This window comes from Eleutherodactylus coqui, chromosome 13 (assembly GCF_035609145.1).
Source record: "Eleutherodactylus coqui strain aEleCoq1 chromosome 13, aEleCoq1.hap1, whole genome shotgun sequence".
NCBI classification, from domain to species: Eukaryota; Metazoa; Chordata; class Amphibia; order Anura; family Eleutherodactylidae; genus Eleutherodactylus; species Eleutherodactylus coqui.
In genome coordinates, this window is record NC_089849.1 from 10,031,055 (window position 1) to 10,164,619 (window position 133,565).

General features: G+C 45.1%; 3 protein-coding genes across 3 annotated transcripts in view; 2 read left to right on the forward strand and 1 right to left on the reverse strand.

The window, feature by feature from the left end:
* PCK1 (phosphoenolpyruvate carboxykinase 1) overlaps positions 1-4,942 on the forward strand; it is a 5,931-nt gene extending 989 nt beyond the window's left edge. The window contains exons 3-10 of the mRNA XM_066588227.1: positions 48-229; positions 314-517; positions 643-830; positions 2,721-2,883; positions 3,259-3,483; positions 3,591-3,722; positions 3,832-3,927; positions 4,036-4,942. Of these exons, the coding sequence (XP_066444324.1) occupies positions 48-229; positions 314-517; positions 643-830; positions 2,721-2,883; positions 3,259-3,483; positions 3,591-3,722; positions 3,832-3,927; positions 4,036-4,490 (1,645 nt within the window). The 3' untranslated portion in view covers positions 4,491-4,942. The remainder of the gene's footprint in view (positions 1-47; positions 230-313; positions 518-642; positions 831-2,720; positions 2,884-3,258; positions 3,484-3,590; positions 3,723-3,831; positions 3,928-4,035) is intronic.
* Positions 4,943-63,010: 58,068 nt separating this feature from the next.
* On the forward strand, positions 63,011-81,563 carry LOC136587643 (protein spire homolog 1-like). Its single transcript, XM_066586351.1, has 17 exons — positions 63,011-63,045; positions 63,884-64,063; positions 66,257-66,382; positions 66,466-66,528; positions 66,632-66,796; positions 69,868-69,933; positions 70,349-70,510; positions 70,838-70,900; positions 71,032-71,155; positions 72,943-73,064; positions 73,165-73,246; positions 73,782-73,924; positions 74,099-74,221; positions 74,290-74,357; positions 76,120-76,147; positions 77,889-78,031; positions 80,997-81,563. Exons 2-17 carry the CDS (start codon positions 63,989-63,991, stop codon positions 81,205-81,207), a joined length of 1,764 nt encoding a protein of 587 aa, XP_066442448.1. The 5' UTR covers positions 63,011-63,045; positions 63,884-63,988; the 3' UTR covers positions 81,208-81,563.
* A 3,423-nt stretch (positions 81,564-84,986) lies between these two features.
* Positions 84,987-102,065, reverse strand: ZBP1 (Z-DNA binding protein 1). Its single transcript, XM_066586846.1, has 10 exons — positions 101,929-102,065; positions 101,548-101,628; positions 100,558-100,740; positions 100,294-100,353; positions 98,517-98,600; positions 95,665-95,835; positions 95,284-95,586; positions 94,889-95,014; positions 93,123-93,254; positions 84,987-87,699 (listed from the first exon to the last, which is right to left on the reverse strand). The coding sequence occupies exons 2-10, from the start codon at positions 101,621-101,623 to the stop codon at positions 87,536-87,538; spliced, it is 1,299 nt and encodes a 432-aa protein (XP_066442943.1). The 5' UTR covers positions 101,624-101,628; positions 101,929-102,065; the 3' UTR covers positions 84,987-87,535.
* Positions 102,066-133,565: the final 31,500 nt, after the last annotated feature.

Below are 133,565 nucleotides of genomic sequence, written 5' to 3' on the forward strand. Positions count from 1 at the left end.
AAAGTTGGATACTTTTTCAAATACTAGTGTTTTCTCTCTTTTGTTAGTTGGCTGGCTCGTACAGATCCTCGGGATGTAGCAAGGATTGAAAGTAAAACTGTGATTGTCACCCAAGAGCAAAGAGACACGGTGCCGCTTGCCAAGAGTGGTGTCGGCCAACTGGGCCGCTGGATGTCAGAGGATGATTTTGGAAAAGCCTTTAAATCCAGATTTCCTGGATGTATGACAGGTAAAATGAGAGAGAAATCTTAATTTATTTATACACATTTTGGAGTCAGAGTTTGCCTTGCTAACATGGTGTCTTAAATTACAGGCCGTACCATGTATGTGATTCCATTCAGCATGGGACCTATAGATTCACCCCTCTCCAAGATTGGCATCCAGCTGACTGATTCTCCATATGTGGTAGCGAGCATGAGAATCATGACCCGTATGGGCACTGCTGTCTTACAGGCTCTCGGGGAAGGAGACTTTGTGAAATGCCTTCACTCTGTAGGGTGCCCATTACCTCTAAAGAGTAAGTTTCTACATATCACAAAATTCTACTTTTGGGTTTGAATTTCCAATGATGTGTGCAAAACTGGGTCGATATCTAGTTTGTACATAAAAGCAATGTTCTAAAACCGGAGTTATTCTTTCTAGAGGCTCTTGTGAATAACTGGCCATGCAACCCAGAATTGACCCTCATTACACATATTCCCGACCGTAGAGAAATTATCTCCTTCGGAAGTGGATATGGGGGTAACTCCCTCCTGGGCAAGAAATGCTTTGCTCTTAGGATTGCTAGCCGGATTGCCAAGGAAGAAGGATGGCTGGCAGAGCACATGTTGGTAAGAAATCCAAAAATGTTATTAGATTATATTAGAATTATTTTTAATAAGTATTTTAGTAAACTCTTTGTCAAAAACAATCCGACCCCTAGAAGTTGTCATTTTGCTGCAGAACTCTGCATGAAGTTATAGCTCAGGCAGATCTGTAAATGATTAGAGCTGTGACGTTATTAGATGGACAGTCTTGTCACCGGAGGCCCTAAAACTGGTTCCCCCTTGACCTATAAGAGGCTCTCGGAGGCTCCTTGTGTGTAGTGACCTCTTCTTCCGCTTGTAGAACTTGTTGACGACTAGACGCCTCTATGATGCAGAGAAGAGATGTCACCCCGTTACCAGAGGGGGCGCATTATTGGGATGTGAGAAGCTGGATGGTCATATCGACGAATTGTCCCCCATTTGGGTAGTTTTGACCAGACTGTTGGAAGGTGTTGAGACCAGTGGATGCATGAGGATGCACATGAGGATGAATGAGGGTGTCTGTCGAACCATTTCCAGACACGTGCCTCCATGTCCGCCTGTATTACATCTTGTATCCAAGCTAGAGGAGGCCCAATATGGTACTAGAGCCTCCATGCCCACCCATATCACATCTTGTACCCAAGCTCACCCATATCACATCTGGTATTCAAGCTAGAGGCGGCCCAGCAGGGTACTAGAGACTACATGCTCATGCATATTGCAGCTTACATTCAAACTAGAGGTGGCCCGAAAGGGTACTAAAGCCTCCATTCAAGCTAGATGCGGTACAACAGGATACTAGAGCCTCCATGCCCATTCGTATCATATTTTGTATCCAAGCTAGAGGCGGTACAACAGGGTACTAGAGCCTCCATGCTCACCTGTATCACATCTTGTATCCAAGCTAGAGGCGGTACAACAGGGTACTAGAGCCTCCATGCCAGTCCATATCACAAGTTGTATTCAAGCTAGAGGTGGTACAACAGGGTACTAGAGCCTCCATGCTCACCTGTATCACATCTTGTATCCAAGCTAGAGGCGGTACAACAAGGGTACTAGAGCCTCCATGCCAGTCCATATCACATCTTGTATCCAAGCTAGAGGCGGTACAGCAGGGTACTAGAGCCTCCATGCCAGTCCATATCACAAGTTGTATTCAAGCTAGAGGTGGTACAACAGGGTACTAGAGCCTCCATTCTCACCTGTATCACCTCTTGTATCCAGGCTAGAGGCGGTACAACATTGTACTAGAGCTTCCATGACCACCCATATCACATCTTGTATCCAAGCTAGAGGCACAACAGGGTACTAGAGCCTCCCTACAAAGGGTCGGTTCTCCATAATAAATACTTCTATCAACGTTACAATCACACAGAAAAAGTTTCAACCATTCTGAAAATTTCTAGGGTTGGGATGTTACTGACAATGAGTGTGTATGTAATGAACCAAAAAATGCATTTTGCCTCCGTTTTTTAGCTTACATTTTCCACATGTGGAGTTTTTTATTTATTTATTTTATTTTTTTAAGCAAAGTTTAGAAAGTGTACAAAAATGTTTGGACTTTACCAGCAGCGCCCTCCTTTTGTGAACCTTTTGCATGCCACAATCATCGCTGATCGTGACATGTATGGGCGTTAACAGTGGGGATCAGTGTTCTCACTCATCCCTGCTGTTTTAGTGGGAGGACTGGTTGTCAGTCACAGTTTCTGAGCCTGATCCATCCATGGGAAGGGAACTGTTTCCCATCCAAAGACATTTACGTCCTGGGTAGACTAGGGGTAAGGGTTTTAAGAGCTTGAAATCTAACCAGAATTAATGGAGGGGAGTAGGAGAAGATCCAAGGGTTTTTGTGGGAAAATTGAAGTAAGCTATTCCTCAGAACAATAAGAACTATTGTTTTTGCTCATGAAAATCATTATTCTTTTTTCCCAGATTTTGGGAATTACCAATCCTGAAGGAAAGAAGAAATACTTTGCAGCTGCGTTTCCAAGCGCTTGTGGTAAAACCAACCTGGCGATGATGAGACCGTCACTCCCTGGATGGAAGATTGAGTGTGTAGGCGATGATATTGCCTGGATGAAGTTCGATGAGCAAGGTAGTTAAAGATTATGAGGACCTCTGTATGATGAACAACCCATAGACATCATGAGATCCATATACATTTTTGGTGTAGTATTTAAAGAGGACCAGTCATGTCCATGGGTTACTGGGGCCAGCAGACTCAAGGACATGGGACTTTCTCTCACAATGACCTCTTATTTTCGGCTGATTCTGTCAAGTCAGGTGTTTCTGCCACTCCCCATCAATCACATCTTACTTCTATTGACGATCAGCGGTGGAAACCACCCACTTGACAAAAGCACAGGCTATGTAACAAGCCCGATTAACCCGAGGACATGACATGTCCTCTTAAAAGAGGTACCATAAGTCCAGGTATATACAATACTAAGAAATATTGTGTATTTTCTAGGCAACCTGAGGGCAATCAACCCTGAAAATGGATTTTTTGGCGTGGCCCCAGGAACATCTGTGAAGACCAACCCTAATGCTATGGAAACCATTTCAAAGAACACAATATTCACTAATGTGGCAGAGACCAGCGATGGTGGTGTCTACTGGGAGGGCATGGACGAATCTCTGGCATCAGGAATTACACTGACTTCATGGAAGAACAAAGAATGGAGTCAAGAAGATGGTAAGCCATGATACAAAAGTAATAAATTTGACACATCTTTGTGAAACCATATACTATTGAACCTCTGTGCTAACGTGGCCTAACCAATAATCTCTTCATTTTTCCAGGCGAACCAGCAGCCCACCCCAATTCCCGTTTCTGTACTCCAGCCAGCCAATGTCCTATCATCGATCCTGAGTGGGAGTCTTCAGAAGGGGTACCTATTGAAGGCATCATTTTTGGTGGACGCAGACCTGCTGGTAAGTATCTATAATGTTTTTATGTTACTTCTTAAGAAAGATCATACAAGAATTTTATGGCTACCCAGTTTATTGTCTTCTATAAACAGTGGATGGTTTTTATTTGAAGGTGTGCCACTGGTTTATGAAGCCCTGAGTTGGCAACATGGAGTCTTTGTTGGGTCAGCAATGAGATCTGAAGCAACAGCTGCAGCTGAGCATAAAGGTAAGTCATTATGAAACCCAGGTCCTAAATTATCTCTGTAAGATTTCATCTTCAACTCTTTATTGTAAACTATTTAAATGGTTTATGAGCTGCTTTGCTTCTTTACAGGGAAGGTCATAATGCATGACCCCTTCGCCATGAGACCCTTCTTTGGCTATAATTTTGGCCGGTATCTCGCGCATTGGCTCAGCATGGAACACCTCCCGTCTGCCAAGCTGCCCAAGATTTTCCACGTCAACTGGTTTCGAAAAAACAAGCAAGGGAAATTTCTGTGGCCAGGCTATGGAGAAAACATCCGTGTCCTTGAATGGATGTTCAACCGAATCAATGGGGAAGATTGTGCCACAAAGACCGCCATTGGCTATATTCCGTCTGAGGGATCCTTGAACCTGAAGGGTCTTGGAGAAGTCAACATGGAAGAGCTGTTTGATATATCCAAAGAATTTTGGGAAGATGAAGTGAAGGACATTGAGAAATACTTTGATGACCAAGTCAATGCTGACTTGCCATACGAAATAGACTGGGAACTGAACTCTTTGAAGGAGAGGTTGAAGCAGTTGTGAGCCATTTAGGGGGTCAATGATTGAGCACTTAAGATTTTAGAGAAGCAAATTCTCAGCACCTTGAATCTGGGTCTCCCTCAGTTGAATCAACGTGTGGTCTAGAGTTAATACCACTGCTCCCTGGGATTTTTAGGTGTCATTGGGGTGACCAGTAGTAGCATGTACTGTATACTGTCTTCCATTCTTTCTATATACCTTCTCTAGCTTATATAGAGTAAATAAGAGAGGGCGGAGCTGAAAGGAAGGAAGAATACATGACTTGATGGACTGTAACGAGAGCGTGGAGTGATGTATCTCCTGTGAGTACGGCAGACGCAAAGACAATGAGGAGGAGAGAAGAGTTTTCGTTCTGATTGTTCTTTGCAGATAATTTATATGTTTTATATCTATTTTATTATAACGATTTTATGTCTTTATTTTCTGGCTTTGTGAGGAATAATAAGATTTTTATAAGAGGACACAAGTCTTGTGTGTTTTTTATAATCATGTCATATAACTTGAGGTTTGTGGGGGTGGAGGGTTAATCATGATGACATTATTCTGAGGGGAGTTTTAACCCTTCACCCCCCCAGGGCGTACATTTACATCCTGGGTCTGTGGGGCTTGTATGGAGTAGGATGGGAAGCCGATCTCGCTCTACACATGGCGGCTGTAATGCTCTATGTCCACCATCAGGGCTATGAGCATTTTGTTATTTTTATCTTGAGCTGGGCAAAAGAGGGTATGGGGGGTCTTATAGCAATGGCTTAACTCAAATAGTAGCTCTAAAACGCTTTACCTCTAGAGTGGGTGCTGGCACTCTTGCGATCAGCATATCTATGCTATATGCAATTGGGCTCCTGATGACTACACCCCCTATGAGTCTCTCTGTGGGTTATTGCTCCAACTGTTTGTGGGACATTAAGGCGTCACTTTCCCGCATTGTTTGCGAGCATATCTAGGGGCCACTGCCCTGTCAAAAAGATCTACGACGAGTGACATGGCTCCAATTTGTTGTGTCGCTTAAGAACCCCAGAGACATATACATTTTTTCTGATTTGAGCCGGGGATACAAAACCCTGGTGAATCCCCCCAATAGCCCTCCATAATACTATGCACAGCCTGACACTTCTGCACCCATGTGCTTGTGTTATACAATACTGGGCTGACATAGTATACTCCCTGTTTGGTATATATTAACCCTCTACCCTATATGCTCCCCTATTGTATGGTCAGTATATCCTCGCTGACCTGCATGCTTATATCACTGACCACACCATCAGCCTCTGGACGGTAGCATTTTATGCTTCTTTTGGTGCATTCCTGAAATACTCCCTTCCTGATGATCTGTGGCATTCACAGGGAAACGCAGCGAAGAATTCATTCTATAAAAGGGAATGAAACCCTAATTCATATCTAAAGTAAATAGGAGAATCAATCCTATAAGGGGAACCAAACCCGAACTTACATTTAGTGTAATAACAAATAGGACCCTTGTACATCCTTATCTACTAGGTCTTACACGCTCCCGCTAATTCCAGTACCACACTATTACCAGGTGTCTATACAGGGTGCAGACAAAAGGCCGGATCCAGTGCTATATCTTAGTACTGGATGTGATGAAATGATACTGGTAGATTGACACACGAAGATGAGGGACAATCTGTCACCTTTCTGGTCAAGGAAGAGTTGAGTGGATCTAGGCAGAAGTGTATTTACTGTCAAGCAGAGCTCATCCATATTCACTCAGCTGCATTTCACACCTGAACCAGAGGGGCCATTTTATCAAATTTGCTCATTTTGGGACCAGCAAGGAAGCCCTTTGTTGTAGTGATAATGAAATTAGCCATTTGCAGGAGATCTCATTGTCTCTGATACACATGGGATCTTTCGCTTTATTAAAACCTTACCAAACTCTTATAAATAACCGACACAGACACCAATATTGGATAAAGAAGGCCGCTGTGTTTATTAACGGGGTTACAAACATTTGGGGAGAAATGTAACCAATAATAACCATAACACTTGCTGTAAACTCTGTTTTACAGGCCGAAGTTTATTAACCAATCAATAACCATAACAGTTCATGTAAACTCTGTCTTTACCACCACCAAACTCTCCCCAAGTTTACCTGCCCACCCGCCTAATGCGGGCGACAATCCCCCATTAACTACACCGCGACAAATCTACGGGAGGGCGGGCGGGATGCTGCTTCCTGTCCAGATGATGATGGCCCACATCTCTGCACCTCCATATCTCACTGCTGCTCCTCCCAGCTTGTTCCTCTGGACCAATCACCAGCCACTGTCAGGCCACCAGATTCTGCCTGACAACCACAGGCATTTCCCGCCATTTTTCTTCAGCCAATCATCTGCTGCTGCCAACCAGTCCATCACTGGGCAGAACTCACTCTCTGCCATCTCATCTGACCCAGTAATGACCTTTGTAATATATCTTGGTTAACCAGAAAACCTTCTCCATAGAAGGTGACATATCATCCATCCATCATGTACATAAAGCTCCCAGATCCCATGAGGCTCCATAGAGAGTGACATATCATCCATCCATCATGTACATGAGGCTCCCAGATCCCATGAGGCTCCATAGAAGGTGACATATCATCCATCCATCATGTACATAAAGCTCCCAGATCCCATGAGGCTCCATAGAGAGTGACATATCATCCATCCATCATGTAGATAAAGCTCCCAGATCCCATGAGGCTCCATAGAGAGTGACATATCATCCATCCATCATGTACATAAAGCTCCCAGATCCCATGAGGCTCCATAGAGAGTGACATATCATCCATCCATCATGTACATAAAGCTCCCAGATCCCATGAGGCTCCATAGAGGGTGACATATCATCCATCCATCATGTACATAAAGCTCCCAGATCCCATGAGGCTCCATAGAGAGTGACATATCATCCATCCATCATGTACATAAAGCTCCCAGATCCCATGAGGCTCCATAGAGAGTGACATATCATCCATCCATCATGTACATAAAGCTCCCAGATCCCATGAGGCTCCATAGAGAGTGACATATCATCCATCCATCATGTACATAAAGCTCCCAGATCCCATGAGGCTCCATAAAGAGTGACATATCATCCATCCATCATGTACATAAAGCTCCCAGATCCCATGAGGCTCCATAGTGACATATCATCCATCCATCATGTACATAAAGCTCCCAGATCCCATGAGGCTCCATAGAGGGTGACATATCATCCATCCATCATGTACATAAAGCTCCCAGATCCCATGAGGCTCCATAGAAGGTGACATATCATCCATCCATCATGTACATGAGGCTCCCAGATCCCATGAGGCTTTCCCTCCTAACTGTCCCTCAAGCCTTACATTCTACAGACTTGCTGACTGCAATTTCCCTCCACTGAGATGTGACAAAGTAAAAAAAAATCAATAAAAGGAATTGTGGGTCATTCAAAGCTCCCGGCTCAACAGTAATTATATTTTCGGAACCATGAGTGTACCACGAGTAACATGCATTCACTCCTGTCACTATGTGACCCCTGGAACCCACAGAATCACACATCTGCGAAGCTAATCATCTGTGGCATATCCTGTTTGGTATGAAACATGGTGGCCATAGCTCCCTTATTGGAGGGGCTTCTAGGTAAATATGTCCGAAAAATTATAAATTGGGTTTCCATCTGGATGATCTGCGCATCTAGTTAGCCAGCCTTCAGTGATGTCTAGCTGGCAGCATATATATTCGCAGTTGGTGGGGGAAGCGGAAGGCGTTTCTACATTCATCATATCTGAATGTGATGCTGGGGTAAAGAACACATTTTTGGGGTACAACATAATTGTAGTTAGGGGGTATTTTTACATGCAGCACACCTGAGACTGAGATGAAGAAGACATTTTTGGGATCTAGAATATATTTGGAGTCGGGGGAATTTCTGCATGCAGCCCACCTTAGGGTGGAGAACACATTTCTGTCGGGGTGCAGCATATATCAGTGTGTGTGGGGGAGTAATTATTTTTACATGCAGGGTAGTTGAATGGACTGAGGGTGTGAAGGTGACAGCTCACCTGTCTGGTACGCAGGTGTGCTGCTGCAGGTGGAAACGCTTCATTGCCCACTGTTGTCCCAGTCCCAAAGCTGCTTCAATCACATACAAGGTGCTGACGCTGGCCAGAGTTCTATATGATACACACACAACATACTGAAGCTGCTTAGTGTTGGGACCTTTTGTGTTGAGCCCCAAAGGGCATGATGTGGTAGGGAGCCTATGGCCATGTACAACTCCTATAGCTAAGCCACTGTCCTCACAGGTTTTCACACCAATTACAATGAGGGATTCATTTAACCTTGGTTGGAGCCCTTCTCCCCCAAGGGCCCCATTACATGGTCTGCCTCTAGAGTACGTACATCATTGGGCCTTTGAAACTTTATACAAGTCTGAACTGTGAGGGCTACTGGCCCTTTAAAATCAAAGTTGCTGATTCAGGGTTTCTTAAAGGGGCGGCTTTGCAAGTTGAAGAGCATAGGTTAGAGGAAGGGCTCATAACATCTTCTTAAGGACCTTCTACATCCTTATCAATCTCTTTAGCCCATCCAATTTGGATCTTTGGTGATTGCTGGGCTTCACTTGGTCTTGTCAGTCAAAACAATTACAGGACGAGGTGGAATCAACAGAGATCTGCTAACGTTTGGCTGAAAACCTCTGCTGCACCATTATAAGCGGAGTACTTTTAGGTTACTGGCCCTTTACATTTGGCGTTCTATCCCTACTGCATCAGTATGTCCAGTCATCGTACAAAATGCGATTTCCCATGAACACATTTTATTACGCCCGTGCCTTAGATTAATGGATCTTGGCGCTCCTGCTATTGACTTTCATAGGAAGCTCTGAGCTCGAACATGATTTACAATCTGTAACCTGATTAGATATAATTCATTAGGCTGCGAAGCCAATTCTGATGTCACGTAAAAGCAGCAAGTAATCAAATCCCCGACCACAGCGACCATAAAAATGACAAATTAAGCATTTTAAATCACCGACATCTCAGAAATTTAAAGGAGTTGTTCAGGACTTAAAAATATGGCCTCTTTCTTACAGAAACAGCGCCACACCTGTCCATGGGTTGTGTGTGGTATTGCAGCTGACCCCTATTCACCTCCCATGGACATGGTCTGTGGCAGGGGTGGTGCTGTTTCTACAAGGAAGCAGAAATGTTTTTGCATTCTGGACAATCCCTTTAAGGTGCTATCACAGACGAAGTACATGAGACCTCGCGTAATTACCTTTAGCAGGAAATGCTCTGATGACCATTTTCGGCTCCTTCTGGCACGGTCTAATATAGGGCTATCTAAATGCTGCATGGGGCTATATGAGGCTGTTGGAAGGAGCTGAAAATGGCTAACGGAGCAAGAGCACTCCAAAGTAAGAGGACAGGTACTCTTTAAATAACTTTTACTCCTCCCACCTGCCCAATGCTTAATATAGATTATTCAATACTTCTCTAAACTAAACTTTATTCTAGCCACCACCCTCAAGACAAGACATCAATACAATATACAACACATTCAAATACACAATTATAGAACTTCTCAGCTCTTTTAAGCTTGCAGCAAAGTGCAGAGAGGTGACGCCCCAGTGACCCCACAGCTATAGTGAAAGGGGATGTTGGGAGATACAGGAAGCTCTGCCCTAAAGCTGGAAGTAAAATGTAAGTAGTGGAGAATGAAATGCTGCTGAGAAGATGCTGCTGTGTGACTAGGAACACCTAGTGCTTGAAACTGCCCAGATCCATCTGACGCCTAATGATTGTGGCTACGCCATGGAACAGGAGACCTCCGAGGTTAGCTCCAAGTGGTCACCAGTGCACAGCTCTTCGCAATTGCTACATGCCAACTGTTTAGCAAGAGAAGGCTGGACGAGCAAATAAATGTTTCACTATTTCATGGATCCAAATCAGCATTGTGCGGTCACGACCTGTGCGTCCCTTCACCACACCGCTTCATGTTCCCTATGTCAAAGGGACGTGGGAATGGATGGTTTTGCAAGAACAGGTGGACCTGCACCCCTACCCTTCAGGCCTCTGTCTGCACTATCCCCTCCATCTGGCCAGCCTTTACCTCTCTTACATTCACATTCTCGTGAGACTTCAGTCAGCACCTTGCTCCACTACCATGGTCCACCCAGTCCTGGAGGCAAGACAACCTGAAAGAAACAGTTATAGCCTGTTCAGCCTACTACATAATAAACATTGTTGTTGCCACATTTGTCTGGGGGCTCTCATATCCCTGTTACACCAACACTGGGGGAGAAGTGGCATAGGGCCCTGGATGGTACAAAATAAGGCGTCTGTCAGATGTCCTCAGGGTCCATGATTATTGCTCTGGAACAAGGACGTTGCTGCAGAAGACGCATGCCGTTCCTTCTCCATGTGACTGATCACCGGCTTCAGTAGTCACATGCCATTCACGCATTTTCAAAAGTTCGTAACTCTTATTTTTCACGTCGGCGTCGCGGTCTGGGGGCTTGTTGTTGTTGTTCTATGCGGGATGACTTGTAGTTTTTAATGTTACTATTTTATATACCACATAATGTAATGAAAAAAACTCTAAGTGGAGTGAAATGGAAAAAAAGCAATTCTCCCGTCTTTAGGGGGTATTTTGCATTTACAACGTACATAATGCGGCAAAAAAACGCGGTAACCTTATTCCGTGGCTCGGTACGATCACCACAAGGCCAAATTTATATATTTTTTATTGCTGTACTACTTTTAAAAAGTAAAACATCTTAGAAAAAATATAGTTGACCGAGGGCTCATTTTTGGCGGGATGTCTTGTAGTTTCTTTTGGCACCATTTTTAGTTCGTTTGATTTTTATTCACTTATTATTAGAGATGAGCGAGCACCAAAATGCTCGGGTGCTCGTTACTCGGGACGAGATTATCGCGATGCTCGAGGGTTCGTTTCGAGTAACGAACCCCATTGAAGTCAATGGGCGACCCGAGCATTTTTGTATATCGCCGATGCTCGCTAAGGTTTTCATTTGTGAAAATCTGGGCAATTCAAGAAAGTGATGGGAACGACACAGAAACGGATAGGGCAGGCGAGGGGCTACATGTTGGGCTGCATCTCAAGTTCCCAGGTCCCACTATTAAGCCACAATAGCGGCAAGAGTGGCCCCCCCCTCCCAACAACTTTTACTTCTGAAAAGCCCTCATTAGCAATGCATACCTTAGCTAAGCACCACACTACCTCCAACAAAGCACAATCACTGCCTGCATGACACTCCGTTGCCACTTCTCCTGGGTTACATGCTGCCCAACCCCCCCCCCCCCCCACGACCCAGTGTCCACAGCGCACACCAAACTGTCCCTGCCCAGCCTTCAGCTGCCCTCATGCCACGCCACCCTCATGTCTATTTATAAGTGCGTCTGCCATGAGGAGGAACCGCAGGCACACACTGCAGAGGGTTGGCACGGCTAGGCAGCGACCCTCTTTAAAAGGGGCGGGGCAATAGCCCACAATGCTGTACAGAAGCAATGAGAAATCCAATCCTGTGCCACCTCCATCTGGAGCTGCACACGTGGGCATAGCAATGGGGAACCTATGTGCCACACACTATTCATTCTGTCAAGGTGTCTGCATGCCCCAGTCAGACCGCGGTTTTTTATAAATAGTCACAGGCAGGTACAACTCCGCAATGGGAATTCCGTGTGCACCCACAGCATGGGTGGCTCCCTGGAACCCACGGGCTGTACATTAATGTATCCCATTGCAGTGCCCATCACAGCTGAGGTAATGTGTGATTAAATGCAGGTGGGCTTCGGCCCACACTGCATGCCCCAGTCAGACTGGGGTTCTTTAGAAGTGGACACATGCAGTTACAACTCCCTGTGGACCGACAGCATGGGTGGGTGCCAGGAAGCCACCGGCGGTACATAAATATATCCCATTGCAGTGCCCAGCACAGCTGATGTAACGTCAGCTGTAATGCAGGTGGGCAAAAAATTAATTGGATTACACTGTAGGCGAGGGCCCCAAAAAATTGGTGTACCAACAGTACTAATGTACCTCAGAAAAATTGCCCATGCCCAACCAAGAGGGCAGGTGAAACCCACTAATCGCTTTGGTTAATGTGGCTTAAGTGGTAACTAGGCCTGGAGGCAGCCCAGTTAAATAAAAATTGGTTGAGGTGAAAGTTTCAACGCTTTAATGAGCATTGAAACATATAAAAATTGTTTACAAAAATTATATGACTGAGCCTTGTGGGCCTAAGAAAAATTGCCCGTCCGGCGTGATTATGTGAGGTTTCAGGAGGAGGAGCAGGAGGAGGAGGAGGAATATTATACACAGATTGATGAAGCAAAAAGGTCCCCGTTTTTGATGGGGATCGAGAACAACGCTTCCATCCGCGGGTGCAGCCTACGTATTGCTTAGGTATCGCTGCTGTCCGCTGGTGGAGAAGAGAAGTCTGGGGAAATCCAGGCTTTGTTCATCTTGATGAGTGTAAGCCTGTCGGCACTGTCGGTTGACAGGCGGGTACGCTTATCCATGATGATTCCCCCAGCCACACTAAACACCCTCTCTGACAAGACGCTAGCCGCAGGACAAGCAAGCACCTCCAGGGCATACAGCGCGAGTTCAGGCCACGTGTCCAGCTTCGACACCCAGTAGTTGTAGGGGGCAGAGGCGTCACGGAGGACGGTCGTGCGATCGGCTACGTACTCCCTCACCATCCTTTTACAGTGCTCCCGCCGACTCAGCCTTGACTGGGGAGCGGTGACACAGTCTTGCTGGGGAGCCATAAAGCTGTCCAGGGCCTTAGAGAGTGTTCCCCTGCCTGTGCTGTACATGCTGCCTGATCTCCGCGCCTCCCCTGCTACCTGGCCCTCGGAACTGCGCCTTCGGCCACTAGCGCTGTCGGATGGGAATTTTACCATCAGTTTGTCCGCCAGGGTCCTGTGGTATAGCATCACTCTCGAACCCCTTTCCTCTTCGGGTATGAGAGTGGAAAGGTTCTCCTTATACCGTGGGTCGAGCAGTGTGTACACCCAGTAATCCGTAGTGGCCAGAATGCGTGTAACGCGAGGGTCACGAGAAAGGCATCCTAACATGAAGTCAGCCATGTGTGCCAGGGTACCTGTACGCAACACATGGCTGTCCTCACTAGGAAGATCACTTTCAGGATCCTCCTCCTCCTCCTCCTCAGGCCATACACGCTGAAAGGATGACAGGCAAGCAGCATGTGTACCCTCAGCAGTGGGCCAAGCTGTCTCTTCCCCCTCCTCCTCATGCTCCTCCTCCTCCTCCTCACCGCGCTGAGATATAGACAGGAGGGTGCTCTGACTATCCAGCGACATACTGTCTTCCCCCAGCTCTGTTTCCGAGCGCAAAGCGTCTGCCTTTATGCTTTGCAGGGAACTTCTCAAGAGGCATAGCAGAGGAATGGCGATGATTGCAGCATCGCCGCTCACCACCTGGGTAGACTCCTCAAACTTTCCAAGGACCTGGCAGATGTCTGCCAACCAGGCCCACTCTTCTGAAAATAATTGAGGAGGCTGACTCCCACTGCGCCGCCCATGTTGGAGTTGGTATTCCACTATAGCTCTACGCTGCTCATAGAGCCTGGCCAACATGTGGAGCGTAGAGTTCCACCGTGTGGGCACGTCGCACAGCAGTCGGTGCACTGGCAGATTAAACCGATGTTGCAGGGTGGCAGCGTCCGTGTGGGACTTGCGGAAATGTGCGCAGAGCCGGCGCACCTTTCCGAGCAGGTCTGTCAAGCGTGGGTAGCTTTTCAGAAAGCGCTGAACCACCAAATTAAAGACGTGGGCCAGGCATGGCACGTGCGTGAGGCTGCCGAGCTGCAGAGCCGCCACCAGGTTACGGCCGTTGTCACACACGACCATGCCCGGTTGGAGGCTCAGCGGCGCAAGCCAGCGGTCGGTCTGCTCTGTCAGAGCCTGCAGCAGTTCGTGGGCCGTGTGCCTCTTATCTCCTCAGCTGAGTAGTTTCAGCACGGCCTGCTGACGCTTGCCCACCGCTGTGATGCCACGCCGCGCGACACCGACTGCTGGCGACGTGCTGCTGCTGACACATCTTGATTGCGAGACAGAGGTTGCGTTGGAGGAGGAGGAGGGTGCTTTAGTGGAGGAAGCATACACCGCCGAACATACCACCACCGAGCTGGGGCCCGCAATTCTGGGGGTGGGTAGGACGTAAGCGGTCCCAGGCTCTGACTCTGTCCCAGCCTCCACTAAATTCACCCAATGTGCCGTCAGGGAGATATAGTGGCCCTGCCCGCCTGTGCTTGTCTACGTGTCCGTTGTTAAGTGGACCTTGGCAGTAACCGCGTTGGTGAGGGCGCGTACAATGTTGCGGGAGACGTGGTCGTGCAGGGCTGGGACGGCACATCGGGAAAAGTAGTGGCGACTGGGAACTGAGTAGCGCGGGGCCGCCACCGACATCATATTTTTGAAAGACTCCGTTTCCACAACCCTATACGGCAGCATCTCCAGGCTGATAAATTTGGCTATGTGCACGTTTAACGCTTGAGCGTGCGGGTGCGTGGCGGCGTACTTGCGCTTGCGCTCAAACACTTGCGCTAGCGACGGCTGGACGGTGCGCTGACAGACATTGGTGGATGGGGCCGAGGACAGCGGAGGTGAGGGTGTGGGTGCAGGCCAGGAGACGGTAGTGCCTGTGTCCTCAGAGGGGGGTTGGATCTCAGTGGCAGGTTGGGGCACAGTGGGAGAGGCAGTGGTGCAAACCGGAGGCGGTGAACGGCCTTCGTCCCACCTTGTGGGGTGCTTGGCCATCATATGTCTGTGCATACTGGTGGTGGTGAGGCTGGTGGTGGTGGCTCCCCGGCTGATCTTGGCGCGACAAAGGTTGCACACCACTGTTCGTCGGTCGTCTGCACTCTCAGTGAAAAACTGCCAGACCTTTGAGCACCTCGGCCTCTGCAGGGTGGCATGGCGCGAGGGGGCGCTTTGGGAAACAGTTGGTGGATTATTCGGTCTGGCCCTGCCTCTACCCCTGGACACCGCACTGCCTCTTGCAACCTGCCCTGCTGCTGCCCTTGCCTCCCCCTCTGAAGACCTGTCCTCAGTAGGCGTAGCAAACCAGGTGGGGTCAGTCACCTCATTGTCCTGCTGCTCTTCCTCCGAATCCTCTGTGCGCTCCTCCCTCGGACTTACTGCCCTTACTACTACCTCACTGATAGACAACTGTGTCTCATTATCATCGTCCTTCTCACCCACTGAAAGGTCTTGAGACAGTTGCCGGAAGTCCCCAGCCTCATTCCCTGGACCCCGGGAACTTTCCAATGGTTGGGCATCAGTCACGATAAACTCCTCTGGTGGGAGAGGAACCACTGCTGCCCAATCTGAGCAGGGGCCCGAGAACAGTTCCTGGGAGTCTGCCCGCTCCTCAGAATGTGTCATTGTAATGGAGTGAGGAGGCTGGGAGGAAGGAGGAGCAGCAGCTAGAGGATTCTGAGTTGCAGCAGTGGACGGCGCAGAACTGTGGGTGGACGATAGATTGCTGGATGCACTTTCTGCCATCCACGACAGGACCTGCTCACACTGCTCATTTTCTAATAAAGGTCTACTGCGTGGACCCATTAATTGTGCGATGAATGTGGGGACGCCAGAAACGTGCCTCTATCCTAATCGCGCAGCAGTCGGCTGCGATACACCTGGATCAGGAGCTCGGCCTGTGCCCACACCCTGACTTGGGCCTCCGCGTCCTCGCCCGCGTCCACGTCCTCTAGGCCTACCCCTACCCCTCAGCATGCTGTATTACCAGTAATGCAGAAACAGAACGCTGTAATTAAATGTGCCGCTTATTGGCCTGTGGTTGGAGGCTGACTTCGCTTACGGAACGCCAGGAAATAATTTTGCGCAAGCCTGCTGTAACACTTAGCTGGCTGCGTATGAATTTGGAGAACTACTACACCCAGCAGAGACCCAGAACACTGAGGACAGTCACAGGCAGCCCAAATAGATTTTTTTCCCCAAATGTTTTTGCAAAGGCCCACTGCCTATATTCAATCAATATGTCTTCTGTCCCTGCCTAAGCGCTTCTGGCCCTGGAGTATTACTGCAGGGCGCAATGCTCTGCACGGCCGATATACCAAAAAAAAAAAAAAGTGCAACACTGCAAACAGCAGCCTCCACAGTACTGCACACGGTTAGATGTGGCCCTAAGAAGGACCGTTGGGGTTCTTGAAGCCTAAAATACTCCTAACGCTCTCCCTACAGCAGCTCCACCAAGATAGCACTTTCCCTAAAGTATGTCAGAACGCATCTGTGGCGAGCCGCGGGAGGGGCCGATTTTTATACTCGGGTGACACCTGATCTCGCCAGCCACTCACTGCAGGGGGGTGGTATAGGGCTTGAACGTCGCAGGGGGAAGTTGTAATGCCTTCCCTGTCTTTCTATTGGCCAGAAAAGCACGCTAACATCTCAGAGATGAAAGTGAAAGTAACCCGAACATCGCGTGGTACTCGTTACGAGTAACGAGCATCTCGAACACGCTAATACTCGAACGAGTATTAAGCTCGGACGAGTACGTTCGCTCATCTCTACTTATCCAATTTTTTTAGACTTGGGATGACAAATGAAGTGCAATTCTGGCGTGGAGTATTTTCTTTTTCCAATGATGTTTGCTGTGTGGGATAAACAATGCGTTATTTTGATAGATCGGACTTTTAGAGATGCAGCGATACCGAATATAGTTTTTGCGCGTTTTTTCATTATAAATACGGGAAAATGGGTTTTTTATTTGAAAAAAAAATGTTTTTTAGTGATCAATACAATTTTTTACATTTTTATTTAGTCCCCATAGGGATCTCGAACTTGTAATTGTTTAATCACTTCTAGAGCATCCCACAATACCATAGTATAGCATTGTATCACATTCTGACAGACAGTCTATGAAGCTTTGCCACAGTCACAGCTTGATAGGCAAGCAGCCATGGCAGCTCTGAGGGCCTTCATAAGGCTTCCAGCTGCCTTTTTAACCAAATGGCACCCCGTGGGGCAGGGGGCATTCTGGACATCTAAACTCCGATCCGGGCATTTAAATGCTGCTGTTAGAATGGACAGCGGCATTCAAAGAATTAACAGCAAACGTCAGCCGGCATCTGCCTTGTATGGAGTAGAATCAGCTATAAATCCCACTCCACACAAACCCTGCACACCCAGGACGTACATGAACATGCGTCACAACAATAGAAGAGGCAGCAGCACTTCCATATACATCACCCCGGGTGCGAGGTAGATATATATATGCAGAGCCCAGAAAAGAAGCAGACCCCTGAGGTTCCAAATCACACGTGCAGAAAATATAGAGGCTGGGCAGCATCAGATAGTAAAAAGATCTCCTTTAATCGTCCATAGCAGAGGCGGGTGTACAAGGCACGTATCGACCTCAGCAAGGGGCTTTGTCAAGCTGGTAAATGCTATGACCCGCCCACCATTAAATAGAGCACAGAGCCAATCACATTAAAGACATCAGTACACATAAATATGATACAGGTGTAAAGAACCCTCACCTACTGATCCGCTGGGGAGATGAGAACAATGGCGGCATTCCAATCCTCCAAATTCAAACCGGGCGTCACATACCCCAATTGCGCATGTGCAAGAACGCGTCATATGTGTCATAACGTCAGCACGGCGTGCCAGTAATGCTGTCGGCCTCTAGGCACTTTACTGCGCATGCGCAAGGCCGTATATTGAACATCATGTATACAGCCAATTGGCATTAAGACCGCTATGCTTCTCAATTATATGAGCGCAGCAGTGACGCTCTAGTGTCACCCGGCTGTGCCATACCTATACCCGTGGGGGCCCCGAATTCCCCAATGATGTGGTTCCAAAGACCCTACGAACATGTGTCATTAAGGGGTTAAAAACAGCGATCACTGGCGCTAAGAGACTTGGTGCAGCAAGCAAGAGGCAAATAAAACAATCATCAGCTCAAAACATATAAACTTCACCTTTCTTGCTTTTGTAGTACGCTGTAGGCCACATCAACGGCCGGCTGAAGGTTGTGGAGATGTTTTTCGTTTGTTTATAGAACCATGGCCGTATCTTTATAGATCAAGAAGGAATGATATAAGAGATGTGTGTGTGGATCAGGATTGGTGTAGTGGAGCTGTGTGTGTGATGTGTGTGGGGGTCAGGATGGATGTAGTGGAGCTGTGTGTGTGATGTGTGTGCAGGTCAAAATGGATGTAGTGGAGCTGTGTGTGATATCTGGGGATGGGGATGGATGTAGCGGAGCTGCGTGTGATGTGTGTGGGGGTCAAGATGGATGTAGTGCAGCTGTGTGTGTGATGTCTGGGGATCAGGATGGATGTAGTGGAGCTGTGTGTGTGATGTCTGGGGATCAGGATGGATGTAGCTAAGCTGTGTGTGTGATGTGTGGGGGTCAGGATGGATGTAGCGGAGCTGTGTGTATGATGTCTTGGGATCAGGATGGATGTAGCGGAGTTGTGTATGCGATGTTTGGGGGTCAGGATGGACGTAGCAGAGTTGTGTGTGCGATGTGTGGGGTTCAGGATGGATGTAGCGGAGTTGTGTGTGTGATGTTTGGGGGTCAGAATGGATGAAGTGGAGCTGTGTGTTTGATGTCTGGGGATCAGGATGGATGTAGCGGAGCTGTTTGTGTGATGTGTGTGGGTCAGGATTGGTGTAGTGGAGCTGTGTGCGTGATGTGTGTGTAGGTCAGGATTGATGTAGTGAAGCTGTGTGTGTGGGTCAGGATTGATGTAGTGGAGCTCTGTGTGTGGGTCAGGATTGATGTAGTGGAGCTGTGTGTGTGGGTCACGATTGGTGTAGTGGAGCTGTGTGCGTGATGTGTGTGAGGGTCAGGATGGATTTAGTGGAGCTGTGTGTGTGATGTGTGTGCAGGTCAAAATAGAGCTAGTGGAGCTGTGTGGGATATCTGGGGATCAGGATGGATGTAGCGGAGCTGTGTGTGATGTGTGTGGAAATCAGGATGGATGTAGCTAAGCTGTGTGTGTGGGTCAGGATGGATGTAGCAGAGCTGTGTGTATGATGTCTTGGGATCAGGATGGATGTAGTGGAGTTGTGTGTGCGATGTGTGGGGGTCAGGATGGATGTAGCGGAGTTGTGTGTGCGATGTTTGGGGGTCAGGATGGATGTAGTGGAGCTGTGTGTGTGATTTCTGGGGATCAGGATGGATGTAGCAGAGTTGTGTGCGCGCGATGTGTGAGGGGCCAGGATCGATGTCTGGCCAGTACTGCAGTGACAGTTTCGGGACCTGAGGAGGAGAGCAGAGGAGCAGTACATTCGGTACGAGGTATGTACCATGTATTTCATGTGATCTTGTATGTTTAGGTGGCATACGTTATACCAGCTGTACATATAATTACATAAAGGACATATCTACCTTACATCAGCATCACTATATACAGGGGAGGTATATCTCCTATATATAGTGATATGGACCATGCTGGGGTAAACTGGGTATCTCATGTATAGTATTATATGTGTGTAGATTGTATGTGATGCGAGTTTCTGCAGTGTGTTCTCACGAGTAGATGACGTGTGAATCACACTAAACGCCATCTACTCGCCATTCACGGCACTTCAAAGTTCCCACCTGATTGATTCTGCTTTACTCGCCAGAACACGCTGGCCTGGATCCCACACATGCGCACAAACGCTGGACGCGATCCAGGAGATAAAGGAGGAAAAAAATGCAGCGACAAGCCACGCCCCAACACGCACCCCTTTTTTTAATACCATGGCCGGTATTTTTAGTGACAAAGGTGGCAACCCTACCTGCAGGTCCAGAACAGAACTCTCTTGCACACACCTTGCAATCTCATATAAGAAGCATGGTCAGGTGACCACCAACGCACGACATAAAACGATACATTTCCATACAGACATCTCACATACCAGATATTTCAAAAGCCATAACTTTTATGTTTTTCTGTTGACACGGCCGTATGAGGGCTTCTTTTGCATGGTGAGCTGTAGTTTTTATTAGCACCATTTTGGGGTACATGTAATATATTGTGGAACTTTTATTATTTTTTAGGGGGTGCAAGGTGAAAAAATACATCAATTTTGCTATCGCCTTTTTTGTAAATAGTGTTCAGTACCCGCTATAAATGACAGGATAACATCTGCGGGTTGGTGCGATTACAATAACACAAAGTTCTATTTTTTGGAGGGGGGTTTTTCACTACAGTGGTGCCTTGGGTTAAGAGTTTAATTCGTTCCGTAACGGAGCTCTTAAACCAAAACACTCATAAGTCAAATCAATTTTCCCCATTGAAATGAATAGAAAAGTTATTAATCCATTCCGGATCGTGAAGCTCTCCCACTGATTTCAATAGGGATGGTGTTGCCCCATTGAAAGCAAAAGGATGCCGGCTCCCCGCAGTGATTTTCAGGGAAGAGCTTTGAATATAAGCCCTTCCCTGAAAATCATCCCTAGCTGTAGTAAGAAAATTTTAAAAATGTATACTCCGTCTGTCGGGGCTCAGGCGCGTCTAGCTGCCGCTTGTTCTCCCTGCATTACTCTGAAGCTTTTTAGCAGGCAGGGATTAAAAAATGCAGGGAGAACAAGCGGCGGCTAGACATGCCTGAGCCCCGGCAGCGGCGGACAGGTGAGTATATATTTTTTACTACAGCTAGGGAAGATTTTCAGGGAAGGGCTTATATTTAAAGCCCTTCCCCAAAAATCACTGCAGGGGTTGCCGGCAGGCCATTGATTTCAATAGGGCCACCGGCAGCAGCAGCGGCTCTATTGAGAGCAAGGCTCTTAACCCAAGTTTGTGCTCTTAAATCAGAGCAAAAATTCGGGAGAGAGCCTGCTCTCAAGTCAAAAAGCTTGTAAGCTGAGGCACTCTCAACCCAAGGTATCACTGTATTTTGCAAAAAATCAATTTTTTTGGAAAAATAATTCTTTTTCACATCGTTGCATTTAAAGACTCAGAGTATTTTTTTATGGATGGAGCTTTGTCAGGGCTTGCTTTTTGCATGATAAGCTGTAGTTTATATTGGTACAATTTTGGGATATATTTGAGTTTTTGGACCACTTTTATTGCATCTTTTGGAAAGTGAAATAAGCAAAAAAAAAAACATTTTGGCTCCGTACACTTTTTTATTTGCATCTGCCATGCAAGATAAAAAGTGCATTCAATTTATTGTATGGGTCGTTATGGATGTGATAATACCAAACGTAACTTGCTATAGCAACCCATTGGCCTTCCACTATTTCACGGCAGAGGCCCAACAACATCATAGAGGGAACTCCCTCCCTTTGTTAACTCCATACTTGCCGAGATCAATACTTCCTGCTGATCCCCACTGTTGCAGAGCCGAGGCCAGCTGTGATCACAGCTGGCTCTAACTGCGGGAGGCGTGGGCTCGGCTCCTGAGCCTGTGCCATTCATATGACATACATACAGTATAGGTAATTTTGTGTAAAGCCCTTCCCACCCAGATTAAATATATACATACTGGGGTAGGAAGGGGTTAAAGAGGACCTGCCATGTCCTCTGGTAAGTGGCACTGGTTACATATTCTTGCAGTCACAGCCTGGCAGACACTAGTGCAGCTTGTCTTTTGTCTCTACACTCCACATTAGATTTAACTTCCAGCTTTTTGAATGTGTCAAGTGGGTGGTCTCCACAATTTCACTGTCAATTAGATCTGATGTGATCAGTTGGCACTCAGCGGTGGAGACCTCCCACTTGACACATTCAAAGTGCCTGGAGCAAAATCTAATAGGACTCAGTACGGGGCAACGTCTACAAGGCTATGCCGCTACCCCGCTAACCTGAGGACATGACATGTCTTTTAAAAGGACACATAGGTGACTTATATCAGCCCCATAAATGCGCACCAAAGAGCCTGTTCCAAATATCCCCATATGGTGGCACAGATACCTCTAGAGGGCGTACCACAGAGATGACCACAAGAGTACCAGCCTTAGGATGCCTGCGCTTACATGCTCTGCGGGCTCTTCCACTAACTATGGGTAACATGATGTCATCATCGCATGACTGGCTGCAGGGGGGCTCACTGTTGTTTGCAGTCCTGCATTTCAGAAGCCCACAGACTTTTTTTTGCCATACCAGGTCTAAATTGAGTGGGCAGAACTGGAGACGTCTCATCTACATGGAGGCATTTCATGACCCATCCAACCACTAAAAATACCTGCTCTTTGCCTCATTTCTTCACTCTGCTATTGAACACTGAAACGCGTAGATTCTCTATTGCTTTTGTCAGCACAAATACATTGCTGCCTGGTTTTAGTGATGAAAGAGTTAAATAAAAGGGCCAAGCCACTGTTCAAAGGTCAGGCTCAGAGAAAAGAGCAACACTTTTTTTAACTTGCTGTCTGCCAGATTTATGTGAAATGCGTTGTGATGCAACAGGGGCCATGAATATTAACATATAAGGTACAAGGTGTCCCCCTGCACCATAACCTCTTATGTATTCGCACTTTATGGTCCATTCACCTGAACTGCTTGATGGGCGCTGGGTATTAGGTGGCTGATGCATTTCACGTCTGGAGTGAAGTAACTTTGTCATGATGTAGAAACAGATCAATGAGGTCCTGCAAATACAGCTGGTCAAACACATTGGGTTGTACCACGATTACAAGTTATCCCCCATCCAGAGGATGTCCACAGGATAGGACATTACTTGCTGATCGGTGGGGGTCCCATGTTCTCCGTCCTCCTCACTGCAGGGTTACTGCATGCCCACAAGCACACTAGTTCTCCGCTGACTTTCACTAGGACTCCGGAGATACCCGAGTGGCGTCTGATTGACTATTTCCATCAGCCCTATTGAAATGAATGGAGCATCGACCTCATATGATCAGCCAGTGTTCCATTCACGGTGATGTTATTGCAGGGGGTCAAGCGACCCCTGAAGCTACAAGCATAGTGGGGCATGGGAGTCCACTTCTAATAATTGAGCTATGAGACCCTGACTAATCAGAAGGTTATCCCCTATCCTGTGGATCAGGGGCGTAACTATAGAGGGTGCAGGGGATGCGGTTGCACCCGGGCCCAGGAGCCTTAGGGGGCCCATAAGGCCTCTCTTCTCCATATAGGGAGCCCAGTACTATGAATAAAGCATTATAGTTGGGGGCCCTGTTACAGGTTTTGCATTGGGGCTCAAAAGCTTCAAGTTATGCCTCTGTGGAGCGTGGTTTAGGTATGGGTACGGGTACAGATACAGATAGAAGGGGGGCCCCTGCTCACCTTTTGCATCAGGGCCCCTGAGCCTTTAGTTACACCCCTGCTGTGGATAGCTTAAAACTTGCAATCTTGCTACAACCCCATTAAAGTCAGCTGACCCTGCCAATTTCACCGGGGCTGTAGGACCATCTAATGCATATGGGGTGTGCCGACTCTCCCCCAACTGATCCTCAATAACTATTCTAAGAATTCCAAGTCTGCTCTGGTCCAAGTCAACTCGGAACATACTTATGAGGTCAAGAACAAACTCGATATGAAGGTAACCAGGAATGAAAAATTCTTTTTGGTGGATTGGAAGGGGTAAGGCCCAGAAAAGATGTCGTGGGAACCTTTAAAGAATATCAATACCCCGCTCCTAGTGCAAAAGTTCCTACAAACATCAGGCATGAAGAAGAAGGGGCGTAAGAGGTGATGTACTGTTAGGCGTCGCCCTGCTCTCCCTGTGTATTGTGGCCTTATACCTGCACTATCCTTCAGCACTGTTGGAGTTAATCCTTCCCAGTGCCCCTAGCCTAGCTGCCAGCTAATGAGACATTACTCTCATGGTTTACTAGGCTAGAGATGCTCCTCCTTGCCTGAGCTTTGGTGTTTGTTTGTTTCTTGCTCCCAGCGAAGGTAGTCTGCTTCTGATTTCCGTGCACCAACCCTTGGAATAGTTACCTGGATTTGTTTGAACTCTGCATGCCCAACCCTCGGACTTGTGACCCGGATCTTATTTGCACGCTTCCAGTCCCGACATTGGACTATAACCTGACTGTGTGCTTTGACCTGTCTCGTGGTGAGTTGCACCAGTGTTGCCGACCCCAATGGGTAAGATGCCAACTACACTGGAATTATCCAAGGAAACAGCGGCCTGTTCGGATAACCACAGCAAAGGCCAGATTCCTCTACAAAGGTTAAAGGGTGAATATCGGGGCACCCCCAGGATAACGCTTTTAGGTTTAGCCCAAAGTCAAGCCGATTAGTTCGCACAGTGGGTCCACACCCACTGCTCATATTAATATCCTTGTACATAGGGGGCAGTATTATAGTAATTATATTCTTGTACATAGGGGGCAGTATTATAGTAGTTATATTCTTGTACATAGGGGCAGTATTATAGTAGTTATATTCTTGTACATAGGGGAAGTATTATAGTAGTTATATTCTTGTACATAGGAGGCAGTATTATAGTAGTTATATTCTTGTACATAGGAGGCAGTATTATAGTAGTTATATTCTTGTTCATAGGGGACAGTGTTAAGGACCATTACACATGACCGGTCACATTAACCTTTCAAGCCTTGGGTTCCAAATTAGTTCGTACTTGGATGCATCAGAGAGGCCAAAAACTATATGATTTATAGTAATTAGCTCTCACAGGTACGTAGAGATGAGCCACGGCAAGTATACAGCCCACTCTGCTTAAGGCGCGTACACTGAAAGTTTATTCACTTTGCTATAGTTCTAATACAGGAAAGGAATACGTCATTAGTCATGGGGTTAATCTTATTGGGTTAGAAAAAACATCAAGAATTGTGCTTTGTTAAAACAATCAGCGCAGTGAGAATATATCTGTAATGTTCTCAAGCGTCTGTTTCTCTTCAGCGTTATCTCGTCCTCCCTTGTATTCACTTTGTTATTTAGGTGGTTGCAGCACAGTCAGTTCCCTTGTCCAAGTCTTTCTGAAGGTGTGGGAGGACTTTTTCTGATAACAGCTGTGTCCAGACGTGGTTCTCATGAAAAAGAACAGAGAGACACATCATTACACATTGCACCGAATCTCCTGCTCTAAAGCTATTTCTGCTTGAATAATTGTGACTGGGGGCATCAGCCTGACTGACGCTCCCTTACCAACTAATAACAAAAACTTACCAACAACTTCTTTAGTGTCAAATGTGGGGTAGGCCACAGCTTTATTCAAGATTTAACCTTTACTACCTATTATTTCTAACTCGCTAACCCTTCCCATGCTCCAACCCGCTTAACTTAACTGAATTCAACTTTAACAGTTCCACTGGACGTTTGTAAGCCCGCTTTTCTTGGGCTTGTAAACCTTCCTTCTAACCAGCATGGAAAGTTCAGGCAAAACCAGCTGTGACGACTTCCAACGACTAAAGTCCTATAAAGTCTCTCCTCGCCCAATCCCCCGGGCGGGTGGGTGGGTGTCTTGCCCGGCTCCGTCTTCTCTCTTCACTTGCTTCTTCACTTCTGCTCCTCTTCCTTTCTTCTTCCCCCCCTTCTGTTCTAAGCTCCTCCCCCCCTCTAGCTCGCTATTACCCTAAAGCTACGCCCCCAGTCCCCTGCAGCTGCGTTACTCACTATGCTGCATAAGAGACTGGGGGCATCAGCCTGACTGACGCTCCCTTACCAACTAATAACAAAAACTTACCAACAACTTCTTTAGTGTCAAATGTGGGGTAGGCCACAGCTTTATTCAAGATTTAACCTTTACTACCTATTATTTCTAACTCGCTAACCCTTCCCATGCTCCAACCCGCTTAACTTAACTGAATTCAACTTTAACAGTTCCACTGGACGTTTGTAAGCCCGCTTTTCTTGGGCTTGTAAACCTTCCTTCTAACCAGCATGGAAAGTTCAGGCCACGCGGCATGTGCCGTATTACCTACGGCGCATACCGCCCCACCCCACGAACCCGAGCTAGCGCAGCCTCGACTCCATCCTGCAGTCCTGACAAGAAAGTGTCCAAACCGACTTCGTTCAGGTGTACCCCGTCATTCCTCAGTGCACCTCTCTCTCTGTCCTCCAACTCCCAATGGCGTATAGCAATCCCTCCCAGGGAATGCACAAACTTTGAAATCCTTTGGTTGATCACCTTCCGGACATTCTCAATCGCTTCGGGGCTTTTTGCCCCCCTCCAACATCTCCTGGCGATAATATCCGACCAGACCAGCACGGACTCTTGAAAGCACTCCCTAAAACGGAGCATGTCCTGTTTTATTAAGACGAGTAAATCGCCCAACTTCACTTTTCCTAGGTCGTTCCCCCCGGCGTGCACGACCAGAATGACTCGCCGGGGAGTCCACCTGCTGATTTCCGTAATGATTTTCAGCAAACTGGGCCACTGTAGGCCTCGCCTTCCATACCAGTTGACCACAGTGTCCGTCATTCCCAGGCTCCTTCCTAGTGGCCGAGTTGCTGCCCTCTTTTCGGCCCAATACACAAATGAGTGACCGACAATCCATATTTTCCACGGTTCCACAGCTGAAAAATAGAAACAAAGAAAACAGAACCCATACCGGCCAACCGAAACGAATTAACCAAAAAACAGAAACCTCGCAACTCCTAATTCTTATACTAGGTCCGGTCTGATGTATGATTTATAGGCCTGCGACTTCCATCTACCCAGACGTTTCACGTCCTCCTCCTTTATACCATGTGCGTCAGCCATGGTTGCCGCCCCTATTCTAAACGAATGCGTACCGAATTCGGATGCATTTAGACCTGCCGCGCGTAGGGCTGAGCGAAAGACCGCCGAAAATTGGAACCGGGTGAGGGGTGTGCCTGACGCATGAACAAAAAATTGGTCACAGATGTTACGCGAGCTCATATACTCACGTACCGTGGCTACCGGGCACCACTTGGAGCCAAGGCTGTTAATCGCTAACCACTCGCCCCTGCCATACATGTCCGTTTTGGACTTTCTAATGCATACCCGCAAAGACTCTCCCGAGGAAATAACGTCGTTGTGGCGAAGGCCGCCCGGCTTGTTTTTACTTGCCGGGACCAACTCGCCGATGCGCAATGCCGCGAAAAACGCCACCGAAAAAGCTGCACTGAATAGCAACGCTTCCGAGCTATTGTCGCAAACACTTTCTAATAGTTCTAATAGCCTTACTAAGAAGGAAAACGTAATCGGCCGTCGCTTGTCAATGCGCGTCTTATCCTTTTTCCAGCAGCGTATTACTTGGCGGAAAATAAACTCCTTCGTGACATCCGCCTTGCCATGTAGTTTTAATAAAAACGCTACCCCGGCTAAGTGTTTTTTAGCTACTCCGACGGACCGTCGTTTTTCCCGCAATGCTGCCAGCATATCCAGCGTCGCCGCCCGCGCCTTTTCGCCGTCGGCGACGAAACCGCCTGACAATGAAAGCCAATGTAACCAAATAGAATTATAACTGTTCCACGTCGCACGCGTAACCGATGCCTCCACCAGCTTCAGCAATTCTGCTCTGCCAGCTTCCATAAGTGAGGGGGGCATCGTGCCCCCTCGGCCTCCGCCTGGGGGTGACGGTCCCTGAACGCCTCCATCTGAAAACGAGAGAGTGCGTCAGCCGCCCCATTGTCACGACCCGGAACATGCCTGGCTCGCAAGTAGATATTGCTTTGTAGACATTTCAAAACCACATATCTCAACAACGCCAACACGGGTGGAGAAGCCGATGTCTGCTTATTGATAACATGGACCACCGCCGCATTATCTGACCAGAAACAGACCTTGCGGTCCTGAAACTCCGAGATCCATAATTCCAAAGCTACCACCACAGGAAAAAACTCCAACAGTGTCACGTTTTTGGTCCACTTTCTGGACAACCAACTCTGAGGCCAGGGTTCCCAGCACCAATGGTTATTGAAAATGACCCCAAAACCTCCTGATCCCGCAGCGTCCGCAAACAGGCATATGTCGCTTCCGGTCACCTCCTCCTTAGGGCATATCACCTGCCCGTTGAAGGATTGCAAAAACACCTTCCAGATATGTAAGTCAGCTCTCATCCCATGAGTCACCCGCACGAAATGGTGGGGCTCCCGAACTCCCGTCATGGCTAAAGTCAGTCTTCTCGAGAAGACCCGCCCCATGGGGATAACTTTACACGCAAAGTTAAGCAGGCCTGCCAGCCTCTGTATCTGGCGCAGGATGACCTTCCTGCAGCTGGCCACTTCATTGACCACTTACTTGGTTCAGCCTTGCTACTTTCTCCACTGGTAGCCTAAAAACCATATCCTCGGAGTCGATCTCGATCCCGAGGAAAGTGATCCGTGTTAATGGACCCACCGTTTTTTCCTCTGATAACGGGACCCCCACCCGACGCATGAGAGACTGGAAAGTTTTTAGCAAAATTACGCAATCGGCCGATTTTTCCGGGCCCACGAACAAAAAATCATCTAAATAATGTATCACCGATGAGATGCCCGTCTCATGCTTGAGTAACCACTCCAGAAAAGAACTAAACAATTCGAAATAATAACACGAAATCGAGCATCCCATCGGTAGACACATGTCTATGAAAAATTGATTCTCGACCCGGCACCCCAGAAGGTGGAAACATTCGGGATGTACCGGTAACAAACGGAAGGCGGACTCAATGTCCGTCTTCGCCAGCTGAGCTCACTTGCCCGCCGCCATAACCAAACGCACCGCGCAATCAAATGACGTATACGTCACCGCCGCCTGCTCTTTCGATATACCGTCGTTAACCGAGTCACCGGCGGGGAAAGAAAGGTGATGAATTAAACGGAATTTTCCGGTTTCCTTTTTAGGTACTAAACCCAAGGGGGAAACACGCAAATTGGTAAAGGGCGGTGTTTCGAAAGGGCCGGCCATGCGGCCCAGCTCCACTTCTTTGATCAACTTTTCTTTAACCAAATTAATGTTATCTAATGCCGATTTTAAATTCGGGGAAAACATAGACGCGGGAGAAAAAACGAACGGAATCACGAAACCCTCCGAAAAACCATCTTTAAGCATTTTTGCCGCCTGCTTCCTGTGGTAAATGTCTAACCACTGATGCAGGACCCGACTTTTCACTGGGGTTCGGTGCTCCACCGGCACCACCCACTGTGGCAGACGCTCTTTGTTTTTTAAAGCAGCGAACTGCTGCGTGCTGCCCCCCGCAAACCGAGCACTCATGTCGGAATTTGCAGGTGGCGTAAAACCTGCAATGGCCCTCGTTATAGAGCCAACATGTGCCGTTAGGTCTCTGTGATGCCGCGGGTGGCTGTTGCCCGCCTCCCACGGCTCCCGTCGGAAAGGACGCTCTGGCGGGCCGTTGTGCTAGGATCAGCTGGATCCACACATCGGTTGCTTTCGTGGCCCAGCTTATGTGACTCATTCCCGATACCCGCCTTCGGAAATCCTCATCATAGCGCCACCAAGCTGACCCACCGTGCAGCTTGTAAGCGCTGCATATTGTATTTAAATAGACCATCAACTCCGGTCCTTTACTCGGCTGATGCTGACACACCACATGAGCCATGACCAAATAAGCTTGAAGCCAATTGCCGAACGTCTTGGCAATCTTCGGCTTCTTTTCTGTTCCACGTTCGGACACCCGTTCCTTGTCTACCATAACGTGGTCCACCGACAATAAGGACCAAATATCCACGTATAAACCCTTCTTGATCCTTTCCGTAACATCCTCAGCCAAACCTACCCCTAGCGGGGCAACACCGCAGAACATCGAATCTGCATATCTTAAACCTTCCGTTGGGTCACCTCCATACACAACGTTGAGCTTCCAGACACATTACTCGCAGGCGGGCCTCTGCCCCCCGGTGAACCACTGGATCCTGCAAGCCCTTCTTGCGGATCCACCTTGCTCAACAATGACTTCAACACCGTGACCAAATCTTGTTTTTCCGCGCCCTTCGCGGGATCCATCACATTACACCAAGCATTATGCAATGATAACTCACCAGCTCGACCGACCTCCGGCAATGCCAAGGGTGCTGTCCCAGCTGAATCCCTCCTCCGGATCCTGTGGTCTGGCGTGGGCTGACGACTGTCCTTTTGCGTAGCCTCCTGCGCCCTCTGCTGATGGGCCAAACCAGGCTGGTGTCCGCACGACCGTCCCTGCAAATGGCCTTTACTTCTGTAGCTCCTGTAGTCTCTTGAACTTTGCTTAGCTTGTGAGTCAAGCGGGTGCCGATGTTCTTCTGAGTCCCGTCTATCTTCTTCTGAGCTGCTCCTATCTATTCTGCTGTCTCCTCTTGCCCTGCCGCTGCTGCTACTTGAAGCGCTGCTCGCCTGCTCAATCTGCCTAGAACGCCTGGCTTCTTGTCTTATTGCCCTGGTTCTGTCCCTGCGCCTACGCCTAGCGCCCTGCCCTTGGCGGCTACTGCTAGCGTAATTGCCAGATGCTTGGGACGAATAACCCAACGTTTCTTGCAGCCTTGGGTCGAGGTATCTCGGGTTAACGAAACACCGATGCTGCATGCCCGTAGCGGGTGGCTGCACCAGTGAAGTGTGTCTGCTTGGCCTCTGGGTGGTGTATACCCTCCCCTGCTGTCCCGGATATAGGGAAGCCTCCGGTCTATTACCGCCATAGTAAGATGGCATGCTGTGGATATGTCCCAATTGGATAGCTGCATGGGGGCCCGGGGTCGGGCTACGTGACCCCGAAAACGGGCTACCCCTCCCTCGTTGTGCCCTTCCTGGGCTTAAAATGGCAAGGCTTGGGCTGCTAGCGGGGCTGCTGGTGGGGGTGCTAAAGGTGGCTGCTGCTCTCGGGATGTTCCCCCTTTTACTTGGCCCCCTGCCTTTCTGTCGCCTACCTTCTGCCGCGCTGCGCTCTGGCTGCGATGCTCTGTGGTGCTGGCGGGGTACGCGCCCTCCCCGCGTGTTCCCTCTCTCCTCTGTCTGGTTCCTGGTCTCACCACTCCTTGTCTGCGCTGTCTTGCGTCCCAGCACGCGCTGCCCTGCTGTTGTGGATGCTGCTGCCGCTGCTGCTGCAGATAGCTGAACTTCTTCTCTTCTGCTCCCGCTCGCCGGCGGTGAGCGCTGCCTCGTGGCGGGCCGTTTTCCCGCCAAACGATTTGAACCCGGCGCCATCTTGTTTCCGGTTTTTGCGGCGGCCGCCGCTCCGTCTTCTTCTCCCTTGCTGTTCCTCCGCCCGCGGTGCTTGTTCGCCGGGCTCGGGCTGAGCCTCGCTGGCGGCTGCTTCCTTCGCTGCGGTCTTCCCCGCAGCTGCTCCTCTCCTTCCGGCGGCGCTTCGCTGGCTCCGCTCTGTTGCGTCCCGGATCCCTCCGGCTCTGCTGCACCCGCGATCGTCCTGCAGCTCAACAGCAATTCCTCCAGCCAGCCGGTGCCATCCTGCATAACCGCCTCCTGGATTTTCGCCCGCAGGTCCTCCATTTCTCTTTCTTCTTGTCTTCTTGCCGAAATCTTCTTCTCCCGACGTCTCCCGTCCTCAGCAGTAAGTTTCTTGTTTTTTTTAAACTACTCCTCAGCGCCGCTTGCTCTGTTTTATAAGAATTTGTAATCCCAAGAAATTTGTAATCCACGTGTCTCTTCTCGGTCTTGCCCGGCTCCGTCTTCTCTCTTCACTTGCTTCTTCACTTCTGCTCCTCTTCCTTTCTTCTCCCCCCCCCCTTCCGTTCTAAGCTCCTCCCCCCCTAGCTCGCTATTACCCTAAAGCTCCGCCCCCAGTCCCCTGCAGCTGCGTTACTCACTATGCTGCATAAGATTCACTACACACAAGCTTATTTACATCTTATAATGCTCCATTTTGTAGCTAGCGGCCATTTTGAGACAGATTCTTCCATTTTATGAGCCTGTACTTTCTCAATTCCCCCTAGATACTGTCTCAAAATAAACGATACTTTTATAACTTCTACAGGGTGGGGTAAGGTTTGCTTTCCCTATCTCTAGCTTATGATCTATGCCCTACCTATCATTGTTGGTCAGCTGTCCAAGGGCTAATCCCTTCCCCGACAACTAATCCTAACTAACTAAACACGAAGACCTAATAGACACAGAAGGGATCTACAACACACATGCTACTCTATTCTAATGGCTGGGAAACTAGAGTGGTCACCCCTGTTTCTGCATTATAGTAGTTATATTCTTGTACATAGGGGGCAGTATTTTAGTAGTTATATTCTTGTACATAGGGAGCAGTATTATAGTAGTTATATTCTTGTACATAGGGAGCAGTATTATAGTAGTTATATTCTTGTACATAGGGAGCAGTATTATAGTAGTTATACTCTTGTACATAGGGGGCAGTATTATAGTAGTTATATTCTTGTACATAGGGAGCAGTATTATAGTAGTTATACTCTTGTACATAGGGGGCAGTATTATAGTAGTTATATTCTTGTACATAGAAGGCAGTGTTATAGTAGTTATATTCTTGTACATAGGAGGCAGTATTATAGTAGTTATATTCTTGTACATGGGGGCAGTATTATAGTAGTTATATTCTTGTACATAGGGGGCAGCATTATAGTAGTTATATTCTTGTACATAGAAGGCAGTATTATAGTAGTTATATTCTTGTACATAGGAGGCAGTATTATAGTAGTTATATTCTTGTACATGGGGGCAGTATTATAGTAGTTATATTCTTGTACATAGGGAGCAGTATTATAGTAGTTATACTCTTGTACATAGGGGGCAGTATTATAGTAGTTATATTCTTGTACATAGGGAGCAGTATTATAGTAGTTATACTCTTGTACATAGGGGGCAGTATTATAGTAGTTATATTCTTGTACATAGAAGGCAGTGTTATAGTAGTTATATTCTTGTACATAGGAGGCAGTATTATAGTAGTTATATTCTTGTACATAGGAGCAGTATTATAGTAGTTATATTCTTGTACATGGGGGCAGTATTATAGTAGTTATATTCTTGTACATAGGGGGCAGCATTATAGTAGTTATATTCTTGTACATAGAAGGCAGTATTATAGTAGTTATATTCTTGTACATAGGAGGCAGTATTATAGTAGTTATATTCTTGTACATGGGGGCAGTATTATAGTAGTTATATTCTTGAACATGGGGGCAGTATTATAGTAGTTATATACTTGTACATAGGGGGCAGTATTATAGTAGTTATATTCTTGTACATAAGGGGCAGTATTATAGTAGTTATATTCTTGTACATAGGAGGCAGTATTATAGTATAGGGGACAGTATTATAGTAGTTATATTCTTGTACATAGGAGCAGTATTATAGTAGTTATACTCTTGTACATAGGAGGCAGTATTATACTAAGAATATTCTTGTACATAGGGGCCCTTTATTATAGTAGTTATATTCTTGTACACAGGGGAGCAGAATTATAGCAGTTATATTCTTGTGGATAGGAGGCAGTATTATAGTAGTTATATTCTTGTATATAGGAGGCAGTATTATAGTAGTTATATTCTTGTACATAGGGGGGCGGTATTATAGTAGTTATATTCTTGTACATAGAAGGCAGTGTTATAGTAGTTATATTCTTGTACATAGGAGGCAGTATTATAGTAGTTATATTCTTGTACATGGGGGCAGTATTATAGTAGTTATATTCTTGTACATGGGGGCAGTATTATAGTAGTTATATACTTGTACATAGGGGGGCAGTATTATAGTAGTTATATTCTTGTACATAAGGGGCAGTATTATAGTAGTTATATTCTTGTACATAGGAGGCAGTATTATAGTATAGGGGACAGTATTATAGTAGTTATATTCTTGTACATAGGGGGCAGTATTATAGTAGTTATATTCTTGTACATAGGAGCAGTATTATAGTAGTTATACTCTTGTACATAGGAGGCAGTATTATACTAAGTATATTCTTGTACATAGGGGCCCTTTATCATAGTAGTTATATTCGTGTACACAGGGGAGCAGTATTATAGCAGTTATATTCTTGTGGATAGGAGGCAGTATTATAGTAGTTATATTCTTGTATATAGGAGGCAGTATTATAGTAGTTATATTCTTGTATATAGGGGGCAGTATTATAGTAGTTATATTCTTGTATATAGGGGAAAGTACTATAGTAGTTATATTCTTGTACAAAGGGGCAGTATTATAGTAGTTATATTCTTGTACGTAGGGGGCAGTATTATAGTAGTTATATTCTTGTACATAGGGGGGCAATATTATAGTAGTTATTTTCTTGTACATAGGGGGCAGTATTATAGTAGTTATATTCTTGTATATAGAGGACAGTACTATAGTAGTTATATTCTTGTACATAGGGGCAGTATTATAGTAGTTATATTCTTGTACATAGGGGGCAGTATTATAGTAGTTATATTCTTGTACATAGGGGGCAGTATTATAGTAGTTATATTCTTGTAGATAGGAGGCAGTATTATAGTAGTTATATTCTTGTACATAGGGGGGCGGTATTATAGTAGTTATATTCTTGTACATAGGGGGCAGTATTATAGTAGTTATATTCTTGTATATAGAGGACAGTACTATAGTAGTTATATTCTTGTACATAGGGGCAGTATTATAGTAGTCATATTCTTGTACATAGGGGGCAGTATTATAGCAGTTATATTCTTGTACATAGGGGGCAGTATTATAGTAGTTATATTCTTGTACATAGGAGGCAGTATTATAGTAGTTATATTCTTGTACATAGGGGGCAGTATTATAGTAGTTATATTCTTGTACATAGGAGCAGTATTATAGTAGTTATATTCTTGTACACAGGGGGCAGTATTATAGTAGTTGTATTCTTGTACATAGGGAGCAGTATTATAGTAGTTATATTCTTGAACATAGGGGGCAGTATTATAGTAGTTATATTCTTGTACAAAGGATGCAGTATTATTGTAGTTAAATCCTTTATATAGGAGGCAGTATTATAGTAGTTATATTGTTGTACATAGGAGGGGCAGTATTAGAGTAGTTATATTGTTGTACATAGGAGGGGCAGTATTAGAGTAGTTATATTTCTGTATATAGGGGGCAGTATTATAGTAGTTGAATTCTTGTAGATAGCGGGCAGTATTATAATAGTTATATTCTTGTACATAGAGGGCAGTATTATACTAGTTATATGCTTGTACATAGGGGGCAGTATTATGGAAGTTATATTCTTGTACATAGGAGCACTATTATAGTAGTTATATTCTTGTACATAGGGGGCAGTATTATAGTAGTTATATTCTTGTACATAGGGGCAGTATTATAGTAGTTAAATTCTTGTACATAGGGAGCAGCATTATAGTAGTAATATTCTTGTACATACGGGCAATATTATAGTAATTAGATTCTTGTACATAGAGGGCAGTATTCTGGTAGTTTTATTCTTCTACATAGGAGGCAGTATTATAGTAGTTATATTCTTGTACATAGGGGGCAGTATTATAGTACTTATATTCTTATACTTATGGGGCAGTATTATAGTAGTCACATTGTTCTACATAGAAGCAGTATTATAGTAGTTATATTCTTGTACAAAGGAGGCAGTATTAAAGTAGTTATATTTTTGTACAACAAAGGCAGTATTTAAGTGTTTATATTCTTCTACATAGGGGGCAGTATTACAGCAGAAATACTCTTGTAGATGGGGGCAGTATTATAGCAGTTATACTCTTGTACATGGAGACAGTATTATAGTAGTTATATTCTTGTACATAGGAGCAGTGTTATAGTAGTTATATTCTTGTACATAGGGGCAGTATTATAGTAGTTATATTCTTGTACATAGGGGGCAGTATTACAGTAGTTTTATTTTGTACATGGGGGGCAATATTAAAGTAGTTATATTCCTGTACATAGGGGGGCAGTATTATAGCAGTCAAACTCTTGTACAGGGGGGCAGTGTTATAGTAGTTATATTCTTGTACAAAGGGACCAGTATTATAGTAGTTATATTCTTGTACATAGGGGGGCAGTGTTATAGCAGTTATAGTCTTGTACATGGGGCAGTGTTATAGTAGTTATATTCTTGTACAAAGGGGCCAGTATTATAGTAGTTATATTCTTGTACATAGGGGCCAGTATTATAGTTGTTATATTCTTGCACATAGCGGCAGTATTATAGTAGTTATATTCTTGTACATAGGGGGGCAGTATTATAGCAGTTATACTCTTGTACATGGGGGCAGTATTATAGTAGTTATATTCTTGCATATAGAGGGCAGGATTATAGTAGTTATATTCTTGTACATAGGGGGCAGTATTATAGTAGTTATATTCTTGTACATAGGGGGCAGTATTATAGTAGTTCTATTCTTGTACATAGGAGGCAGTATTATAGTAGTTATATTCTTGTAGATAGGGGGCAGTATTATAATAGTTATATTCTTGTACATAGAGGGCAGTATTATACTAGTTATATGCTTGTACATAGGGGGCAGTATTATGGAAGCTATATTCTTGTACATAGGAGCACTATTATAGTAGTTATATTCTTGTACATAGGGGGCAGTATTATAGTAGTTATATTCTTGTACATAGGGGCAGTATTATAGTAGTTAAATTCTTGTACATAGGGAGCAGCATTATAGTAGTAATATTCTTGTACATACGGGCAATATTATAGTAATTAGATTCTTGTACATAGAGGGCAGTATTCTGGTAGTTTTATTTTTCTACATAGGAGGCAGTATTATAGTAGTTATATTCTTGTACATAGGGGGCAGTATTATAGTACTTATATTCTTACGCTTATGGGGCAGTATTATAGTAGTTACATTCTTCTACATAGAAGCAGTATTATAGTAGTTATATTCTTGTACAAAGGAGGCAGTATTTAAGTGTTTATATTCTTCTACATAGGGGGCAGTATTACAGCAGAAATACTCTTGTAGATGGGGGCAGTATTATAGCAGTTATACTCTTGTACATGGAGACAGTATTATAGTAGTTATATTCCTGTACATAGGAGCAATGTTATAGTAGTTATATTCTTGTACATATGGGCAGTATTATAGTAGTTGTATTCTTGTACATAGGGGGCAGTATTACAGTAGTTATATTCTTGTACATGGGGGGCAATATTATAGTAGTTATATTCCTGTACATAGGGGGGCAATATTATAGTAGTTATATTCCTGTACATAGGGGGGCAATATTATAGCAGTCAAACTCTTGTACAGGGGGTCAGTGTTATAGTAGTTATATTCTTGTACAAAGGGACCAGTATTATAGTAGTTATATTCTTGTACATAGGGGGGCAGTGTTAAAGCAGTAATACTCTTGTACATGGGGGCAGTGTTATAGTAGTTATATTCTTGTACATAGGAGCAGTATTATAGTTGTTATATTCTTGTACATAGGGGGCAGTATTATAGTAGTTATATTCTTGTACATAGGGGGCAGTATTATAGTAGTTATATTCTTGTACATAGGGGCCAGTATTATAGTTGTTATATTCTTGTACATAGGGGCAGTATTATAGTAGTTATATTCTTGTACATAGGGGGGCAGTATTATAGCAGTTATACTCTTGTACATGGGGGCAGTATTATAGTAGTTATATTCTTGCATATAGAGGGCAGAATTATAGTAGTTATATTCTTGTACATAGGGGGCAGTATTATAGTAGTTATATTCTTGTACATAGGGGGCAGTATTATAGTAGTTCTATTCTTGTACATAGGAGGCAGTATTATAGTAGTTATATTCTTGTACATAGGGGGCAGTATTATAGTAGTTATATTATTGTACATAGGGGGCAGTATTATAGTAGGTATATTCTTGTACATTGGAGGCAGTATTATAGTAGTTATATTCTTGTACATAGGGGGCAGTATTATAGTAGTTATATTCTTGTACATAGGAGCAGTATTATAGTAGGTATATTCTTGTACATTGGAGGCAGTATTATAGTAGTTATATTCTTGTACATAGGAGGCAGTATTATAGTAGTTATATTCTTGTACATAGGAGCAGTATTATAGTAGGTATTTTCTTGTACATTGGAGGCAGTATTATAGTAGTTATATTCTTGTACATAGGAGGCAGTATTATAGTAGTTATATTCTTGTACATAGGAGGCACTATTGTAGTAGTTATATGCTTGTACATAGGGGGCAGTATTATAGTAGGTATATTCTTGTACATTGGAGGCAGTATTATAGTAGTTATATTCTTGTACATAGGAGCAGTATTATAGTAGTTATATTCTTGTACATAGGGGGCAGTATTATAGTAGGTATATTCTTGTACATTGGGGGCAGTATTATAGTAGGTATATTCTTGTACATAGGAGCAGTATTAAAGTAGTTATATTCTTGTACATAGGGGGCAGTATTATAGTAGGTATATTCTTGTACATTGGGGGCAGTATTATAGTAGGTATATTCTTGTACATTGGGGGCAGTATTATAGTAGTTATATTCTTCTATATGGGGGCAGTATTATAGTAGTTCTATTCCTATACATGGGGGGCAGTATTATAGTAGGTATATTCTTGTACATAGGGGGCAGTATTATAGTAGTTATATTCTTGTACATAGGGGCAGTATTATAGTAGTTATATTCTTCTACATAGGGGGCAGTATTATAGTAGTTATATTCTTGTACATAGGGGGCAGTATTATAGTAGTTCTATTCTTGTACATAGGAGGCAGTATTATAGTAGTTATATTCTTGTAGATAGGGGGCAGTATTATAATAGTTATATTCTTGTACATAGAGGGCAGTATTATACTAGTTATATGCTTGTACATAGGGGGCAGTATTATGGAAGCTATATTCTTGTACATAGGAGCACTATTATAGTAGTTATATTCTTGTACATAGGGGGCAGTATTATAGTAGTTATATTCTTGTACATAGGAGCAGTATTATAGTAGGTATATTCTTGTACATTGGAGGCAGTATTATAGTAGTTATATTCTTGTACATAGGAGGCAGTATTATAGTAGTTATATTCTTGTACATAGGAGCAGTATTATAGTAGGTATTTTCTTGTACATTGGAGGCAGTATTATAGTAGTTATATTCTTGTACATAGGAGGCACTATTGTAGTAGTTATATGCTTGTACATAGGGGGCAGTATTATAGTAGGTATATTCTTGTACATTGGAGGCAGTATTATAGTAGTTATATTCTTGTACATAGGGGGCAGTATTATAGTAGTTATATTCTTGTACATAGGGGGCAGTATTATAGTAGGTATATTCTTGTACATTGGGGGCAGTATTATAGTAGGTATATTCTTGTACATAGGAGCAGTATTAAAGTAGTTATATTCTTGTACATAGGGGGCAGTATTATAGTAGGTATATTCTTGTACATTGGGGGCAGTATTATAGTAGGTATATTCTTGTACATTGGGGGCAGTATTATAGTAGTTATATTCTTCTATATGGGGGCAGTATTATAGTAGTTCTATTCCTATACATGGGGGGCAGTATTATAGTAGGTATATTCTTGTACATAGGGGGCAGTATTATAGTAGTTATATTCTTGTACATAGGGGCAGTATTATAGTAGTTATATTCTTGTACATAGGGGGCAGTATTAAAGTAGTTATATTCTTGCACATATGGGGCAGTATTATAGTAGTTATATTCTTGTACATAGGGGGCAGTATTATAGTAGTTCTATTCCTATACATGGGGGCAGTATTATAGTAGTTATATTCTTATAAATAGAGGGCAGTATTATAGTAATTATATTCCTGTACATAGGGGCAGTATTAGTCTTGCACATAGGGGACAACCTCCCACATATTTGGTCGACATGTGGTAAGTGTCTTCACCTTTGTATCTTTCTCTTATGTTCCCAGGGCCATGGCTAGTGAGCTGTGGCATGAAAGGGTTTATGGAGCTGGGTTTGTGAGAGGTGTGATCTGAGGATTGTACCATGCTCAGCTGGTCTCCAGCGTGTTATGTAATGTTGCATCATCAAGCCTTTCATCATGGAGAACCGAGGTGTAATCAAGACATGAAACTGCTGAATGCAGAGTAATAAAGCAGGTATTGATATGTAAGCCAGAGGACAGTGGAACACATGCAATATAGATTCAAGGCTGACATGTGTTACACAGCTTCTGAACTTTGCAACACAGTTGTAATACTTGGCAACACTGGCTTTTCTAATCAGCTGCTTTGTGAAGCTTTGAGGAATCAGGTCTTAGTTTCTTTAGCTACACACAGTTTTTGGCTACTCTGACTTGCGTGGCTCCGTTGTCTTTCTGCATTGGAGCATGGATGTTCTCTACAGTTTCCATTGGTGGGCACTTGTACTGGGCTGGTGGTAATGGCCGGTGTTGGAGTATGTGTGATAATACAGCAATGACAGATGGAGGCGGCACTTTTTTTTTCGCAAAATGAACTTTACAGACCATCACTCAAACATATTTCAGCTCCATAGGGAGGTTCTTGTATTTAATGTTGCATAATAACTTGTGGCATAACACACTTTTAAAGCGAGAGTACTCTGCATATATACTGTGACACTAAAGATAAGTTTTTGCAACCGGTATCTCTATCCGGCATATTCATCTCTTTCCCATCTCCTCTTGGCAGCAGCGAGGTATGTTCACATTGATATCTGATATCTCTTCACTACTTTATAACTTTTACTTGCATCATACTTAGACATAGGACCCAACCTCAAATGTTTCATTGGAACCGCTGCAAGGCCATGCATTATAACCTAAACTATGGCGCCATAACTCTTTGCTTTCTTTATCACAGTCCTGTGGGTCCATCACCCCTGACAGGGATTTCATATTGGTAGTAGTACTCTCACACTTGCTCCCTTCTCTCTTCGTTTGGGCTCTCTCCATCTAGCAGACCTCCTGAAGTGTCCGTGACAATTCTTCAGCATTGTTGCTGCGATGTCAGACCTTGCGGGAAGGGTGTTACCCTCTCCTCGCAGGTGCTGAGGGTCGCTTCACCCCAAAGGTCTGGTGGTCTAAAGCTGAGAAAGGCTGACATATCAGCCGAAACGTAGCTATGCTCTGCCTTTTACCCTGGATGTCCCAATAAAGCTAAGTATTTTTTTTAATTTTTGAAGAGAATGCTGTGAAGAATCTTTATTCTTTTTTTGGTGTGCTGCTTCTCATCTATACATTTATGGTCTATTTCTCTTGCTTTCGTCCTGCTTTCGGGATGTCGGATCACCTTTACAGTGATTATAAGCCAGGGTGCCGCAGCTCCCGGCTGGTAATAACTGCCGCGCCATGGCTAGATGCACATACTGACGGCAGTGTGTGCATCTGGGATCTTCCTTCCCTCCTCCCCTCAGCTCTCCTCTTTGGTGCCGCTAGAGAGGAGAGAGAAGGCGCTGCGGAAGGCGCACACACTTCCGCCGGCAATGCTGATAGGAGCAGTGGCGCTGTGAACACCGGAAGGAGGGTAACTACATGGGTCTTAGGGGAGCGCAATACTATTGGGGCTACTGTGGGGTGTCACTATTATTGTGGAGGCTACTGTGGGCATCACTATCATTGCTGGGGCTATAGTGGACGGTCACTATTATTGCTGCAACTACTACGGAGGGCACTATTATTGCTGGGGCTACTGTGGGGATTACTATCCTTGCTACGGCTACTATGGAGGGTCATGATTATTGCTGGGGCTACTGTGGAGGGTCACTATCATTTCTGGGGCTACTGTACAGGGTCACTACCATTGCTGGGGCTACTGTGGGGGTCACTATCATTGCTAGGGATACAGTGGGGGTCACGGTCATTGCTGTTGCTTCTGCGGGGGGTCACAATCATTGCTGGGGCTACTGTGGAGGATCACTATCATTGCTGGGTCTACTGTGGGAGTCACAATCATTGCTGTGACTACTGTGGGGGTCACAATCATTGCTGGAGCTACTGTGGGGGTCATTATCATGGCTGGGGCTACGGTGGAGGGTCACTATTATTGCTGGGGCTAATGTGGGGGTCATTTTAATTGCTGAGGCTAATGTGGAGAGTCACTATTATTGCTGGGGCTACTGTGGAGGGTCACTATCATTGCTGGGGCTACCGTGGAGGGTCACTATCATTGCTGGGGCTAGCGTGGAGGGTCACTATTATTGCTGGGGCTCCTGTGCGGTCACTATTATTGCTGAGGCTACTGTGGGGCTCACAATCATTGCTGGGGCTTTGGTGGAGGGTCACTATTATTGCTGGGGCTAATGTGGGGATCACTTTCATTGCTGAGGCTAATGTGGAGGGTCACTATTATTGCTGGGGCTACTGTGGGGGTCACTATTATTGCTGAGGCTACTGTGGGGCTCACCATCACTGCTAGGGCTACTGTGGGGGTCACTATCATTGCTGGGGCTACTGGGGAGGGTCACAATCACTGCTGCAGCTATAGTGGGGGTCACAATCATTGCTGGGGCTATTGTGGAGGGTCACTATCATTGCTGTGGCTACTGTGGGAGTCACTATCATTGCTGTGGCTACTGTGAAGAGTCACTATCATTGCTGGGCCTACCATGAGGGGTCACTATCATTGCTGGGGCTTCTGTAGAGGGTCACTATTATTGCTGGGGCTCCTGTGAGGGTCACTATTATTGCTGGGGCTCCTGTGGGGGTCACCATCATTGCTGAGGCTACTGTGGGTCTCACTATCACTGCTGTGGCTACTGTTGAGGGTCACTGTCATTGCTGGGTCTACTGTGGGAGACAAAATCATTGCTGTGGCTACTGTGGGGGTCACAATCATTGCTGGAGCTACTGCAGGGGTCACTATCATTGCTTGGGCTATGGTGGAGGGTCACTATCATTGCTGGGGCTTCTGTGGAGAGTTACTATTATTGCTGGGGCTACAGTGGTGGTCACTTTTATTGCTGAGGCTACTGTGCAGGGTCAATATTATTGCTGGGGCTACCGTGGAGGGTCACTATCATTGCTGAGGCTACTGTGGGGTTCACTATCGCTGCTGAGGCTACTGTGAAGGGTCACTATCATTGCTGGGGCTACTGTGGAGAGTCACCGTCACTGCTGCAGCTATTGCGGGGGTCACAATCACTGCTGAGGCTACTGTGGAGGGTCACAATCATTGCTGGGGCTATTGTGGAGGGTCACTATCATTGCTGGGGATACTGTGTGGGTCACTATCATTGCTGGGACCACTGTGAAGAATCACTATCATTGCTGAGGCTACCGTGGAGGGTCACTATCATTGCTGGGGCTACTAAAAAAGGTTACTATCATTGCTCTTGCTTCTGTGGGGGTCACAATCATTGCTGGGGCTACTGTGGAGGGTCACTATCATAGCTGGGTCTACAGTGGAAGTCACAATCATTGCTGTGGCTAATGTGGGGGTCACCATCATTGCTGGGTCTACTGTGGGAGTCACAATCATTGCTGTGGCTACTGTGGCTGTCATTCTCATTGCTAGGGATACTGTGGGGGTCACTATTATTGCTGTTGCTTCTGTGGGGGTCACAATCATTGCTGTGGCTACTGTGGTGGTCATATTCATTGCTGGAGTTACTGCAGGGGGCACTATTATTGCTGGGGCTACGGTGGAGGGTCACTATCATTGCTTGGATTCTCTGGAGGGTCACTATTATTGCTGGGGCTACTGTGGGGGTCACTTTCATTGCTGAGGCTACTGTGGAGGGCCACTGTTATTGCTGGGGCTCCTGGGGGGGAGTCACTATCATTGCTGAGGCTACTGAGAAGAGGCACTATCATTGCTGGGGCAACTGTGAAAGGTCACTATCATTGCTTGGGCTATGGTGGAGGGTCACTATCATTGCTGGGGGTTCTGTGGAGAGTCACTATTATTGCTGGGGCTACTGTGGTGGTCACTTTTATTGCTGAGGCTGCTGTGCAGGGTCAATATTATTGCTGGGGCTACTGTGGAGGGCCACTATTATTGCTGGGGCTCCTGTGGGGGTCACGATCATTGCTGAGGCTACTGTGGTGGTCACTTTTATTGCTGAGGCTACTGTGCAGGGTCACTATCTTTGCTGGGGCTACCGTGGAGGGTCACTATTATTGCTGGGGCTCCTGTGGGGGTCACTATCATTGCTGAGGCTAATGTGGGACTCACTATCACTGTTGAGGCTACTGTGAAGGGTCACTATCATTGCTGGGGCTACTGTGGAGAGTCACCATCACTGCTGCAGCTATTGCGGGGGTCACAATCACTGCTGTGGCCACAGTGGGGGTCACAATCATTGTTGGAGCTACTGTGTGGGTCACTATTATTGCTGGGCTATGGTGTAGGGTCACTATCATTGCTGAGGCTACTGTGGAGGGTCACTATCACTGCTTTAGCTATTGTGGGGGTCACAATCATTGCTGGGGCTACTGTGAAGAGTCACTATAATTGCTGAGACTACTGTGGAGGGTCACTATCATTGCTGGGGCTACTGTGAAGAGTCACTATCATTGCTGAGGCTACTGTGGAGGGTCACTATCATTGCTGGGCCTCCCATGAGGGGTCACTATCATTGCTGGGGCTGCTGTGGAGGGTCACTATCATTGCTGGGGCTACTGTGAAGAGTCACTATCATTGCTGAGGCTACCGTGGAGGGTCACTATCATTGCTGGGGCTACTAAAAAGGGTTACTATCATTGCTGTTGCTTCTGTGGGGGTCACAATCATTGCTGGGGCTACTGTGGAGGGTCACTATCATTGCTGGGTCTACTGTGGAAGTCACAATCATTGCTGTGGCTAATGTGGGGGTCACCATCATTGCTGGGTCTACTGTGGGAGTCACAATCATTGCTGTGGCTACTGTGGCTGTCATTCTCATTGCTAGGGATACTGTGGGGGTCACTATTATTGCTGTTGTTTCTGTGGGGGTCACAATCATTGCTGTGGCTACTGTGGTGGTCATATTCATTGCTGGAGTTACTGCAGGGGGCACTATCATTGCTTGGATTCTCTGGAGGGTCACTATTATTGCTGGGGCTACTGTGGGGGTCACTTTCATTGCTGAGGCTACTTTGGAGGGCCACTGTTATTGCTGGGGCTCCTGGGGGGGAGTCACTATCATTGCTGAGGCTACTGAGAAGAGGCACTATCATTGCTGGGGCAACTGTGAAAGGTCACTATCATTGCTTGGGCTATGGTGGAGGGTCACTATCATTGCTGGGGGTTCTGTGGAGAGTCACTATTATTGCTGGGGCTACTGTGGTGGTCACTTTTATTGCTGAGGCTGCTGTGCAGGGTCAATATTATTGCTGGGGCTACCGTGGACGGCCACTATTATTGCTGGGGCTCCTGTGGGGGTCACTATCATTGCTGAGGCTAATGTGGGGCTCACTATCACTGCTGAGGCTACTGTGAAGGGTCACTATCATTGCTGGGGCTACTGTGGAGAGTCACCATCACTGCTGCAGCTATTGCGGGGGTCACAATCACTGCTGTGGTCACAGTGGGGGTCACGATCATTGTTGGAGCTACTGTGTGGGTCACTATTATTGCTGGGCTATGGTGGAGGGTCACTATCATTGCTGAGGCTACTGTGGAGGGTCACTATCACTGCTTTAGCTATTGTGGGGGTCACAATCATTGCTGGGGCTACTGTGAAGAGTCACTATCATTGCTGAGACTACTGTGGAGGGTCACTATCATTGCTGTGGCTACTGTGAAGAGTCACTATCATTGCTGGGCCTACCATGAGGGGTCACTATCATTGCTGGGGCTGCTGTGGAGGGTCACTATCACTGCTTTAGCTATTGTGGGGGTCACAATCATTGCTGGGGCTACTGTGAAGAGTCACTATCATTGCTGAGGCTACTGTGAAGAGTCACTATCATTGCTGAGGCTACTGTGGAGGGTCACTATCATTGCTGGGGCTACTGTGAAGAGTCACTATCATTGCTGAGGCTACTGTGGAGGGTCACTATCATTGCTGGGCCTCCCATGAGGGGTCACTATCATTGCTGGGGCTGCTGTGGAGGGTCACTATCATTGCTGGGGCTACTGTGAAGAGTCACTATCATTGCTGAGGCTACTGTGGAGGGTTACTATCATTGCTGGGGCTACTAAAAAGGGTTACTATCATTGCTGTTGCTTCTGTGCGGGTCACAATCATTGCTGGGGCTACCGTGGAGGGTCACTATCATTGCTGGGTCTACTATGGGAGTCACAATCATTGCTGTGGCTACTGTGGCTGTCATTCTTATTGCTAGGGATACTGTGGGGGTCACTATCATTGCTGTTGCTTCTGTGGGGGTCACAATCATTGCTGTGGCTACTGTGGTGGTCATATTTATTGCTGGAGCTACTGCAGGGGGCACTATCATTCCTGGGGCTACGGTGGAGGGTCACTATCATTGCTTGGATTCTCTGGAGGGTCACTATTATTGCTGGGGCTACTGTGGGGGTCACTTTCATTGCTGAGGCTACTGTGGAGGGCCACTGTTATTGCTGGAGCTCCTGGGGGGGGGGTCACTATCATTGCTGAGGCTACTGTGGGGCTGACTATCATTGCTGGGGCTACTGAGAAGAGGCACTATCATTGCTGGGGTTAGTATGGAGGGTCATTTCCATTGCTGGGGTCCCTCTGGGGAGTTACTATCATTGCTGGGGCTACTGTTGGTGTCACTAAAATTGCTGGGTCTACTGTGAGGGTCACTATCATTGCTGGGGCTACTGTGGAGAGTCACTATCATTGCTAGGGCTACTGTAAAGGGATACTATCATTCCTGGGGCTACTGTGAAGGGTCACTATCATTGCTGGGGCTACTGTAAAGGGTTACTATCATTGCTGTTGTTTCTGTGGGGGGTTGCTATCATTGCTGGGTCTACTGTGGGAGTCACAATCATTACTGTGGCTAATGTGGGGGTCACCATCATTGCTAGGTCTACTGTGGGAGTCACAATCATTGCTGAGGCTACTGTTGGGGTCATTCTCATTGCTAGAGATACTGTGGGGGTCACTATCATTGCTGTTGCTTCTGTGGGGGTCACAATCATTGCTGTTGCTTCTGTGGGGGTCACAATCATTGCTGTGGCTACTGTGGAGGGTCACTATCATTGCTGGAGCTACTGTGGGGGTCACTATCATTGCTGGGGCTACGGTGGAGGGTCACTATCATTGCTGGGGTTCTGTGGAGGGTCACTATTATTGCTGGGGCTACTGTGGAGGGTCACTATTATTGCTGGGGCTACTGTGGAGGGTCAATATTATTGCTGGGGCTCCTGTGGGGGTCACTATTATTGCTGGGGCTCCTGTGGGGGTCACTATGATGGTGAGGCTACTGTGGGCCTCACTATTATTGCTGGGGCTCCTGTGGGGGTCACTATCATTGCTGGAGCTACTGTGGGGGTCACTATCATTGCTGGGGCTACGGTGGAGGGTCACTATCATTGCTGGGGTTCTGTGGAGGGTCACTATTATTGCTGGGGCTACTGTGGAGGGTCACTATTATTGCTGGGGCTACTGTGGAGGGTCAATATTATTGCTGGGGCTCCTGTGGGGGTCACTATTATTGCTGGGGCTCCTGTGGGGGTCACTATGATGGTGAGGCTACTGTGGGCCTCACTATCATTGCTGGGGCTACTTTGGGGGTCGTTCTCATTGCTAGGGATACTGTGGGGGTCACTATCATTGCTGGTTCTACTGTGGGAGTTATAATCATTGCTGTGGCTACTGTGGGGGTCACAATTATTGCTGGAGCTACTGTGGGGGCCACTATCATTGCTGGGGCTACGGTGCAGGGTGAGTATCATTGCTGTGGTTCTGTGGAGGGTCACTATTATTGCTGGGGCTCCTGTGGGGGTCACTATTATTGCTGAGGCTACTGTGGGGCTCACTATCATTGCTGGGGCCACTGTGAAGGGTCACTATCATTGCTGGGGTTACTATGGAGAGTTACTATCACTGCTGGGGCTACTATGCGGAATATGCGGAATATGTTGGCGCTATACAAATAAAGATTATTATTATTATTATTATTACTATGGGTGTCACTAAAATTGCTTGGGCTACTGTGGAGTGTCATTGTGATTGCTGGGGCTACTGTAGGGGTCACTATCATTGCTGGGACTACTGTGGAGGGTCACTATTTTTGCTGGGACTACTGTGGAGGGTCACTCTCATTGCTTGTGGTACTGTGGAGGGTCACTATAATTGCTGGTGCTACTGTAGAGGGTTACTATCATTGCCAGGGCTACTGTGGGGGTCACTATCATTGCTGGGGCTACTGTGGAGGGTCTCTTTTATTGCTGGGGCTACTGTGGAGGGTCACTATCATTGCTGGGGCTACTGTGGAGGGTCAATATCATTGCTGGGGCTACTGTGGAGGGTCACTATCATTGCTGGGGCTACTTTGGAGGGTCACTATCATTGCTTGGGCTACTGTTGAGGGTCACTGTCAATGCTGGGGCTACTGTTGAGGGATATTATCAGTGCTGGGGCTACTGTGGGGGTCACTATCATTGCTGGGGTTACTGTGGAGGGTCACTATTATTGCTGGGACTACTGTGGAGGGTCACTATCACTGCTGGGACTACTGTGGAGGGTCACTATCACTGCTGGGGCTACTGTGGAGGGTCACAATCATTGCTGGGGCTACTGTAGAGAGTTACTATCATTGCTGGGGCTACTGTGGAGGGTCACTATCATTGCTGGGGCTAGTATGGCGGGTTCACTGTTATCACTGGGGCTATTGTGGGGGTTACTATTACTACTGGATCCACTGTGGGTGTTACTATTATTGCTTGGGGCTGGTATAGGACACACTATTACTACTGGGACCACTCTGCACATGGCAGCATACCTCAGGCTGACTTAGGGTATGTTTACACCTGCGGAAATTTCTGCAGTAAATTCTGCACCATTGGTACAGATATCCATAGCTGATTTAATACTATGCGGCGCTCCCCCTCACCTTCTCTGAAGGCTTTCCGCTGTCAGCGCTCTCCAGCTTCCGGTTCCCTGCAGCCTAGTAAGGTGTGGCGCCACTGGTCAGGTGAGGCCACTACAACCGGAAGCCAGAGAGAGCGCTTACAAGGGGAGGCCTACGGAGGAAGGAGAGAGAGCGCCGCATAGTATGAAATCAGCTGTGGATGGGCGGCTAATTTCCAGTCACAATCCACAGCAATGATACGTAATTTTGTTTTTGGATGCAAAAATGCTGCAAAATTTGCTCCCTGTCTTTTTTTTAACCAGCCCTGTACTTTTTATAATGACGGAGGTAAAATCACACATTGTGATAAGCTACGCCCCTGACCACACCCCTTTGTCCCACTTGGACCCTGGGAAAATCTGGTCACCCTACCCTATCGGTAGGGCAGTTTCTCTATGACGGTAACATGCTATTCACATCACCGCTGGTCATCCTGGCGGAGGCGCCTCATTTACGTAGCACTGTATAACGCTCCACATTCTCCTTCCTGCTAGTCTGCTGCTCCTCAGGCTCGACAGTAGCGCTCTCCTACTCCCCTCCCATGACCTCTTCAACAACACTGTCAGCCCTGTTCTAATTGGCACTGGACTCTTTCCTCCCAGCTTGTTCATGTGGCGGACGCAGCCACTTTGTCGCTTATCACTGTAAAGGGGAGATGCATGAGCGCTACCCCCTTACACACACACAGTCTATTACTGACGCCTCCACAGCTCGACAGTCCAGACCAACCGGACACTCTCCGCTCTGGCCGAAAGTCCTCAATGTTAGCACATAGCTCCGTTGCTTCAGTGGCGTCCACCTCTCATCGACTCTGGGAGTTCTCATGTGGCTAATGGCGGCGCTCATCCCTTTACCATGCTCTGATGCTCGCTTGTGAGCTGCACCAACTCAGCTAACACAACAACTTATATGCCACACAGGTGCCACTGCATGTTGTGAGATGTGCCCTCCTAGTCCTCCATCAGACGCACATGCTCTACCCAGCTGACTGACTGGTTCTGAACCTTGACTCCTTCCCTCCCCAGGATGTAAGCTTGCATGCTATGGATGGCTCGGGCCCAGAAGCTGATAGTCAGCCTCCCGCTGCAACAGCTGGGATCGGTGAGAACCCCAATCAATGCTGTTATCCTCTTACATGCTGCGGTCAATGTTAATCACAGTATGTAAAGGGTTCACAGAGGCAGTGCGCTCCCTCTGTGATGTCATCAGCTCTCTGCTATGGGATTGCAGAGGACTGATGGGTTGCCATGGCAACCAGATGCCAGACAATGGTGTCCGAGTCTCTCATGGCTTATAATCACTATTATTAGTGAGGATTAGAGATGAGCGAGTATACTCGCTAAAGGCAATTGCTCGAGCGAGCATTGCCTTTAGCGAGTATCTTCTCCGCTCGAGACAGAAGGTTCGGGTGCCGGCGCAGGGGAGCGGTGAGTAGTGGCTGTCAGCAGGAGGGAGCGGGGGGGAGAGAGAGATCTCCCCTCCGTTCCGCCCCGTTCTCCCCCGCAGCTCCGTGCCTGCTGCCGGCACCCGAACCTGCAGTCTCGAGCGGGGAGATACTCGCTAAAGGCAATGCTCCCTCGAGCAATTGCCCTTAGCGAGTATACTCGCTCATCTATAGTGAGGATACATTTCAGTACTGCAATGTATTATTATAACCATCACAGGTTCACAGCTTCAAGTCCCCAACAGGGACATAAAATAAGTAAAAAAGAAATGTAACAGAAAATAATAGAAAATACCTTTTTTTACATACTTTCCCCTCTTTGTTTAAGAAAAAAACTGCCATGTTTTTAATTTATTGTACAGGTTGTTTCAAATGCAACAATAGCAAACACTTTGTATCCTACACAGCAAATGCTAGAAAGCTAAAAAAAGCTAAAAAAAACTGAGGTAAAATGCATTTCCTGCTTATTTTGCTTCCAAAATTTTTTTTATAAAAGTGATAAAAAAAGCAATATTAACCTTAAAATGGTAGCACTAAAAACGACATGATGCAAAAAACACAAGCCCTCACAGAGCTCCGTCCATGGAAAAATGAATGCATCGAAGCAAAAACGAATATACTTTTTTTCCAAAAAGTAAGGGTTTTTATTTTGCAAAAGTGGAAAAACATTAAAAAATATATAATTCTGGTATTGTCGTAATCGTACCATCATGCAGTGAAAAATGTTCATGTCATTCATGTTTAATGATTTACACTGTAGAAAAAACAATCGCCAAATTGAGGTGTTTTTCTCGCTGTCTTGCAAAAAAAAATTTAATAAAAATTTTACAATACATTATGTATGTAAGTACCAAAAAAATTGTACCAATAAAAACTACAGTTTGCTATCACCAATGGAAAAATAAGAAAGTTATGGCTTTTGAAAAGTGAGCATGAAAATCCCCCAAACATTGTCAAGTCCCAGGGGCCAAAATAGGCCCCATCACTAAGGGGTTAAAGGAGCCAGCACACTCGTATCCAGTCCACTGGGGCCATCACAGAGACTGTTACAATACTCAGTTGCATGATATGCATAAACAATATACAATAAGCATCAGCATTAAGTGACGTAGTCATGTGACTAGAGATGAGCGAGCATACTCGTTAAGGGACAATACTCGAGCGCAGGGGCGTAACTAAAGACTCAGGGGCCCTGATGCAAAATGTGATCCGGGCCCCCCTTCTATCTGTATCTGTACCCGTACCCATACCTAAACCATGCTGCACAGAAACATAACTTGAAGCTTCCGGGCCCCAATGCAAAACCTGTAACAGGGCCCCCAGCTATAATGCTGTACTCATAGTACTGGGCTCCCTATATGGAGAAGAGAGGCCTTATGGGCCCCCTAAGGCTCCTGGGCCCGGGTGCAACCGCATCCCCTGCACCCTCTATAGTTACGCCCCTGCTCAAGCGAGTATCGTCCTTTTCGAGTACCTGCCTGCTCGTCAGAAAAGATTCATGTGCTGGAGGGGGGCAGGGGAGAGCTGGGTGGAACGGGTGGGAGATCTCTCTCCCCCCCCCCCCCCCCACTCTCCCCTGCTCACTCCCGCAATCCACCTGAATCTTTTCTGATGAGCAGGCAGGTACTCGAAAGGACGATACTCGCTTGAGTATTGTCTCTTAACGAGTATGCTCGCTCATCTCTACATGTGACATAATAAGAGTGCCAGAGCCCATGGACAGTTATGTCATGTGACTGAGGTCCAACTGAAGTCTAGGCCTATTTTTAATTGCCCATAGAGATGAACTGACTGTGGTGGGAGTCAATGGAGGCTAATATAAATCTGTCTGCAGTGAGCTCCCCCTAGTGGTGACTGCATGCAGAATATTATCATATAACTATGTTTTTGAAGGGGATTTGGAGCTCTGTATCAGGAAAACGGAAGCCCTGCTACAAAGATACATGATATATTTACCCCTTAAGGGCTCATTCACACAACCATGAATTTGGCATGTATTACGCACATGATGCACAGCCGCTTGACACGCAGTGAATGGAGTCAATAAAAAATGTAGACTTTTAGTGATTAGCGCATAAATACTGCGTGCAGATATGTGTATGAAAAAGATCGCAGCATGCTCTATCTCACCGCATATCACGCCCTATTTTTGTATGGCAATGCTGCCCATACGCTATACATTGCAAATGGGCAATGATTCATACGCAGAACCACTGCGCATGACCATGTGGATGAGATACGCTGTCAGGCGCAGTGCACGCGCTGCCATACACGATGACAGCCGCCTCTCTGCCTGCTCACACAGACCCAATAGTATTCCAGCTCGCCATCACCTATGATCCCAAACTACAAGACATTGGGGTACAGACGTTATCATAGTGATTACAGCTTTTGCGGTTCACGTCAAAGGACAGAAAAAATGTTAACAAAAAATAGTGTAAAAAAAAAAAGAAAAACGCACTTTTCCCTGTTTGTAAAAAAAAAATTACAAGTTTTAAAAAAGCCCACATATTTGGTATCGTCATTTCCGTAACGACCAGTACAATACATTGATCACACTATCCACCCTGCACAGCAAAAACCATAAAACAAAACAAAAACCTACAAAATGGAGGCAAAAGGCTTATTTTGTTTGTTTTATCTCCAAATAAAACTAAAAAAAAAGTGCTAAAAAAACGTATGTCCCCCCAAAATGGTAACACTAAAAACTACAGATCGTCATGCAAAACACAAGTCCTCACAGAGCTCCGCCCCTGGGAAGATACAAACGTTATGGGGCTCTGAATGCAACAATGTAGAACAAAGAATCGTTTTTAAAAATAGGGTTTTTATTGTGCAAAATTGGGAAAAAACTAAAAAAATTATAATAATAATATAATTATTTGTTATCGTTGTAATTGTACCGACTCGCAGAAAAAATGTGTCACGTCGCTTATGCTGCACGATCAACATTATAAGAAAAAAAAACTGCAGAATGGATGTTTTTTCTCCCTGCTCTCAAAAAAAATTAATAAAAGTTCTGCATTATACGGACCTAAGAATGGTACAAATAAAAACAAGCCTCGTACGGCCGTGTCGATGGCAAAGTAAACCTGTGAAGGATGTAGGGCGCCGACACTGCTGCCACCTAGTGGAGCACTGCGGTACTGACTCCAGTGTTTGGCGTCTGGGATAAACATGGCTGTAACCTTTGGACAGCTCACCTGTGAATACAGGTAAGTGGGCGTCGTATAATTACCGCTGATTTCTCTGACGTGGAAACTTCCTGGAATCCATATAACATGTTTGTCTTCTCGAAAACCTGTCAGGACAGATTCCTGTCGCTACAGGAGTTCCCTGATGATGGCGCCGTCCTCTGCTGTGGCACCTTTAGATCTTCTAGTCACTTGTTCCTGTGTTATCTTCATGGCTCACAGATACTCATCACCCAGCTTTCCACAGATCCTGACTGGTTTATGGGTCCGTGTTCCATCAACTATTACTGGCTCCACAATGAAAAGTCAGAAGATTGCTCTAATGTTAGGCAGGGCGCGGTTTATGCTAAGCCGCACCCCTTATGTGCCCTCCCAACGCTGGTACCCAATAGTGACGACCCTACAGTAATAGTGCCTCCGCTTAGTAATAATACCCCCACATACTAATAATGCTTCCCCTCAGTAATAATGCCCCCTTATGCCCCTGCTCAATAATATGACCCCCCATACCCCGCTCAGTAATAATGCCGCCGCGTAGTAATAACGTTTCCCCACAGTAATAATGCCCCCTTATGCCCCTGCTCAATAATATGACCCCACATACCCCGCTCAGTAATAATGCCGCCGCGTAATAATAAAGTTTCCCCTCAGTAATAATGCCCCCTTATGCCCCTGATGAATAGTATCCCACATGACCCCTCAGTAATAATACTTCAGCACAGTAACAATAACCTCATATGCCCCCTTGGTAATTTTATCACTAATTGCCCTCTTCACTAATAATGCCCCCTTATGCCCCTGCACAATACTATTAGCTCACATGCCCCTCTAAGTAATAATGCCCCCATATGACCCACTCAGTAATAATACCCCTGCATTATGCCCCTGCAAAATAATATTACCCCACGTGAGGCGCTCATTAATAATGTCCTTGCATGCTCCTGCTCGCTAGTAACACCCTCGTCTGACCCCACTCAGTAATGATGCCCCCATGTGTCCCCCTCAATAATAATGCCCCCTTTTATAGAGTATAGCCTCCACTCCCCTCTGTCCGCTCTGGTTCCCCACTCACTTCCAGGTGGAGCGATCATGTCACATTGGTTGTGGTGATCATGTGCTAGGCGACAAGTGGTTGCCGTACCCAGAAATGAGCTGGACACCCGAGCAGTGTGACCCGCAGCAATGGGGCAGTGATAGTTTAGGCTGTCCTTTATTTTACTCCATCCCCGGCTGCAGAGGCAGCATGTCCACCCCTGCGGGGCGCGTCTCCTGCCTGCTGACATGGAGGGACTGTCCTGCGAAACGGGGACTGTCTGTGTGCCAGTCTTCACTGTAGCTCTGCCATTCTATTCGTTAACCAAGACCCTCAGTATGAACAGAGCTGTGGGTTCTGCCCTGGTGGCTGCAGCGCTCGGAACTGTACAGCAATGGAGACAAAGCAGGAGTATTGTGCAATGCTGCGTCTATGGAAGCTCCTGGCAGACGCCTTCAGCTCCATGTCTTCCCCTCATTATTCTTCGGCTCAGACTCCCAGGAGGGTCGGGGCTTCTGTCTGAATCGCCGGCTGACACGTCTGCATTTTAATAACACGCCGGAGATTAGAAGGGGCTGGAAATACAGAGGGGACGCGGCAGCGAGCAGATGTGATAGACTGCAGATTACAGCCCCATTATCTGCATGCAGCTGAGCCGTCTGCAGCGAGACGCCACTCACGCCTATTGGCGCAGCTTTACCCGATGAGTAATGACAAGGACTTGGTGGAAGCGGTGGCACGGGGCTCTCCATCACCGCCGCCAGTCAGTTTATGCCAAATGGGCCGCAAATCACAAAATTAATGGCTCCCTGAGTCACCACCTCACCAGTGTGAGCGTGCGCAATGGATGGGCACTTCAGCGGGCATCTGCAGGAACCGTGGCTTATGTGTCCAAAAGTGCCATCCCTGGGAGGCTTTGTGGGTGGATCAGTGGAGGGGCTGAAAATGCCCTGGAAAAGCGGGTTCAAATGGGAGTTTTGGGCACCTGCCCCCCATCTTTAGACATGAAGGGGTGAAGCACATAGGCATCTGTTCACATCGCAGCTGCGCTTTTCTATACAGTAGGGCGACCCGACGACATAAAGATTGCAGCATCGCACTGCAACCAATGATTGTCAGTAGTGTCACATTGCGACCCATGGCCAAAGCAACTGCAATACGCCAGTCGCTGACCATTCCGCTGGGAGCAAGTTGCGTTGCATGCCACTTTTCCACCATAGGCATCAATGTAAGTTGCCTGCGACCGCTCTGCGATTTGGCTCTTAGCGTTGGCTGCACAGCCACACCAAGTCGGAGAAAAGTCGTATGACACAAAAGTTGTTGCGACTTTTGTCTGTGACTCGGTGTCACAGGACTATTTCAGATTGGTTGTGAAATAAACAGTGACAAGTGTAATGGCCCAGAACTCCATCCTGGTCCCCTCCATAAATGTCATACATGTATTGTAGTATGTGGATGCACTGTGCGAAGCTGTCATGTCTATGTTCTGTATGTGTGTTGCACAGCTGCAGCGGCTGAAGTGTTAACTGTAATAAAATCATTGCCTGTCAGCTCTCTCTGCTGAATGTAGCTATTCTCCTGTGTCATGTGGTATAAGTGAAGGTATAAATAGGAGTGTCTGAGAGCGGGAAGAGATTTCTATCTTCAACTTGTGAGTGTGATCTTGTTCAGGGACCCAAGAGAGTGCTAACACAGAGCCGCATGGAAACACCTTCAGCTTCCATGTAGGTGAAGATGGAAGAGGAGGAGCGACATACCGTAGCGCTTGGAGTGTGGATGTGAGAGGAGTGAGTCCCAGCAACAGAGAAAGAGAGCAAACCCAGTTTCTAAAAACATGCTACAGGCTTTTCCTGTGCGGCCGTCCGTCATTAGGATCACCGCACAGAGGTACTCTAGTGAGACACCCACGCATCTGCTGTGCGGGGTGTATATTGGCTAAGCCTTCCTGAGTAATAGGTGTTTTGCAGGGGATATGTGGAGTGTATGTGGAGTGACCCCTACCCCCCTACCTCCTCCGGAGTGCTCCCAATCCAGGACTGGTAACGTATAGATAACATGGACTATGAGGCCGTATTCATCCTGTGTACCGGGCCCTAACCGTTCCTAGGAACCTGAGGTACTGCACACAAGTGTCTGTGTTTATTGCTCTGCCACATAGAATAATGGTGTGTGGGAACGTTGGCGTAACAAGTGATATCTACTAAAAAACCCCTCCATCCCCTTTATTGGCACTCCTTGCCAAAGGAGTGTCGAAGCTGGCCTGCGATCCTGCTCTGGCCTTGGCTGTGTGTTATCCCTCCGGGACCAGAGCCTGGCAAGTGCCACCGTGACAAGACAGCACTTATCCCTCCCAGCTCTTCACGTTAGCTTGGTGCCCAGGGTCACCCCTCTGGGGTGTTGCAACAAGTAACTTACATTGATGTCAACGGTGGCAAAGCCCCTTGTGACCCACAATCATAATCCAAGTGAGTTTTTGTGACCATAATGTCACGGTCCCCGACACCCGTGGCAACCTGCGACTTGTAGTGCACCTTCATTGAGTTTAATGGTGTATTGGCGATGTGGTTCTTGCTGCACAATACCAAAGTCACCAGGTAGCCCCGCCCACCATGACTGCAGGCCACAGACAAGTCGCACAAGTTTTTTGGTCAGGACACGTTGTTGTCCCACGCCGGGTCAGGACCGGGTATTACAGAGTTGACTTTGCTAATAAAACCACTTATTCTCTCCCCACCACCAACCCCCGAACCCCTCTATTTACTAATAAAAAACACGGACAACTATTTATTTTGGATAATTTTGGCCCCGGCAGCCATTTTATTATGAACATTAAACATAAATAATTATTTTTTTAAGAAAATATTATACGCTACAAGGGGGGTCCTCTGAGCCCCAAAATCTGGTGCCACAACTTTAATGTAATTCTATTTTACCCTCAGCCGCCCCCCTCAGGCTCAGAGGCACCACTAGTTCTGAGGGACTCCCCCCTGTCAGAGCCATAAAGTGCCAGACCCCCCCACACTCATTCCAATAAAGGGGGGCGGTGGGCTATCCTCACCCTGACTCCCCTCCAAACCAAAGACCCCCCAGCTGCCACAGGCCTGCGAAGCTCCCCACAGCAATAACGCTCTCTCAATCCCCTCCTGAATCGCCAGAGCCCGCTGCATTTAAATGGCCGTAGAGCCAGTCGTTCCCGTGCTTTGACTCTAAATCCGGATGCCTAATTGCCAGTCCCCCCGTTGTGAGCCGTGGATCCGGAAATCGCTCAATTAATTTTCACCTGGGCCTTGTTAATCTTCTCGACTGACCGAGCATCGCGCCATGTTTTATGCCGTGGTTCTTATGACCAAAGTATTACTAATCCAGGAAACATGGACCAAAGGCGCAAGATATCGTAACAAGTATCTCCCGAAAAGGACGGCTTCCTAAATCATTTCCCTCAACGTGCAACACTAAAATGTCTGGGCCCGATCCAGATGAACAAAACGCGGAACCTCAGATAAAACCCGGTACCCGACCATGCTGCTGCAGTGGCTCAGAGTTTGGGGTCCCCTCCAGCACCTCAGAATACATGTTTTCTGTCAGTCTAGTGTTTTTGTCTTGCTTGTGGAATGCATCAGGTCTATGTGTTTGAACACTTGCAGACATGAAAGGGTTATGTCTCGGGTTGTCTGGAAAATGTATCATTTCGTTGAGTGTTGTATAAAAGTGGGATCATGTGTCTGAAAGTGAGAGTCAAAAGAGTCAAAGGAGTCAAGAGAGTGAGTAGCAATGAGTCGGTTGGTGAGGGGAGAGATGGAAGAAGCCGAGCGATGGTCTGCCGCTCAGGCGTGGGCCCAGCCATCCTAGGGAACCTCCACGGAGCCGCTGACCCTGAGGAGAGTGAGAGCCCGGACATGTGGAAACGTGTGATTGTACAGCGCAGGTACCGCATGCCTCTGGAGAAACTGGAACCGCTACATAACAAGAGAAAAAGTGAGTGTTTGACAGTGGAGAGAGTTTGGCTGAGAGGTGGAGATCTGACCGATAACTTAGACTGTGGATTATACAAATGCCCCGAGAATCCTCACTGCTTCAACACTACAAACTGTTCCTGTACAAAGACTGTTGTATTGACTTTAATCTCAAGAGTTTAAGTAAATGAACAGGACTGAACGTTCCCGATTCTCGTTCAGAAAATACCCTCTGTGTGTGGACTATTTTATTAATCTGGAGATCCACCGCAGAGGACGGAATGTTGGCGTCACGAGTGACAAACAGGACTTAAGGTAACCTCGGTTACTATTTGGTAGACTCCCCCTGCGGTAACAAGGTTGGGCTATGAGCCACCCTTAGTGAGGAGACATTAGAGCCCCGTGACAAGGTTATCTCTCTATTCCGCTGTTTCCTCGGCTGAGGTCCTGCTCCTCGGACGCTACACCACGAAATCCTATTCAACGAACTGTAGCAACGTCCCTGGAAAAAAACAGCTGCTTACCGTTAGAACGGGTTTTGGCCTCAGTTACTATATCAGCCTATATCATACACAGAACAGGCTCACACAAAGAGATGTGCGCATCGCCTGAGGCCGCTCCCACACTTGCCGCTTTTTACCGTGATTATCAAGTCTTCCTGAGCGCCGTACTAACCACAATAAAACATCCCCATTAATTTCAATGGAGCCTCGAAGACCAGAGTGTGAACACAGCGTTTCTAATGCCGCGATTTTCAAGCGTTGTCTCTTCAATTTTTCTGTGTTTTCACATTTTTTAGCGCACCCATCACCCACCACAATAATAGGGTGCGGTAAAAAGTGCTCTCAAACGCTGTACCATGTGTTCAAAAACGGCGATCAAAATCGCAGTAAAATGCCATTTTTTTTTGAGCAGCGTTTAACTGAACGCATGAGTGAGAGCGGCCTCGGCTGCCTACACACGGGTGAGTGTGAAACTCAAAAACGCTTCGCATCTATGAAGTTCCGATCCGGTCATGCGAGTTTCCCACTGATTTCATACACATCGCACGGCATCCGAGAGGCGCACAAAGCATTAAAGCTCCCATTGAATTCAATAGGAATTGAAACGTTACAGCGTGCCGCGGTTATTTCCCACACTGCGATGCAGGCAATCATCCCTTGTGTATAGGACTCCGTTCAACACACAAATCTCGCACAATTTGCTCAGCTCTGTGAAACCGGCCTAAGAGTGTATTCAGACTGCCATTGAGGTGCGGCTGTGCAGCGGTTTTTTATACGGTTGCAGGATTTCAGGTGAGGTTTTTGATGCACTTTTAACCGCGCCGTCTGAATACACCCAAAGGGCGGTTTAATAAGAGGCTAAGCGCAAAAACGCTCGCCACAGCACAGTGTATTTGCACGTGAATGATGCTTGAAGAGGGACAAAAACGCAGCACAAACGTCCAAGTGTGAATAAAGCCAAAGGGGGAAGGGGGGGGGGGAGGTGTTACCATCAAGGGACATTGGGACAACACTGTTCTGGCAGCTTTTTCCCCTCTTCTTCAGTTCACAGGGGGATAAATGTATCAAATATCGGTAAATACGTGCGGATTTGTGGAGTCACTTTGTCCATCGCCGCCGACTAGAGAGAGATGGGGACAAACTTTGTGACCTTTTAAAAAGTTGTAATTCTTAAATCTGTCTGAAAGCCCCCCCTCCACTCAAGCCCCGCCCCTTTTCTAGACACTTTTTGAATAATGGAGCGAGAGGAGGATTATTTGTTCTTTTTGGCACAAATCAATCGTAAATGTGTCTGAATTGATCTGCAACAAAAAATGTGCAACTGACACCGGACTTCTGGCGCATCTCTGGTAATAAACAAAACTTTTCGCTGCTTACTCCTCACATACATAATTGCGATCAGCTTGCGTTGTTGCCGCAGTCTTCGCAAAACACAACTACAGTTTTGCGCTGGCCCTGCGGCGTGCATGCGGTGTACCTAGGGGCAGACGAAGGGTTAATGCTGGTGATGATTGTGCAGATTGGAGCGGCCTGTGCTCTATAAGAGGAGGACGAGGAGGGAGCCTGCTGCTAGTTCACTAGTGATAAGGTGGTCTGGTTGTGGGGGGAGTCATGGATGAGCTTCATGGGAAGGTGAGGCTGAAGGATGTATTAAGGGGGTCTGGCCAGTCGGTCAGCGAGGAGCAGGCGTGGGCCCTGTGCTACCAATGCAGCTGTAAGCTGAAGCAGATAGTCCTGGGTGGGGGATACTTCCCAGCGCTGCGGGGGGCCGAGCATATCTACATCCACCAGGATGGGGCCGTGTCCTTTGTGGACGTGACTGGTAAGTGGTGCCAAAAAATGAGGTCTGTGTGTTAATAGTTGGTCTAATCCCCCAAAATAGAACACTCCTTTGTATCCAAAAGTGACTGTGGTGGTCCACAGGGGCTGCTCCCCTTAACTTGACAGGTGGTCTGCAGTTGTGCACTACAACTCCCAGCAAGGCCTGGCAGGAGCTAAAGCAACTGGAGAGCCCCATGTCACCCAATTATGCCAAGTTGCCCTTGCTACCATATAGTATAAGTGCCATCTTGCCACCCATCCTTCCACCCACCCTGTTACGTGGACTCTTCACCCTTTGACCCTGCCGCTAGCACCCAAGTACTGCGAAATAGAAAAATCGTCTATTAGCATTGGATGTAGTAAGTGGGCAGTACGCAGCCCCCCATCGGCTCCGGGCCCGGCTGTGTTTGTTCCTCATACCATCCATCGTCGGGACAGTGGGGCTTATTTATGAAGCACTTTTTACCAGACTTATGGTGCAATTTGTGCTGAACTAACGGCGTCCTGCTCTTACAACTGATTAGTGCCAAAAAATGAAAAGTTACAAATGGCTCAGCCACTTTGTTTTTTTTACGGATCTCGCCGGGGCCTCCGTCAGACGTGTCTGACACATTTAAGCTGAATGTGGTGATAGGTACAACCTAAGCGTTCTTTTTGGCGCAACTCTCGTCATTTTTGGGCTCGCATTGCTCTTGGTATAAACTCTTCAAACATTTCCAGCGAGGTAGCGTTCTTTAAGGCCCGTTTACACGTAACTATTATCGCTCAAAATTCGATCCAATGAATTTGAGCGATAATTGAGGGTGAATGCGATAAAATTGCTTACTTGTCGTTTGGGGTGGTTGAAGCTCTGACTTTTCAGTCAGCTCAATCCTCATTGGCTCACTGGCTTCTCGTTCGTGTAAATGCTCAGCGCTTCCCATAGGAGGTGAAGCGAATGAGAAGTCCGGAATCCGGCAGCAAGTCTTTCAGTTTAAATGCTCTGCGTGAGCGCTGATGACCTTGGCGGTGACCTCCGCGATCCTTTGCAAGACTGCTGACCCGTATAATAGGGCTTTAGTGCGGCAGTGAATGCAGACGCTTAGTGTGAAGATCGCCTCGGGGGCCAATCTGAGGGATAGAAGTAGGATCTAGTCTTGTCTGAGTCAGAAGCAAGTTGGGCTGCGTTCACACTTGTACTGGGCGCCTGGCAGGGTATAACACTGAAGGCTTTCTGCGTATTTTTTTTTTTTTTTTTTATAAATACGCAATTTGTGTACGGGGGAAAAATACAAGAAACTCCATGCATTTCATTCACAAATATACACGTTTAATGCACATCTGCGCCTATTTCAGTGCATAATACATCCAAAAATAGGACATGCTGCAGTTTTTGGGTTTTTTTCCACGGGAATACTGTGACAAATCCTCAGCTGTGACTGAACCCTCTGAGATCACTGGGGTCTCTTCACTCCATGTTATGCGCATAAAACTACATGCGTGTGAATGAGCCTAGAATGACGGTCTGGGGCACCTGCAGGGATGGCGGAGCACACAATCCCGTTGTGTCCCGTCAGATCTAGGATGTTTTGGAGGCAAGCAGCTGCACGGACTGGTCAGCCCTTTGACCCTGCCACTAGGGGGCGCAATATGGGACGAGTCAGATGGGGGTCCTTGTTGTCCTGTGCATCGTGACTGCAGGTTCCAGGTGTGACTGCTAGATCTGCAGGCAGAAAGGAAAGCAGATGGACAACGCTCAGGTGCGTCAGAGCCCAGATTGTGTGAAGAGCACCACCTAGTGGTCATTCTAATATGAGCCCTGAAGTTATAATGTACAGTGTTGTATAATGACCAGGAGAAGCTGCACTTTCCAATAAACTGTATTTTGCCTTCCAGATGCCAAAGAACCGAACCTGTCCGAGAAAAAGGTGCGTTGTGTTTTTGACAGGTTTATGAATAAATCTGTCGAGGATGTGATGCGGTATCGCGTGCGGTGGGATGTGATGCGGTATCGCGTGCGGTGGGATGTGATGCGGTATCGCGTGCGGTGGGATGTGATGCGGTATCGCGTGCGGTGGGATGTGATGCGGTATCGCGTGCGGTGGGATGTGATGCGGTATCGCGTGCGGTGGGATGTGATGCGGTATCGCGTGCGGTGGGATGTGATGCGGTATCGCGTGCGGTGGGATGTGATGCGGTATCGCGTGCGGTGGGATGTGATGCGGTATCGCGTGCGGTGGGATGTGATGCGGTATCGCGTGCGGTGGGATGTGATGCGGTATCGCGTGCGGTGGGATGTGATGCGGCATCGCGTGCGGTGGGATGTGATGCGGTATCGCGTGCGGTGGGATGTGATGCGGTATCGCGTGCGGTGGGATGTGATGCGGTATCGCGTGCGGTGGGATGTGATGCGGTATCGCGTGCGGTGGGATGTGATGCGCCAGACAGGATCACACATGGCATTAGATATTGCCTCTACTTTTTTTTTTTTTTTTTTTTTTAAACACTGCAGTCAACAAAAAATAGAATCCCCTGGCTGTCGTGCTTAACACATACTTTTTTTTTTTGTGATCGGGGAGGGAAAAAGTAAACTAACTTTATTTGAGAAAGTTTGCAGCGCCAAACATATCTATTTTTGCTAGATAAAAAAACGTATCCCATCATATGATTTAAACTTGTGCATCAAATGCGCGCGTTTTACACTTTTTTATGTACATTTCTGGTGTCTGAACGCCCTTTAGTCACTGTGGCTCCCATGTCTTGCAGGTTATTGAGCGTCTGGGTAAGGCGGTGTACACCGCTCTAGACTGGGGTCTGGACAGTGAAGTTGAGCGCGTTCTGAGCGACTCCTTGGACAACCTGCTCTTCTATATGCTGGGGCTGCACACCCCCAGCAGCAACTCCCCCGCCAGGAGGATCGCCTTCACGCTAAACGACATAATCAAGGTACCACATGGGGGGGGGGGGGTTCTATATGCAAAAACTTAGTGCTGTAAGGTAGAGGACAAGCCACCGCCTAGTGACAGCCTGTATAATCTTAGTGCTTTGCTGCCACCTAGTGGCCAAACACCACTGCTACAGAAGTAGCAAACATTAACATGACAGTTAACACATTAATGTGGTTGTCCAAGGTTAGAAAAACATGGCTGCTTTCTTCCAAAGATGTCGTTGGTGGACTACCTTGTTTACTTCATTGGGGCTGAGCTGCAATACTACACACAACCTGTGGACAAGAGTGGTGCTGTATGCAAGAAAGCAGCCATGTATTTCTAACTGTAGACAACCCCTTTAAATCCATGGTTGATGCAGACTTCCAACTGACAGCATAAGAAAAGCTGTTAAAAACCAACTTGGTTTGCTGAAATTGTGTAGAATGTGTGAAGCGTCTGATATCTGTCCAGCACTGCGGGACCCGGATCACATGACCAAGCTGAGGGCCCTAAAAGGATTTTCTGGGGCAAAGATATGGCTTACATATTGTATCCTCTGGATAGCTTGCAATACCAGATTGATGGGGTCTGCCCCTTGGAGAACAACCCCTTTAACCCCTTAAGGACCAGACTTTTTAGTGATTTTTACCCATGTGGTGGTTTTACTGCTCTATTTTTTTCCTGCAGCTGCCAAAATTATGTAACTTTTTTCTGTGACTATAGGATTTTATTGTGGTTAAAAAACTAAAAAAAACTTTTTAAACTTTAGTTTTTTTTTGTTTAAGTTACTTTATTTCAGCTTAAAGGGGTTGTCCCGCGGCAGCAAGTGGGTCTATACACTTCTGTATGGCCATAATAATGCACTTTGTAATGTACATTGTGCATTAATTATGAGCCATACAGAAGTTATAAAAAGTTTTATACTTACCTGCTCCGTTGCTGGCGTCCTCGTCTCCATGGTGCCGACTAATTTTCGGCCTCTGATGGCCAAATTAGCCGCGCTTGCGCAGTCCGGGTCTTCTGCTCTCTTCTATGGAGCCTCTCGTGCAGAATGCCGGCTCCATGTAGCTCCGCCCCGTCACGTGCCGATTCCAGCCAATCAGGAGGCTGGAATCGGCAATGGACCGCACAGAAGAGCTGCGGTCCACGGAGGAAGAGGATCCCGGCGGCCATCTTCACCGGTAAGTATAGAAGTCACCGGAGCGCGGGGATTAAGGTAAGCGCTCCGGTAAGCTTTCTTTACGTCCCTGCATCGGGGTTGTCTCGCGCCGAATGGGGGGGGGGGGGGTTTGAAAAAAAAAAAAACCCGTTTCGGAGCGGGACAACCCCTTTAAGTATAGTCTGGAACGGGTTCCTCATTTTGTTTCGGCTGTTTTGCTACATAATGTGTATAGCCTTGGATTACAGGGTGCATATGGCAGCCCCTCTGGTTGGTGTGCGCAGTGGGTCACTTTTCTTCGCATTTGTAACTATTTTTTTTTCAATCTATGACCCCCATGACATCTGACCTCTGGGGGACATTGATTGTCTTTTTTTTACTTTTTTCATACTTCCCCTCCCCTCCCCCCCCCCCCCCCCCCCTCCCGTAGCTGGGGCATCCATAGTAGCCCCTGGTTACAGGAGAAACTGGGGCTCCTATGTGGTTTTTGTGGTTTAGTGGGGGGTTTTTTTATAAACATGGGAAAGTTGTGTGTTTTTTTTATTAATCTTTTACTACCTTTTTTATTTTTAAAAAAAACTTGATTTTTGAATACCTTTTTTACTTTAAATGACTTGAGATTTTTTGATCGCTCATAGTGTAATGCGATACCATAGTATTGCATTATATCATTTTCAGACAGGCAGCCTGTGCAGCCATATGACCAGGCATGGCTTGATAGGCAATCTACCGTGACAGCCCGGAAGGCCCTCAGGCTGCCGTGGCAAATGAACAGCACCTCGTAATCATCACAGGGGGTAGTTTGAGACCCCTGAATGCCAATCGGGAAATTTAAATGCCTGTCAGAATGGACAGTGGCATTTAAGGGGTTAACAGCTGCAGTGAGCCTGCTCATGTTGGCTGTCAGACAGCCAGCAACAGCCGTGTATGGAGCAGGATTGTCCCACTGATGCCACTTTTTATACAAACCCCACACCTGACTTAACCCCTTCACTCCCCAAGAAGTATAATTAACTTTAACTTCATTAACCCCTTCACATTTCTCTATAGGAATGCGTTGAGCGACTATTTGTTCCCTCTGAGGCATCGGCTCACTACAGAGACGTCTGCCGCAGCCAGTACGCGGAATATAAGGACATTCACCGCCTCCTGCGCACCATACAGGTCACCAAGCAGGTAACCGCCAGCGTCTGTTCCCGTTATACCGGATTGGCGCGGTCGGTGCCACTTGGCTTCATTTCTTCCATTTCTCTTTGCAGAGTTTGACCAGATTGGATTCTCCGCAGAAACTAAAAGATGACGTCCTTGTGATGTATAACTGGGTGCGACACCAATGGGAACGTTATTACATTTTTTTTAATGGTGGTTTGTCCACGAGCGTGGAGGACAGCGTGTAACGTGGCGTGCGTTGCTTCCCCTTTACAGGGCGCCCTGTGGAGTCGTGTGATGAATGAGCTTCGTCTTGGCGTCCGCCTCCGCAGTGTTAACCAGCGCACTTACAACGTGCTGCCCGTTCAGTACACGCTTACTCCGTATGAGCGGCTGATGGACGACATCCGGTTGAAGCGCTACGTCCTGCGGCCCGTGGAGGTGAGCCGAGTATTTCTTCTACTTTGGGCTTCCCAATCTTGTCTTGTCCGGTGTTCACACGCTGCGGCGTTGTCTGCATGAACGCCGCCTCTAAGCTTTCTGCTGCGGAATCTGCTGCATAAAACCCATGGGGGGTGGAAATCGGATGCGAAAAAATCTCATTTCTCTGTTTCCGTATCGGCCGTGACCTGAGACTGCTTGACGGGGAAACTCTCAAAAATGCAGTTTTCTGTATCTGAATTCCAGAAGTCGGTTTTGCGCGTTAATGGGACAAATTCTTCATAAAGATCCGCAACAAATTGTGCAGAGTAAGCGTGATCTCTGCAATAGTAGCGCAGGGCGGAGGCACTGCTGCGGGCGCACACACTTCACCCGCAGCAGCGCTGAGAAGAGGAGCAACGGCGCTCTGAAGACCAGGGGAAGTATATAGGTTTGGGGGGGGGGGGCTATATTACTACTGGGGCTACTGTGAGGGTTACTGTAACTACTGGGGCTGATATAGGGGACACTGAAAAAGTGACCCCCTACATCAGCCCCAGTAGTAATAGTATTCCTGAGGGCGCTCTGCACATGGTGAGAATGCTATCGATCGTCCGCAGTGTTTCTGCATCGAAAAACCGTTCTAAATCTGTACCAGAGGTGTGGATATTGACTGGAAATCATCCTCGTACCCGCAGCAGATGTCCTACTATGCGGCGCTTCCCCCTCGCCTCTTTCATAGGCTTCCTGCTGTCGGCGCTCCCCAGCTTCCAGTTCCCAGCGGCCTGTAGTGGCCTCACCTGACCAGGCCGCTAGGAACCAGAAGCCGGGGAGCGCTGACAGCAGAGGATCGGAGGAGGTTGGGGGGGGCTGATTTCCAGTCAAAATCTGCAGCAGTGGTACTTTTTAAAGCGACTAAGGTAAAATCATAGGTTCTGATAAGCCACGCCCCTGGCCACACCCCTTTGTCACACTTTGACTTTGGGAAGATCTGGTCACCTTACATAAAGGGATTCTCCAACTCTCATTGGTTACACAACTGACTACTGTGCCGGTTCTCGGTGGAGAAGGCGGGTTTAGGCGCCGCTTGTCATCCTCATCCTGGATTATCAGACTGTCAGCCACACACAATGTCACAGCAGCCATATTGGCCAGCTTGGTCACCTGGACTGGTGCCCCCAGAGGGTGAGGGGCTGCCTGGCAGTCATGTGTGCCGTTCCCCCTTCCATCTTTAGAAGTAGATGAAGAATCTTCATGTGATGGTGGGGAAGTCATAGTGGTCAACCACATAGTAACACTGAAGCCCATTGGGCCCCTGGTGTTTGGGCTATAGTTAGGGCCCCTCAAGCAGGTTGGTTTAGTGACAGGACATGTGGTAAATGGTGACCGGCAGAAAAGTGGCAACACAAGGGCTCATTTATCAGGACTGTCTGCAAGAAGGCGGGCCTTGTTGCCCACAGCAACCAATCAGAGCGCAGCTTTCACTTAACCTCAGCAGTCTGGGAAATTATTGGTTGCCATGGGCAACAAGGACCATCCTAATACAGAGGAGGCCTAACAGGTAAATGTCCTTGTTGCCCATGGCAACCAATCATTTGTCAGACTGCTGAGGTAAAGTGAAAGCTGCGCTCTGGTTGCTATGGGTAACGAGGACAGGCCTTTTTTTCTGCTCATCTTTAGAACCTGTCGGTACAACCGTAGCCTTATGGTCCATTAGGGATCATGTGGGGCGCAACAGGCCTGGTGGGACTCTAGGGGGCAACAAGCATTGGCACTCGGGTCTCGCTTATCAAAACGGTCTGATATGTATGTGGAACGCATGCGTGGTCAATGGCCTTGTATTCCTCCATGCACTGCGGTGTGCGGACACAGCGTTTTCATACGGCAGACATAAACTGCAGCATGCTTTCTCTCCGTGCGGTACGGAGCCCTGCTATGGGTGTCCGTATCGATGCCCCTGCGCAGGCGTTGCGAGATGGCAGCGCTTCATAATGCTTTCCAGTGTGGGAAATTTGAAAGGGAAAAAATCCCTCCTGTCCGTGACGCCATATTTCCAGACCTGCGGAGCATACCTGCCCGATACGCGGTCTGTCAGCTCTGCTGCAGCGTGAAGTCCTCCGTGTATGTAAAATGGCACGGGCGACCCGCGGCGTTCTGCGCATGCACCCGTGGACACAAGTCGTTAGGGCTAATGTCCTCCATGCTTTTCATTGTGTGCGTCGCACGCATGATACGCGGTGAGTCTATGGAGTCTCTTGCTTCTGTCCGCCGGCATGTAGGGACATAAATCGCAGCTGCTCTTTCTGTGTATCCTTCTACGGGCTGCGTGTGATATGCTGCCATACACCATACAATGTGCACGAACAGCGTCTCCATGCGCATCCCCCCCTCTGAGCAGTGTGAGGGAATTTAAAAAGCAAAAAACTTCACGATGTGTGATCTGCGGGGGAGGGGGGGGGGCTGTGATCCGTGGCGTGTGATCTGTGGGTGTGTGATCCGTGGCGTGTGATCTGCAGGGGTGTGATCCGTGGCGTACTGCGGGATTGCTACCTAAAGTGACAGGAGGAGTTTGACAGAAACCCTCCTCATTGGTGTGAAGCGCACAATATGGGGCGGAGTCTCCCAGCCAGTTGTCGCCCTCGCCGTGTAGGCAGCCTAAATGCAGGATATATTGGCAGGTTAATCCTTTATCGTTCTAAATCCTTTTTCTAATTTTAAAGATCACTGCTTGCCTTCAGTGAATGGAGACCTAGTTTGCTTTCACAGCTCATGGACTTGTTACAGTGTATCGGCACAGACCTGTCTGGGCTCTTACCTACACTGATACATTGCAACAAATGTGTAGTATCAGATCTAGAGGTCTAGAATGTCATGGAGTTTTTCCATAAGACTGGACGAGCCCTGTAGGGCCCGCGCCTTAAGTAGACTTTTTGTTTTTTGTCTTTTTTTTGATGCAGTATTTTGTAGTCCAGTTAATAGAGATCTCCGAGGCAGAACTGTGTGTGGCTTACAGTAGTCTGATGATCTGGGATTGTCTATTACACTTATCACCATCCCCACAGCGACACTTGGTTCTTTGTCTTCCTTTCCAGATTTGGACAAGACAAAATCCTAAGGACGACTCGCAAGACAATTCTCTCATCATAGATGACAACATGGTAACAAGTTTTTCAATATAGTATTCTGTAACCTGCAGACCTCCCCCTAGTGGTGGCTGTATGTGTGTAATAGATCTGTATACAGTGCGCTCCCCCTAGTGGTGGCTGTACAGATCTGTATGCAGCGAGCTCCCTTTAGTGGTGGCTGTACACATCTGTATGCAGCAAGCTCCCCCTAGTGGTGGCTGTAATATACTGTGTTGTAATATCACTTTGCATATAGTGAGCTCTTCCTAGTGGTGGCTGCAGGCACTAAGAACTTGTGTAATGGTGGCTTTGAAGATCTCTTTAGAAGAATGTAACGCTTGCTATGATCATGGAGTGACTGGCAGTACAGGGGCTTGTCTTACTTTTTGCTTTCTGGGAGGGAATCCTCTTGATTGGGGTATCTTAATCTGTTTTTGGCTAATCACAGGACACGACTTGGAGCAACGTGATGCATGAGCTTCGTCTTGGGGTCGGTCTCCGCAGTGATCGGCGTTCTTATCCTGCTCGCCCCGTAGAGTACACGCTTACTCCATATGAGCTCCTGATGGAGGATATCCGCTCTAAGAGATATGTCCTTCGGCCGGTGAAGGTGATGCTTATCCCGTACTGATTGGGTTGCCCTAGGTTATATGCTAGTCACATCTAGAGCTGCAATCAGATCTCATCTCCCTCTGTATCGGCACGGCTGCATTATAATGCTTGCTACATCAGTCTGGTTTAATCATCTCCCAATGCACCATGATGGGGTCTATTCTGGGGGCAGAACCTGCCAGGAAAACGGCAGAATTTTGAATGCAGCTCTGGATGTGATGGGAGTATAGGCTAATATGTAACTGAAGAAAAGGCTTTTGGTGTCCTACTTAAACGTTATGGACGGCGTTCTAAATCTGTGTCCTTTTATCTCATGACTGATCAGAACAAGTCCAGCAGGAGTGACGAAAACGTTATGGATCTGATTCGCACGTTTACGCTGAAACCGGTACGCTGCTGCCTCCCCTATTGGTATGATGGGAGTGTAACTGACATCTTAATGGTTGCGGGGTGGGAGACGGGCCGGTGATACAGGGTGGTCTGCACTAAATGGCTCTGGACTTTTCTCTCCCCCACAAGGCATCAGATAGGAAGCTGAAGGAGCGATCGGAGGAAGAGCCGAGCCTGCATGACCTGTTGATGTCGGAAATCAAATCTTCCAAGACTCTCAGGTCTACCTGGGATATAAGAAGCTTAATGCAAGGTGATGCGTTCTGTCATGGGTTTAATATGGGCTTAGATAAAAGTCAGAAATGGCGCCACTCTTCTCTATGCATTTGTCTGGTGTTGCTGCTGGTTCTGTGCGAGTGAATACAATGCAGATGCAACCCGGAGGGTATAGAAGGGCCTTCTCACACTTCCAACAACGGAAAGGGCACTTCCATTTTGAAGCTCATAGAAATGTATTGACGTGGAAGGTCTTCCATTTCTGTATCTTCCGTTTGTTACATTTTGTATTCAAGAGCAGAGATCGCTGTGCTTTAGCTTCCAGTTTTGGAAACTGAATACAGATGTATCCTCTGTTGCCCTGTACTCAATGGGAGGTGATTGGAACTTTGAAGACAAGCCTTGTGGCTCAGTGGTTAGCAGTGCTGGTGTCCTGGGTGCAAATCTCATCAAGGGCAACCTTAACTTTGAAAATCTTCACTATTTTTATTTTTTTCTGGAGTAGGAGGAAGAAAAAGCATGGTGGCTCGGTGGTTAGCACTGTTACCTTACTTCACTGGGGTCCTAGGTTTAAATTTGACCAAAGACCATATCTGCATGCACTTTGTATGTTTTGTGGTTGTCTCCTCCAGAGAAGGAAGAACAAGCGTGGTGGCTCAGTCCTTAGCACTGTTGCACTGCAGTCCTGGAGTTGTAGGGTCATAGGGTGATATCTGAATTGCCGCTTTTTTTTTTTATTGCTCTTTCTCTGACAATGAAGTGGCTCAGTTGGCCGTTTGCCTTGCAGTCCTGGCCAGAGTTTTAGGTTCAAAGCTGACCAAGAGTGATGGCTGTATCCAGTCTTTCCAACTACTACTCTTGATGAGATTTGAACCTAGGACCCCAGCAGCGCTAACCACTGAGCCACTCTTAAATACTGAAAAGGGAATGGAAGCAAAAAGCTTATAGTTGCTTCCAATTTCACGTCCGTTTTCTGACTCCTGCCCTTAATAAAACTGGATCAATTGAAAAAAACTAGTGTGAACATAGCCTGAGGCTGAAGACCTCATCCCTCCAGTTCAGCCCATTATCCTGCAGTGTTGGTCCAGAAGACAGTTTAAAAAAACAACCTTGAGGTTGAAGCAGATTTCCAAATCTTGGAAAATGGCTCCTGAAGTTGGGCAATCCGGCAGCCGGCTGAACCAGAGGCTGAGTGGCAGCAACTCCTTTGTTTAGCGATTGGTACAGCAGAACTGTCTCCCATGAACTCTCCTCCAGCAACCACAACTGCCCGGCCTCCTTACATAGTTTCTCAGAGCTGCCTTCAGAAATGTCCCAGCATGTTCCTATTGAGCATGCTCTGTAGGATCCTAGAATAGAATGGCTCCATTGATTTCTATTGCCCATAGTCTGCAATAGAGCTCCCTCTAGTGACCAATTTTAAAGTCAATGGACACGAAGGGCTCCCAGACACTTGCGTTTCTTTAACACGATTGTCAATGGAACTTTCTAATGGTAAAAACACAGGTGTTTTTAACATTAGAAAGTCCCAATGACATTTTGTTAAAAAACAGAACACTAACACGAAAAAAGTGTGCGGAAGCCCTAATATTGGGGCTGGCTTTTCACGAATTGCGGCAAGCTGTCCCTGATAAAGTATTAACCTTTTATGTGGTGCAGTATCAAGACATGGGGTGCTATTCGTAGGCAAGAAGCAGAATTTCCCCCCCCCCCCCCCCCCTCCTAACTTCATACAACCTTTTAAGGGCTACTATAGAGAACAGGGGCTGCCTGGTTACTGATCAGTGAAATTACTGACTATACCTCTTATCCACCTCTCTTTAGATGAAGTTAAAGTTTCAATCAACTTGTGTCCGGCGCAACGTGAATATTCCTTATACAGCTGCCGGACGGGGAGGCGGTGGAGACGCATGCCGGTCATCGAGGTCCAGGACTTGGGAACTGATGTAACCTATTTACTACTGTTTAGCAGGTTATTGTAATCGCATAGGAATGCAGTTTAGGATGTGCAGAATATTGTAGAATTCCCACTTTTCTTCTTCTCAGGGCAGAGGCAGCTGGCATCGGGAACTCAGTTATGAGTCCTCATCTGAACAAAAGTTTTCTGACCTGACATCGAGTAGCACCGGTAATAGAGGGGAATCCGTGTATGAGAATGGCTTGTATGCTGGTAGATCTCTAGTGGAATAAGCACTCTGTGTCAAACAGCTGCTACAAAAGCTAATGTGTTTTTTGTTTTTGTTTTTGTTTTTTTTTGAATATGTAGATTCTCACATAACCGCAACATAAACTGGTAGTCTGATTTAAGTCTGCTCAACTATTTGTGTAAACTCTAGGCTATTATGAATAAATGCGACTTACCAAGGGGACGTTAGCATGGGTTCTTGTGTTTATCGGCCTCCCTACCAGCCTAGATCCAGTGGGACAGACCGAGATTGCCTGTGTTCCACCTTCCCAGGAAGGCATGTGCAACCACCTCTCTATACAGTCCCCACATGAATATGGCTACCGGGTATTGCAGACCGGGGTCTCCAGAGGGTGGGACTCCGAGCCCTCGGACACTTCTCTTCTGCCCTGTGTCAAGATACAAAAAATCCAGCTTAAGCTTTGTTTTGAGTCCTTGGACCTGCTGAATCTCCATCACCGGATGTTTTATTTTCTAGAGCTGTCCTTTTTTCCCATGTTGACTTCTTCCCAAGTGGATCTGAGGATTAACAGCATTTCCAACTGCGAGAAGCATATGTCCTATAGCCACCGCAGGTCAAACTCCTGTGAGGGCTCCTTGCAAGGTGGCCGACGTAGGCAGGTAGGTGCTCAAGGAACTCTGTGGTTGGCAAAAGGTCTCTGAATAAGCTGATCCTGAAGCAAAGACCTCAGCGGTTAGCTGTAATCTGAGGAGCCCTAGTGTCACACAGCGCCCCTACAGTTGGAATGAAACATTACGCAATTTGCATTGAAGACTCAGACTTGTGTATTCCAGAGTTGGCGAACGCCAAATATTCGCCTACCACCAACCATCTCAGAGTTGATTCCTCTACGAAGAAGTATGGTGAAATCTGAAATGCTGGTGCTTGCATCAAGTAAAAACGTCCCTGGGTACAAGGTAACTTTACGATAGAGCTTATGATTGGCACTGTGAGGAGGAAGTCGCTGATTTACCTTTTCTTCCAGGCTTGTTCCAGCTGCTACCAGAAGAGACTTTTCTTCTCCTGGATATTCTCCTGCAGATTCTGTGACAGGTACAAAAATTTCCATGTAGTGGATCCAAAGGGGGCTAGTTGTACAAAGCAACTTTTTGAACCTTAAGATTGGTTCCTCAGGATAGGTGATTCAATGTCAAATCGGGCCAGAAGGATCTCCATAGGACTCTATAAAGGGCTAAAGTCCCTTGCCAGTAGAAGGCTTGAATGAAGGGTGGCAGCGCTGCCACTGCCCCATAGTATGAGGTGGAGTTGCTTGCTCTGCCTCCTGAAGAATTGAGTGGCACAGCTGCTCTGACTAGTATCAGACTAAGCCATGATCTGGCCATGACATTACAGCCCAAAATCTTAGCTCCTATTAGGGAAGCACCAAGATGGAAGTGTGACACGACACCCCACCTCTACCCCCTGCAACACAGGCAATGGCATGGCTATAACATCACTGGGCTAGAGGATACACATGGTCAGGTCCTGCCCTCCTTAGGAATGTAGAATCATAAAATCCTAGAATGGTAGAGTTGGAAGAGACCTCCAGGGTCATTGGGTCCAGCCCCCTGCTCAGTGCAGGATCACTAAATCATCCCAGACAGATGTCTGTGCGGCCTCTGAAGACTTCCATAGAAAGAGAACTCTCCACATCCCTCATTTACCTTCTGCAAGCTAAACATTCCCAGATCCTTTAACCGTTCCTCATAGGACATGATTTGCAGACCGCTCACCATCTTGGTAACTCTTCTCTGAACTTGCTCCAGTTTGTCTTTTGTAAAGTGGGGTGCCCAGAACTGGACTCAGTATTCCAGATGAAGTCTGACTAAGGAAGAGTAGAGGGGGATAATTGCCTCAAGCAGGGCTCAAAGGCCCAGGTGCAAAAGTTCAACATTGGTACGCCTATGACCCCAAGTGATCTAGACTCTAAGAGAAGCATAATACATCCCAGAATTGTGTTTGCCTTTCTGGCTGCTGCATCACATTGTTGACTCATGTTCAGTCTATGATCTATTAGTATACCCAAGTCTTTTTCACATGTGCGGCTGCTTAGCCCAATTCCTCCCATTCTGTATATGCTTATTTTCATTTTTCTTGCCCAGATGTAGGACTTTGCATTTCTCCTTGTTAAATCCCATTCTGTTAGTCGCTGCCCACTGTGCAAGCTTTTCTAGATCTTTGTGAAACCTCTCTCTCTCTTCCCTAGTGTTAGCTATCCCTCCTTGCTTTGTGTCGTCGGCAAATCTGATCAGTTTCCCATCAATTCCCTTCTCCAGATCATTTATAACAATGTTGACCAACACTGGGCCTAGGACAGAGCCTTGTGGTTCCCCACTTGATACATTCTCCCACTTGGATGTGCAGCCATTTATGACCACTCTTGAGTACGATCACTCAGCCAGTTGTGACAGCAGAACCAGTGACATGGAGTCTGTTCAGACGGAGCAATGGACAGTGAGCCTTCCAGTGCCTAATAAGATTGTACCCTTCTGGGCAGGCAGTCCAGGTGTCATAGAGAATGCTCCTAGCGGGCGGTAAGCCCTGTATTTTAGGACTGCAATGTGTTATGTAACACTGAAGTAGTGAAGTAGCCGCCTATGGAGTATTATAGTAAGTTTTTGACTTTGCACCTTCTTGCTTCCGCTGCTGGATCACCTGCATCTTACAATGCTGCTGGCGAAGCCGGGTTCTGTAGTGTCTATAGTTGTATGGAGCACCCGCAGTAGTACTTGGCTGCCTGCTCTTCATTAGTAGAGTTCCAGTAGGGAGAAGACTTGTAAAACTGAGCTCAATGCAACTTCTTTTCTCTTTGCAGGATTATTTGCCCCAAATGTCACATTGAGGTAAGAGGGGAAGGCAGAATAGAATTGTATGAGTGGATGATGAATGAATTCACCAAAGGGTCAGGAAACTCATTTTAGGGATTCCAGCAGTCGGCTCCCCACTAGGGATGGCATTAACTAGTTAGATTAATGGAAGCTTCAAAGCATCCAGGGACTAACAGTGCTCACTATGAAATCGGAGCTCCTCCCTGGTCTTCAGTGACCCTTCCCTTCTAAAGGGGTGACTTTAATTATTTGGCTCCACTGAAGTGATTTGAAATGGAGCTGTAATACCACCTACAACCTCCTGGACAGGGGTGGTGCTGTTTTATGAAGGCAGACATTTTTAATTCTCTACAACCCCCCCCCCCCCCCCCTTAACTTTCTTAAGAGAGTCTTTAGTCTTTCCCAGCTTTTCTTTTAGATTTCAGGTACTTCTTACACTAACTATTCAGATAGCTACTCAAACAAGCCATTAAAGTGTATAAGTGACGGCCATTTGTCTGCTTTTATACAGACTGATTGCTTATTAGCGGTCTGCCAACATATCCTTCATAGAGGGGTTCTCCCTGCAAATTCACTTAAGTCATTTAAAGACAAATAATTGACTTTACACCCGGTGACGCTTTTCAACCTGCGACTAAATTATTTATTTTTTTTATCTAAAACTTGCGACTTGTCGCTTGTCCCCCTGTCGGTGGCGGTTTAGACCAAACTATTTTGGAGTGATTATTTGGTTGACTAAGTCACCCTGCGTAAGGGTTACCATGTAGCCCCAGCCAGAGGTACTTCTCATCACAGGTTGTGCAGTCAATGATGGCGGTCTAGCCCAGCGATCCCCTGATCCGATTGTCGGTGTAGATCGCATTACGACTCGGCTTGCCACAATGTGATCTGGAAAAAATATCCAGTAAGGTTGGATTCTCTGCAACCTGCGGGGTCGCAACATGACCTACATTGCTTCGACCATGGGGGCTATACTGCAAGATTTGGCTGCACAAAGGGGGTCCTGACTAAAGTCTATGTAGCCCCCCCCCCCCCCCCCTTTTGTCTGAATAATAGTTTGGTAATCCTATGAACGACTGTCTCCTTACTGTGAATGGAGGTGAGCGGGTTGGAGAATGTTCTGGTCCGCCCGTGTTAAAGCACAGGAGTGATTCGCTGGGATAGCCGTCGCACACCGAAGCGCCTGACAGTCGTCCTGTGTAAAAGTGCCCTTAGGGTAAGGTCTTTCATCTGTGTAAAGGTAAACTATGCCCCACACTCATCCCCTGCACATACTCGCTGCTGCATGGGAGCTAGTATTGCTGGCTCACAGCAGGGTGGCTGGAGGAGATTTCTCTCCTCGCTCTCCCCCGCCCCTCTCCATTGACTTGACATAGTGGCCGTTCAGTACTGAACGGCCACTATTTACATTGAGCGATCAGCTCATCGTCCATCATTTATGCAGCATCGCTGATCGCTCAGTGTAAATGGCAGCCGTTTAGTACTGAGCGCCTGCTGTGTTAAGTCAATGGAGAGGGGCGGGGGGAGAGTGAGGAGAGAAATCTTGTGCGAGCCAGCGATGCTAGCTTCCTGGCAGCAGCATGGGAGCGAGGGCATGTGGGGACGAGCGCCGGCATAGTTTGCCTGACGTTCGTCCCATCTAAATGAACCTTTAGGCAGGGAGCATCCATTGTGCAATTCTGACAGCTCTGACTTTCTGGGGTTGAGTACTTCTGCACGGCGTTGTATTTTAGTAAGTTTGTGCTCTTCTGTACAGATGTTGATGCCTTTCAAGCAATGCATGAATCTGCCGGTCAGCTTCTTCAAAGCTCTGGTCCTGACACGGGAAAACGATCCATTCTGCCAATCGCAGAAAAACCGGATGTTCCTTCGGGAGGTCATGCACTGGGACTATTCCAGGTGAGTCTGATGCATTTTGGGTAGGTTGTGCGCCTTTCACACGGCTTCTACAAATAAAGTCAGAATCCCTGTCTTGTATAGCTGTGGGTACCGGCTTAAAGGGGTTTTCCAGGCAAAAATACTGTTGACAGGTCATGAGTAGCTGATGATCATGCCACTACATGAGTTGGCGCAGTGGCTTCCGCTCTTATCCCTGTGTAGTGGTGCTGACAGCAGGCGCCCGATCGGCTGGGATGCTGAGAGTTGGACCCAAGCCAATCAACTATTGACCATCCTGAGGATATGTCATCGATATTTTGCATGGAAATTCCCATTTAAGTCAGTAGTATCTGCAGAAAGCCGTGCGGGGTCCTCTGCTTTCTCCACCCTCCCGAAGTGACCACTACTGGCTGCCTCTAGGGCTGGATAATATCGCACACAATGGACAGTTGTCCCAGGGCCTCCACTACATTCGGCTCTTTGTATCTGTTGGCTTCTTAAAGGGAACATCTCCTGGTTTTGCCCTTCTGAACCCTTTGCAGCACTATTAGTCAGGGTTGCCCAGGAATGCCACAATTGTTGCTGTCTGTACAGCCTGTGACAACCCATGCTAGGATTGGATAATGCCTGTGCAAGCTAGAGGGGTTGGGACTGGTGAAGCATTAGGCTCCGCCCACCCAACTGCAACCCCCGCCTCTGTATTCTGCATGCTTTCTTTCTAGGGCAGGTTGCCACAGGCTGTTCTGATGGCATACATCTTGTGGGATTCTTGGACAACCCCTTTGATAAAGCTTTGTAAATGTGTATTAATCACTGCCCATAAGCTGGCACACCTATAGAACCTTTAGAGTTCCTGTGCTTTATGTGAAATGGGTCTGGTGGGTGGATTCTTGGTCTCCTCTGTAAGCTCACCCCTCTCCTTGACTCACACGCCTGGATTTGTGCAGTGTATGGTGCGTGAGATACACAGTGAATACAAGCCATTGATTTTAATGGGTTCATTCCAATAAATCAGCAAGTACGATTTTCATGCATATTGCGGATATTAAACTAATTTAACTGCCAATTGTAATCAATGGGAGCGTGCTGCTGAGTATGCAAATACATGACAGGCGCACAAAAAATACAGCAAAACGCACCCATCGTGCAAATGCACTTGTGTCGGTGTGAAGTCGGCCAAAGTGTGAGATTGGGAGCGGCTTAGAGACCCTGGGTGGCTGGAATGGTCCGGATATGCCCACCAGACCTTTCAGACCTAGCTAACATATGGCATGACTTGTGGTTAATGCCAGTCTGCTGCTCTACAGGCCCCCATTTACAATGCAGTTGGAAACTCTTCAGACCCTTCACTTTTCTTGCATTTTGTTATCTTGTGCAAATTTTAAAAAATCCCAGTTTTCCCCTCATTCTGCACTCAAAACCACATAATGATAAAGTGACAATAGAGGTAAAAATCTGTTTTGAATGATTGTCAATTGTAATTTTTAAAAGTTAAACCTTTTCACTCTTTATTATGGCACAAGAAATCTAGCTCTGGTGGCCTGCCATTTCTCGATCATTTTTGAGATGTTTTCTGCACCTTGATTGGAGTCACCTGTTGGAAATTTGGCAATTTGGATATAGGACATCCCATCTATATAAGATCTCACCGCTCACAATGCACATCAGAGCCAACACCAAGCTATGAGGACAGAACTGCTGGTAGAGCTCAGACTGGATTGTGTGGAGGTGCAGATCTTGAGAAGCTGCAAAACCTTTCTGCTGCCCTGAAAGTTCCCAAGAGTCCAGCAGCTCCATAATGCTTGCCTAGTAGAACCAGGACTCTTCCTAGAGGGGGAGAAGGACCTTGGTAAGAGGTGACAAAAAACCCAACGGTCACTCTGGCTGAGCCCAAAGATCCTGTGTGCAGATGGGAGAAACTTCCAGAAGGTCAACCATCCCTGCAGCCTCCACCAATCTGGGCTTCATGGCAGAGCTGCCAGAGAGGCCTCCTCAGTAAGACACACATGAAAGTTGCCTGATGTTACCCTAAAGGCCCTCAGACTCCGAGAAACAAACAAGATTCTCTGCTCTGATGGAACTTTTTTGGCCTCAATTCTAAGTGTTCTGTCTGTAGGAAACCAGGCGCCGCTTCTCACCTGCCCAATACCATCCCTACGGTGAAGCCTGGTGGTGGCGCATCATGTGGGGGAGGGGAGACCGGTCAGGGGGGAGGGAAACTAGGTGCCGCTCATCACCTGCCCAATACCATCCCTACAGTGAAGCCTGGTGGTGGAGCACCATGCTGGGGGAGGGGAGGCCAGTCAGGGTGGATGGAAAGCTGATTGGAGCAAAGTACAGAGATAATGAAAACCTGATTCAGGGCACTGGGGACTTTAGACTGGGCCAAAGGATCACCTTCCAACAAGACAATGACCCTAAGACCCCAGCCAAGACAACACAGGAGGGGCTTGGGGACAACTCTGAATGTCCTTGAGGGGCCCAGTCAGTGCCCTGAACCCAATGGGACATCTCTGGAGAGACCTGACCATGGCTATCCAGATGGCCCCCATCCAACCTGACAGAGGGCAGAAAATCCCCAAATTCAGCTGTGCAAACCTTGTGGCATCAAAGCCAAGAAGACTGGAGGCTGGAATCACTGCCAGAGGGGCTCCAGCTCAGTACTGAGTGTGGGGTGTGAATACTTGTGTCAATGCAAAAATGTTAAATCTTTGACATTAGTTTTTTGTTAAAGAATTTACACGGTTGTTATGGGGTATCGAGTGCAGAATGATGATGGGGGGGGGGGGGCTTGATTTTTATTTTTTAATTTGCACAAGGCCACAACTTAATGGATTATGAGACAGTCTGAAGACCTTCTAAACGCATGGTATGTATTGACCAAAAATTAGTCCATGTGACCCAACATTCTCCCCGCCTACTATTCCAGTTGCCATAGAGGGCTTCTATTTGCAAATATTTTCATGTCTCCTCATTTCCCCAATAGCATTCCTCTGGTCTTTGAACCCAAAGATTTATCAGAAGACCTTTCCTTTTGCAAAAGGATCACTTACAACTGGACGTCCATGGACATCTGTATAAAATGTGAGGAGTACATCCTGGACCTTCTGGATACGAGCCACCAGAGCGAGTTCCGGGACAGCTCCTTGAAGTCTCGCAGCATGTCGGAATCTTCCGTCATGCTGCTAAGACACTGACAAAAAAAAGGTGGAATCGGAGCCTTCACCAGAGTTCTGCTCTTGAGGAACTTTCTCTTCATCTTCCTAAACCCAAAATATTTAGATGGACTCTGGGTCAGAGGTGACTACCTCAAGGGCTTTTTTTAGACTTTAGCTGTCTGTATTTGGATGTCTGTAACTTTATTTGTTTTATGTTTGGATGACGAGGCCCTTCTGAATCTTTTTTTTTTTTTAAATATACTTCGATGGTCGTTGAGCCCAAATACTATTTTTGTGCTTCATTGACCTAGTGGGACAAAGCGTCCAGAACCTGATTTTTTTGTTTTTTTAAAATCTATTTATAACTTAATGGTCCATAATTGATAGACCGATACAATGGCTAATATTATGGGGGTGGGGGGGGGGGGTGATGGGTGGACTGGTGGTGGTGCCTATAATTGCAGTAACATCACATTAAGGAAATGATTGACTTTGTTAATCAGAATTTTACACTTTATTACTGATCGCACTTTTTGAACTTGGGCTCCAATGTTGTATGACTCACGGGACACAAACGCCCACCAGGGAGTGATGCAGGTGACTGTAGACTAGTGACTTTTTGGATACAATGTTTCCCCTTAGCTCTTCTCCTTTTTTCTCTGGCTGTATTCTTGAAGTATTCCTACTGTTATTCTGGCCTTACAGAAGTGTCTGAGTAAGAATGTATATTCTGTTAACTGCAAAATAAAGAACAAGAATATGATGTTGGTCAGCGTGGTGGATGTTTGCGAGGGCTGTGCTGGAGAAACATGGAGTTAGTTTTTGTACTTGGACAACCCCTTTCAAGGGCTTTTAGGAGTTCAGATTGGTTGTACATGTTAGGGGGGGGGGGGGGGGGGAGGCTTCTAATCTGGGAAATTCTTTCAATTAACTTTTTGGCAAAACTTGCGTTCTATATAAACTGGTGCCAGTGAGGTGTCAAGAGCCGCCAAGGCAAAACCTGTGGCAAACGGCTTACTGTTACCCTGCAGGAACGTAATACAAGTTTTGCCAAGAATCTCATTGAAAATCTTCCAGATTAGACGCCCCTACCCCCTTCTAACATGTACAATCAGACTAATATTTATATTGGGGGGGGGGGGGGGGGGGCGTCTTCTGTGGCAAAAGTGACAACTTTATTCTATGGGTTAATAAGATTAGTGCAGATTTTATTGTGTCTTAACTGTGGAATGCATTCTATAGAACTTCAGGAATATTTTTTTTTAATTGCTGATTTTTGGCATGCGTGACATCTAAATCCGAACAATTCTGTAAGACCTCCTTTAATTCTGCAGCAGAAAGCTTTTCCGCGATGGAATTTAATCATGTGTTTATTTTTTTTTAAAAAGTATTTCAACAAGTGCGGAACTCAAGCCCCATCTGAATAATGGGACACAAATGTCGGCGCAGACTGACAAAAGGAGAAATACTGTTATGAATGTCCAACAATAGACTTGCAGTGTCCAAGGAGCGGCCCCTAGCCTAGGAGACAGTGGGGATTGATGTAGGCCTTGTCATGGTGGCTCTACAGTCTCCCACCTGGAGGGTAACCAGGGACACGGCCAACGGGCCAAGGGCAGGCTATTAAAGTTAGGTTAACCTGGGAAGGGTTTACCTTGGTCCACTCTTGTCACGGGTGATGCCACCATTCCTGCCTCTGGTGATCTCTCTCGATGAATGAAGAAAGAGTTCACACACAGGGTGAAGTTTTAAAGGCAGAACTGGGAACAGTCGGTAAAGCAGTTTACTAGAAATGCAACTTGTAAGAACTACAATACAGTCCAAGCTTACAGCCACCCCAGTACAGTAGTGCAGAAGAACATGTGATGTGACAGGGAGGAACACAGGAGAACAGCGTGACTTAGAGGCCAAGTTATCTGTGGCTCTCTGGTCCCGGACACCGTCTCACAAACACCTTGCTGACTCTCTACCGGTTCACACTCATGGGGTTGTAGATTTGCGTTCCACACTGCACAGCAGGAACTCACACTTCTTGCTGCTTGTCACACTTCTAGCTCTCCATACAGGGAAGAAGGGGGTCCACAGCACCAGTAGTCCATGCGCTCAGCCTCCTCCATCGCCTCTACACACAGACTAAAGGTGTCTGCGTGCAGGCCACCTTTTGTCAGGATGGACTGGTCCATAAAACCAGCCAAGACAAACTCCAACAGCCCCTCTCGCTCATGTTCCTTGCAACGACATAAAACAAGGTCACATAACAGACCAATAGATACTTTTCTAGACATAACCCAGACTGTAACCCATTCAGTGCTGCAGCTATGCAATATGCATCATATTCACTCACATGGAACACATTGACACTACACATAAGCACAAGACTACATAGATCATTCAGAAACATCCATACATTGACTTCTGTACACTGCATACTGATGGAATACAATCTAGACACAATCAATTTTATTTAACTTGACCAATAATGCATTACAAGTCAGCGGCCTGGGAACGGCAGACCCCTAACCTGCTAACCCTCAGGGCGCTTCACATAAGCCGATCCTACTTCAGATTCTCGCAGGAATGTGAACGATAATCATTCAGTGTAAACGCCAGCAGGGATTGAGGAATGAACAATAATTCATTCGTCGCTCAGTTTCTGTAAGTATAAAAAAAATCAAAACGACGATCGGCCCGCGTAAACGGGTAACCATTCATCTATGAACGACGGCCTTACTGTGAATGCAGGCAACAGGCTGGAATAATATCCAGCTGAACCCCTGTTGGTCATCTTGGGTAAAAGAACTCTAATACCACCACCACCACCACGTGAAATAGCAGAGTTTGGGAACGGAATAGAAGAGCCACCTGGATCCAAGCCAACAAAGAAGGTAGAGTTCATGACAACACTGCAATACTGAATTGCTTCAGTATATTGTGTAGTGCCCCAGGGGAGGGGCTCTCCAGCACTTTAATAGCTGTCTTTTGTAGTTTGTCTATATGTCTGTACTGTTGAATGTTAGACTGTGTTGTGTATTGGCTCTGTCAGGGTAGCTGACAAAACAGACCCCAAACAAATGACCTACCATTAACCCAAAGTAGGCCTAGGATTGGCTAGGTAGGTCCCTCATAGTTTATAAAAAGCCAGAGCATGGGGTGGAGGGGAAAAAAGGAAGGAAACAAGGAGAAGAGGGAAAAAGACAAGGAGAGTTTTTAAGGGGAGCCTAAGTAAGCCAGGCTCAAGTCAAACTCTGTAGTCCGGAGTGGAGTCTTTTTCATCCCTGCTGGAAGAGCAATCCCAGACAGGGCCGACCCCTCGGAGCTCAGAGGAAAGGAGCCTGCTTAAATTCTTGTTGTGTGGAAGAACCCTCATAACTTTGACTGATGGGCACATCTTCCTGAATTGAGGAGAAATTTGGTACATGTGTATGCTGATATTGCTAAACTGTTGAAGTTGCTACTAATTGAGAAACTGCTGAGTTGGAACTGTTTGTTGAAATCTTTTGGAGGTGTGGAGTAAACTGTGTGCCTTCGGTTTACATGATAAAAGCTGGTGTCACAAGGACAATTACAATTACCCATTATTGTTTTTGCCACTGTGTGCAGCTGGGCCAGGCCATGTCCACCTGCTAGCAGCAGCCACAATCAGTGCTCACACTGATCGTGGCTGTTAACCCTTTAAATACAACTGTACAATTCTGACAGCAGCATATAACCCTTTACAATCCAATTTGTATCCTGGTTTTCCTAGGGGGCTTACTCGTTTTCTGCCGTAATACAACAGTGCTATCTGCTGGCTAAAGCGAGTAATGCATGAGGTGACATGTTGGATAGGCTCCGACAGCAGAGAGGCTGGCAATATACAGTAAGAGAACCCGGGCGGATGTCTTCCAACATCGGAGCTGTACAGCCTTAAATCATAATGTCTTTAGATGTCAGACAGTGGATTGGAAAGGGTTAAATCCCTTAATTGGCATTAGGGGCTCCCAAAAAACTCCCTCACAATAATATTCTGAGGTGCCGTTCAGTTGTCATGGTAACCCTGGGCCTTGAATGCCATGAACGATTGCCTGTGGCTTGTCTCGATAGACTGCCTGTCAGATTGTGGAATAATGCAAGACTGTGGTATTACATTATCCTATAAGAGGGCTTATTTACACGAGCGTATATCAGTCGGGTTTTCACGCCTCCATCTAAGCAGTTCACCCCTTTCACTGGCTCTCTCCCTCTCTCCTCCAGTCTGGTGTTTGCAATGGGAGGGGGTGGAGCTAAGCTGTGCACTGTCCCGCCCCCTCCCATTGCTGGCTATGGACAAAGGGAGGGGTGGGAGCTTAGTTACACCCCCATTGCAAACTGCTCAGAGGGGAGGAGAGAGCCGGTGAGTAGGGGGGTGGACACTGCTTAGATGGAAGCGTATATCGGCCGGCCGTGTAAATGCCGGCTGATATACGCTCGTGTAAAAAGTCCTGAGTGTGTAAGAGCCATGGACGGTGAGGGTGTATCCCTCGGGGGTGGTACTCCACAGGCTCTCTTGGTAATGAACACCCCTCCGGGGCCTAGAGCAAGAATGAGATCTCTCTAGTCTCTCCACCTCTATCTGCCGATTCTGGCCTATGGGATGGCTAGATGCCCCGGGCGTAGGCGTCTTTCTCCATATAATCATAATCGGGACGCTCCAGTTCCATGCTGAAAACAATAACTTCTATTTTAAAACCTTCAGCAATGTAGATTCTCTGTAATTCCCGGGGACAGTAGTTGGACATAGTAACAAACAATTAAAGGTAAACAGACTATGGCAACCCACCTGTAATCACCCTGCCGATACGTTGGTTTAGTCCCCTAGCAGGGTTTTCCCGATATAGCAAGAGTTCAAGTCCCACTTATAGTCTTTACCTCTGATAGGGGTTGCAGATGGGAGGAGTCATGGCTGCAAACTCCGCCCTTTCAGTACACATGCATCTCTCTCTTGGTCCCCATAGGTAACCACACTAATGCCAAAGGCAGCTGAGGTGCAGGACTGGAGGTACCGTCTCCAGAGGTACATACACGGTGGGCTCGTGGTTAGGACCTCTCTCTGGTAGCGCGGTGAGTACGGGGAGGCGCCACACCAAAGATCTAAAAAGCAGGTGACCCTCCAGTTTACACCTGCAGCCACCAAGGCTTCCCTTTTTAATCAGCTAATAAATAACGAGGGCAGCTGAAACACAAGGGGGCGGAAAAAGGTGCCACTAACCTCCCTACACGTGTTCACATGAGTCAAAGTTCACATCCCCTTAAGGGCTCCGGCACACTTGCGTTTTTCTTGCGCCTTTTTTTTCAAGCGATTGTCAACACTGTCTAATGTTAAAAACGCATCGCAGGTTTGTGCTTCACAATTTTGGCGCGATGCGGCTTTAACATTATAGAAAAACGTGCAGGAAAAACACAAGTGGGCGTTCACACTAAGAGGTAAAGTAGGTGAATTAAAACAATTTTTAATTATTGTAAATAATAAAAGATATTAAATTTTAAGAAGAAAAAGCCTTTTTCCTATATTTAAAATAAAAAATCAAAACAAGGAAAACCAAAAACCTCAGGATGCAGCGATACCAAAGATAAGTCCGATCTATCACAATAGCGCAGCATGGGTGAACAGCATCAGAAAAAATACATGTACAATGCCAAAATTGGGCTTTTTTGGTCACTCAGTCCCTGAGAAAAAAATAAACAAAGTGGTACATATTCCAAAATGGTCCCAACAGAAACTAGCGGCCGTCCTGCAAAGAACGAGCCCTCCAGAAACTGGCAACGGAAACAAACGTTGTATGGCGTCTGAGAGGCGGGGGCGCTGCAGACCTTACATTAAGGCCCTGGGGCTACTAGTTATGGCTCTGGACTCCCCTTTATTGGGCCGTAGTCACATGGCTGATAGCGGGTTCGTATAATTTGGTTCCACAGCCCCGCGGTCAGCCCGGGACACACATCCGCAGTAATACAGATGCAACAAAGGCAGTGCGGTTAGCTCCTAATGTCTGATGTGCTGCAGTCAGCTTGATCATTGCCCTTTATATGGATTTCTGGGATCAGCAAACCACAACTGCTTTATATCAGAAATAGCGCCCCCCACTGACTGTTGGTCATGTCTGGTATTGCAGCTCAGTGCCATTGATATAATAGTGTTGATGTGATCTCTTCACAAGGAGCTTATGAGGACATAAAATCATTAATTAATTGTACACAAGTGACAGCAACACCAAAATCCATGAAAATGATTGGCCATCAGGAGGTTTATAAGACTCCCGCTCAGCGCCCCTGGTTGATGGCTGCACTTTGTACGTTGGGTCATGCACTCCTTGATGACTGTCTAGTTCCCGAGTCCTCAGCAGTGAAGGGTTCAGGCCTCTGCCGCGGAGGTGCTGGCTGCGCACTCTTCGCTGCCGTTGTCCCGCTCGTCCAGAGTCACATCTTTAAGTTCATCACAGATCCCGGCGATATTTAGGGTTTGCATGCAGCGACTGGCAGGTATGGGGGAGGAGGTAAGCTGTGCCCCGAGAGGTCCTGGAAAAAATATAAGTTTGTATTTAATCCGGTTATCGGGTAGCTGCCAAAACAAGCTACAAGACCGTGCCACCAAATGTGGACACCGGAGCCTCCACACAGCACCGCCAGCAATCATATAGGGCAAAGCTGCTGGCCCAAGATGGCTGCATTATATGGAGGATAACACAGCTGATACTATTATATAGAACATGATAAGAAGGTACTGTTATATGGACACCGATATGGCAGATACTATATAGAATATAAGGAGGTGCTGGTGTATGAGATGGGCGATGGTAGGGCAGATACTATATAGAATATAAGAAGATATGGGCACTGGTATGGCGGATACTATATAGAACATAAGGAGGTACTGGTATATGGTATGGGCAACAGTATGAGGGACATTATTATACATAACATAAGGAGGTGCTGGTATGTGATATGGGTGACGGTAGGGCGGATACTATATAGAATATAAGGAGATACTGGCATATGATATGGGCACCAGTATGGCGGATACTATCAAGACAATAAGGAGGTGCTTGTAAATTATATGGGTACCAGTATGGCGGATACTATATAGAACATAAGGAGGTGCTGGTATATGAGATGAGTACCAGTATGGCGTATACTATATAGAACATAAGGAGGTACTGGCATATGATATGGACACTAGTATGGCAGATACTATATAGAACATAAGGAGGTGCTGGTATATGAGATGGGTACCAGTATGGCATATACTATATAGAACATAAGGAGGTGCTGGTATATGAGATAGGTACCAGTATGGCGTATACTATATAGAACATAAGGAGGTACTGGCATATGATATGGGTACCAGTATGACATATACTTTATAGAACATAAGGAGGTACTGGCATATGATATGGGTACCAGTACGGCGTATACTTTATAAAACATAAGGAGGTACTGGCATATGATATGGGCACCGGTATTGCGGATACTATATAGAACATAAGGAGGTACTGGCATATCATATGGGCACAGGTATGGCAGATACTATATGGAACATAAGGAGGTACTGGCATATGATATGGGCACTAGTAAGGCGGATACTATATAGAACATAAGGAGGTGCTGGTATATGAGATGGGTACCAGTATGGCGAATACTATATAGAACAGAAGGAGGTACTGGCATATGGTATGGGCAAAAGTATGAGGGACATTATTATACATAACATAAGGAGGTGCTGGTATGTGATATGGGCGCAGGTAGGGCAGATACTATACAGAATATAAGTTAATACTGGCATATGATTTGGGCACCAGTATGGCGGATACTATATAGAACATAAGTAGGTACTGGCATATGAGATGGGTACCAGCATGGTGGATACTATATAGCAGAGGTCCCCAACTCCAGTCCTCAGGGACCACCAACAGGTCATGTTTTCAGGATATTCTATGGTAAGAACACCTGTGGCAATGTCTGAGCCGCTGACAATAATTATATCACCTGAGCAATAGTGAGGAAATCCTGAAAACATGACCTGTTGGTGGTCCCTGAGGACTGGAGTTGGGGAACCCTGCTATATAGAACATAAGGAGGTACTGGCATATATGGGCACCAGTATAGTAGTTACTATATAGAACATAAGGAGGTACTGGCATATGATATGGGAACCAGTATGGCAGATACCATATAGCAGGGGTTCCTAACTCCAGTCCTCAGGGACCACCAACAGGTCATGTTTTCAGGATATCCTATGATAATAACACCTGTGGCAATGTGTGAGGCCCCGGCAATAATTACATCACCTGTGCAACACTGAGGAAATCCTGAAAGCATGAGCTGTTGGTGGTCCCTGAGGACTGGAGTTGGGGAACACTGCCATATAGAACATAAGGAGGTACTGGCATATGATATGGGCACCAGTATGGCGTATACTATATAGAACATAAGGAGGTACTGGCATATGATATGGGCACCAGTATGGTGTATACTATATAGAACATAAGGAGGTACTGGCATATGGTATGGGCACCAGTATGGCGTATACTATATAGAACATAAGGAGGTACTGGCATATGGTATGGGCACCAGTATGGCGTATACTATATAGAACATAAGGAGGTACTGGCATATGATATGGGCACCAGTATGGCGTATACTATATAGAACATAAGGAGGTACTGGCATATGGTATGGGCACCAGTATGGCGTATACTATATAGAACATAAGGAGGTACTGGCATATGGTATGGGCACCAGTATGGTGTATACTATATAGAACATAAGGAGGTACTGGCATATGGTATGGGCACCAGTATGGCGTATACTATATAGAACATAAGGAGGTACTGGCATATGGTATGGGCACCAGTATGGTGTATACTATATAGAACATAAGGAGGTACTGGCATATGGTATGGGCACCAGTATGGCGTATACTATATAGAACATAAGGAGGTACTGGCATATGATATGGGCACCAGTATGGCGTATACTATATAGAACATAAGGAGGTACTGGCATATGGTATGGGCACTGGTATAAGGGACATTATACATAACTTAAGGAGGTGCTGGTGTATGATATGGCCGCCAGTATGGTGGATACTATGTAGAACACAAGGAGGTGATGCTATATGGACACTGATATGTGCAGGCACTGACATTAGCAAACAAGTGAGGGGAACCATCCGAGGACGTACCAGCCCAATGGAGAGGTTTCCTGTAAAGAGTCCTTGTAGACCCTGCGCTGATGTCACGATCCGGCAAACCCAGGTAGGTGCCGGGGCCCACAGAGCCTGGGGGCCACTCACGGGTGGGATTGATCCTGCCCTGTAATTGTAAATCAACTGTATTCACATCGTAAAGATGGGGATACAGGTCCCTATGAGGGTTCACACGGCGTAGTGTTGCGTATTACGCTCCAAAATCCGCTTCCAATGTGTGTCCCATTGATCTGTTAGGGTACTCCGGTCCGTTATGGTACGCCAGTTCGTTATGGTATGCTGGTCCGCTATGGTACGCCGGTCCGCTAGGGTACGCCGGTCCGCTAGGGTACGCCGGTCCGCTAGGGTACGCCGGTCCCGCTATGGCACGCCGACCCCGCTATGGCTCGCCGACCCCGCTATGGCTCGCCGACCCCGCTATGGCTCGCCGACCCCGCTATGGCACGCCGACCCCGCTATGGCACGCCGACCCCGCTATGGCACGCCGACCCCGCTATGGTACGCCGACCCCGCTATGGTACGCCGACCCCGCTATGGTACGCCGACCCCGCTATGGTACGCCGACCCCGCTATGGTACGCCGACCCCGCTATGGTACGCCGGCCCGCTATGGTACGCCGGTCCGCTATGGCACGCCGGTCCGCTATGGTACGCCGGTTCGTCTCCTCGTCTTGATGGCACTTTTTTTTTTACAATGAATATTTGAAATTCGTGATTGTGCAATCTAAGCACATATGTGCGTCGCCGGGTCTGGATGTGCACTTTGTCGCATATCCACACCTAAAAACAAGGGTTTACCGTGCCGGAGGATGGAGGGCGCCGCGAGAGGTTAGTGTGTTGTTGTATTGGCACAGTGGGGCTTATTAATGACTCGGGGTACAGCGAGGCGAATGAATGACTAAGGGACCATTCACACGGGACGGAATTACGCTGCAGGATGAGGTCAAATCAGCAGCTGCGGAGTTCCACGCCAAAACCCACGGGTCTGACCGCTGATCCCGATACGGAATTGCTGGCAGGTTTTCAGCCATTGTCAGTTCTGCATGAGGGTCCGCCGGCAGGCCGTGGAGTTTACTGCGGATTGTGGTGCGTCCTGCGCGTAATTCTGTCCGTATGAAAGGTCCCTAAGGGGCCATTTGTGACTCTGTTGCCCGGGGCCCACGTGTCCTGGAGCCGGACCTGCACACTCCCATGGTTTGTGGGGACTAGATGTGGCAGCTTCATGGACGGCCATATTGGTTGTCACCCAGTAACACCAGGACTCAAACATGACTACATGCCGTGGGCAGCGCCAGCGAGAGCGAAATGAGGAGTTTATTACTGCCAGCGGTCAATATTGTGGGGGGAAAGGACTGCGATACTGTCTGCTGTATCTAATCCTACCATGGGTGATACAGTCTGCTGTATCTAATCCTACCATGTGCGATACAGTCTGCTGTATCTAATCCTACCATGTGCGATACTGCCTGCTGTATCTAATCCTACCATGTGCGATACTGCCTGCTGTATCTAATCCTACCATGTGCGATACTGCCTGCTGTATCTAATCCTACCATGTGCGATACTGCCTGCTGTATCTAATCCTACCATGTGCAATACTGCCTGCTGTATCTAATCCTACCATGTGCGATACTGCCTGCTGTATCTAATCCTACCATGTGCGATACTGCCTGCTGTATCTAATCCTACCATGTGCGATACTGCCTGCTGTATCTAATCCTACCATGTGCGATACTGCCTGCTGTATCTAATCCTACCATGTGCGATACTGCCTGCTGTATCTAATCCTACCATGTGCGATACTGCCTGCTGTATCTAATCCTACCATGTGCGATACTGCCTGCTGTATCTAATCCTACCATGTGCGATACTGCCTGCTGTATCTAATCCTACCATGTGCGATACTGCCTGCTGTATCTAATCCTACCATGTGCGATACTGCCTGCTGTATCTAATCCTACCATGTGCGATACTGCCTGCTGTATCTAATCCTACCATGTGCGATACTGCCTGCTGTATCTAATCCTACCATGTGCGATACAATCTGCTGTATCTAATCCTACCATGTGTGATACTGCCTGCTGTATCTAATCCTACCATGTGTGATACTGCCTGCTGTATCTAATCCTACCATGTGTGATACTGCCTGCTGTATCTAATCCTACCATGTGTGATACTGCCTGCTGTATCTAATCCTACCATGTGTGATACAGTCTGTTGTATCTAATCCTATAATGTCTGATACAATCTGCTGTATCTAATCCTACCATGTGCGATAGTCTGCTGTATCTAATCCCATCCTGCGTGATGCAGTCTGCTGTATCTAATCCCATCCTGCGTGATGCAGTCTGCTGTATCTAATCCCATCCTGCGTGATGCAGTCTGCTGTATCTAATCCCATCCTGCGTGATGCAGTCTGCTGTATCTAATCCCATCCTGCGTGATGCAGTCTGCTGTATCTAATCCCATCCAGCGTGATGCAGTCTGCTGTATCTAATCCCATCCAGCGTGATGCAGTCTGCTGTATCTAATCCCATCATGTGTGATGCAGTCTGCTGTATCTAATCCCATCATGTGTGATGCAGTCTGCTGTATCTAATCCCATCATGTGTGATGCAGTCTGCTGTATCTAATCCCATCATGTGTGATGCAGTCTGCTGTATCTAATCCCATCATGTGTGATGCAGTCTGTTGTATCTAATCCTACCAGGTGTGATACAGTCTGTTGTACCTACCTGTATAGTGATAACGGCCGATTCCATCTGGGGCCTCCGGCAGCGGACCGGTGTGGTAGTCGGGCATCTCGCTGAGCACAAAGTCTGAGGAGTCAGCGGGTCCACACGGAATATTACTGCCACATTCATAGTCTGGAAATAATAACATACAGAGTGTAACGTGGTGTATCTAATCCTATCCTGTGTGATACAGTCTGTTGCATCTAATCCTACCATGTGTGATACTGTCTGCTGAGCCGTGTATCTAATCCTATCCTGTGTGATACTGTCTGCTGAGCTCTGTATCTAATCCTATCCTGTGTGATACTGTCTGCTGAGCCTTGTATCTAATCCTATCCTGTGTGATACTGTCTGCTGAGCTCTGTATCTAATCCTATCCCGTGTGATACCGTCTGCTCAGCTGTGTATGTAATCCTATCCTGTGTGATACTGTCTGCTGAGCCATGTATCTAATCCTATCCTGTGTGATACTGTCTGCTGAGCCGTGTATCTAATCCTTTCCTGAGTGATACTGTCTCCTGAGTCATGTATCTAATCCTACCCTGTGTGATACTGTCTGCTGAGCCATGTATCTAATCCTATCCTGTGTGATACTGTCTGCTGAGCTGTGTATCTAATCCTATCCTGTGTGATACTGTTTGCTGAGCTGTGTATCTAATCCTATCCTGTGTGATACTGTCTGCTGGGCTGTGTATCTAATCCTATCCTGTGTGATACTGTCTGCTGAGCCGTGTATCTAATCCTTTCCTGAGTGATACTGTCTCCTGAGCCGTGTATCTAATCCTTTCCTGAGTTATACTGTCTCCTGAGCTGTGTATCTAATCCTTTCCTGAGTTATACTGTCTGCTGAGCTCTGTATCTAATCCTATCCTGTGTGATACAGTCTGCTGAGCTGTGTATCTAATCCTATCCTGTGTGATACAGTCTGCTGAGCTGTGCTTCTAATCCTATTCTGTGTGATACTGTCTGCTGAGCTGTGTATCTAATCCTTTCCTGAGTTATACTGTCTGCTGAGCTCTGTATCTAATCCTATCCTGTGTGATACTGTCTGCTGAGCTGTGTATCTAATCCTATCCTGTGTGATTCTGCCTGCTGACCTTCTGTATCTAATCCTATCCTGTGTTATACTGCCTGCTGAGCAGTGTATCTAATCTCATCATGTGTGATACTGTCTGCTGGGCTGTGTATCTAATCCCCTCCTGTGTGATACTGTCTGCTGAGCCGTGTATCTAATCCTATCCTATGTGATACTGTCTGCTGAGCCGTGTATCTAATCCTATCTTGTGTGATACTGCCTGCTGAGCCGTGTATCTAATCCTATCCTGTGTGATACTGCCTGCTGAACCGTGTATCTAATCCTATCCTGTGTGATACTGTCTGCTGAGCCGTGTATCTAATCCTACCATGTGTGATACTGTCTGCTGAGCCGTGTATCTAATCCTATCCTGTGTGATACTGCCTGCTGAGCCGTGTATCTAATCCTATCCTGTGTGATACTGCCTGCTGAACCGTGTATCTAATCCTATCCTGTGTGATACTGTCTGCTGAGCCGTGTATCTAATCCTATCCTGTGTGATACTGTCTGCTGAGCCGTGTATCTAATCCTATCCTGTGTGATACTGTCTGCTGAGCCGTGTATCTAATCCTATCCTGTGTGATACTGTCTGCTGAGCCGTGTATCTAATCCTATCCTGTTTGATACTGTCTGCTGAGCCGTGTATCTAATCCTACCATGTGTGATACAGCCTGTGGACATCCACCCTTACCTTTTGTGCCTGACTCTGTGTGCCGTATGTCCATCGTTGAGCTGTCGCCCACTATGATGTATCGGCACCTTTGGATATTAATGTTGTAGGTCTGGATTATATTCTGGGGATAAACCATCTGCGATCCTGCAGTAAAGAGAACAGCCTTATAACGGATCCCCGGCCTTATAACGGATCCCCGGCCTTATAACGGATCCCCGGCCTTATAACGGATCCCCGGCCTTATAACGGATCCCCGGCCTTATAACGGATCCTCGGCCTTATAACGGATCCTCGGCCTTATAACGGATCCCCGGCCTTATAACGGATCCTCGGCCTTTATAAGGGGGTTTGGTGGCCTTCTATTGAGGATGGACAATTCCTTTAAGTCTTCCACATGGAAGAGCGCAACGCACCGCACGGGGAGTAACTCTCTCCAGCGGGGGGTCCTGTCACATCCGGCTCATCCCTCGCTGTATCATCGGGGTGCGACTGTGTCACTCCTGTACATACAAAGAAATTGTGGCTTATAGAGTGTTGCATCATAGGCTCCGCCCACACCCTCACAGGAGACCTGTCATTGGCTGGGGGCGGATCCTTCTTACCAATGCCGCTGTCTCTTCGGATGTCTTTACAGCTGTTGGTTTCAATGTATGACTGGTTGGTAGTAGAATCTTCAAAACTGGAGGTCGGGGATCCCCCTAATGCGGGTGCAGGGCCTGAAAATGAGGAGAGAAAATGGATTTATCGCTCGACAAGCGTCTATATATAACAATTGCGCAGAAGTCTTCGTATACCTGTATTAATGGTCCACAGCTTCTCCTGCTCATTGTAGTTGAGGAGATTGACATTCTTCATCTTGTATAGATCGGGGTTCACGTCCTTCACCCTCGTTTTCCCCACCCCTTTGGCGATGCTTAAGGCTCGCGATGGCTTACTTGACTTCATGAAAGCGTAGATACGTTCCTCTGTGATGGAGATACATGTTATTAGGACATGAGAGGATTCTATGGGTCCTACAGAGAGCAGGTGAATGCGAGCTGGGATGGGGTGGTTTGTTCATGGTGATATCTCATTAATATACCACTACAGATCTGCTGGAGACCGTAAAGAACAAGAAGTAAGTGAACCCCTGCATTTAATGACCTGCAGATTTCCCTTTAACAGCAATCGGCTCTGACAAACATGTCCTGTAGCTGCAACATTGTTGTTGAATTTTTGGACCTTTCCTCCCTGCAAATGTGTTTCAGTTCATCACTATTTCTGGGGTGCCTTGTGTGCACAACTCTCTTCAGGTCATGCAACAGACTACAACTTTGCCACTCCAAAACACAATTTTCTACCATTTTTTAGTTGATTACCGGTGTGCTTTGGGTCCTTGTCTTGTCGCATCACCTATTATCTCTGCAGCTTGAGGTCCTGCACAGCCCTTATATCCTCCTATAATATGTTCTGGTTCACCTTAGAATCAATTGTTCCCTCAGTGATTACAAGGCATCCAGCCCTTGAGGAGCAAAGCAGCTGAAACCACAATGTCCCCTCCACCATAGCCCTAAAGCATGATGCCCCACTACCGCAGCCCCAGGCGATGATGCCCCTTCACCATAAGCACACTTGGATGATGTTTTGGTATTGGTGTGCAGTATCGCTCTTCTTCCTCCATGTTGTGCATTTATACTAAAAACGTCCACTTTTGTCTCATCGGTCCATAGAACATTTCCCAGAAGCATTATGGGTCATCCTGCTGGTCCCAGGCAAGTGTTTTGGCCAGCTCAGCTTCCGTCGTGGAGTCCTTCCATGATCACCATTCCTGGCCAGCGGTTCTCTAATAGAGGACACATGAGCAGAGGTCTCTGCGGTCTGCAGGGTCTTCTGTAGGTCCTCTGCTGTTCCTCTTGGGTTCTTTCTCACCCCTTTCAGGAGTACTTGTTGTGCTCTTGGAGTGACATAACAGGACTCTCCTGGGGTTAGTAGGACAGTCCTGAACGCCTTTCATCTGTATAATCAGGTATTGATGTACACCCGGATCTTCAGCTTTTGCAGCCTTTTCCAGCTTCATGCATTTCTATAACATGTAACCTCAGGTCTTCTGAAAATCACTTATATCGAGGTGCAGGATCCATTAACCAATCTTCCTTGAGTGTATAATCGGAATAGGAAAAAACTCACTTCATGCGCTCCGTCAAACTGTGTCAATGTAAAGGGATCTTACTTGTTATGGGGTGCCTGGACTCCTGGCACCCCCAATATCCAAGAAAGCAGAAAACTTCAATGGAGCAGGCGTATTCCTCATAGGTCGGTTTATTACATAAAAAACAGGTGAAATGGCGCTGCAACGCTTTTCGGCTTCTGTCAAGCCTTTTTCTGTTCTTTACATTTCCACATACCATTGGAGCGCCGCTTCTGACCCAATTATTTTGTTTCAATCTTCCTTGAGAAGAACAGATATGTCAGTAACCAGGCATTGTGTGCCTTTATTTAATGGGTAGAGCACCTGTGAGACCCGCACTGCCAATCTTATCTACTTAAAGGGGTTGTCCCGCGCCGAAACGGGGTTTTTTTGTTTTTTTTAACCCCCCCCCCCCCCCCCCCCGTTCGGCGCGAGACAACCCCAATGCAGGGGTTAAAAAAACAACCCGCACAGCGCTTACCTGAATCCCGGCGGTCCGGCGTCTTCATACTCACCTGCTGAAGATGGCCGCCGGGATCCTCTGTCTCCATGGACCGCAGGGCTTCTGTGCGGTCCATTGCCGATTCCAGCCTCCTGATTGGCTGGAATCGGCACGTGACGGGGCGGAGCTACACGGAGCCCCATTCAGAAAAGAAGAAGACCCGGACTGCGCAAGCGCGGCTAATTTGGCCATCGGAGGGCGAAAATTAGTCGGCACCATGGAGACGAGGACACCAGCAACGGAGCAGGTAAGTATAAAACTTTTTATAACTTCTGTATGGCTCATAATTAATGCACAATGTACATTACAAAGTGCATTATTATGGCCATACAGAAGTGTATAGACCCACTTGCTGCCGCGGGACAACCCCTTTAATGAAAACACCTTTTGGCAATTAGGTCTTCCAGGAGCCATTAGCAAAGAGGTACACTCACTAACACTGTGGATGATGAGCGGTACAGCTGTCTGTGTGTGATTAGTTACATTGTGTTGTTTAGAATTGTGACTTGGATACAATCGGACCTCATTGTATCAGTAATCAGTGCAGAAGTCTGAGGAATTCTAAAGGGTTCACTTACTTTTTCTTATAACCTATAGTTCCATGGTAATATTTTAGATTCCTGCAGTCACCACTAGGAGGAGCTCCATGGATACAGAGGTATACTGCTCTCATTGAACTTAATGATAAAGTTATCTTCAATAAGCTCCCCCTAGTGGCGGCTGCTTCACAGAGAAGCCCTTTTTTCAATGAAGAAATTGCTAACTTAAAGGGGATGTTCTTCCAGAAACGGCGCCATTCCTGTCCATGGTATTGCAGCTTAGCTCCACTGAAGTAGAACCTAGCTGCAATACCATACACAACCTGTGGACATGTGTGGTGCTGTTTCTGGAAGAAAGTGGCTATGTTTTTGTAATCCTCAACAACCCCTTTAAATGCCCCCTCCAAAAAACCAACACGTCATGTGATCAATACGCACGCAGCTCTGTTAGCTGGATCCTCTTCCCAGCCGGCTCCGTCTCTGTTGCCCCTCCATATTCCGCTTTTCCTCCAATATCTGACACTAAAAAAAACATTAAAAAACTCCATTAATCTGGCGGATTATCAAATATTCCGTTTTTACCGATGGTCATAGAAACGTGTGAAAAACTGCCTTTTGTGGGTAGAGAAACCTCAGAGGGATCAGGAGCTAAAACTAAGATGTTACCGCAAAATCCGCAGCTGTGGAAACGGACAAATGGTGGATTATCGGACGTTCTGGATTATCAGACATCAGATTATAAGAACTTCCTGGTATATCAATGGCTGGGAATAGTGCGAAATAAAATGGCGCCAATACCGCCTATGGACAGCAGGTGGCGATGCAGCCTTCAATCCGGCCTCCTGAGAAAAGACAAAGTTTGTGTCCCGTCTGCGCTCTGGTATTAGTTACAGTGGAGACGGGTAGCGCTGAGATTCGCATTAACGCAGGCACTGAGGCCCCTTTAATTAGGGCTCCTTTTAGGGCATTTTCACACACCGGAATATTCTGCTGTCGAAACCCGCAATAAAATCCGCATATCTAAGGGCACGATCACACGTGGCGGAATTGGGGCAGAGCCTCTGCCATAGAAAGTCCGCACCAAAACCTGCGCCAAATTCCATATCAAAAACCCGCTGGTTCTGCGCAGCCCTCGCCCCTTCAACTGTAAAGGTATAATATACTGCGGAAACACGTCAAAATCCGCAGCGCAAAATATTCAGCGGATCTGCCCCAAAACCCACTGTGTGTGAACGGACCCCAGTGGCGGTAGAATTAGCGTCCGCTCACGCGGTGGAATTCTCCATGTGGACCCGGACGAAAGAAAAACTGTCAAAATCCAGGTCTTTCTGCCGCGGTTTTTGGCGTCCAAGGAATTTGCCCGTCAGCGGGCAGAACCGTATGCGGAATTCCAATGCAGAAAATCATGTTTCTGACTCAGGAAGTGATGTCACTTGACGCAGAAATGCTTGTTTCTGCATCGGAGTTCTGCGCACAGGATTCGCCCGCCGGCGGCGGAGATGAAGCGGCAGAAAGACGCAGAATTTGATGCGGTTTTTAGAGAAAAAATACCACTTGCGCTTCCAATAGTTAAGATGGTAAAAACCGCATCGCATGCGAATCGCATCTACATGTGCGTGCGATGCAACTTTTTTGGCTCCCAACGGAATTAATGGGGATTCTTAAGCGAGAACCGCGCAAAAACAGGACATGCAGCGATTTTTCAGTCTCAGACGGACGGTCCAAGGTAGAACGATTGCTCATGAGGATAAACAGGTAACATTCAATGGGTTCTTTTCACGCGCAAATTCTGTCCGTATCGCAATCGGATGGAAATCGCGCTCGAAAATCGCCCGTGTGAAAATGTGCCCTAAAGCAGCTCTGCAATGTGAGGAGCCGTCAAACAGCTCCCAATATCTCAGCTTCCTTGGTTTCCCATCAGTGCTGGATGGAAGGGTGGGATATCGGGGTTGCTCCCCTCTATCAGGGGTTCAGGAGTAGCCAGCATTACACCCCCCCCCCCCCCCGTATACCACTGAAGGATATGTACACTGTTACACTTATGTGCGCGGCCAGTAACCACGCACAGGAGCTGCGTACAGAAAACGGAGGGATTTTACTAGCATTAACCCGGTTGCAAAAGTCCCCACGCCCCTTAAATAAATCTTTAAAAGGTGCTGGTGCAAACGATAAATCGCTGCGTGTTACCGCCCCCAGGAAGTCACGTGACACTCACGGTTCTCGGCGCTGCTGACGGACGCTCTGGAATCTTCCCTTATTTTCTCTCCATTATTATCTGATTTAACGACAAACAAGTCATGAATGTTAATCTAAAGGGGTTTACAGGAGTATAAAAGCAGTACTGCTTACAGCTAAGCAGCGCCACCCCTGTGCTCAGGTTGTGTCTGGTATTGCAGCACAGTCTCATTCACTTCAATGCCACTGAGATCCACTATCAGACACCTGGATGGCACCGCCACATACTGGCACAACAACCAACCTCTGGCAGATGCTGTTGCAATATCCCAGACCTTATCCGACGAGCTGAACTCCAACAGCCCCATTTTCTTCATGGCGTGCAGCTCCGGATTCACGTCTTTGGCGTATTTTCTATTTACGCCCTTGGCGATGCTCAGAGCCGTCTGCCGCTTGTTGTTCAGCAGGTAGCGGTAAATGTCTTTCTCTGCAACAGGAATAACATAAGATTTCCTTGAGACGTCGTCTATGTAGCCGATCCTCATAGACCTCATAAAACTCATAAACCTGCTGTTGACAGATCTGTTTGTGGCATAGAAACAGTCATCAAGCTGCTGTCAACAGATCTGTTTGTGGCATGGAAACAATCATCAAGCTGCTGTTTACGGATCTGTTACAAGGAAACAGTCATAAAGCTGCTGTTGACTATTGTTCTTATCAAATGCCTCTGTTTAATACCTTTTTAAAGGAGTTTTCTCATTAAGGGATAGAGAAAAATGCCTGATCAGTGGGGGTCCGACTACTGGGGTCCCCCGCGATCCCGAGACCAGCGGACCCAAATGCCCATGTCCTTGAGCGGCGATGTGCATGCTCGACCACCGCTCCATTCCGCTCTCTGCGATGGGGAGAGATTGCCGAGTGCATTGATCTCTGCCTGTCCCTTAAGGCACACAATGGTTTCTAATGGTGATCAGAACACAGGTCTAGCAGATCCATCAGTAGCAGCTTGCTGACTGTTTCCATGTATGAATATAACACTAAAGTCCAACTACTACCCGTCCGCCTGCTCACTATGTGTCCCTGAGCTAGGGTTCTAATCACAGCGCAGTGACTACACTGCCACCAGCTATAGATATAGGGACCACGCTGCTTGCTGATGGTTTCCAGGTAATCAAAACAGGGGAATAAAGGCCATGAAGCTATAGTATATAGATGCCGGCTGCTTGGACTTGTTGTCCCCTCTGGAATCCGACTCTATGTATGAAAGCGCAGCACAAGCGAGAAATGTACTCACGTAGAGGGTTCATGAAGGCAAATGGATCGATTAATTTCGTATGCGCTGCCATCAGATTCTCGCGACTTTGCGCCATTGTATCTGGAAATCAAAGGAAAGGGTGTGAGAATAGTGCGACAATGATGAGAAATGCGTTACCTGCGTCACCCAGCTTTCCTAGAGGCCGGAGTGGAATATCTCCATGCATAAGGAGACGAACCGGATAAGAAAGCTGGGTGGCATCCAATATGGCGGCCATCATGGCTTCCTACGGGGGAGGTCACCCAGCTTTCCAAAAGCTAAGGAATGGCAGAGACAAGATAGTGAATGGAGGGAGTCTGAAAAGTCTGCTGTAGAACTACAAGTGCCAGCATAGTGCCCCTGCGGTGGCGAGATGCTTACTTGCGGCCGCGGATCCGCGCTCGGCGTTACTCCGGGGACTCGGTGGCGTCTTCGTCAGCAGCTTTCAGTTTCAATTCATTGCAAAACAGAACAGAAAGTGAATCCTTCCCTCTCCAGCTGCGCTGACATCACGGGCGGCAGAGACGGACGCCAGGAAGAGGGTGTGGCTTAATAATGGCTGACAACCTTAATACACGGTCTATATAGTGCTGACATACTGGATGTTACACAGAGGGGGCGTAGCGCCCCCAGCTAGAATCATATCATAGTCATGTATTCAGGAGGACCAGATACTAAGGGGTTAAGTCTGACTTCTGTGCCGAGTGGTCTGGGGGCAAGCAGCCATGGTGGTCTAGGGTGGTAAAGGGGTTAATATTCCTGTCCCAGGCAGCACTGGGTGAGTTGCCATCTCTGTACACATGAAATACACGGCTCAGCAGACAGTATCACACATGATAGGATTAGATACACAGCTCAGCAGACAGTATCACACAGGATAGGATTAGATACACAGCTCAGCAGACAGTATCACACATGATAGGATTAGATACACAGCTCAGCAGGCAGTATCACACATGATAGGATTAGATACACGGCTCAGTAGACAGTATCACACATGATAGGATTAGATACACAGCTCAGCAGACAGTATCACACATGATAGGATTAGATACACAGCTCAGCAGGCAGTATCACACATGATAGGATTAGATACACGGCTCAGTAGACAGTATCACACAGGATAGGATTAGATACACGGCTCAGCAGACAGTATCACACATGGTAGGATTAGATACACGGCTCAGCAGACAGTATCACACATGATGGGATTAGATACACGGCTCAGCAGACAGTATCACACAGGATAGGATTAGATACACGGCTCAGCAGACAGTATCACACAGGATAGGATTAGATACACGGCTCAGCAGACAGTATCACACAGGATTGGATTAGATACACGGCTCAGCAGACAGTATCACACAGGATTGGATTAGATACACGGCTCAGCAGACTGTATCACACAGGATAGCATTAGATACACGGCTCAGCAGACTGTATCACACATGGTAGGATTAGATACACGGCTCAGCAGACAGTATCACACATGATGGAATTAGATACACGGCTCAGCAGACAGTATCACACATGGTAGGATTAGATACACGGCTCAGCAGACAGTATCACACAGGATAGGATTAGATACATGGGTCAGCAGACAGTATCACACAGGATAGGATTAGATACACGGCTCAGCAGACAGTATCACACATGGTAGGATTAGATACACGGCTCAGCAGACAGTATCACACATGATGGGATTAGATACACGGCTCAGCAGACAGTATCACACAGGATAGGATTAGATACAGAGCTCAGCAGACAGTATCACACAGGATAGGATTAGATACACGGCTCAGCAGACAGTATCACACATGATGGTATATTTCCTCTCCCCATTGTACAATGTATAAATGTGCAGGCTACTGCTACTGCTGCGGGTCTGCACTCCCACAAAGCTCCTTCCATGCTGGTGGCGCCCTCCTGTGGACCTAAAGTTTTTGCTGCAGTAAAACTTTTTTTTAGAATTTATAGTAAATTTGAAGGTAAGAGCGACACCTGGTGGCAGAACTGCATCTGTGCAAGGCGGAGAATTCCTACACTGCGGGATGGCAGGCCTGCCTGCCGGAGCTGCGTACACAGTATTCTGCTTCCACTCTGTGGAGGCCCCCCAGTGGCCCCTGTGCACCCGGTTGGGGCCCGGCCTGTGTTGCAGTTGCTCAGGGCAAGAATCACCGCTTTACAATTTTTAGTACTTCTACAACTTTCAAACACTCATTATGTCAGTTCCTCACCATTTTTAGGATCTCTGCTTGCTGTTTGTGACTGGGAACATTCTTGTTGAGTCGTGATACTTGTCCTGATATTTCACACAGCTGAGGGTCTGTTACAGTTGCATCCAGTCTAGACGATCTTTTGTGAGCTCCAGACTGTTACCTGCGCTCTGCACTTTTAAACAATGAAAAGAAGGGTAATTTTTGTGGCATGCCAATCTTTACACTAAGCCACAGCCTTTCTGTCCTTCACGGTAGTGCCCCCTTCACTGTAACAGTGCCCCTTCTGTAAGAGTGCCCTTTAGTAACTTCCTCCTACAATAGTGCCCACTTCTGTAATAGTTCCCTTAGTGACTCCACCTCACAGAACTAGTGACCCCGTAATAGTACCCTCATGCCCCTATCTGCAATAGTCCCCCCCCCCCCCTTCTGTAATAGTTTCCTTAGTGACTCCACCTCACAGAACTAGTGCGCCATGTAAAAGTGCCCTCATGCCCCTATCTGCAATAGTACCCCCCTTCTGTAGTAGCGCCCTTAGCGACTCCTCCTCACAGAACTAGTGGCCCTCATAATATTGCCCTCATGCGCCTATCTATAATACTACCGCCTTGTGTAATAGTGGCCTTAGTGACTCCTCCCTACAGAACTAGTGACCCCCATAATAGTGCCCTGATGCACCTATCTGTAATAGTGCACCATTCTGTAATAGTGCACCATTCTGTAATAGTGCTCTTAGTGACTCCACCTCATAGAACTAGTGACCCCCCCCCCCCATAATAGATCCCTCTTGCCCCTATCTGCAACAGTACCCCCTTCTGTAATAGTGCCCCTAGTGACGCCTCCTCACAGTACTAGTGCATCCCGTAATAGTGCCCTCATGCCTCTATCTGAAATAGTACCCCCTTCTGTGGTACTGCCCCTAGTGACTGCATCTCACAGAACTAGTGACCCCCCCCCCCATAATAGTGCCCTCATGCCCTTATGTGCAATAGTACTGCCCTTCTGTAATAGCGCCCTTAGTGACTCCTCACAAAACAAGTGCACCCCATAATAGTGCCCTCATTCACCTAACTGCAATAGTACCTCCCTTCTATCATAGTGTCACTATCTGCAATAGAACCCCCATTCTGTTATAGCGCCCTTAGTGACTCCCCCTACAAACTAGTGACCCCCATAATAGTCACTATCTGCAATAGTACCCCCATTCTGTAATAGTGCCCTTAGTGACTCCAGCTCACAGAACTAGTAACCTCCATAATAGTGCCCACATGCTCCTATCTGTAATAGTGCCCTTAGTGACTCCTCCTTACAGAACTAGTGACCCCCATAATAGTGTCCTCATGCTCCTATCTGCAATAGTACCCCCATTTTGTAATAGTGCAGTTAATGACTCCTAATCACAGAAATAGTGCGCCCCATAATAGTACCTCCCTTCTGTAATAGTGCCCTTATTCACTCCCCCTCACAGAACTAGTGAGCCCAGTAATAGTGCCCTCATGCTCCTATCGGCAATAGTACCCCCCCCCTTCTGTAAAAGTGCCCCTAGTGACTCCTCCTCACAGAATTAGTGATCCCCGTAATAGTGCCCTCATGCCCCTACCTGCAATAGTACCCCCATTCTGTTATAGTGCCCTTAGTTACTTCCCCTCATAGAAGAAAAGACCCCCATATATTAGTGTCCTCTTGCCCCTTTCTGCAATAGTACCCCCCTTATGTAATAGTGCCCATAGTCCCTCCCCCTCACAAAACTAGTGACCCTTCGTAATACTGCACTCATGCCACTATCTGCAATAGTCCGCCCATTCTGTAATAGTACCCCTAGTGACTCCTACTCACAGAACTTGTGACCTCTATAATAGTGCCCTCATGCTCCTATCTGTAATATTACCCCCTTCTGTAATAGTGCCCTTAGTGACTGCCCCTTACAGAACTAGTGCCCCCATAATAGTGCCTTCATGCCACTATCTGCAATAAAACCCCAAATTCTGTAATAGTGCCCTTAGTGACTCCAGCTCACAGAACTAGTGACCCCCATAATAGTGCCCTCATGCTCCTATCTGCAACAATACCCCCTTCTGTAATAGTTCCGCCTTCTGTAATAGTGCCCTTAGTGACTCCTCCTCACAGAACGAGTTCGCCCCATAATAGTGCCCTCATGCCCCGTTTTGCAATAGTACCCTGCTTCTGTAATAGTGCCCTTAATGACTCCTCCTCACAGAACTAGTGCCCCCATAATAGTGTCCTCATGCTCCTATCTGCAATACTACCCCCTTCTGTAATAGTGCCCTTAGTGACTCCACCTCACAGAACTAGTGACCCCCATAATAGTGCCCTCATGCCACTATCTTAAATAGTACCCCCTTCTGTGATACTGCCCCTAGTGACTGCATCTCACAGAACTAGTGACCCCCCCCCCATAATAGTGCTCTCATGCTATCTGCAACAATACCCCCTTCTGTAATAGTGCCCATAGTGACTCCTCCTCACAGAACGAGTGTGCCCCGTAATAGTGCCCTCATGTCCCGTTCTGCAATAGTACCCTTCTTCTGAAAAAATGCCCGTAGTGACTCCACCTCATAGAACTAGTGACCCCCATAATAGATCCCTCATGCTCCTATCTGCAACAATACCCCATTCTGTAATAGTGCCCTTAGTCACTCCTCCTCACAGAACTAGTGATCCCCGTAATAGTCCCCTCATGCCCCTACCTGCAATAGTACCCCCATTCTGTTATAGTGCCCTTAGTTACTTCCCCTCATAGAAGTAAAGACCCCCATAATAGTGCCCTCATGCCCCTATCTGAAATAGTGCACCCTTAGTGACTCCCCCTCACAGAACTAGTGCGCCAAGTAATAGTGCCCTCATGTCCCTATCTGCAATAGTCCCCCCCCCTTCTATAATAGTGCCCTTAGTGACTCCCTACCATAGAACTAGTGACCCCCATAATAGTTCCCTAATGCCCCTATTTGCAATAGTACCCCCCTTCTGTAATAGTGCTGTTAGTGACTCCTCCTCACAGAACTAGAGCGCCCTGTAATAGTACCCCCTTTTTTAATAGTGCCCCTAGAGTCTCCACCTCACAAAACCAGTGATCCCCATAACAGTGCCCTCATGCTCCTATCTGAAATAGTACCCCCATTCTGTAATAGTGCCCTTAGTTACTTCCCCTCGTAGCAGTAGTGACCCCCGTAATAGAGCACTCATGCCACTATCTGCAATAGTACCCGCATTCTGTAATAGTGACCCAAGTGACTCCTCCACAAGGAACTAGTGACCCCATAATAGTGCCCTCATGCTCCTATCTACAATAGCACCCCCCTTCTGTAAAAGTGCCCTTAGTGACTCAACCTCGCAGAACTAGTGACCCCCATAATAGTGCCCTCATGCCCCTATATGCAATAGTACCCCCATTCTGTGATACTGCCCCTAGTGAACTCTCCTCACAGAACTAGTGCACCCCATAATAGTGCCCTCATGCCCCTTTCTGCAATAGTACCCCCCTTCTGTAATAGTACCCCTAGTGACTCCTCCTCACGGAATTAGTGCGCCCCATAATAGTGCCCTCATGCCCCTTTCTGCAATAGTGCCCCCCTTCTGTAACAGTGCCCTTAGTGACTTTTGCTCACAAAACTAGTGCACCCCGTAATATTGCCCTCCTATTCCCTTCTTCTTAAATAGTACCCCCTTCTATCATAGTGCCCTAAGTGACTATAACTCACAGAACTAGTGACCCCTCCATAATAGTGCCCTCATGCCCTTATGTGCAATAGTACTGCCCTTCTGTAATAGCGCCCTTAGTGACTCCTCACAAAACTAGTGCGCCCCATAATAGTGCCCTCATTCACCTAACTGCAATAGTACCCGCCTTCTATCATAGTGTCACTATCTGCAATAGTACCCCCCTTCTATCATAGTGCCCAAAGTGACTCCTCCTCACAGAACTAGTGAACCCATAAAGGTGCCCTCTTGCTCCTATCTGCAATAGTACCCCCATTCTGTAATAGTGCCCCTAGTGACTTCTCCTCACAAAACTAGTGCGCCCCATCCATAATAGTGCCCTTATGCCCCTATCTGCAATAGTACCCCCATTCTTTAATAGTGCCCCTAGTGACTGCTCCTCTCAAAATTAGTGCACCCCATAATAGTTCCCTTATGCCGAATTCTGCAATAATACCCCTGCTTCTGTAATAGTGCCCTTAGTGACTCCCCATCTCGGAACTAGTGACTCCCATAATAGTCCCCCCCCCCCATTCTGTAATAGTGCCCCTAGTGACTCCCATAATAGTGCCCTCCTGCCACTATCTGTAATAGTCCCCCCATTCTGTAATAGTGCCCCTAGTAACTCCTCCTCACAGAACTAGTAACCTCCATAATAGTGCCCTCATGGTCCTATCTGTAATATTACCCCCTTGTGTAATAGTCCCCCTAGTGACTCCCCCTTACAGAACTAGTGCCCCCATAATAGTGCCTTTATGCCACTATCTGCAATAAAACCCATATTCTGTAATAGTGCCCTTAGTGACTCCAGCTCACAGAACTAGTGACCCCCATAATAGTGCCCTCAAGCTCCTATCTGAAATAGTACCCCCTTCTATGAAAGTGCCCTTAGTGACTCCTCCTCACAGAACTAGTGACCCCCCCCCCCCATAATAGTGCCCTCATGCTCTTATCTGTAATAGTACCCCCTTTCTGTAATAGTGCCCTTAGTGAGTCCACCTCGCAGAACTAGTGACCCCCATAATAGTGCCCTCGTGTCCCTATATGCAATAGTACCCCCATTCTGTAATAGTGCCCCTAGTGACTCCTCCTCACAAAATTAGTGCGCCCCATAATAGTGCCCTCATGTCATTTTATGCAATAGTACCCCCCTTGTGTAATAGTGCCCCTAGTGACTCCTCCTCACAGAACTAGTGACCCCCATAATAGTGCCCTCCTGCCACTATCTGTAATAGTACTCCCCCATTCTGTAATAGTGCCCTTAGTGACTACTCCTCACAAAATTCATGCGACCCATAATAGTGCCCTCATGTCCCTATTTGCAATAGTCCCCCCATTCTGTAATAGTGCCCCTAGTGACTCCTCCTCACAAAACTAGTGCACCCTGTAATAGTGCCCTCTTATTCCTCTATCTGTAATAGTGCCCTCTTCTGTAACAGTGCCCTTAGTGACTCCTCCTCACAGAACTAGTGCGCCAAGTAGTGGTGCCCTCATGCCCCTATCTGCAATATTACCCCCCTTCTATAATAATGCTGTTAGTGACTCCTCCTCACAGATCTAGTGCCCCTTGCAATAGTGGCCTCTCATTCCCCCATTTGTAATAGTGCCACCCCCATGATAGTGCCCTAAGTTACCCCGCTTACACAACTAGTGCCATCTCATGCCCCTTCCTGTAATGGTGCCCCACCATAATAGTACCATCCTGTAACAGTGCTTTTTAGTGATCCTCTCACAGAAAAAGTGCCTCTTATAATAGTGCCCCCTCTGTAATCTTAGCCCTAAAGTACCCCTCTCACAGAAGGTTTGCCCCCTATCTAATACTGCTCCCCTCTATATTAGTGCCCTCTCATTTCCCTCTTGTAACAATGCCCCACCATAATGTCTCCTCTGTAAACGTGCCCCCCCTCACAGAACTAGTGCCCACCGTAATAGTGCCTTATCATTCTGTAATCATGCCCCTAAGTAACCCCCTTACCTAAATATTGTGTGCCCCTCTTTAATACTGCCCCACCATAGCAATGTGCGCTCTGTAATAATGCCCCCTCATGCCCCTCTTCCTGTAATAATGCCCCTCCCCCAATGCACGCTGCTCGGAAAAATGTGCATGAAAATCGCGTGCTGCAGAGATGCGATGTGTTCCTGCAAAAAGGAAATGTGACCTGATTCTCAGTCTTTCGGCCGGTATGGCGCCATGCGAATGCAGCCGCAGGGCGTATTTTATCTGCGTATTACGTGTATTTTTTACGCACACAATACGCAGTGCTAGAAGTCCGCCCGCTTACCTGGGGTCAGTCACACCCGCGTTTTACTCACGCGTCCTATTTTGGGGCATAATAGCCTATAAGGCCGTTTTCACATAGCCGATAAAATTGCGCCCGTTTTGTGCGTTGTGTATTACCTGAGCGATTGTCCTCTCGCAGCGCTGCTACCGGATCGCAGCATGTATTTTGTTTGGGATGAAAAGGTAAAAAAAAAAAATCACATCGCACGAACCTGCGATTTTTAAATTCTTCCTATTACAATGGCGTGCGTTTCTCTCGTACGTACGGCGATGAGATGCGGTTTTCTTGCACAACGCAATGTTACCCGCATTAAAATCGCACGTTTAATAGTACAATATCAGTCCGCCCCCGTACGTGTAAACACGGCCTTCGGGTGCCGTTATTTCTGCGCGGCCCCCCGGGGAGGCGGCGTGCCCCTTTAAGAGCCGGCAGCTCCTTGGCTGCCGCTTTGTTCCTCCTCAGGGCCGCAGTGGAATAATAGGGTCAGTCTAACCCAACCTGCGTGAGAGCCGGGAAGGGTTTTTTTCGCCTCTTATGTAACCGCTCTGCGCTTATTGGTTCGCGAGGAAAAATCTGCGCCGTGGCCTAAAATGTTCCCTGCCTAGAAATATATTTTTGACACAGAGCGGCATCTGTTCGCAGCGCGAGCGAATCATTTCCTCTGGAAGCAGATCCTAAAAATAAGAATCCTTCAGCTGAAGCATCCTGCGCGGCGGCGGCGGCCTCCTGCGGGACGCTGACCCCCTTTAGCGCAGTCAGATGTGCACTGATGATTAACCCCTCATCTGCCTGCAGGAAGAATATGGACTCCTTCAAATATCCCTTCTCCTGATGATCTGCTCCTGGGAAAGCTGGGTGACTCTAATGACACTCTCACTGGTTGTCACCCAGCTTTCCCAGACTCCTGCCTGGTATCACAAGGATGCATCCAATGCTTTCTACTAAGCCGCACTAGCCATGCCTCAGTACAGGAGGGTGGGGATGTATCACTGCATAAAAGGTTAGATTTGCCCTTCAGGAGTCTGGGAAAGTTGGGTGACAACCCAATACGACACACTCAGGGGTTGTCACTCTGCTTTCCCAGAGTCCGACGTGGCAAACCTGCCTATTAATACAGTGATATTTTCTACTAAGCCACACTAGTTATGCCTCAGTATAGAATGTATCACTGAGGATGTAAAAAGGTTAGATTTGCCCTTCAGGAGCCCGGGAAAGCTGGGTGACTCTAATATGCCACACTCAGGGTTCGTCACTCTGCTTTCCCATACCTCTGAATGACAAATATACCGTGATGCATCCCATGTTTTCTATCTAGTCTAACCAGGTATGCTGCAGTACGAGAGAGTGCGATGTATCGCTGCATACATTTGTCATCAGGAGTCTGAGAAAGCTGGGTGACCACTAGTATCACGCCCCCATGGGGTTGTGACTGAGGTTTCTCAGACTCCTGAAGGGAAAATCTGCCAATTTATGCACCCGATGCTCGCTACTAAGTCTTACTAGTTATGCTGCAGAAAGGGAGCAGCTGGGTAAATTTGCCATTCAGATATCTGGGAAAGCTGGGCAATCTATAATATGACACTTCGGGATTGCCAAGCAGCTTTTCCAGTCTACTGAATGGCAAATCTGCCTAGTAATGCATCCCATATTTTTCTACTAAGTCCAACTAGTTACGCAGTACAGATACATCACTGCAAAAATCAGCAGCTTTGCCATTCAGGAGTTTGGGAAAGCTGGGTGAAAATTCCTGAGAGGGTCGTATTAGGGGACGCTCAACTTTCCCAGAGTTCTGAATGGCAAACCTGCACATTTATGCAGTGATGCATCTGATGCTTTCTACTGAGCTGCACTAGTAATGCCGTAGTAGTGCAGCATGGGATGAATCACTGCATGAAAGCTTAAATTAGGTTTTGCGACTTGGGAGCCTGGGAAAGCTGGGTGACTCTAAAAAATGACACTCATGTCACACCCAGCTTTCCCAGACTCCTGAATGGCAGATCTGTGCATTTATTCAGTGGTGCATTCGATGTTTTCTCCTAGGCCGCACTAGTTATGTCATAGTAGGGCAGCATGGGATATATTGCTACATAAAACCATTCAGGAGTCTGGGAAAGCTGGGTGACTCCACTATACCCACTAGTATGACACTGCCAGGGGCTGTCACACAACTTTCCCAGACTCCTGAATGGCAAATGTAGCCTTTTATGCAGCAATATATCCCATGCTGCCCTACTATGGCATAACTAGTGCGGCCTGGTAGAAAGCATTGAATGCACCACAGCATAGATGCACAGATCTGCCATTCAGGAGTCTGGGAAAGCTGGGTGACTCCACTAGGCCCACTAGTATGACACAGTCAGGGGTTGTCACACAGCTTTCTCAGACTCCTCAATGCATTCCATGCTTTCTACGAACGCCGTTTGAAAACCTCAGGGTAAATCTGCCGTTCAGGAGTCTTGGAGAGCTGGGGGGACATATATACTAGCAGCCATATTGGTTGTCACCCAGCTCTCGGACTGGAGAAACCAGGAGCGAAGAAACCATAGAGCTGCTATGCTGGGACCTGTAGTCCTCCTGGCCTAAGGGACTGGAGCCGAGCGCTGTCGCAGGCGGTAGGGGAGGAGTGGGAGGTGGATTTGGTTGTTGCGGCAAGGAAGGAGTTAAGGGTAGTTGCTACGGCAATCAGTGCGGTGCGCAGTGTTTGGAGTCCTTGGCACGCAGTCGCTGTTATTGTCTGGCTTTGGCACCGGTGAGCGCTGCAGCTGCAGGAAATGGCTGTCTTGTCGTCAAGCTGTTTGCAGAAAACTGTCATCGAGAGCCAGTTACAAAGTAAAATGAGTTGACCTCAGCACAGCGCGATCTCAATATAGCAGCGAGTAAGACGCCGCGAAACCGCCAGCGCTCGCAATGACACCACGGACGCCCGAGTCACACCTGTGCTGCTCCGTGTCCTATAAGGTGTCATGTGAAGTGCTGTGCAGACTACGTATGTATGTATGTATATATATGTGTGTACATACATACATACATACGAGTAGATACTGCGGCCACAACTTGCCCCCTGATAAGGCCCGAGCTCCCATTCCTGTTATTTCTTTCCTTCCTACTGCGCTTCCAAACATGAAGTCAAAATAGACTTTGCGCCAAACACGACGGCCGAGATGAGTAGAACGTATTTAGCTTGGAAGCAAGAGAGGATACGATAAAAGCTTGTCCTCATTGGTAAGTCCAGGAAGGAAGTGGATTTCAGAGACAGAAGCGCTGAGTCGAGAGTTCAGGCGGCTGGGTGCGGGTGCGGAATACCGGAGAATCACAGATGGTTTTGATAAAGTAGTTTGGACACATATTACAGTATAACAAATATGAAAGTAGGCAGAAGAGGCGGTAGTACTGGGGAAAGGGAGAACTGCAGAGAAACGCGTCAATATATACAGACCTTATATACAACCGACAGCTCAAATACTGTACTAGTAGAAGCCTACCCTTATGTACAATAATATAACGACTATAATACTGCCCCCTATGTACAAGAATATAACTACTATAATACTGCCCCCTAAGTACAAGAATATAACTACTATAATACTGCCTCCTATGTACAAGAATATAACTACTATAATACTGCCTCCTATGTACAAGAATATAACTACTATAATACTGCCTCCTATGTACAAGAATATAACTACTATAATACTGCCTCCTATGTACAAGAATATAACTACTATAATACTGCTCCCTATGTACAAGAATAGAATTACTATAATACTGCCCCCTATGTACAAGAATATAACTACTATAATACTGCCCCCTATGTACAAGAATATAACTACTATAATACCGCCCCCTATGTACAAGAATATAACGCCTATAATACTGCCCCCTATGTACAAGAATATAACTACTATAATACTGCCCTTATGTACAAGAATATAACTATTATAATACTGCCTCCTATGTACAAGAATATAACTACTATAATACTGCTCCTATGTACAAGAATATAACTACTATAATACTGCCTCCTATGTACAAGAATATAACTACGATAATACTGCTCCTATGTACAAGAATATAACTACTATAATACTGCCTCCTATGTACAAGAATATAACTACTATAATACTGCCCCCTATGTACAAGAATAGAACTACTATAATAATAGTCCTATGTACAAGAATATAACTACTATAATACTGTCCCCTATGTACAAGAATATAACTACTATAATACTGCCTCCTATGTACAAGAATATAGCTACTATAATACTGCCCCTATGTACAAGAATATCACTACTATAATACTGCCCCCTATGTACAAGAATATAACTACTATAATACTGCCCCCTATGTACAGGAATATAACTACCATAATACTACCCCCTATGTACAATAATATAACTACTATAATACTGCTACTATGTAGAAGAATATAACTACTATAATACTGCTCCTATGTACAAGAATATAACTACTATAATACTGCCTCCTATGTACAAGAATATAACTACTATAATACTGTCCCCGATGTACAAGAATATAACTACTATAATACTGCCTCCTATGTACAAGAATATAACTACTATAATACTGCCTCCTATGTACAAGAATATAACTATTATAATACTGCCCCTATGTACAAGAATATAACTACTATAATACTGCCACCATGTACAAGAATATAACTACTATAATACTGCTCCTTATGTACAGGGATATAACTACTATAATACTGCTCCTTATGTACAAGAATATAACTACTATAATACTGCTCCCTCTGTACAAGAATATAACTACTATAATACTGCCCCTATGTACAAGAATATAACTACTATAATACTGCCCTTATGTACAAGAATATAACTACTATAATACTGCCCCCTATGTACAAGAATATAACTACTATAATACTGCCCTCTATGTACAAGAATATAACTATTATAATACTGCTCCCTATGTACAAGGATATAACTACTATAATACTGCCCCCTATGTACAAAAATATAACTACTATAATACTGCCCCCTATGTACAAGAATATAACTATTATAATACTGCTCCCTATATACAAGGATATAACTACTATAATACTGCTCCCTATGTACAAGAATATAACTACTATAATACTGCTCCTTATGTACAAGAATATAACTACTATAATACTGCCCCCTTTGTACAAGAATATAACTACTATAATACTGCCCCCTATGTACAAGAATATAACTACTATAATACTGCCCCCTATGTACAACAATATAATTACTATAATACTGCCCCCTATGTACAAGAATATAACTACTATAATACTGCCCCCTATGTACAAGAATATAACTACTATAATACTGCCCCCTATGTACAAGAATATAACTACTATAATACTGCCCTTATGTACAAGAATATAACTACTATAATACTGCCCCCTATGTACAAGAATATAACTACTATAATACTGCCCCCTATGTACAAGAATATAACTACTATAACACTGCCCCTATGTACAAGAATATAACTACTATAATACTGCCTCCTATGTACAAGAATATAACTACTATAATACTGCTCCTTATGTACAGGGATATAACTACTATAATACTGCTCCTTATGTACAAGAATATAACTACTATAATACTGCTCCCTCTGTACAAGAATATAACTACTATAATACTGCCCCTATGTACAAGAATATAACTACTATAATACTGCCCTTATGTACAAGAATATAACTACTATAATACTGCCCCCTATGTGCAAGAATATAACTACTATAATACTGCCCCTATGTACAAGAATATAACTACTATAATACTGCCTCCTATGTACAAGAATATAACTACTATAATACTGCTCCTTATGTACAGGGATATAACTACTATAATACTGCTCCTTATGTACAAGTATATAACTACTATAATACTGCTCCCTCTGTACAAGAATATAACTACTATAATACTGCTCCTATGTACAAGAATATAACTACTATAATACTGCTCCTATGTACAGGGATATAACTACTATAATACTGCTCCTTATGTACAAGAATATAACTACTATAATACTGCTCCCTCTGTACAAGAATATAACTACTATAATACTGCCCCTATGTACAAGAATATAACTACTATAATACTGCCCTTATGTACAAGAATATAACTACTATAATACTGCCCCCTATGTACAAGAATATAACTACTATAATACTGCCCTCTATGTACAAGAATATAACTATTATAATACTGCTCCCTATGTACAAGGATATAACTACTATAATACTGCTCCCTATGTACAAGAATATAACTACTATAATACTGCCCCCTATGTACAAGAATATAACTACTATAATACTGCCCCCTTTGTACAAGAATATAACTACTATAATACTGCCCCCTATGTACAAGAATATAACTACTATAATACTGCCCCCTATGTACAAGAATATAACTACTATAATACTGCCCCCTATGTACAAGAATATAACTACTATAATACTGCCCCTATGTACAAGAATATAACTACTATAATACTGCTCCTTATGTACAAGAATATAACTACTATAATACTGCTCCCTATGTACAAGAATATAACTACTATAATACTGCCCTCTATGTACAAGAATATAACTACTATAATACTGCCCTTATGTACAAGAATATAACTACTATAATACTGCCCCCTATGTACAAGAATATAACTACTATAATACTGCCCCTATGTACAAGAATATAACTACTATAATACTGCTCCCTATGTACAAGAATATAACTACTATAATACTGCCCCCTATATACAAGAATATAACTACTATAATACTGCTCCTTATGTACAAGAATATAACTACTATAATACTGCTCCCTATGTACAAGAATATAACTACTATAATACTGCCCCTATGTACAAGAATATAACTACTATAATACTGCCCTTATGTACAGGAATATAACTACTATAATACTGCCCCCTATGTGCAAGAATATAACTACTATAATACTGCCCCTATGTACAAGAATATAACTACTATAATACTGCCTCCTATGTACAAGAATATAACTACTATAATACTGCCTCCTATGTACAAGAATATAACTACTATAATACTGCTCCTTATGTACAGGGATATAACTACTATAATACTGCTCCTTATGTACAAGAATATAACTACTATAATACTGCTCCCTCTGTACAAGAATATAACTACTATAATACTGCCCCTATGTACAAGAATATAACTACTATAATACTGCCCTTATGTACAAGAATATAACTACTATAATACTGCCCCCTATGTACAAGAATATAACTACTATAATACTGCCCTCTATGTACAAGAATATAACTACTATAATACTGCCCCCTTTGTACAAGAATATAACTACTATAATACTGCCCCCTATGTACAAAAATATAACTACTATAATACTGCCCCCTATGTACAAAAATATAACTACTATAATACTGCCCCCTATGTACAAGAATATAACTACTATAATACTGCCCCCTATGTACAAGAATATAACTACTATAATACTGCCCCCTATGTACAAGAATATAACTACTATAACACTGCCCCTATGTAAAAGAATATAACTACTATAATACTGCCTCCTATGTACAAGAATATAACTACTATAATACTGCTCCCTATGTACAAGAATATAACTACTATAATACTGCCCCCTATGTACAAGAATATAACTACAATAATACTGCTTCTGTGTACATGAATAAAGCTACTATAATACTCCCCCCTATGTACAAGAATATAACTACTATAATACTGCTCCTATGTACAAGAATATAACTACTATAATACTGCCTCCTATGTACAAGAATATAACTACTATAATACTGCCCCCTATGTACAAGAATATAACTACTATAATACTGCCCTTATGTACAAGGATATAACTACTATAATACTGCCCCCTATGTACAAGAATATAACTACTATAATACTGCCCCCTATGTACAAGAATATAACTACTATAATACTGCTCCCTATGTACAAGAATATAACTACTATAATACTGCCCCCTATGTACAAGAATATAACTACAATAATACTGCTTCTGTGTACATGAATAAAGCTAGTATAATACTCCCCCCTATGTACAAGAATATAACTACTATAATACTGCTCCTATGTACAAGAATATAACTACTATAATACTGCCCCCTATGTACAAGAATATAACTACTATAATACTGCCCCCTATGTACAAGAATATAACTACTATAATACTGCCCTTATGTACAAGAATATAACTACTATAATACTGCCCCCTATGTACAAGAATATAACTACTATAATACTGCCTCCTATGTACAAGAATATAACTACTATAATACTGCTCCCTATGTACAAGAATATAACTACTATAATACTGCCCCCTATGTACAAGAATATAACTACAATAATACTGCTTCTGTGTACATGAATAAAGCTACTATAATACTCCCCCCTATGTACAAGAATATAACTACTATAATACTGCTCCTATGTACAAGAATATAACTACTATAATACTGCCTCCTATGTACAAGAATATAACTACTATAATACTGCCCCCTATGTACAAGAATATAACTACTATAATACTGCCCTTATGTACAAGGATATAACTACTATAATACTGCCCCCTATGTACAAGAATATAACTACTATAATACTGCCCCCTATGTACAAGAATATAACTATTATAATACTGCTCCCTATGTACAAGGATATAACTACTATAATACTTCCCCCTTTGTACAAGAATATAACTACTATAATACTGCCCCCTATGTACAAGAATATAACTACTATAATACTGCCCCCTATGTACAAGAATATAACTACTATAATACTGCCCCCTATGTACAAGAATATAACTACTATAATACTGCCCCCTATGTACAAGAATATAACTACTATAATACTGCTCTTATGTACAAGAATATAACTACTATAATACTGCCCCCTATGTACAAGAATATAACTACTATAACACTGCCCCTATGTAAAAGAATTTAACTACTATAATACTGCCTCCTATGTACAAGAATATAACTACTATAATACTGCTCCCTATGTACAAGAATATAACTACTATAATACTGCCCCCTATGTACAAGAATATAACTACAATAATACTGCTTCTGTGTACATGAATAAAGCTACTATAATACTCCCCCCTGTGTACAAGAATATAACTACTATAATACTGCTCCTATGTACAAGAATATAACTACTATAATACTGCCCCCTATGTACAAGAATATAACTACTATAATACTGCCCCCTATGTACAAGAATATAACTACTATAATACTGCCCTTATGTACAAGAATATAACTACTATAATACTGCCCCCTATGTACAAGAATATAACTACTATAATACTGCCCCTATGTACAAGAATATAACTACTATAATACTGCCTCCTATGTACAAGAATATAACTACTATAATACTGCCCCCTATGTACAAGAATATAACTACTATAATACTGCTCCCTATGTACAAGAATATAACTACTATAATACTGCCCCCTATATACAAGAATATAACTACTATAATACTGCCCCTATGTACAAGAATATAACTACTATAATACTGCCCTTATGTACAAGAATATAACTACTATAATACTGCCTCCTATGTACAAGAATATAACTACTATAATACTGCCCCCTATGTACAAGAATATAACTACTATAATACTGCCCCCTATGTACAAGAATATAACTACTATAATACTGCCCCCTATGTACAAGAATATAACTACTATAATACTGCTCCCTATGTACAAGAATATAACTACTATAATACTGCTCCCTATGTACAAGAATATAACTACTAAAATACTGCACCCTATGTACAAGAATATAACTACTATAATACTGCTCCCTATGTACAAGAATATAACTACTATAATACTGCCTCCTATGTACAAGAATATAACTACTATAATACTGCTCCCTATGTACAAGAATATAACTACTATAATACTGCCCCCTATGTACAAGAATATAACTACTATAATACTGCTCCCTATGTACAAGAATATAACTACTAAAATACTGCCCCCTATGTACAAGAATATAACTACTATAATACTGCTCCCTATGTACAAAACTAAAACAACTATAATACTGCCCCCTATGTACAAGAATATAACTACTATAATACTGCTCCTATGTACAAGAATATAACTACTAAAATACTGCTCCCTATGTACAAGAATATAACTACTATAATACTGCTCCCTATGTACAAGAATATAACTACTATAATACTGCCTCCTATGTACAAGAATATAACTACTATAATACTGCTCCCTATGTACAAGAATATAACTACTATAATACTGCCCCCTATGTACAAGAATATAACTACTAAAATACTGCCCCCTATGTACAAGAATATAACTACTATAATACTGCCTCCTATGTACAAGAATATAACTACTATAATACTGCCCCCCATGTACAAGAATATAACGACTATAATACTGCTTCCTATGTACAAGAATATAACTAGTATAATACTGCCCCCTATGTACAGGAATATAACTACTATAATACTGCCCACTATGTACAAGAATATAACTACTATAACACTTCCTGCTATGTACAATAATATAACTACTATAATACTGCCTCCTATGTACAAGAATATAACGACTATAATACTGCTTCCTATGTACAAGAATATAACTACTATAATACTGCCCCCTATGTACAGGAATATAACTACTATAATACTGCCCCTTGTGTTCAAGAATATAACTACTGTAATACTGCCCCCTATATACAAGAATATAACTACTGTAATACTGCCCCCTATATACAAGAATATAACTACTATAATACTGCCCCCTATGTACAGGAATATAACTACTATAATACTGCTCCCTATGTACAAAAATATAACTACTATAATACTGCCCCCTATATACAAGAATATAACTACTATAATAGTGCCCCTATGTACAAGAATATAACTACTATAATACTGCCCTTATGTACAAGAATATAACTACTATAATACTGCTCCCTATGTACAAGAATATAACTACTATAATACTGCCCCTATGTACAAGAATATAACTACTATAATACTGCCCTTATGTACAGGAATATAACTACTATAATACTGCCCCCTATGTGCAAGAATATAACTACTATAATACTGCCCCTATGTACAAGAATATAACTACTATAATACTGCCTCCTATGTACAAGAATATAACTACTATAATACTGCCTCCTATGTACAAGAATATAACTACTATAATACTGCTCCTTATGTACAAGAATATAACTACTATAATACTGCCCTTATGTACAAGAATATAACTACTATAATACTGCCCCCTATGTACAAGAATATAACTACTATAACACTGCCCCTATGTAAAAGAATATAACTACTATAATACTGCCTCCTATGTACAAGAATATAACTACTATAATACTGCTCCCTATGTACAAGAATATAACTACTATAATACTGCCCCCTATGTACAAGAATATAACTACAATAATACTGCTTCTGTGTACATGAATAAAGCTACTATAATACTCCCCCCTATGTACAAGAATATAACTACTATAATACTGCTCCTATGTACAAGAATATAACTACTATAATACTGCCTCCTATGTACAAGAATATAACTACTATAATACTGCCCCCTATGTACAAGAATATAACTACTATAATACTGCCCTTATGTACAAGGATATAACTACTATAATACTGCCCCCTATGTACAAGAATATAACTACTATAATACTGCTCCCTATGTACAAGAATATAACTACTATAATACTGCCCCCTATGTACAAGAATATAACTACAATAATACTGCTTCTGTGTACATGAATAAAGCTAGTATAATACTCCCCCCTATGTACAAGAATATAACTACTATAATACTGCTCCTATGTACAAGAATATAACTACTATAATACTGCCCCCTATGTACAAGAATATAACTACTATAATACTGCCCCCTATGTACAAGAATATAACTACTATAATACTGCCCTTATGTACAAGAATATAACTACTATAATACTGCCCCCTATGTACAAGAATATAACTACTATAATACTGCCTCCTATGTACAAGAATATAACTACTATAATACTGCTCCCTATGTACAAGAATATAACTACTATAATACTGCCCCCTATGTACAAGAATATAACTACAATAATACTGCTTCTGTGTACATGAATAAAGCTACTATAATACTCCCCCCTGTGTACAAGAATATAACTACTATAATACTGCTCCTATGTACAAGAATATAACTACTATAATACTGCCCCCTATGTACAAGAATATAACTACTATAATACTGCCCCCTATGTACAAGAATATAACTACTATAATACTGCCCTTATGTACAAGAATATAACTACTATAATACTGCCCCCTATGTACAAGAATATAACTACTATAATACTGCCCCTATGTACAAGAATATAACTACTATAATACTGCCTCCTATGTACAAGAATATAACTACTATAATACTGCTCCCTATGTACAAGAATATAACTACTATAATACTGCCCCCTATATACAAGAATATAACTACTATAATACTGCCCCTATGTACAAGAATATAACTACTATAATACTGCCCTTATGTACAAGAATATAACTACTATAATACTGCCTCCTATGTACAAGAATATAACTACTATAATACTGCCCCCTATGTACAAGAATATAACTACTATAATACTGCCCCCTATGTACAAGAATATAACTACTATAATACTGCCCCCTATGTACAAGAATATAACTACTATAATACTGCTCCCTATGTACAAGAATATAACTACTATAATACTGCTCCCTATGTACAAGAATATAACTACTAAAATACTGCACCCTATGTACAAGAATATAACTACTATAATACTGCTCCCTATGTACAAGAATATAACTACTATAATACTGCCTCCTATGTACAAGAATATAACTACTATAATACTGCTCCCTATGTACAAGAATATAACTACTATAATACTGCCCCCTATGTACAAGAATATAACTACTATAATACTGCTCCCTATGTACAAGAATATAACTACTAAAATACTGCCCCCTATGTACAAGAATATAACTACTATAATACTGCTCCCTATGTACAAAACTAAAACAACTATAATACTGCCCCCTATGTACAAGAATATAACTACTATAATACTGCTCCTATGTACAAGAATATAACTACTAAAATACTGCTCCCTATGTACAAGAATATAACTACTATAATACTGCTCCCTATGTACAAGAATATAACTACTATAATACTGCCTCCTATGTACAAGAATATAACTACTATAATACTGCTCCCTATGTACAAGAATATAACTACTATAATACTGCTCCCTATGTACAAGAATATAACTACTATAATACTGCCCCCTATGTACAAGAATATAACTACTAAAATACTGCCCCCTATGTACAAGAATATAACTACTATAATACTGCCTCCTATGTACAAGAATATAACTACTATAATACTGCCCCCCATGTACAAGAATATAACGACTATAATACTGCTTCCTATGTACAAGAATATAACTAGTATAATACTGCCCCCTATGTACAGGAATATAACTACTATAATACTGCCCACTATGTACAAGAATATAACTACTATAACACTTCCTGCTATGTACAATAATATAACTACTATAATACTGCCTCCTATGTACAAGAATATAACGACTATAATACTGCTTCCTATGTACAAGAATATAACTACTATAATACTGCCCCCTATGTACAGGAATATAACTACTATAATACTGCCCCTTGTGTTCAAGAATATAACTACTGTAATACTGCCCCCTATATACAAGAATATAACTACTGTAATACTGCCCCCTATATACAAGAATATAACTACTATAATACTGCCCCCTATGTACAGGAATATAACTACTATAATACTGCTCCCTATGTACAAGAATATAACTACTATAATACTGCCCCCTATATACAAGAATATAACTACTATAATAGTGCCCCTATGTACAAGAATATAACTACTATAATACTGCCCTTATGTACAAGAATATAACTACTATAATACTGCCTCCTATGTACAAGAATATAACTACTATAATACTGCCCCCTATGTACAAGAATATAACTACAATAATACTGCTTCTGTGTACATGAATAAAGCTACTATAATACTCCCCCCTATGTACAAGAATATAACTACTATAATACTGCTCCTATGTACAAGAATATAACTACTATAATACTGCCTCCTATGTACAAGAATATAACTACTATAATACTGCCCCCTATGTACAAGAATATAACTACTATAATACTGCCCTTATGTACAAGGATATAACTACTATAATACTGCCCCCTATGTACAAGAATATAACTACTATAATACTGCCCCCTATGTACAAGAATATAACTACTATAATACTGCTCCCTATGTACAAGAATATAACTACTATAATACTGCCCCCTATGTACAAGAATATAACTACAATAATACTGCTTCTGTGTACATGAATAAAGCTAGTATAATACTCCCCCCTATGTACAAGAATATAACTACTATAATACTGCTCCTATGTACAAGAATATAACTACTATAATACTGCCCCCTATGTACAAGAATATAACTACTATAATACTGCCCCCTATGTACAAGAATATAACTACTATAATACTGCCCTTATGTACAAGAATATAACTACTATAATACTGCCCCCTATGTACAAGAATATAACTACTATAATACTGCCTCCTATGTACAAGAATATAACTACTATAATACTGCTCCCTATGTACAAGAATATAACTACTATAATACTGCCCCCTATGTACAAGAATATAACTACAATAATACTGCTTCTGTGTACATGAATAAAGCTACTATAATACTCCCCCCTGTGTACAAGAATATAACTACTATAATACTGCTCCTATGTACAAGAATATAACTACTATAATACTGCCCCCTATGTACAAGAATATAACTACTATAATACTGCCCCCTATGTACAAGAATATAACTACTATAATACTGCCCTTATGTACAAGAATATAACTACTATAATACTGCCCCCTATGTACAAGAATATAACTACTATAATACTGCCCCTATGTACAAGAATATAACTACTATAATACTGCCTCCTATGTACAAGAATATAACTACTATAATACTGCTCCCTATGTACAAGAATATAACTACTATAATACTGCCCCCTATATACAAGAATATAACTACTATAATACTGCCCCTATGTACAAGAATATAACTACTATAATACTGCCCTTATGTACAAGAATATAACTACTATAATACTGCCTCCTATGTACAAGAATATAACTACTATAATACTGCCCCCTATGTACAAGAATATAACTACTATAATACTGCCCCCTATGTACAAGAATATAACTACTATAATACTGCCCCCTATGTACAAGAATATAACTACTATAATACTGCTCCCTATGTACAAGAATATAACTACTATAATACTGCTCCCTATGTACAAGAATATAACTACTAAAATACTGCACCCTATGTACAAGAATATAACTACTATAATACTGCTCCCTATGTACAAGAATATAACTACTATAATACTGCCTCCTATGTACAAGAATATAACTACTATAATACTGCTCCCTATGTACAAGAATATAACTACTATAATACTGCCCCCTATGTACAAGAATATAACTACTATAATACTGCTCCCTATGTACAAGAATATAACTACTAAAATACTGCCCCCTATGTACAAGAATATAACTACTATAATACTGCTCCCTATGTACAAAACTAAAACAACTATAATACTGCCCCCTATGTACAAGAATATAACTACTATAATACTGCTCCTATGTACAAGAATATAACTACTAAAATACTGCTCCCTATGTACAAGAATATAACTACTATAATACTGCTCCCTATGTACAAGAATATAACTACTATAATACTGCCTCCTATGTACAAGAATATAACTACTATAATACTGCTCCCTATGTACAAGAATATAACTACTATAATACTGCTCCCTATGTACAAGAATATAACTACTATAATACTGCCCCCTATGTACAAGAATATAACTACTAAAATACTGCCCCCTATGTACAAGAATATAACTACTATAATACTGCCTCCTATGTACAAGAATATAACTACTATAATACTGCCCCCCATGTACAAGAATATAACGACTATAATACTGCTTCCTATGTACAAGAATATAACTAGTATAATACTGCCCCCTATGTACAGGAATATAACTACTATAATACTGCCTCCTATGTACAAGAATATAACGACTATAATACTGCTTCCTATGTACAAGAATATAACTACTATAATACTGCCCCCTATGTACAGGAATATAACTACTATAATACTGCCCCTTGTGTTCAAGAATATAACTACTGTAATACTGCCCCCTATATACAAGAATATAACTACTGTAATACTGCCCCCTATATACAAGAATATAACTACTATAATACTGCCCCCTATGTACAGGAATATAACTACTATAATACTGCTCCCTATGTACAAGAATATAACTACTATAATACTGCCCCCTATATACAAGAATATAACTACTATAATAGTGCCCCTATGTACAAGAATATAACTACTATAATACTGCCCTTATGTACAAGAATATAACTACTATAATACTGCCTCCTATGTACAAGAATATAACTACTATAATACTGCCCCCTATGTACAAGAATATAACTACTATAATACTGCCCCCTATGTACAAGAATATAACTACTATAATACTGCCCCCTATGTACAAGAATATAACTACTATAATACTGCTCCCTATGTACAAGAATATAACTACTATAATACTGCTCCCTATGTACAAGAATATAACTACTAAAATACTGCTCCCTATGTACAAGAATATAACTACTATAATACTGCTCCCTATGTACAAGAATATAACTACTATAATACTGCCTCCTATGTACAAGAATATAACTACTATAATACTGCTCCCTATGTACAAGAATATAACTACTATAATACTGCCCCCTATGTACAAGAATATAACTACTATAATACTGCTCCCTATGTACAAGAATATAACTACTAAAATACTGCCCCCTATGTACAAGAATATAACTACTATAATACTGCTCCCTATGTACAAAACTAAAACAACTATAATACTGCCCCCTATGTACAAGAATATAACTACTATAATACTGCTCCTATGTACAAGAATATAACTACTAAAATACTGCTCCCTATGTACAAGAATATAACTACTATAATACTGCTCCCTATGTACAAGAATATAACTACTATAATACTGCCTCCTATGTACAAGAATATAACTACTATAATACTGCTCCCTATGTACAAGAATATAACTACTATAATACTGCTCCCTATGTACAAGAATATAACTACTATAATACTGCCCCCTATGTACAAGAATATAACTACTAAAATACTGCCCCCTATGTACAAGAATATAACTACTATAATACTGCCTCCTATGTACAAGAATATAACTACTATAATACTGCCCTCCATGTACAAGAATATAACGACTATAATACTGCTTCCTATGTACAAGAATATAACTAGTATAATACTGCCCCCTATGTACAGGAATATAACTACTATAATACTGCCCCCTATGTACAGGAATATAACTACTATAATACTGCCCACTATGTACAAGAATATAACTACTATAACACTTCCTGCTATGTACAAGAATATAACGACTATAATACTGCTTCCTATGTACAAGAATATAACTACTATAATACTGCCCCCTATGTACAGGAATATAACTACTATAATACTGCCCCTTGTGTTCAAGAATATAACTACTGTAATACTGCCCCCTATGTACAAGAATACAACTACTATAATACTGCCCCCTATGTACAAGAATATAACTACTATAATACTGCCCCCTATGTACAAGAATATAACTACTATAATACTGCCCCCTATGTACAAGAATATAACTACTATAATACTGCCCCCTATGTACAAGAATATAACTACTATAATACTGCCCCCTGTGTACAAGAATATAACTACTGTAATACTGCCCCCTATGTACAAGAATATAACTACTGTAATACTGCCCCCTATGTACAAGAATATAACTACTGTAATACTGCCCCCTATGTACAAGAATATAACTACTATAATACTGCCCCCTATGTACAAGAATATAACTACTATAATACTGCCTCCTATGTACAAGAATATAACTACTATAATACTGCCTCCTATGTACAAGAATATAACTACTATAATACTGCCCCCTATGTACAAGAATATAACTACTATAATACTGCCCCCTATGTACAAGAATATAACTACTATAATACTGTTCCTATGTACAAGAATATAACTACTATAATACTGCCCCCTATGTACAAGAATATAACTACTATAATACTGCCCCTATGTATAAAACTATAACTACATTTAATACCCTCCATACATTATTGGGGGCGGTATCAGAAGAGGTCTAGGGGCGCATGACGACAACATTGTTCTTCCGCTCTAGAAATCACTGGTCAGACCACAATTTGAATACTCTACACAGTTTTGGGCACCGGTACTCGAGGACATATTGAAGTGTAAGCGGGTACAAAGGTGGCAAATAGAGTTACAAATGGAATGGGAGGACTACAATTTCCAGAGAGGTCATCAAAATTTGGGATTTAGTTTAGAATAAAGGATAGCTGAGAGGTGACCTAATAACTACGTAAAATATATCAGGGGTCAGTGCAGAGATCCCTCCCATCATGTATTATACCCAGGACTGTAACAAGGGGGTGCTCTAATAACTATGTATAATATATCAGGGGTCAGTGCAGAGATCCCTCCCATCATGTATTATACCCAGGACTGTAACAAGGGGGCGCTCTAATAACTATGTATAATATATCAGGGGTCAGTACAGAGATCTCTCCCATCATCTATTATACCCAGGACTGTAACAAGGGGGCGCTCCAATAACTATGTATAGATATATCAGGGGTCAGTACAGAGATCTCTCCCATCATCTATTATACCCCAGACTGTTACAAGGGGGCGCTCTAATAACTATGTATAGATATATCAGGGGTCACTACAGAGATCCCTCCCATCATCTATTATACCCAGGACTGTAACAAGGGGGCGCTCTAGTAACTACGTAGAAGAGTGAAAATCCTCTAATACTGCTCCCTGAATAGTACCGTTACTTTGTGTGCACATTCTATACCTACACATATATGAAGTTAGTGTTTCTCTCTGGCTCGCACGTCTCTGCGCAGCCATTCGGGATCGGGCTGATAAGTTATTCAGTAAGATTTCTGTCTCTCTTTTTCTCCACTGAAACTTTTCACCTTTTTAATTTTCCGTCAGTTTTTTATCAAGAAGCTGCCTCCCCCCCACCCCCGCTCCGTCTCCTTATGTGACCCGCTTCTGTGTCTGCCATTACTTTCACCTGCTTCTTTTAGCCCTCTTGTTCCGACCAACCTGAAATTAACTGCAGCGGTTTTGATATAGGTTTTAGAGTTTTGCGGTTTTGAGGAGATACAGTGCCCCGACGTCCACAACCGTTGCGTGCCCCCCCCCCCCCCCCGCAACCTTCAGGTCGTAGACGATAGCTTACACTCTGCGCCACACGAGGCTCCTAACTGCCTGAATAAGGGAGTTATTAGGCAGTTCTTTTTGTTCATGTTACTTCTATTAACAGCATCTAGGTCAGAGTCTCGCCAGTATGAAAATTACCAGCCATGCCTCCAGGCTACTGCAATACCCCAACCCCACCACCCACCTCAAGCCCACTAGGCTACTGTAACTACCCTCAAGCTCACTGTTAAACTCAATCCACCACTGAACCAGTCTGACCAGACCGAGGCTACGAGGTCCTGGTGGCACCGCAACCTGTAATGTGGATGAGGAAAGAATGGTGGCACCGCAGGGGTGGGGTCTAAAATGGTGGCACCGCAGGGGTGGGGTCTAACACTCCTGGATGTGCCTCCTCTATCCCAGCCGGTATGCCCCTCTCCTCCTGGAGTGCAGGGGGGTTCCAGATCGAACCCCAATGCCCTCTCCCAGTAGAACACTACATATAAGGCACATCATCAAAATAAGAAACACACGACCTTTGGAGGCAACATATAAGGAAATTTTATTGTATAGTAAGTATTGCAGCCATCTGTATGACATATTTCTACTAATACACAGTAAGCAAAAACAGTTTGGAAATTGGCATCAAAGTACATCTGGATATACCATAAACCGCAGCAAAAGAACATTAGAATAGAGGATTTTCAATTTTTTTTCCACTTTTTTAGAATTTCTTATCAAGTACTGCATTGAATGTGCTGTAGTTTACATGAGTAGACCGGAAACAGAACTCGTGAAAAACTGCCTAAAATACGAACGCCATACATATATGCCACGGAATTATCCGGAAAAAATAAAAAAAAAGTAACAAGCACACAATGTAGCTCTAACAGAGCCGAATAATATCATACAGCAATATTTGTCATGTAGGATTTGGGACATTTCAACATTTATATTTATAGATATATATATTAAAAATATGTAAAAACAAAATTTGCCCAGTTTTTCACACAAAATGCTTCATAAATCGGGCCTATAACTTGGGATCTTTCTTCAAATGTCCGTTTCGTCTTTTTTTTTTTCTTCACAGAGTTTAGTGCAATTACTTTACATTTTTTTTTTTTTTTCTAGAAACATCATTTATGCCACAAAAATGTCAAGAAACAAGTTTTACCTCTTCTCACACACACAAAAAAAACATTAGGTTAGTAAATCTGCTTTTATCATCGGTGTTTATTGTGCATTGTTTAAGAAAAAAGATAGTATATAAAAAAAACCAAAAAAAGACATAAAAGAAACAGACAAGAAAAAAAAACCCCACAAATGAAACAGAAATACAAAAAAAAAAAATTTGGATCTTAAATTTTGCTCTGATGCCACTCCTATTTATGGAAAACATCCAGCCACCGACTTACTTTAAGGGGATCAATTGTAATATTTTTTTATTAAGCAAGGATATCAAAAAGTGGGGGTATTTTTGTTCTAATACATAATAGAGGAGAGAAAAAAAAAATCAAGACATCTTAGTCCACCATGCTGCCATTTTAGTAGACTTCTCTAAAATTTGGGGTAGAAAGAATGTTCCTCTTGCCTAAAAAAAAAAAAAAAAAAAATGATCACATACTATGGGCATCGAAAACTTTTTGTGGAATTGAGCAAAAGGTTTAGGCTGCTATTTTGTGGCCTGAATCTTCATAGATCGTGTGAGTGGGCCAGAAACTTGGGTCAGGCCTCACCTTCAAGGTCACATTAATAGATTGTGGACTTGGGCCAGAAACTTGGGTCAGGCCTCACCTTCAAGGTCACATTAATAGATTGTGGACTTGGGCCAGAAACTTGGGTCAGGCCTCACCTTCAAGGTCACATTAATAGATTGTGGACTTGGGCCATTCCGATAATCTGTAATCCACAACAGCAAAAACATCAGTTCTATAAAGAGCCCATTTTCTTTATGATGGGTCCATAAATCTAAAAAGATCCAGGTGTTACTTATGTAATTTGCGGACAAGAGGGGGGCAGAGTGCACCTAACATTGGAATGAAAAACAAAAACTTTAAGATTTACACACACAAAAAAAAGGCAAAAGCCCCCAAAACACAACTTCAGTCTTAAATTGCCACCTTCCAAAAGATTGTGCAATCTGATGGTAGCCAAACAGGAATTTTTGTTTTGATCGGTCTAGTGCAAGTACAACTGTCGGAAGAGACTATCTGATTGGCTACCATAATGAACCCATTACTGGAATTTGGTCTAAATGGTTCTTAAAAGGGACACAATATGGAAATACAGGTCAACCAATCCCAAACAAGCAAAGAAGAAAAAAAGCAAACATTTTTTTCCTGCATTTCTTGACTGGATCCCATCCCATTTTTTGGGACAGTTCTCACATGCAGTGTAATCCCCCCCCCCCCCCACCCCATCCTATAAAAACTACTGTTTGTGGCAAAAAGACCAAAAATTCCAGCTTAGAAGACACTTTGTTGGGCAGCTACCACTGGAGTTGGCCATGCAGGTCCGCCATCAGCATAGAAACAGAGTCAAATACATTGTTGCAATATTTAAAAATGCTAATTCTGTAGACTTTTTAAATGGCGTCCCTTTAACAACGGCTTTACAATACACAGGTGGGGGGAGGGGGGATAACTTTACATTGCTGAATTTCAAAGGACTGATACTGTTACAAACCTTGTTCGAAAACTTTACGTCTTTTTATGGCCCAATCGAATGAATTGTGCCACTTCCTGCCACAAAATAGTATTTTTTTTAAGGGTTTTTAAAAACTTTGACAAATCTAAAAATAGCAATTGATGGGTCTTTTTGGAATGTGAATTTAGATATTTTTGGGCTTTACTGCTGCAGTATCATTCCTACATAATTCAGCAATTTCTTTAGTGACATCACCATTTCATATCGACCAATACACATAGTATATAGTTACTATAATCTCCAGTAGCAAAGTATAACAAAATAATCGGACAAGGTATCGGTATGCACTTTTTTTTGGCTCAGTAGGGGCAATCAAACACCTCCAATTTGCGACTTACAAAATCTACCACAGTTTTCAGCCGATCTGGCAATAGGATATGTGCATTATAAACAAGGCTTCTATGGAACCTTGGGAACAGTCCAATGCTTTGCATAACAAGCACCATACAGAACGAGGCACATTATATATAGGATTTAGAGAGAAGGATGGGGGACATCGTGAAAGTGTAATACCCCTCGGGCCTGGGTCTCTGCACATAAGGAAGGGTAACAGACTTCTTATACCCCCCTAAGAGACAGCTAGGCTTGGTTTAACCCGGCCACCACCCCTCATCACTGAAGGCGTTTGTAAGGCACTAAATCGACATGACACCAAAATAAATCCCAATTAACACCTATAGATGCTTGTATCATACAAAGACGCCAGGATCGCCTCAGCAGGCGCCCAAAGTTTTTCTGTTGTTGTTGTTTTCCTCTGTAAACATAGGATTCTCTCAAAATCTTTGGGGCGGGAAAAAATCCAATTTTTCAAAAATGTATAATTTGTGGACTAGTTAAAAGGAAAAAAAAAAAAAAAAAACACCAAAAAACAGTATAGTTTAAAAAAAAAAACAGAAAACCCAAAACGATACTTATTGCCTTATTACTCTTGGTTTTATTTTCAGTCCACTCACCGAGGTTGCTGCTGGTTTGAGTTCACTTTGTAAGGACTTTTTTTTTCGTAAAATCTTGTGCAAAAATCGAGAAACCCCTACAGGAAGAACACTGTCCCACAATGCTTAGCCATCCCCCAAAAACATCAGAAGATGGCGGGCGTGTTTGTAGAAGAACACCAACCCAACTTTGTAAACTTTTTGTTTTTCTTAACCCACGCTTTGTAAAAATCACACTTTTTTTATATACACAAAACACACAATCGCCCAACCCTTTAAGAAAATTGTTCATCACCAGGAACAGATGGAAGGGATGTCCACCGGCTGAGCATGCTAGGATTTGTAGTCCTACAACAAAAGGACAAGCAAAATGGAATTTACCAGTCATGTGGAGCAAAAAAAAAAAAAAAAAAAAAAGCTTCAAATACTCACTTTAGCTGTTCAAGTCTGAGGAAGCATTTATAAAGTTGCAGAATTGTTAACCTTTTTTTTTTCTGATATTGAAAGAAATATTGAAAAAAGT

Bases quoted from the DNA above. Each gene is read 5' to 3' on its own strand.
- ZBP1 (XM_066586846.1), bottom strand. From the start codon at position 101,623: ATGGCGCAAAGTCGCGAGAATCTGATGGCAGCGCATACGAAATTAATC. The intron at 95,836-98,516 runs GTGCGTATTGAT...TCTCCATCACAG, and splicing joins GATCCAGCTAACAGAGCTGC to AGGAACGTATCTACGCTTTC. The intron at 87,700-93,122 runs GTAGGTACAACA...TATTTTTTCCAG, and splicing joins CGGCCGTTATCACTATACAG to GACCTCTCGGGGCACAGCTT.
- LOC136587643 (XM_066586351.1), top strand. From the start codon at position 63,989: ATGCTGGGGCTGCACACCCCCAGCAGCAACTCCCCCGCCAGGAGGATC. The intron at 73,925-74,098 runs GTAGGTGCTCAA...TGTGTATTCCAG, and splicing joins AAGGTGGCCGACGTAGGCAG to AGTTGGCGAACGCCAAATAT. The intron at 76,148-77,888 runs GTAAGAGGGGAA...TCTTCTGTACAG, and splicing joins GCCCCAAATGTCACATTGAG to ATGTTGATGCCTTTCAAGCA.